The following is a 142,448-nucleotide window of genomic DNA, read 5'->3' on the forward strand; positions in this document are numbered from 1 at the left end:
AAATCAGATAGTAAATCAGATAATAAAGAAAAAATTGCTAAACATTATAAAAACATTAAAGTAGGTCCTTATTAAGTGAAGATAAACATTAGCAACAACAGCACATTTTAATAAGTACCATGCAGGATAAGATGGTATATTTCAGCAATCCGTGACAAAAATTTTGCCCTGCAATATACAGTAATGTTAATTTTATCTAGGCTGTACTGTATAAGCAGAATGTGACTAATTTCTCGTACTTCTTAAGCTCCATACACATGGGGTGATTTCTGCTTAGCATATGTGCTGAGCAATGTCGGGTTGGGATCATTGGGTTGAACTAATGATGGTCGTCAGTCATTAGGTCGACATTGTTGGGTCCACATACTGGAAGGTCGACAGCTGTCTAGGTTGACATGTCACAAGGTCGACAGGTGTCTAGGTCGACATGTGACAAGGTCGACAGGTGTCTAGGTCAACACAAGCGTTAGGTTGTCATGGCTTAGGTCGAAAGTCAAAAGGTCGACATGGGGTTTTTCACTGTTTTTTTTTACCCAAATGTTGACACCGTCGACATGGACACAATCTTAAGTGCACCGCGTCCCCTCGCATGGCTCGCTGCACTCACAATGCTTCGGGCACGGTGCCTTGCTACGCTCGGCACACTATTTTATTCTACCACCACGCCATAGTGAATGGTAGTGCATGAAATACCTCCTGTCGGCTCAAAAAACAGTGAAAAACCCCATGTTGACCTTTCAACTGTCGACCTAGCCCATGTTGACCTAACGCTTGAGTCGGACTAGACGCCTTTCAACCTTGTCCCATGTCGACCTGTCGACCTTGTCCCATGTCGACCTAGACACCTGTCGACCTTCCAGTATGTCGACCCAATGGTGTCAACCTAATGACTGTCGACCATCTTTAGATCGACCAACAGACCGTATCCTGCAATGTCATACCCACTAACTGTACTTTTTTTTGCCAGGTACAGTACTGTTTTTGTATGGCCTGTACCTTTTTTGGGGTCTCCAACTGTCCATTGTAAGTATAGGAAAGGGGGTGTGGCCACATGTAAAGGGGGTCACACCCCCTTTCCTATACTTTCTTTCTGAATTTCTTAATCGTTTTTTTCTCTTCAGATGTTGGAGGGTATGCAATGTAGTGTAGGTGATTTCCCGATTAGCTAGATCGCCCATACACACATAGCGATGTGTACTGAGTAATCTGTGCTAACCACTGTGTTCTTTATGCACATGCAGGCAATCCGTCTATGGCCCTTATTCAGTTCTGATCGCAGTACACATTTGTTCTCAAAATGGGCAAAACCATGTGGACTGCAGGTGGGGCAGATGTAACATGTGAAGAGAGAGTTCAATTTGGGTGGGGTGTGTTGAAACTGAAATTGAAATTGCAGTGTAAAAATAATGCGGCCAGTATTTACCCTGCACAGAAACAAAATAACTCACACAAATCTAACTCTCTCTATACATGTTACATCTGCCCTACCTGCAGTGCACATGGTTTTGCCCATGTTGAGAACAAATTTGTACTGCGATCAGATCTGAATAAGGGCCTATATCTTGACTGCATGTGCTAAAGATCTGAGCAGGCAATGTTGATGGTACATGCACACGGGGCAATGTGTGCTTAATTTAGAAAATAATACAAATAATAAACAATCTCCCTGTGTGTATGCCCCTTTACACTCTTTTGCATATCACAAATTGTTTCTTCACCTATTTTTCCTTCCTTTATATACACATGCCCCTTATATCACCCAGTATGGACTGATTGCCTGGGTTACAAGCATTATTGCTGCTCCTTGTTTGTGGGAGGACTCATAGGAAAATTGTAGGGCTGAGCTGCATGCCAGACGTATGTTTCACAGCACTTAAAACAAAAACTATTTCTGGCGAGTAATTACAGCACAAACAGGATCAATGCACTGAGGACGAGCATCCTGTCAGCTTGTCATGATAAAATATACTCCAATAATTGACGAGCAGATATTAAGTGATGACCCTTCAGTTTTAAAGAGAGGCTTTAATAAAATTAGGCAACATGTCAGTGAGTCAGTACAAACTAAATCTTTGTAATTACTTATTATTCATTCATGCATTAACACATTAGGCCAAATAAAACTACTTCATGCTAATTTGCGAGGGATGCCAGAGATCATTTATGATATTAGATATAATGCCCCAGGAAAAACATTACCACCCCATTCCAGCCATTTCTCGTGATTTGGTTCTATGTTTTACCCGGTTATGGTATAAAACATCTACAGTGTCTAGGTCTACAATAATATGGTCGACATATGATTGTAATGGTCACTAGGTCAGCAAGGTTAAATGGTCGACAGGGTCTAGAGGTCGACATTGAAAAGGTCGACAGGGTCCAAAGGTCGACAGGGTCCAAAAGTCGACAGGTGAAAGGTTGACAGGGTGAAAATGTCGACATAAAAAGGTCGACATGGAAAAATGTTGACATGGGTTTTCAATGTTTTTAGGGTGTCTTTGTTGACAAAGGTTGACATTGACACTGTCTAGTGTACCGCATCCCCTCGCATGGCTCGCCATACTTCGGGTTCGGTGCCTCGCTGCGCTCGGCACACTATTTTATTCTACCTCCATGCCCTAGTGGATGGTAGGGCATGAAATACCGCCTGTCGGCACATGTCGGCTAATAAAGTTGTAAAAAAATAATACATGTCGACCTTTTTCATGTCAACCTTTTGACCATGTCGACATTTTGACCATGTCAACCTTTTCGCTGTTGACCTATAGACCCTGTTGACCTATTGTCTGTCGACCTTTAAATCCTGTCAACCTATTGTATGTCGACCTTTAAACCCTGTCGACCTTTTGACTGTCGACCTTTAGACCCTGTCGCTCCTTTTGACTGTTGACCAATAGTGGTCGACCTTATGACTGTCACCCTAGAGTCATTCTATGATCAGTCCGGATACCGGTTTACCCCACTGAGTAGCTAGTGCTTTATTCATGAAGCCAGAAACTCCTTTATCTGTGACAGAAGGGCTTTCATCAAATGACTTTAGTATAACAATGAGCAATGTGTCTACAAATATGTTATATGCAATACAGCAAATGTTATCTATGCTATCGAGTGTTCATGTAATCTTTTTTATAATGGCCGCACGTCACGACCCCTTAAAACCAGATTGGCCGAACACCTCAATAATATCAAGAAAGGTCTAGAGACTCATAGCATTTCTCAACATTTTAAGATCACCCATAACTCCAATAAAGGAGAAATTGTGAGATTTTTAGACATTAAAGAAATAAAAAATGACCCTAGGAAAAAGAAAAATGCCTCCCAATTAGCTCGGGAGGAGATGAAATTTATTTATAATCTCAATACCTTACATGGGCATGGTCTTAATAAGGACTTTGAAATTAAATGTTTTTTTATAATTGAGATCTTTATTCTTACTTAATGCATTTTTTTTATATATAAAGCCTTTTTTTTGGTGTAACCTTCTTAACTTATCTATTGCTATATTGTTCTTAAATTTAATGTGCATATTTTAATTGTTTTTTTATCCTCTCTTTTTTGTATATTATGTTTTTATGATGAATTCCTTGGAAAAGATTCCATTATATTGCGATAAGAAAGTGTGAATCAACATATGATTTGGCCTCCTACTAAGCCATCCCCATGTTAAAGCTACTTAAAGACCATCTTTTAAAATGCCCACCTTCAGAGCGTCAGATTCAACGCTATTCTGTTGTTTAATATTCACGATCTATCACACTTGACCGGAAGTGGGGCTACAACGCTCCGTACCCAAAACCGGAAGTGGGCGGAAGTCACTCGACCGGAAGTGGGGCTAAAACGCTCCATAACCAAGACTGGAAGTGGGGCGGAAGTCACTTGCATGGACAACACGCTGGACATATGGCGCCAAACAAGATTACATTCTGATTGGACATCAGTTCTTTAAATGTCGACCGCTGACCCGATCTAATCACATCCTTGAAAAAGACAGAAGTAGTGGTCGAAACGCGTCGGGCATCTACCTATTTGGGACACCACGAGGGGAGCCTCTTGCCGTGATACTGGTGCACTTGTTATAAAAGTTTCCGGGACCTTCATTCATAAGCGCTTGTTGAGAACTATTCCACTCTAGTTCTCCATGTATTCCGGTAATTGTTCTATCCTTTTGTGACCTCCCCACTTTGTTTTTTACCCTTTACATGTTGTTATTTTAGCCTGCATTTTGTCACCAAAAAACACAGTGTTGCACTATGTATGGTTTCATTTTATCTCCATTCATATGAATACATGTGAATATGATACATGGATATGAAAGTGGATTGAAAAGGAGTGTGATACCCAGCCGTTACTGTTTACACATCTGTTTGGAGAAGAGGAGACGCCCATCCCACTAAAGGGATGTATGGTATTTCTCCTATACTAAACTAATCTGGTGAAGGGTTCATTATTATACTACATTGTACACCAATCTGAAGTGCTCCCCTGATATTTGAGGCGGAGAAGAGGAGTCGCCCTTCCCCCAATAGGGACATCGTATTCCTATATCTATCATAGAGCGCAGGGGGGATCTGAACACTTTTTATGTGTCTTAGACACATTGCTCATTGTTATACTAGTTTTACTGTGGTGTGGGGTCACCATTTGTGTTTAGGTCCTGCCAGCTGATCTGCAGGGCAGAGATTATACCGATTCTTTATCCCTTTTTTTATCAGATTTTACCTTGGCTTGCAGAAACTCTAATTTGTCCATCGGTGCCCCACACTTACCTACTCACTGAATCCTGCAGCTTAGTCACGATTTTTGGGGTAGTCCCCCATCCCCCAGAAGAGTGGGAACCCATGACACCAGGAATGGGCATTTTAGTGGAATTAGCATACAATCATAAACACAACTGCAGGAAAAGACTCATGGACAGCTGCAACTGTGTCCAACTCTGAATCCCACCCCTTCAACAGACTCCACCCCCTCCATGAGGGCTGCTTTAAGATATTTCCTGGGCTAGTTTTCCATCCCAATCCACCCCTGAGCTGGAAAGGAATACCCATGATCATTTCCCGCTTGGCTGGGTCATACAGGCTCCACTAGGGCCGGCTTCTCGCACCCACGCATCACCACAGGCAGATTTGCAGTTGGAGGCTGTCTGAACTGAGGAACATCTCATTGCAGTGATGGCACCTTAAGTTCCTAGTCACAGTGGCTGACCCTGGACACCAGGCTCAGAGTGGGTTTAAACCACACTTCTCAATTAAAAAAGGGGTGTGGATAGCTGCACTCAAAATCCGATTGTGCAACAACTCATTAAATTTATAGCACAATTTATTTGAATAAAATATAAGAAATTCATAAAAAGTAAAATAAAAATAAAAATTATTGTAATGGTGACTCATGAAGTGCAGTTCTTCATAACAAGGTATATACACCCTTAAGTCCAATGGACCTTTGTGCTGTCTGTGTCCATTCCTATGTTGGCTCACTGTGGCCCTTATTCTGATCGGTGCGGACTTTCCCAAATTCTTTCGGATCGCGTTTTTTAGCCGTCTGCGCATGCGTGGGGAACGCTATGCGCATGTGCCACGTATGGTCTCCGTACTTGTTCTCACTAATACCGTACAGAAATGTGCACCGCAATCAGTCGGCCAATATGGGTGTGTTATGGGCGTCATGCGGAATGACACAGGGGCGTAGTTTCAAAGTGGGCTAAACTGGGCGGAAACATGGGCGAACACGGGGGAGTACACTTATTTTGGTGGGCGTGCATTCGGACAGCACACCGAATGCACGCGAACAAAAAGGGAAGAAATGTGCGGTGTCCAAAAGGCTAGTATTGCTTAGCGGACACCACTCGGTCATGCGCTAGGCAATCGGAACGCCTAATCAGGACGGACGCACCTCAACCAATGTCAGGTGAACACAATACAATCACCTAATTTACTCATTACTTGTAAATTACACGCTTCTCACTGCTTCAATTGAAAGCAATGCACCTTAAATGGACCATTACTAAACACACACATATATGCTGCAGTTTGCACTCACTTTTACACTGCAAATAATGAACACAGCTTCATATTACTAATACTAATACACATGTCACTTCTGCATGTATCAATTAATACAGACATTTTGGGGCCAAAAATAACATTTATTAAATCAACAAAGAAAATATTTGCAAAACCATCACAAAATAAATGGTACCATAACAGGACAAAAATTAAATAATATAAAAAAATAGCCACAGCAGAATCATTAGGAACACATCAGGTGGCTTCACAACAAAAGTACAGCAACAACACTTCAAGTACAGCACACAGTAATGGTAGGCCAAACAGGGCAACAGGGGAACCAAACATGACATTTGAACCGCGGGGAAATGTGGTGACCCTCGGCACGGAATTTGACAGCGGATGCTGACACACACAGCTCGATGGATGATTTGGGAAGACATAACGGTGGAGATTAATGGGGACACAAGTTCATTTGCGAGCACGTTTGCCCCTGGCAGGCTCCTTGCCACGTGCAGCAGCTCTTCGGCCTCGCCCACGGCCACGCTCAGATGGAGGGTCACGTGGAGCACATGCTGGGGAGTGGGGGGGATGTTCTTCCCCCTCTGGCAGCAGGGAGTGATGATGTTGTTAATGCACCCGAAACGGATGCTATCAGGACCCTATTGCTGGTAACTAGCTCCACCATAAGCTCATTATGGCGGAGGAGGAGGTCATTTTGCCGCAGGGCTTGATCAGCCAGCACCTGCAGGCTAGCAGCAATGGATTGCTGGGTGACAGCCATAGCCTGCAGGCTCCCAGCGATACTCTGCTGGCTGGTGGTCAAACCCTGCAGCACCTCCTCGGCCCTACGCACCCGCTCGAATGTCGAGTCTCCCTGCTGCACAATACTGTCTAGCACACGGCCCCACGTGGACAATTCAGCCGCGGACATTGGCGCCTGCTGCTGCACGGGCCTGCTACTGGGGCCAGGTGGCACAGACTCCACAACCTCCTCAAGAGATTCTTGACCAAGAGGTGGGGATGCTGTTGAAGGAGAAAATACCAATTACCACACATTCCATGCAAAATTCAAAACATCTACTTATGGCCTGGCAAATAATTACCTTCAAGCGTAGAAGCCATCACTTCCGCTGGGGACTCGCTGTCTATGGTGCTCACCCCCGGACCTCCTCCACTGCTATGCAGCACTGTGCAATCTCTTCCAGGGGGGTGAGCTTCAGCTTGGCAGGCATGAGGCCAGCCCCAGAGGTGTGGCTGTGTTGCCACCGCTCGGTCAATTTCTTCTTGAGGTTGCCTTTGAAGTCGTGCCACCTGCAATCAAAGTGTACATATTAATACATGTCACTCCTCATGTTTGCTGTAGCACCCATTGCAATGTGAAACATAATACAACATGTGCCTCCTGACACCAAACTTACATTATATTCTTTTTGACAAACAACCCTTAGAGGATATAACCACAGTCACCCTACAATAACTATCAAATCAATATCATGGCAAACATTTCTGTGCCTCCAAGCAACGTGACCACCCATTGACCAACTCCATCTAATATTGAATGTAAACATTACTGGACTTGGACTGCTCAAATGTAAAACACATGTACTTGCCTCTTCTTAACGTGCTCCGTCTCACGAACTTGTGGAGCCACTGCATTAATCTCCGCCGTTATCTCCTCCCAGATCTTCCATCTCCTTGTGTGTGTCAACTTTACCGCTGGGCACTCTATCAAATCACGTGCCCGGGTCACCAGGATGTCAAGCTCCTGCGGTTCATATGCCATGTTTCTTGTGGTTGGTTCCTCTGTTGCCCGACTGCGGACACGGCCACGGCCACCGGTTGCTGTACTTGAAGTGCTGGCCTGGCTACTCTGTTGGGAAGCCACCTGCTGTGTTCCCAATGATTCTGCTGATGCTGAGGATGGGCCAGCTGCAGCTTGGCCAGATGTGGATGGCCCATCTGGCTGCTCTGGGTTGAGGGGGACATAGGTGGTGTTGGACTCCATGCGGGCCAAGAGGTTCTGCACCACCTGTTCTTCCTCTGACTCTGAGCCAGCCATGTTTGCAACAACTGTTTGCCTTTCTAGGACCACTTTAAATACTATTTCTGTAATTGGCGTTAATCAGCTGCAACCTGCGTTCCGTACGGCCGTGTTCCGTACGCCAGCGTCAACCGTGCGGCGCATACGGGACGCCCCTTGGTGTGGAAAAATATTTCTCAAAAACCAGGAAAACTGAGTAAGTCAGATTTAGTAGCTACAGTTATGGCCAGGTACATCGTGGTTTACAACGCGCTTTTGAGGGCTCTGACTCGCGAGTTGCAGATCGCGTTATGTCCTGCGTTATGTACCACGCCATGCAATACATAGTTTAACCACTGGGTGACTAATGCTCCACGTTAAGACTTTACGCTACGGATTTTTGCTAACCAGCCACTTTTCACTAGGGATTTTGTCCTTACTTTACGGACAGAGTATTTTGTATTTATTCGCAGACGCAGCTACGTACGGTCATTTATGTAATTGGTACAGAAGCCATGCTAACCTTTGCTATTGCTAGATGACTACTTAAAACATTATTGGAGGACCTACAGTATCATACTGTACTTTACACTACGGATTTTGTCCTTACTTTACGGACAGAGTTATTTTATTTTATTCGCAGCCGCAGTGACTTACTGGATGGTCATGAACTGTATTTGATTGGTGCAGAAGCCATGCTAACCATCTGCCATCACTATATTCAGAGGCAACAGTGGCCTAATGGGTAGAGGCACGGCTTCACCATGTCAGTATCAGTAGTTCGATCCTCAGTTGGTTACAATATATTTTTATTTTTTAAACGTTCTTTTTTTTTTTTTTTAAACCAATACAGGTACTGTAGTTACAGTAGTTGGTGCTTATCAAATTCTTTCGGACTTTTCCACAAACAAAAATTCACAATGGCAGGCCTCCATGTACACGATAGTTAATACCCATACTGTACATACTGCGCTACAGAGAACGGTTTTTTTTCGCAAAATAGATTTAGTTTTTCAGGTAAAACTCCTTGCCTTGAGGACCGTGTTTCGGGATAAAATTCGCTAACCTTTGCTAACCAGCCACTTTTCACTACGGATCTTGTCCTTAGTTTACGGACAGTTTGTACAGTATTTATTCGCAGAAGCAGCTACGTACGGTCTTTTATGTAATTGGTACAGAAGCCATGCTAACCTTTGCTATTGCTAGATGACTACTTAAATTATTGGAGGACCTACAGTATCATACAGTACTTTACACTACGGATTTTGTCCTTACTTTACGGACAGAGTTATTTTCTTTTATTCGCAGCCGCAGTGACGTACTGGATGGTCATGAACTGTATTTGATTGGTGCAGAAGCCATGCTAACCATCTGCCAGCAGTAAAATCACAGGCAATAGTGGCCTAGCGGGTAGAGGCACGGCTTCACTATCTCAGTATCAGTAGTTCGATCCTCAGTTGGTTACATTATATTTTTATTTTTGAAACGTTCTTTTTTTTTTTTTTTAAACCAATACAGGTACTGTAGTTACAGTAGTTGGTGCTTATCAAATTCTTTCGGACTTTTCCACAAACAAAAATTCACAATGGCAGGCCTCCATGTACACGATAGTTAATACCCATACTGTACATACTGCGCTACAGAGAACGTTTTTTTTCGCAAAATAGATTTAGCTTTTCAGGTAAAACTCCTTGCCTTGAGGACCGAGTTTCGGGATAAAATTCGCTAACCTTTACTAACCAGCCACTTTTCACTACGGATCTTGACCTTACTTTACGGACAGAGTACAGTATTTGTACATTACAGTATTTATTCGCAGACGCAGCTACGTACGGTCATTTATGTAATTGGTACAGAAGCCATGCTAACCTTTGCTATTGCTGGATGACTACTTAAAACATTATTTGAGGACCTACAGTATCATACTTTACACTACGGATTTTGTCCTTACTTTACGGACAGAGTTATTTTATTTTATTCGCAGCCGCAGTGACGTACTGTATGGTCATGAACTGTATGTGATTGGTGCAGAAGCCATACTAACCATCTGCTATCACTACAGTATATTCAGAGGCAACAGTGGCCTAACGGGTAGAGGCACGGCTTCACTATCTCAGTATCAGTAGTTCGATCCTCAGTTGGTTACATTATATTTTTATTTTTTAAACGTTCTTTTTTTTTTTAAACCAATACAGGTACTGTAGTTACAGTAGTTGGTGCTTACAGGTATCAAATTATTTCGGACTTTTCCACAAACAAAAATTCACAATGGCAGGCATCCATGTACACGATAGTTAATACCCATACTGTACTGCGCTACAGAGAACGTTTTTTTTTCGCAACAATAGATTTCTCCAAACTCAGACACAGACCGACACCTCAGACAATAAGATGTTGATTGCAGTCATATGTTAATTGCAGTCTGCCTTTTTGTTTCGCTGGTAATTGTACATAATTCAAATGCACCTATCAGCTTCATGAAGGATTTCCTTTGTCTCTGCCAGCATAAATTCAGCTACAGATATTAAAATTGTCAAACAATCCAGTTTGTTTTTCTGCATCTAAACCGTGTAGAATTGCTACGGATCGTCTCTTCATCTCTTGCCTGTATACAAGCACGAGATTGTACCTGTACACCTTGACTATTCATTCTGCTGAATCCAAAGTCAAGTTGTTGCTGCGTTCCTGTTCTACCAAGCGTTATCATCATACTGCCTTCCTTCCGCAAGAAGAGTACAGTACTGTATCTTCTCGCTGGAGCAGTAAGTACACTATACAGTAGTACAGTCATTTGTACATTTCACTGATTGCTGCATTACAGTATACAGTAAGCAGCACTACAAAACGGTCCCTGCGCGGAAGCGCTCGGTTCCCACCCTTCCCTGAATGAAGCTGTTTCCCTTCTTTTCCTACTGTTCAAATGCACCCGGTGCAGAATACTGTATACAATCGCCTGCTGTGTACAGTATACTGTATTCAGATACTGCAGGCTGCCGCTATGAGTATTGGGGCAGATGTACAGTATTAAGCCTTAACAAGAGATTCAATCCAAGGGTGATAAGGAGAGATAAACGTCCAGCCAATCATCTCCTTTCTGACTTTTTTCAAACACAGCCTGTAACATGGCAGTTAGGAGGTGATTGGCTGGATGTTTATCTCTCCTTATCACCCTTGGATTTACCTCTTGTTAAAGCTTAATACTGTAGATCTGCCCCACTGTCCGTAAATACTAGAGTCTGTTTCGCAGACTTACTGTATACAGTATCGAGTAGTGATATCGTGATTTTTGATGCCTTACACGTTCAGTGCAGTGCAGTAGAGATAGCGCCATGTGGAATATTGTACAATGTGTTAAAATTGCCTGGTGTGTATGGGCCGCAGATCCCCGACTAGCGATGACAGTACTCTATTAGGGTGGGCTACTTTAGGCTGCTAAATACTAGTTCTCTCCGTAATACCATTGGTGTAATACCGTAAATAACGTATTTTTCCCTCAAACGAGGGGACCGGTGTTTTTCTCATGTTTACGGACTGTTTCGCAGGCTCAGTCAGTAATAGGAGCACATGTGATACTGTATCGTGATTTTCAGCCATGTTGGGAATCGACATTGCTGCACAGTGCAGTAGAGATAGCGCCATGTGGAATATTGTACAATGTGTTAAAATTGCCTGGTGTGTATGGGCCGCAGATCCCCGACTAGCGATGACAGTACTCTATTAGGGTGGGCTACTTTAGGCTGCTAAATAATAGTTCTCTCCGTAATACCATTGGTGTAATACCGTAAATAACGTATTTTTTCCTCAAACGAGGGGACCAGTGTTTTTCTCATGTTTACGGACTGTTTCGCAGGCTCAGTCAGTAATAGGAGCACATGTGATATCGTGATTTTCAGCCATGTTGGGAATCGACATGGCTGCACAGTGCAGTAGAGATACTGTAGCGCCATTGAGAATATGCTATTTAGAATAGAATAGAATAGAATTGTATGCTATTGTATTGCATACGATGCGATTTGATGCGATTTTAATACTGTACAGTATGTACAGATGTACCCAGATGCCTGTTTCATACTGTATGTGAAATGGCCCCCAAGACCCCATTTTTAATTGTATTCCCACCCTGATGGCTAAATGCCCCCATTGTTAACGCCACCCCACTATCAACGCCAACCCGAAGCGTGGCGAGCGGCGGCGTTACGCGTCCTCCGACCTTTTCATACCCCCACAATCCACGTCGGCGTGGAGTTGATTTTACAGTATATACTGTAGTGTGGCGAGCACAACGAGCCACCGAGCCCGAAGCGTGGCGAGCGGACGTGGATACCTTCACAGCTATACGCGTCCCCTCGCGGGCTTCACAGGTATCCGGGTCCCCTCGCGGGGCTCGCCACGCTTCGGCCTCGGTGGCTCGCTGCGCTCGATATAGGGATAGGAGCACATGTGATACTGTATCGTGATTTTCAGCCATGTTGGGAATCGACATGCACAGTGCAGTAGAGATACAGGTACTGTAGCGCCATTGAGAATATTGTACAATGTGTTAAAATTGCCTGGTGTGTATGGGCCGCAGATCCCCGACTAGCGATGACAATACTCTATTAGGGTTGGCTACTGTAGGCTGCTAAATACTAGTTCTCTCCGTAATACAATTGGTGTAATACTGTAAATAACGTATTTTTTCGCTATTTTGCACTCAGTCATACTGTATTTGTGTGAAAAAAATCCCCTAGCTGTGTACAAAATCCCCTAGCTGTGGGTGTTCGTATTGTAAGTACGAGGGGCGGCAGTACGCATCCTCTGACCTTTTCATACCCACACTATCCACGTCGGCGTGAAGTTGATCTTACTGTACAGTATACCGTATACTGTAGCGTGGCGTGCGCAGCGAGCCCTGCGAGGGCACGCGCATTACTTCACAAGTATTACGCGTCCCCTCACGGGTCTTGCTGCGCCCGTCACGCTTCAGGTTTGGTGGCTCGCTGCGCTCTATACAGTATACTGTACTGTAAAATCAACTCCAAACTCCACGCCGACGTGTGTAGTGGGGGCTGCCTGCGCTCGCCACGCTTCGGGTTGGTGTTGATAATGGGGTCTCGTTAACAATGGTGGTGCATTTAAAATAGTCATTACCCATCAGGGTACTCATCTGGTTGCCTGTACAATTAAAAATCGTTCCTATCGCTTCATATCACATGCGATGCGATTTTTGGTTGTACAATGCCCTGCGATGGAAATCGGGGGCGCCTTGATAATACACAAGTAACCCATTTTTTTTTTAATCATGCTACTTTTTGCCAATTTTCCGATCTACAGTAAATCTCCAAGTGTGTATAGTGTAGGCCACCAATGGGAGACACAACACTAGCAAAGTCTCCCGTCTGCTGATTTGACCAGCATGCCAGCGATGATGGATAATTTTTCATCCATCATCGCTGTGTGTGTGTGTGTGTGTGTACACCGCGCGTGCTTTCAACTTGCGGACCGCCTCTGCGCCTCCCCTTCTCCTGCCCCTGCTCCTTCCCCCTGCTCTGTGCTGTTATGAGCAGGGAGAAGCCACACATTACCGGCCGCTAGGGTTGCCACCTCATCCCTTTAATCCTGGAGACTGTACTGTATTTGGTACTTTATAACAGAAAAAAAGGGAAAGGTCACTTATCGGGCGCTTGAAGGAGTTTGTTCTGCGCTGTAATCTCCAAAGTCAAATCTTATGGGAACTGAGTTCTCACCAGTCCCATATGCGTTTAAAGATGTAGTCTCTCCAGGGCACATCAGCTGGGCTTTAGTACTGCCAAAGGTCCTGGTCCAACGATTCCTTTCTCTGTCCCATACACAGTCCACCAACGCGTTTCTTCCTCCGCAGAGGACTTTTTCAAGGTGTCCTGCATTACTGCGTATGAGCCCTTTATACTGTATACTGGTACCTGGTCTATTCCCGCTTCCTGGCCGGACTCTAATTAATTGTGTAGAACTACGTGTCCCATAGTCCTTTGCGAGGAACAGCGGGACTTCCTGTTTGCCGCTGCCGGCTTACAGGGTAGTCTTGGCAACCCTGACGCTCAGACGCAGCAGAGCGCAGGGTGCGTGTTCACGTCACTCCCGATCCGGCACTCTTATACTGTAGATCCTTTATATCGTGGGCTGTTTGTAGACGTTTGTGTAATGTCGTAACGTCACTTCTGGTTTCGTCTGAAGTGACTACAGCTCACAGGATTCCTCTCACAAAGTGCCGTGATTCCGGGCAGTGTATTTGGTACAGTACTTGTCTATTATCACGGCGCCCATCGCATTGCATACCACTAATTAAGGGAAGGCAACCCTACCGGCTGCACGTCCGGCCCCAACTTCACTCCTGCCTGCCCGGCTGCCAGCCAGTCGACTTGTTGCCGAAGTACCAAAATTTCCATTACTGGTCAGTATTTACGGTACATTACTGTATCTTGTCTCCACAGTTCCTGAGATTAAACATGCCGCCAAAAATCACCAAAGAAATGAGCCAGATCATCGTCAAGATGAAGCAAGATAACAAGACAACACGAGAGATCCAGGCTTGGCTGAAAGAAAGTGGTACTGAAGTTCATTTACAGACTGTGCGCAATCATGCTTCTATGAGGATGCGCCCCAGATACAGAACTCCTTCTCACTGCACATTGTAAGTACAGTACTCTATACAGTATTAGCAGATTCTATAATTACTGTACTGTACTGTACATTACTACTGTATACTGTACTGTACCAGGCGGCTTCAAGCTGTGGCCCTCCAGCCGTTGTGAAACTACTGTACAATTACCATCATGCTGTGCCATCGATTTGCTATTAGAGAAAGATACTGTAAAGTACAATTACAGTGTGGCAAGGCATGCCTGGATGTGTAGTTTCACAACAGCTGGAGGTCCACAGTTTGGACATGCCTGCTGTACTGTACAGTATGCTGTACAATCATTTTTGTCTGTGTTATACTGTACTATAGGAAAGTCCAAAAGATTGTAGAAGAATTAACTTGTGGTGATGATGAGCGTACTGCTGGAAAAATAAAAAACATTCTTCATTCGGACTATGATATGGACGTTTCAGTTTCCAGTGTGAAACGGATGCGAAGAACAATGGGATGGAGATATTGTCGCACAAGGTAATGTAAAATACTGTACTGTACAGTACATCAACCTTAATTTTACAATACTGTATACTGCAAGTCATAAGCATTTAATGTCTCAATGGTCCTAATTTTTTTTTACTTACTGTACCTGTAGGCTGCATCCCATGATAAGAGATGTCAATAAAGAAAAGAGAGTGATACAAGCTCAACAGTGGATTGACAGTGCCGAAAAATTTAATGATGTTCTTTTCACAGATGAAACTTCTGTTTCTATGGAGAGGTTCTCAAGAATGTCCTTCCGCAAACCTACCTTATCTCATTGAAACCACGAGCAAAGTTTCCATTAAAAGTCCACGTATGGGGAGGTATATCTCGCAGGGGTGCTGGACCTATGTTAGTTTTTGAAGGTACTGTACTGTACATTTCTACTGTACTGTAGTTTTAAACAACTCAGAACCCTGAAATGTGTACATGTTAATGGCATCTTACTGTATCTCTGTAGGGATTATGGATAAGATCTTCTTCCAAGAACAAATAGTCGATCGTGTTTTGGTGCCATTTATCAGAAAATACTATCCATCTGGACACAGAGTATTCCAAGATAATGACCCAAAACATTCTGCTTCTGCAAAATACATGGAAGAGAGAGGAATAATTTGGCAACGCACACCACCAGAGTGAGTATTATTCGAACAGCATTTACTGAACTACAGTACACTACTTATTGTACAGTCGTGATTTTATTACTACTGTACTGTACAGTATGTTAATACAGTAGTATGTACTGTACTTAACTTTTGTATGTACTGTACTACGTATACTTTAGGTCACCGGACATGAACCCAATTGAAATGGTCTGGGCACAAATGAAGAAGTTCATCAGGAATGAAGTGAAACCGAAAAATAAACAAGAACTTTTGGATGGGATCAGGACTTTTTGGGAAAAAAAACTGACACGTGTCCAGTGTATTAAGTACATAAACCATCTGGACACCGTCTTGCCTGTCGTCATTGAGCGAAATGGGCATGCAACTGCTATGTAGATTCTCCAGTACTGTATAATACAGTATAAAGTACTGTGCCTGTAAAACTGAACCCCTCGCAGCAGTCTCTTACAGTACAGTATACTGTACTGTACAGTACAGTACCTCTCCTTTTACTCGCTGTCCACCTCACAACTTACTGTATTTCCCTCCCTTCAATGTTTACTTGACATGTACTACACATTGCAGTTTGCTTGGCCCAAAATCAAGCGAGTTTGGGACAGAGAACAAAGGACTGGCAATGAAATGGAAAAAAAGTACGTTTATGATCTTACTGTACATTACTTTATCTCTCTCCCTCTCTCCCATCCCCTTCCCCTGCCAACATGTGTCTCCCCCCCCCCCCCCCGAAATCCTTGTGACCATTCAGTACTAACGCTATTCTTTTTTCTTCTCCCCTTATCCACCACATGCCACTCTACCATGAGCAAAATCAAGCGTGTTTGGGACAGAGAGCAAAGGACAGGCAATGAAATGGAAAAAAGTACGTTTATGGGGCGAGATTTATTGTGTTTACCGTTTTTCCGAAAATGCGATTTTTGCTCAAATCGCCCTTTATCGCCGTTTTTTTAAAATCGCATTTTTTTCCAGAACTAGAATATTTAATGAGGTGTGTATTCCGGCATGAAAAGTGCGACAAAGTGCGATGTACAGTAGGGCGATTTTCGGGATGAGAATTGCGATTTTTTAGTCATGAAAAGTTGCAATTTTTTGGAAATGTGCGATTTTGTGATTGAAAAAAAAAATTGGCGTGAGGTCCCCCCTCCTGTACATAACCAGCCCCGGGCTCATTGAGCCGGACCTGGTTCCAAAAATACGGGGGACAAAAAGCGTAGGGGTCCCCCATATTTCTGAAACCAGCCTGGGACTCTTAGACCGGTCCTGGTTCCAAAAATACGAGGGACAAAAAATCTGGGGGTCCCCCGTATTTTGAAACCAGCACCGGGCTCCAACAGCCCGCAGTGTCATGCCACAGCCGGGGGACACTTTTTACACAAGGTCCCCCGGCCGCACCATGAGCACCGTGGCTGGTCAGCCTTGGACGGGGTACCTGGAGGAGTGGGGACCCCCCCAATAAAGGGGTCCCCCCCCAGGCTTCACCCGTCCAGGGCTGAAGCCCGGGGCTGTCACCGGCGTCCCTGGCCATTGGACGCCGGCCTGATAGGGTTAAATTGTCATTCCTAACATTGCTTAATACAGGAGAACTGCAAGTGCCAGCAGACTTCCCCCGCAGGCTGGGACTTGGGGAACCACAAGTCCCAGCATGCGGGGCATTAATGGGCCCGCTGGGACTAGTAGCCCACCTGTAAAAAGAATGTTAAAATAAAGCACACACACAGAAAAGTATAACTTTATTACATACACATACACACACACCTCACTTTTACACCACATTCTTACCGATCCAGGATCCAGCGCTGGTCTCTCTGCAGCAGAGCCGGACAGCCCGCACTGACAGCGGGCTGAACCGGCTTCCTCCGACGCAGCTCACAGCTTCTGTCGCGCTGTCCCAGCGCGACACTGGCTGAGAGCGTGATTGGGCGATGCGCCTCCATGGAGACGCATACAGTAGCTCAGCCCTGATTGGCTGAGCTAGGCGTCTCCATGGAGACACATACAGTAAGCCGGAGACCCTCTCAGCCTGTGTCGCGCTGGGACAGCTGTCCGGCTCTGCTGCAGAGAGACCAGCGCTGGATCCTGGATCGGTAAGAATGTGGTGTAAAAGTGAGGTGTGTGTATGTGTACTGTATGTAATAAAGTTATACTTTTCTGTGTGTGTGCTTTATTTTAACATTCTTTTTACAGGTGGGCTACTAGTCCCAGCGGGCCCATTAATGCCCCGCATGCTGGGACTTGTGGTTCCCCAAGTCCCAGCCTGCGGGGGAGGTCTGCTGGCACTTGCAGCAGTTCTCCTGTATTAAGCAATGTTAGGAATGACAATTTAACCCTATCAGGCCGGCGTCCAATGGCCAGGGACGCCGGTGACAGCCCCGGGCTTCAGCCCTGGACGGGTGAAGCCTGGGGGGGGGACCCCTTTATTGGGGGGGTCCCCACTCCTCCAGGTACCCCGTCCAAGGCTGACCAGCCACGGTGCTCATGGTGCGGCCGGGGGACCTTGTGTAAAAAGTGTCCCCCGGCTGTGGCATGACACTGCGGGCTGTTGGAGCCCGGTGCTGGTTTCAAAATACGGGGGACCCCCAGATTTTTTGTCCCTCGTATTTTTGGAACCAGGACCGGTCCAAGAGTCCCGGGCTGGTTTCAGAAATATGGGGGACCCCTACGCTTTTTGTCCCCCGTATTTTTGGAACCAGGTCCGGCTCAATGAGCCCGGGGCTGGTTATGTACAGGAGGGGGGACCTCACGCCAATTTTTTTTTTTACTTTTACACATACTGTACAGTACAGTACTGTATTTTAACAAAGAACCATACACAGATCACAATGATCTGTGCATGGTTCTGACAAAATCGCCATGTTTCTGACCAAACCGCCAGTCAGGATCAGGTCAATTTTTTTTTTGGAACTTTAGACCTTTTTTTTTTGGCGATTTCCAAATTCGCATCTCATTAAAAATGCGAATTGTATCTTTTTCAATGGGGAAAACATCTGGATGCGAATTCCGGAGTTAAAAATAATCGCACTTTTAGAAAAGTGCGATTTACAGTACAGTATGCCGCAAATCGCCACCCATTAAAAAATGGATTTGGGAAAACAATGAAAAAACGGCCGTTTTTGCGATAAAAATCGCCAAAAACCCACCATCGATCTCTAATACTGTAAATGTCACCCATGATCTTACTGTACGTACATTACTGTATCTCTCTCCCTCTCTCCCCTCCTCTTCCCCTGCCAACATGTGTCTCTCCCCCCCCCCTGAAATCCTTGTGACCATTCAGTACTAACGCTATTCTTTTTTTCTTCTCTCCCCATACCACTCTACCATGAGCAAAATCAAGCGTGTTTGGGACAGAGAAAAAGAGAGACCCACTGCCTTGGAAAAAGCTTTCTTGTCACCTACTGTAAAATACTGTACTTTACTTAAAATACTGTGTTAGGACTGATTGAATTACTGTACTTTTTTATTATTATACAGTATTCTATATATCATATACTATACAGTATATCATATCACTTGTTATACCTGTACTTTCTTATTTCTGTAACCCCCTTTTGTCCATTAGGGACTTAAATACAACTTGATTGCGGAGTTCTTATCTCCTTATTCCTATACAGTGGTCGTGTCTGTTTTATTCGCATAATAGCGATAAGGTACATTACGGACACTGTCCGTTAAGGTATATTCGCAGATTAGAGACAAAGTACTGCGAAGGGATCTCTTATTAAGGTATTGGTTCTTGGTGTATAACATACAATAAAAGGTACGCTACGCTGCGCTACGTTTTGTTCGCACGTAGTTAGGTATAAAGGGTAAGCAGGTTGCGGACACATTACGTAACCTGCTCTTTTCACTTATTGTATCTCTGGTCATATTTAATCGCCATTAACAATACAGATATACTATACAGTGCTACCTGCTGAGACTTGTAGTGCAGCAAGCAGGAGGAGGAGTTTGCAGGTGCACACTAAATATATATGCTAGACCTTTTAATATCTTGCTATATTGCATTTGAGGTTATTAGCATAGTAATGGCCAAACTCCTCCTCCTGCTTGCTGCACTACAAGTCTCAGCAGGTAGCACCTCATATGTCCAGGGTGTGCAGTTTAGGGCCCCTCCCCCTATGTACTATATATTGTGTATTCATACACACTGGAAGGAACTAGAGACGCCTTCCTCCTTAACTTGCACCCCACCCACCTGTCCCAAATTGATTTTAATTAGGTTGGAGTCCCAACATTCAAGACTGCACACCTCAGCTTGGCACTATGAGGGTAAGTCCTACTATACATATATGCTGGGTGTTGGTCTGTGGGACTGTGTTTGGGGCACAGGGCTCTTTGGGCTGCTGTTGCTGGGCTGCTCCATGGCATCATATCGTATACTTTCAATCACCCTTTTAGTTTGTTTAATATATATGTGTAATATCCTGTATTAACGATAATGTGTGTCATATAATATTAACACATTGTGGACACATGATGTAGTCTTATTATAAGAAACTGTGGCTGTGTATCACCCCAGGGGGGATATTCAATGTTATATGGGCAGGTATAGGAATGCCTTCACGGAAGGCAACACAGACTTCCATAGAAAGTGACTAACCTTTGATTTATATGTAGACTTCCAAATACCCTCATGGAGGGCAACATGGACTTTAATATAAAGATTATAAGTGTACACATGAACCCCTTTGTGGAAAGTATGCGCAGCCTATTAAAACACCCCTCTCAGAGGGAAGTTGACTATTCCAGACAGCCTGATGTATGGGAAAAGCTGCGTGGACTGTACCAATCTCCCTACACTAGAGGGAGGATCTATGCTCCTTGCATTGTAAAACACACATGTAAATGGTTAATAAAGTTGGAGGACTCGCGACCAGCGCGAGCCCCCTGTGAATGCCCGCTCAAACAGCTGTTATAAAAGGGAGCCGCAGGGTACGCTGAGGGGAGTCCTGAGGGAACTTGTGAAAGCAGAGCTACGCAGCCGGAGAAGCGACAGAGAGCTGTGCTGGGAATGGCTGAGAGACTTACCAGGGTGTCCGGGACCTTCAGGAAGTGATCGGCGGCAGCAGGAGAGACCTCAGGCGGAGTTGAACTCAGCGAGTTCCGGAGTCAGCCGCGTCATCGCCGGGCGGCATCTGAGGAGATCCCCGCTGCGAGATCCGGTCCGGCGCGTCATCGAGGAGGCGGAGGAGAGGTGACAGGTAGGACGGCCCTGTCAGTAGGAGGGAGCCGCGTCTTGCAGGCGGCCGCGTCATCCGAGGGGAGGACGGAGGAGGCCGCATCCTCCAGAAGGCGGCAATAGAGGTGGAGACCGGGCGGCCCTACAGCAGTCGGACAGCAAGAGGGGAGTGGTGAGTGACTACCAGCCCGCCCCCAATAGACAGTCTATTACCTCCCTCAGGCCAGCCTTTCACCCGGTATACAGTCCAGCTAAAATAGATTGACAGCGTTCAGCTGAAATTCAGTAGGGAAAACCCAGCTGCTGCCACCTATGTGTTCTGGGTGAAACCACTATTTAACAGAGTATCCAGAGACTGAGACATTTAGCTACCCTGCATTATTAGGAAAAGTACTTTCCCTCAGGCATAAAGTGGTTCATACAGAGTTTACCCTGAGGCTGCAGTCGTATTCTGGTGAAAGAAAGACTTGGTAATAGTGACTGCATTATATAGTACAGTGTGATCAGAGGAAGATTAAGCCTTGTATCAAGCAAGCTGCATTACACAGCACAACTGAACAGTAGGTGTGCAAGTAATACATCAGTCTGCACAGCCAGTGATAACCCTTGGAAAACAAGCAGCCAGCTAGAGGGATAGAGAGAGAGAAAGAAACCCTGAGCTTTTCTGTATTCAGTCATGTATTTATTTAACTGAGAAGGGAGAAAGCGGAGACACATTAATTTATCACCCCTCTCTCGGCCAAGTTAACTTCTTCCCTCAGAGATCACATTGTCTTTTGTGCAGCATAGGAAATAAATAACTTGGAGTACAACTGCCCAACATCTCCCCTAAGTTAGGAAAACATTTCCTTCAGCATTTTGAAAGTTGAAGTTAATTTGGAGACTGTGATTAGAAACAGTATTATTCCAGGCAACAGGGAGAATCGATTCATTCGTGTGTTAGTAATACACCGTCAGTAGCCTCAAGAACAGTTAATGGATATTTATCTGGCAACTAACCATTCCTATTGGATTACAAATATACAGTGCATATCCATTTACAGGGAGGAACTTTAAAACTTCAGGAAAGGGAACTAGTAGGAAATAAAAGCGCTTCTTGTTTACCTGCAACAGACAGAGACTTGTGTACACTAGTTATAGTATATATTATTGCGCAATAATAAGTAGCAAGTATTACAGTATTTGGCCATTGTATGCAATATGTACCTATTTTGTGAAAGTTAACAGTTACTTTATTGGTTTTAGAAACAGAAGGTAGGGTTGTCTAACGTTACAGTTTTTTTAGGATCCTTGGTGTGGAACGACGGAATCGAATTGCAGTCATCAGCTACCGTTCCAGTTCAATAAACTATTGGTGTATGCGGTTCTGTGATTTGTGAATGTGATATTTGTTTGTGAATATACATATATATTTGTTATTTCTGCAATAAATTGTTTAAATCTTATAACGTATTGGAAATTCCCGTGTCATCTTCAATCGAATCTGGAAAAGAAAGATACTTACCTGCAAGAAAGGAAGAAAAGTTTCAGGGCATTCAAACAGAGTTCCAGGATATTACAAGTTAAGTTTTGGCGTCTACGAACAGGATACAACCAGACAAGAACAATCTAAGTAAAGGCAATATGGCAGAATCTGACACACCGACTCCTAAATCAACAAAAAGAAGGGTTCTTCCATCTCCGGAGAGCGTAGCTGTGAGAAAGAGGGGGGAGATGGCAGAATATTCCCCTATTACCATGCCATATTATGTCGGTGCTCCATGGCTACCCTCATACTCGGGAAACAAACGCATGGCAGGAACAACAACCTTCAGGGATTTTAAGGACAGAATGCGATCCATGTTGGACATGTGCCACGTGAGCAACGATCAACAAGTACAGATTTTATTAGGACAGTTGAAAGGGCCAGCAAGAAGGGAGGTAAAGGCATGGAAAAGAGAACGAAAAGTGACAGTACAGGACATCTTTAAAAAATTGGCTAGTATATTCGACGCACGAACCCCTGCAGATTTAAAAGGACATTTGTATTCAAGGAAACAAAAGCCACAAGAATCTTTAAGAGACTTCGCCCTAGCATTACAAGAAGCTTCACACGCTATTCAGGCAGTCGAGCCGGGCGATAAGGAACAAGAGAACGAGACCTTGATCAATCTTTTTGTGGAAGGGGCCAGGGAGAAAGCAGTACGTGCTCAACTCCGGATGTGGAGGAAGCAAAACCCAGGCGGCACCTTCTCCAAATTCAAAGAAGCTATATTCCAAATACTGGGCTTAAATCAGTGCGATGAGGAAGAGGGGCACATAACCACAGATACAGAAGAAGAGGAGGAGGATGAAGAAGAAGTAGCCCCTAAGACGCTTCCCCACAGTAAGAAAGGAGCAATGACTCAACAAGTACAGTCCAGCCGGGACATCTCCGGACCACTGGCAGACAAATTAGACATTCTTACAAAAAGTCTGGCGGAAATGGGCAGAGAGCTAAAAGACCTCCGACAAGAACAAGCGCTGTTAAGACGGGGAGGGGAGAATACAGGACATCGGGGTCAAGGGCGGACACGATGGACAACGACGTCTGGGAGAGGGCGACGGGCCACCGATAGATTCGACTCCCACGGGAGCCCAGTTTGCAGACGCTGCAGTAAGAGCGGGCATATCGAGCGATTTTGCATGGAGGAAGATTTAAACGGGGAAGACCCGAAGTCACGGACCTACCCTCGGGAGAACACCCCTCAGTAGGTCCAAATTCTCCATCATGGTGGTCTCGTTATGTTGGATCGTGTCCACATGTGAACATTCTGGTAAACAACGTGGAAATCCCCGCCCTGTTGGACACTGGATCCCAAGTTACCACCATTCGCCTCACTGAATTCGAGAAGTATTGGCCCAGAGAAGAAATATTGACTCCTCCTGAGAACTGGATTCAATTGCTAGCCAGTAATGGGCAAGAGATCGAATACTGCGGATATTGGGAGGCTGAATTGACAGTTGGAAAAGCACGGTTGCCACACCAAGGTTGTTTAATCACCAACGGATCCAATGAACAGTTGCCCCCGATTATATTGGGGATGAATGCACTAAAACACTGTCCCGAGGAACTGGTGGAGTCGCTCAAGGAGGAAATGAATAAGGCAAACAGGGAAGAACGAAAGGCGTTGATACAAACAGTTCGATGGCTCAAAGGAGTGGAGAGTTTCACCAATGAGCAAGGGGAGATCGGCAAAGCAAGGATTAGTGATAGGACCCCGGTCCTTCTCAAACCAAATTCTGAAGTAATGCTACAGTGCAAAGCTCGGTTTGGGATAGGAGGAAAAGATTACGAAGCTATCATTGAACCTCATGATCCAGACGGCCAATTCCCCTTTGCGGTGGCGAGAGCAGTGACCAGAGTACACCAAGGTCAAGTCTTTGTCAGAGTGCTTAACCCTCATAGTTTCCCCATTAAATTGTATAAAAACTGTCCGGTGGCCCGGTTGACGGACGTGAGTTTCGAAGACGTCTTTGAAGGAAAAGCATTTGTGGCTCCCCTACAAGCCGAGAAGGTATCCTCCGCCAAAGAAACAGAAGAGAATCGGTGGTGGGATAACCTACAGGTGGGAGATTCCTGGACCACACCGGAACAGAAAGAAGGGGTGTTGCGAGTGGTGAAGGAGCACTCACAAGCATTTAGTCAATCTCCCTCGGATTTCGGGACAGCTAAAAATGTAGTTCATTACATTCCAACCGGAGATCATCCCCCCATCAAGGAGCGACATCGTCCTTTGGCGCCTGCATTATACCAGCCAGTGCGAGAAATGCTAACAGAAATGAAGCAGGCTGGCGTAATAAGAGAGAGTCACAGTCCCTGGGCGGCCCCCATTGTATTGGTTCGTAAGAAAAATGGCACCTTGAGATTTTGTGTGGACTATAGGAAACTGAACAATGTGACCCACAAGGATGCCTATCCGCTGCCCAGGATAGAGGAATCATTGACAGCATTAAAGACCGCTCAGTACTTCTCAACATTGGACCTCACAAGCGGGTATTGGCAAATCCCAGTCGCCCCAGAACATCGGGAAAAGACGGCCTTTACTACGCCTATGGGGTTGTTTGAGTTCGAACGGATGCCCTTCGGCCTATGTAATGCCCCTGCGACCTTCCAAAGACTAATGGAACACTGTTTGGGCCATCAAAATTTCGAAATAATTCTCCTATACCTGGATGATGTAATTATATTTTCGAGAACATATGAAGATCATCTAGAACATTTGAGAGAGGTGTTCACCCAACTGATTGCGACTGGTCTCAAGCTAAACCCAGCCAAGTGCCATCTGCTGAAACCGGAGGTACAATATCTAGGACACATAGTGAGTGCCAAAGGAATCCACCCCGATCCAGAGAAGATCCAAGCTGTAACCGAGTGGCCAGTCCAAAAACAGTTAAAGATGTCAGAAGTTTTTTAGGCTTCGCAAGCTATTACCGGAGGTTTGTCCATCATTTTGCCAAGATAGCTGCCCCTCTGCATGCCTTACTTAGAGGCCGATCTGGATCAGAGAGAAGGGGGAATACCTCAGTCGAATGGACCGAACAACAACAGGTGGCCTTTGAACAGCTGAAAACTTCCCTAGTGAATGCCCCTCTACTCGCATATCCCGACTATGAACAACCTTTCTGCGTATACACCGATGCCAGCAACACTGGTTTAGGGGCAGTCTTAGCGCAGGTGCAAAACGGCCAAGAGAAGGTCATCGCATATGCTAGCCGGGGCCTGCGAAAAACTGAACGAAACCCAGAGAACTATAGTGCGTTCAAGCTGGAACTATTGGCAGTCATTTGGGCCGTCACCGAAAAATTCAGGAGTTACCTTACGGCTGCCTCCTTCACCATCATAACTGATAACAATCCCTTGGCTCATCTGGACAATGCACATCTAGGCGCTTTGGAACAACGCTGGATGTCAAGGTTGGCGAACTTCCGATACACCATCAAATACCGCAGTGGGAAGTCTAATACCAATGCCGACGCGTTATCACGCCTGCCGAACGTGACACTCCCAGAGCAGGAAGACGAAGATGAGAGGATCGAGATACCGGCTTTTGTCCCAAAACCCCAAAGAAGTCGCAGGAAAGTGGGACATTCAAATCCTCTTACTGTGGCAAGAGAAGAGACGCCAGACAGAGGGCCTACGGTAAATTGGCAGAGAAGACAGCAGGAGGATCCCGTTATAAAGGAACTGCTCAGAATCATCCAATCAGGGCAGAAGCTGTCTAAACAACAACGGTTGCAAGCACCCCCAGAGTTGGTCAAACTTCTCCGACAGCAAGACCGGTTACAAATGAAAGAAGGATTACTTGTCCGGGTGCGGTGTGACCCTAGCACGCATGTTAAAGTGACCCAAATTGTAATACCCAGGCCACAGCACAGGATTGTCCTTCAAGCCTACCATGACCAATCCGGTCATTTCGGAATTAGCAAGACGGAGGCCATTTTGAGAAGTCGGTTCTTCTGGGTAGGCATGAAAGAAGACGTCGCAAGATGGTGCCAAGACTGCGTGGCATGCTCTTTAAAGAGACAACCAGATCCGAGGCAGCGAGATCCGTTATGTCCCATCACAACCCAACGACCATTGGAGTTGGTGGCTCTAGATCACGTGAAATTGGAGGCTAGTGCCGGTGGGATGGAGTATGCCCTGACTATCACTGACCACTTTACCAAACTCCTGGTTGCAGTCCCAGTAAAAGATCTAACAGCAAGAACCACGGCAAGGATGCTCCTTAAGCATTTCATTCAGCCATATGGAACCCCAGAACAAGTCCTTACAGACCGTGGGCCCGCCTTTGAAGCTCAGCTATTTAAAGAATTGTGTGCTATGTACGGATGCAAGAAAATTCGGACAACAGCCTATCATCCGCAGACGAACGGACTGTGTGAGAAGGCTAATCAAACCATCATCGGGATGCTTACGAAGCTTTCAAGAGAACAACGGTCTCAGTGGCCTAGCCTATTACCTCATCTCACCTATCTATACAATAACATCAACCACTGCTCCACCGGTTACACGCCTTTCTACCTCATGTTTGGGCGAGAAGGGAGCCTACCAAAAGACTCAGAACTTTATCCTAACCTTGAAGAAACTGACGAAGGGATCAGTCATTGGACAGAGAAACATCAACAACAAATGAAAATCGTCAGAGAGATAGTGGAGGACCGAATGAAGGCAGTGCACAAACGGCAGCAGAAGAATTATGATATCGGCCGTATTGAGAAACCGTTACAAATCGGCAATAAAGTATGGCGGAGACAGAATCGCCGGAAAAGTAAGCTGGACCCTAGGTGGGAAACACAGCCTTACACTGTTAAGGGAATTCCAACCGACGACTTCCACGCCTACCAAATCCAGCAGGATAAGAATGGCCCAATCATTCACGTACCCCGAGAACAGTTGAAACTGTGTACGGCCACATCAGATCCATGGTGGGTCGAAGAGACACTAGAGATCACTGACAACCGTCTCTCGGAATGTGAGTTCACGCCCGATCCTGCAGAAATATGTATGCTCCTGTGTGGTCCACACTTCCGAATTGGAAACCAACTTGGATCAAGGGAAGTGGAAGTGAACCCAGAAGAAGAGGAAAGTCAGATTCTGCTAAGAGAGCGACCAGTCCGAAGCACCAGGGGCATCGTACCCATACGCTATCGTACGTAGACTTCCCGCGGAGAGCCGGTGACCGGTGCGTGGCATTGCGCTGGTCCACCAAAAGGTGTGACCCCCTGAGGCTGGGTGGTCCCGGAGCGGTCGAGGTCCTGAAGAGAAAACAAACGGAGAACACTTCAATTGGATACTAACACTATCGTGAGAGATGGAGAAGACTACATATTGAATCCATAGGAGTTGATAGTTAATTTAAGTTGATGCATGAGGACATGCAATATTCAAGCCGGGAAGACTGTAATATCCTGTATTAACGATAATGTGTGTCATATAATATTAACACATTGTGGACACATGATGTAGTCTTATTATAAGAAACTGTGGCTGTGTATCACCCCAGGGGGGATATTCAATGTTATATGGGCAGGTATAGGAATGCCTTCACGGAAGGCAACACAGACTTCCATAGAAAGTGACTAACCTTTGATTTATATGTAGACTTCCAAATACCCTCATGGAGGGCAACATGGACTTTAATATAAAGATTATAAGTGTACACATGAACCCCTTTGTGGAAAGTATGCGCAGCCTATTAAAACACCCCTCTCAGAGGGAAGTTGACTATTCCAGACAGCCTGATGTATGGGAAAAGCTGCGTGGACTGTACCAATCTCCCTACACTAGAGGGAGGATCTATGCTCCTTGCATTGTAAAACACACATGTAAATGGTTAATAAAGTTGGAGGACTCGCGACCAGCGCGAGCCCCCTGTGAATGCCCGCTCAAACAGCTGTTATAAAAGGGAGCCGCAGGGTACGCTGAGGGGAGTCCTGAGGGAACTTGTGAAAGCAGAGCTATGCAGCCGGAGAAGCGACAGAGAGCTGTGCTGGGAATGGCTGAGAGACTTACCAGGGTGTCCGGGACCTTCAGGAAGTGATCGGCGGCAGCAGGAGAGACCTCAGGCGGAGTTGAACTCAGCGAGTTCCGGAGTCAGCCGCGTCATCGCCGGGCAGCATCTGAGGAGATCCCCGCTGCGAGATCCGGTCCGGCGCGTCATCGAGGAGGCGGAGGAGAGGTGACAGGTAGGACGGCCCTGTCAGTAGGAGGGAGCCGCGTCTTGCAGGCGGCCGCATCATCCGAGGGGAGGACGGAGGATGCCGCATCCTCCAGAAGGCGGCAATAGAGGTGGAGACCGGGCGGCCCTACAGCAGTCGGACAGCAAGAGGGGAGTGGTGAGTGACTACCAGCCCGCCCCCAATAGACAGTCTATTACCTCCCTCAGGCCAGCCTTTCACCCGGTATACAGTCCAGCTAAAATAGATTGACAGCGTTCAGCTGAAATTCAGTAGGGAAAACCCAGCTGCTGCCACCTATCTGTTCTGGGTGAAACCACTATTTAACAGAGTATCCAGAGACTGAGACATTTAGCTACCCTGCATTATTAGGAAAAGTACTTTCCCTCAGGCATAAAGTGGTTCATACAGAGTTTACCCTGAGGCTGCAGTCGTATTCTGGTGAAAGAAAGACTTGGTAATAGTGACTGCATTATATAGTACAGTGTGATCAGAGGAAGATTAAGCCTTGTATCAAGCAAGCTGCATTACACAGCACAACTGAACAGTAGGTGTGCAAGTAATACATCAGTCTGCACAGCCAGTGATAACCCTTGGAAAACAAGCAGCCAGCTAGAGGGATAGAGAGAGAGAAAGAAACCCTGAGCTTTTCTGTATTCAGTCATGTATTTATTTAACTGAGAAGGGAGAAAGCGGAGACACATTAATTTATCACCCCTCTCTCGGCCAAGTTAACTTCTTCCCTCAGAGATCACATTGTCTTTTGTGCAGCATAGGAAATAAATAACTTGGAGTACAACTGCCCAACATCTCCCCTAAGTTAGGAAAACATTTCCTTCAGCATTTTGAAAGTTGAAGTTAATTTGGAGACTGTGATTAGAAACAGTATTATTCCAGGCAACAGGGAGAATCGATTCATTCGTGTGTTAGTAATACACCGTCAGTAGCCTCAAGAACAGTTAATGGATATTTATCTGGCAACTAACCATTCCTATTGGATTACAAATATACAGTGCATATCCATTTACAGGGAGGAACTTTAAAACTTCAGGAAAGGGAACTAGTAGGAAATAAAAACGCTTCTTGTTTACCTGCAACAGACAGAGACTTGTGTACACTAGTTATAGTATATATTATTGCGCAATAATAAGTAGCAAGTATTACAGTATTTGGCCATTGTATGCAATATGTACCTATTTTGTGAAAGTTAACAGTTACTTTATTGGTTTTAGAAACAGAAGGTAGGGTTGTCTAACGTTACAGTTTTTTTAGGATCCTTGGTGTGGAACGACGGAATCGAATTGCAGTCATCAGCTACCGTTCCAGTTCAATAAACTATTGGTGTATGCGGTTCTGTGATTTGTGAATGTGATATTTGTTTGTGAATATACATATATATTTGTTATTTCTGCAATAAATTGTTTAAATCTTATAACGTATTGGAAATTCCCGTGTCATCTTCAATCGAATCTGGAAAAGAAAGATACTTACCTGCAAGAAAGGAAGAAAAGTTTCAGGGCATTCAAACAGAGTTCCAGGATATTACATATGTAGCACCCTTCACATTTATTATTACTTCTTACCTACTGTAGGTAAGTCCTATCACATATAATTTCCCCTATCCCTTTTACTATCACTTTAATTTCACACTAATGTGATGCCATGGGGTGGTTCTGCTGGGCTGGCCTGGGGGGCCCTGTGCCCTGGACCTGTCCCAGAGTAGTGTTAGGGACTTGTCCTATTGAGGTAACCTGGATGCGGTGGACAAGCCGATACTAATGGCCATTTCTATGCTAATAACCTCAAATGCAATATAGCAAGATATTAAAAGGTCTAGCATATATATTTAGTGTGCACCTGCAAACTCCTCCTCCTGCTTGCTAATATTTATTGAATATAATGTCCTTTCGACCTAGAACCATGTCGACCTTTTCCGATGTCGACCTAGACCCAAGTCCACCTTTTCCCATGTCGACCTAATGGTGTCAACCTAATGACTGTCGACCATCATGCTTTAGACCAAATGATCCCAACCCGTCAGTAAATATATAATTAGTAGGACTTCAGTACTGTATAAGAATGTTCATCTAGAGACATTACTCTGTGTGATGTAGTTACACCTGTCACTGACACGTCTAAATATTTTTTGCATATTTTAAAACATTGGCAGGTAACAAAAAACATCACAGTGACAGGATGTGAAGCAAATACATTTTATTACAATAATATGTACTAACGTTTTACCTTGAATTATAAAACTTATAAAGGTAAGCTCATAAGGTCAGGGACAGGGTGATATTTCTCATTCCTCTAACATTCCTGAGTGATGATGTTATTAAACATTTCTCCCACTGATACCGTAGGATGAAATTCAAAAAGGTGCACTACTGTACATTCATGCCTTATTAAAACAGACATTTTTGTATTGTATCTTTAGAGATGTTATATCCGTGAGACATTTCTTATCAGTGGCGTAGCTACTTTTTATGCGCCCCCCCGCCGCTAAAAAAAATTCGCCCCCCTCCCCTCGGCAGCACCCTCTCCCCCCCCCCCCTCCCCCCCCATGCCTATACCCGCTGCTGGCTGCGGTACCTGTATGCCCGGTCCCGTAGCGCTGGCTCCTGCTGCTAATAATGAAACGTGACTCTTAGAAAATGGCTGCCCCCATACTGCAGACAGAAAACTGTCTGCAGTATGGGGGCAGCCATTTTCTAAGTGTCCGTTTTCATTATAGAAGCAGGAGCCAGCGCTAGGAGAGACGGGACTGTGACAGCAGTCACACAGCACGGCAGGCAGGCAGGCAAGTACCGCAGACGGCAGCGGGTAACTATAGCCCCGCAGACCCCCGGCGCCCAAACTTGCTCTGCGCCTCCCCGCCACCGCGGGGGCTGCGGAGCTATAGTTACGCCAGTGTTTCTTATCTTAGGGGTAAATTTACTAAGATCAAATGGGTACGAATGCATTAATTCGTACCTACTGTATTTGTTGTAAAATACAGCTGGGACCCAGTGCCCGGCTGATTTACAATCAGGCTAATGTATTGCGGATGATCTGCCGTATGTATATACAGCAGGGTCAGCCATATTCAGCTTGTACGATTGTATACACCATTGATAGAACACATTCATATGCGGCCATAGTGTTCTTTGTGATTATCAAATTTACCATCACTCATACTGGTAAATTTTGATATGAATTAACCAGTAAATACGAATGTCAAATCAGTGGCGTAACTAGAGCTTAGCAGCCCTAGCTGTGGCGGGGGGAGCAGGCGCGACCGGGGCACAGGGTCACAGCGCTCACAGAAGCTGCCAGGTGCCCTGTGCGAGCTCTGCAGCACTGGAGCAGCAGCAGCCAGTAAGGATTATTATTAGCACGGACTTATCTCTCTGGCTGTCTGTGTGAGGACGCTCAGTGGCCCACCCCATAAACCATCCCATGGGCGGGTCACTAAATATCCTCATACAAACAGCCATAGAGATAAGTCCGTGCTAATAATAATCCTGCTCCCCCTTAAACCAAGGCTGCCGCTCCCCCCTTACACAGTGGCCGCCTCTCCCCCTTCCAACCTGCCCGCCGCTCTCCCATGGCCTCAGGTGTAAAAAAAATGGCGTGCCCCCCCCCCCCCCCCCCCCCCCATCCGGCAAAAAACAGCCCTGGGATTATTAAGCTGGTCCAGGTTGCATAAATACAAGGGAGGTAAAACTGGGATATCCCTGTATTTCTATATACAGCACGAGGCTCATGGGCTGGTCCTGGTTTCCAAAAGATGGGAGACAAACTGAGAAGGGGTTCTCTGTATTTGTAAACCAGCACCGGGCCCAAACAGCTAGCAAGCTAAAGCCTCACCCAGGGTAGACTCTTTATCCGCAGCTGATTGGCTGTTTGCAGCTCCATAGAAGTCCATGTTAAAAACATTATAAGCGCTCCAGTTTTTTTTTTACTGCAAGAGTGCTGTTAAGTGTGCCATATCAGATAACGAATGCTGCAATGTGTGTTTTAGAATTCCAGGGCTGCTGTCATGAGTCGTGTATAGTTCCAGACACTATTGATGCTTTAGTCTTGCCTGTCACCGATGTTTCTAAGTATAGTGATGTAGTAATCCTGCCTACTTTTATGCTGGCCCCGCCCATTATTGATTTGTTGACGCCCACATGAGGCCACTTCCATAAATTTTCCAGGGCCACTTTTTTTCCCCAATTCGTCCCTGCCTCTACAGCACGGATGCGAAAAAGAAGCTCATAGTGTGAAATCTATCTGGTAAATATGGCTCTCTGTTCTTTAGATAGGCATTCAGTATTCCACGTGAAGACAATTCTTTATCGATAGTAAACAATTTATTATTCACGGAGACGAGTATAATGCACCTCAATACTGTACATTCAATAGTTACAAGGTAAATCACAACAAGAAGTGACAAGTTTTATTATACTGGAAAAGTGGACATTGATCCTTCAATGTATTCCTCCACTCCTGTGCTCCTTCTTACTACCAATGAACATAACAATAACCCTACCTTTTTGCTATAATGCAAACAAATTATTATGAATATCCAACAAAATACAGTGTAATTCATTTTGGCAACAAACAATTCACTTTACAATTATTGTATAATAGAGGCCTCTACCAGGAATTATTATTATTGCGCAATAACTATTTAATCTACAATAGTCTCACAACTGTAACTGCAGTTACACCTTCAATTAAGCATTTACTGAAAGGAAAATGTTCCCTCTTCTTGCAGGAATTAAAAGTCTAACTCAGTGCTATCTCCGGGTTATTTGTAATCCAATGGATATGATTACAAATAACGATTGCTTCACACAGGTAAGTGTGAAGCAATTAAGTCACTGACCCTTTTTCCTTTGCAAATGCTAACTGGTCTAACTTAGGGCTTGAATACTGTTATTTGCTCATAGATGTCAGGATTCCCAACGCCCTGTGCTTTATTTCTCAAGCTGCTGCCCAGTTGTCCTTATTCGAAATAGTAATTGCTATTTCTCCAAGTTTAGAGTAACTCACTTTTCCCTGAGCTGACTGAGTACACAGTTCCCTTTACAGCTCTGCCTCAACTGGTGGTTTCTGTCAGCATTTGAATTGTATAGTTACAGTATTTGAAGCAGTTATTAACTTGCTGATGAAATGACTAAATCCCAAAATGAGATGGTTCCTATACACACTGTCTTTGGACAAATGGGGTCTCTGCTGAACTATATCCTTAGTGAGGATCTCTGGTAGATAATAATGTGCCTGAAATAATTGCCTTTTAGAATAATGTAGGACAGCTGTGCCCTGCTAGTCTCTCTACACCCACTGGCGGAAGTGATATTCCTCTAATAAACTGAAAACTGCAGCTGCATATGTTACAACCTGCCAATATCCAATTTTCTAAATGCTGTTTATGAAATAAATATCTTCTTTTGACAACTGGAGCTGGGTACAAATAGTCTCTTTATAAAATTTCACAGCAGAGCTTTGGGCTGAGCGCACTGTGTGCTAATTTAATATGTAGCCAAATGTGCTGGTTATCCTTCTCAGGGTGATTGCTAAAGAGGACTTTCTGTCAGTCAGTACTTTTATATAAGAGCCGCCTGGACGGGCTGTCAATAGCATGGGGGCTTGTCTTGAGGCTGTACTATACTGCTCTGGGGGCTGGTTCCTTACTCACAACTCCCCTCACCGCCTTATCTGTTTCAGGGTCTGCCTGCTCTCTGCATCCGTGCCGCCTTCTTATGCTGACGCAGCTGACTCCGGTACCTCCCTGCCGAACACGGATCTCCTCCAGCTCTTGATGTCACTGCCACCCATCACAGCCGGTAACCAGAACAGAAGGAAACTGCACGCCTGGGACCTGGTAAGTATCCCGGCCTTCCACAGCACTGCTATCGGCCTTCCCAATGCTGCGCTGCTCTGCTCAGTCTATATCCCTCAAGGAACTGCCTGTCAGCACCGCTCTCCACCCTGCCTGCTGCGTAGCTCTGCAATCTCCAAACTCCGGTAATCTAGCAATGCGGTGCCGTGCTGTCAAACACCTCAGTGCGCACCCATCTCCTCCTGTCTCCGTCCTCTCAGAGCTCTCCTCAGGACTCCTCCTGCCGTTATCGGCTCAGTTCCTTTTTATAGCTTTCTCCTCACAGCACCCCTCTCTTCCTGCTCTGCCTGCGAGCTCAGTTGTCTCCTGTCTCCACGCGCAAGAAAACTTTATTTCAAATGTTTTCTCTCCTTTAGCAATATCCTCCCTTATAAGCAGGGACTTTGGGGATAGTCTGTGTGCATTGTCTAGAGGAAATATTCCCTTTGGGCTAGTCCAACTCTTCCTGGTGGGGTTAACATGTCATATAAACTACTAGTAATTGCATTGCTTGTTCATTCATTCAAGTCCCAGTGACCTTCTGTGAAGGCATTCCTAAACATGCCTATAATAACATTGAATGTCCCCTATGGGGATGATCCTTACGCAACTTCTATGAAGAATACTTAGTATGGCATCAATGGCTATTGTACACTACAGATATTCCTATACATTCTGGAACAGGCCATATGCTAATGTTTGAGGATATCACATTTTTCCCGGTTGGAATCTTGCGTGTCTTCATGCAATTTACTATTAACATTCTAAACATTAATATAGCACTGCATATATATATTTCCAACATTGTAAAACTTTACATTTTTGAATCAAGATAATTTACATTTTTACCATAAACCATTCTTTACTTTAAGCAAGTTTGATTAGTCTCTGAACCGGAGGGGTTTCACCCCTCTGGTACTTCTAATGAGTCTACTGGACATCTGTTCTACACCATCTTCGTGGAGGAATGGGCCACATTCCTCGCCCTCTCCTCTTTTCTCTGCGGCAACTTCATACGGTGCAGTTGGAGTATTCCCATAAGGTGTTGGAGATATGCTGGAGATAGGGTGGTAGGGGACTTGTGGTATTGCGTCTTCTTCTGTTCGGTCTCCTACCCTATCTTCCAGACTCATTCTGCCCTGGCATAGCTCGAGTTGGTTTCTGTGTACCATCTTGAGAACTTGGTGGTCATTTCCATCTATCCTTATCCCATACACCCCAGTGTCTGTAGCCGGCAGGTGGAAAATCACGTAGGGTACAGATTCCCAGAAGGGATCTAACTTGTTACTCCATTGGTCATCCATCTTCCAAACCCGGTCTCCCACTCGGAACGATGCGGCATTCGCGTCCTGGCCATAACTTGTCCCTTGTCGGTGGTGGGCTGTCTCCATCCTTTCTTCCACTACTTTCTCGGCCAGTTCAAGCCGATGCTCGTGTTCGTTCACCCCGTCGGTCTGTATAACTTCTGTCCCCTCGGGGAGGGTGTCAAGCTCCTGATTCACTGCTCTCTTTCCCATACCAAAATGTTGTCTGTGGAAGAATGGAGGTGGACTTCTGCACTGGACGGGTCTCTGCTGAGGGAACACTTCCTCCACTCTCTCCCCTTCACTTGCTTGGTCCGTACTTATGCATTCTCCACCAGATTCTGCAGCATCCTCTACTTTTGGCTGGTAGGACCATCTGCGGAACCGTTGTCTGTTGGGAGCAAACTGGCTTCCTTTAACCGGTACACCACCAGGGCCAGTCACGTTGGCTGCCTCAGCATCCTTCTCTCCTTCTACCACATCAAATTCCACCGTCTCGCCATCTCCATCACTGCGCAGAAAATTCTGGGGGTTGTTTCTCTTTATAGTCGTCTGATGGACAAAGACATCATCTTTTGTCATTCCTGTTGATGAAGCCATAACTCTTCCGGACATTAAACCACTTGACAGTTCCTTGTACCTGTGTAGCCAGCACTCTCTTCCCCGCCTGGCTTCTCCGGTCAAAGATGGTGTATTGCATGATTCGTCTAACAGTCTGAGGTTAGTTGAACAGTTCTTGTGTCAGTGTCGAGATTAGTTCTTCAGGGCAATTTCTTTGGACATTCATTCCAATAATTATGGGTGGTAACCATTGGTCTTTAAAGGCCGTAATTAAACATCTTTGATTGAGGAGTTGAGCTTGTCCTATCTCGATCTCAGCCTCCCAGTATCCGCAACACTCAATACGTTGTCCATTACTGGCTAACAAATTCAACCCGGCCGGTGGTGGGGCTATGATACTTTCCTCCCTCCAATGCTTACTAAATTTGTCCCATCTAATTGCAGTCACTTGTGACCCGGTATCCAACAATGCTGGTAGACTGACTCCATTCCTTTTTATTTCAATGGTAGGGCAACACCCGACAAATTTTGGTATCCATTCATGCGATGTGAGACCTTCTACTGAAGAGTCTCCCGACGGTTGGTCCCGGACCTCGGGAGTTCTTCGTTTAAATGTTCCGCACTGCGACAATTTCGCTCAATGTGCCCGCTCCTTTGGCAACGTCTGCAGATGGGTCTTCCTTGTTCAGCAAATTTGTCTGTAGGAAGTCGGCGGGAGCTCCATGAAGCATTTCTCCCATCATTTCCGTAACGGGGTTCTCTCTCCATCTGCCAAGGTCTCTGTAGTGTCTGCGTCTCTTTTAAAGTTCTTAATTCTCGACAAAGATTAGTCATTCCTTGTGTCAATTCAGCAATTTTCCCTTTCATTTCTTTGATGGAGTTTTTAGAGGCAGCGGATTGAATTTGCTGAAAAATGGTTTCAACAGGTGTGTTTACGGTTCCTTTTTTGGGTTTATCGCCTAAAACCTTTACTATCCTTGAAGTCTGAAAAGCTGATAGGTGATTCTTGTCGATGTAGCATCTTTAACTGTCCTTTGGTATTCGCATCATAGATTCCATCGAGGAATTGATTTGTTAAAGTTTCATCTTCTTCAATCGGTTCTCTTGGGGCACACAACTTTATATCCTGTAATGCCTCCTGTAATTATATTGCATATTCTTGTAACGTTTCTTGCGGTTGCTGCTTTCGAGAATAAAACTGCGTTTTAAGTTCTGATAGAGTCTTTGCATCGAACATTTTTGCTAACTTGTTTTTTTATGTCTGTTGTCGATTTCTTTTGACTTTCCGGCCATGACTTCACTTCTCTTTTAGCAAATCCTTTCAGTTGGGCCAATAGTATCTCTATCTGTTCACTTTCATTTAATTCATATACCCGGAACATGGTTTCAATTTGTTCCCTAAAGTCACGAAACACATTGGTTTCAGTCATTCTCCTATTTCCAGTATAAGTAGGAAGCCATGGCGTCCCAAAGTAATAGGGCATGGTTATCGATGCCAGTTTACGTACAATTGAACTTATTCTATCCCCTGCATCTCCTTTGGTCCTCGTTGCCAAGCATATCTTCTTGCCTCTCCTGACTATTGTCTTGAGACATTTTGAGTTCTCAATAGGGTCTCTTTTAAACTTGTCCGTATCCTGTTCGTTCACGCCAAATGTGAAATCTATCACAGGTTAGTATTCACTCTGGTAAATATGGCTCTCTGTGCTTTAGATAGGCATTCAGTATTCCACGTGGAGACAATTCTTTATCAATAGTAAACAATTTATTATTCACGGAGACGAGTGTAATGCACCTCAATACTGTACATTCAATAGTTACAAGGTAAATCACAACAAGAAGTGACAAGATTTATTATACCGGAACAAAGGACGTTGATCCTTCAATGTATTCCTCCACTCCTGTTCTCCTTCTCACTACCAATGAACATAACACTAACCCTACCTTTTTGCTATATTGCAAACAAATTATTATAAATATGCAACAAAATACAGTGTAATTCATTTTGGCAATAAACAATTCACTTTACAATTACTGTATAATAGAGGCCTCTACTTTTCCAGGAATTATTATTATTGCGCAATAACTATTTAATCTACAATAGTCTCACAATGTTCCTACTGTAACTGCAGTTACACCTTCAATTAAGCATTTACTGAAAGGAAAATGTTCCCTCTTCTTGCAGGAATTAAAAGTCTAACTGAATGCTATCTGCGGGTTATTTGTAATCCACTGGATACGATTAAGTCCAGATACAGTAAGTGTGAAGCAATTAAGTCACTGACCCTTTTTCCTTTGCAAATGCTAACTGGTCTAACTAAAGCCGTGTACACACGGCTGCGATAAGGGCTGATATCGCTGGGAATATGGTTGCTGGCTCCTGCGACTAGCTGATTACCTCTGCGGCACCGCCGGCAGAGGTTTCTTTTCATCAGCGACTGTCTCTGGTCGCCAATTAAAGGGGGGCATTGAGCGATATATCGCTCAGTGATATATCGCCCTGCAATATATCGCCGGGCGATATATTGCCCAGTGTGTACGCACTTTTAGGGCTTGAATACTGTTAATTGCTCATAGATGTCGGGATTCCCAACGCCATGTGCTTTATTTCTCAAGCTGCTGCCCAGTTGTCCTTTTTCGAAGTGGTAATTGCTATTTCTCCAAGTTTAGAGTAACTCAATTTTTCTCTGAGCTGACTGAGTACAAAGTTCCCTTTACAGCTCTGCCTCAACTGGTGGTTTCTGTCAGCATTTGAATTGTATAGTTACAGTCTTTGAAGCAGTTATTAACTTGCTGATGAAATGACTAAATCCCAAAATGAGATGCTTCCTAAACACACTGTCTTCGGACAAATGGGGTCTCTGGTGAACTATATCCTTAGTGAGGATCTCTGGTAGATAATAATGTGCCTGAAATAATTGCCTTTTAGAATAATGTAGGACAGCTGTGCGCTGTTAGTCTCTCTACACCCACTGGTGGAAGTGATATTCCTCTAATGAACGGTTGGATCTTGCTGAAAACTGCAGCTGCATATGTTACAACCTGCCAATATCCAATTCTCTAAACACTGTTTATGAAATAAATATCTTCTTCTGACAACTGGAGCTGGGTACAAATAGTCTCTTTATAAAACTTCACAGCAGAGCCTTGGGCTGAGTGCACTGTGTGCTAATTTAATATGTAGCCAAATGTGCTGGTTATCCTTCTCAGGGTGATTGCTAAAGAGGACTTTCTGTCTGTCAGTACACTTATATAAGAGCCGCCTGGGGGCTTGTCTTGAGGCTGTACTATGCTGCTCTGAGGGCTGGTTCCTTACTCACCACTCCCGTCACCACCTTATCTGTTTCAGGGTCTGCCTGCTCTCCGCCTCTGTGCCACCTTCTTATGCTGACGCAGCTGACTCCGGCACCTCCCCGCCGAACACGGATCTCCTCCGGCTCCCGCTGTCACTGCCGCCCGTCACCGCCGGTAACCAGAACAGAAGGAAACTGCACACCTGGGACCTAGTAAGTATCCCGGCCTTCCACAGCACCCATATCCACCTTCCCAATGCTGTGCTGCTCTGCTCAGTCTATCTCCCTCAGGGAACTGCCTGTCAGCACCGCTCTCCACCCTGCCTATTGCGTAGCTCTGCAATCTCCAAACTCCAACCTCCCCTCTCCCCTCATTGCCCAGACCCACAGTCACCAGACGTAACCTCGGATCTCTTGACCCCACTGTCCTGTCTTCCCTGGAGACTTTCCTCTCTCCTCTCTCAACCATGACTTGCCCCAACCAGGCTGCCTCTTTCTATTATTCTTCTCTCACCTCTGCTCTCGACTCTGTAGCCCCCCTGCACACTGTTCCCCTTCGACGCTCTAAACCACAACCCTGGCACAACAAAATAACTAGATTCTTGCAAAAATGTGCACGCTCTGCTGAACGCCTCTGGAGAAAATCTCACTCTCTGGAAGACTTCCTCCATTTCAAGTTTATTCTCTCCTCCTACAGCGCTGCTCTCTCCTATACCAAACAATCTTTCTTCAAATCTCTCATCTCTTCCCATTCCTCCAATCCCCGACGTCTCTTTGATACTTTCAACACTCTACTTCGCCCTGCACCACCCCTCCTCCCTTCATCCCTCACTGCCACTGACTTTGCCTCCTTCTTCCTCTCTAAAATTGAGGTAATCCGACATGATATCTCCTTCCATACCCCCTCTGCAGCCCACCCACCCCAATCATCCTCCCCTACCAACTACCCACTCTGTCATCCTTCTGCCCTACTACAGCTGAGGAAGTCCGCTCACTCATCTCATCCTCTCCCCCCTCTACCTGTCCCTTGGACCCTCTCCCCTCCCGTCTCCTCAGTTCCCTCTCCCCCACTGGCTGCTCCCACCTTGCTCACCTCTTTAACCTATCTCTTTCTACTGGCATCTTTCCCTCACCCTTCAAACACGCTCTGGTCTCGCCTATTCTTAAAAAACCTAACCTGGACCCTTTATCTCCCACAAGCTACCGCCCTATCTCTCTTCTCCCATTTGCCTCTAAAATACTAGAACGGCTGGTTTACAGGCGTCTCACCAGCTACCTGTCTGACCACTCCATCCTAGATCCCCTTCAATCTGGCTTTCGCCCACTTCACTCCACTGAGACTGCCCTAGTGAAAGTCACCAATGACCTGCTGTCAGCCAAATCCAAGGGTCACTTCTCCCTGCTTATCCTTTTGGACCTATCTGCTGCCTTTGACACTGTGGATCACCCTCTCCTCCTCCACACACTCCAAAACATTGGCCTCTCTGGCACAGTCTTCAACTGGTTTTCCTCTTACCTCTTCAACCGTTCCTTCTCAGTCTCTGCCTCTGGCTCTACCTCACCACCTTCTATCCTTCCTGTCGGGGTCCCTCAGGGTTCCGTCCTTGGCCCCATTCTGTTCTCTCTGTACACCTCCTCTCTGGGTGCACTCATTAACTCCTTTGGCTTCCAATATCACCTCTATGCAGATGACACCCAAATCTACCTCTCCTCTCCTGATCTGTCCCCCACTGTTTTCTCTCAAGTTTCCAACTGCCTCGCTGCCATCTCTACCTGGATGTCTGAGCGATTTCTGAAGCTGAATATGGACAAAACCGAACTTATTATCTTTCCCCCACCCAGAGCTATGCCCCCTACTAATATCTCTATCACTGTTAACAACACCATCATCTCCCCTGTTCCCCAACTCCGCTGCCTGGGTGTCACACTTGACTCCTCCCTCTCCTTTGCACCCCACATCCAAGCCCTGGCCCATTCTTGCCGGTTCCAGTTACGCAACATTGCTCGCATCAGGCCCTTTCTCTCACAGAGTGCAACTAAGCTGATCATCCACTCATTAGTCATCTCACGGCTTGACTACTGTAATGCTCTTCTCACTGGCCTCGCTCAATCCCAACTAGCTCCTCTCCAATCTGTCCTCAATGCTGCAGCCAGGCTTATCTTCCTCTCCCGCCGCTCTAACTCTGCTACTCCCCTTCAACAAAATCTGCACTGGCTTCCATTCCCCTACAGAATCCTCTTCAAACACCTCACACTCACATACAGGGCCATCTCTAATTCCATTGCTCCATATATCTCTAACCTCATCTCCATTCATACACCCTCCCGCCCTCTACGGTCAGCTGACGACTGTCGTCTCTCCTCCACCCTGATCACTGCTTCCCATGCTAGAGTACAGGACTTTGCCCGTGCTGCACCCCTTCAGTGGAACACACTCCCTCGCTCCATTAGACTCTCCCCGACCTTGCAAAGCTTCAAACGGGCACTGAAAACTCACCTATTCATCAAAGCGTACCCTTCCACTGCATAAACCAGCTGGTTCTCCGACCCCTTGCCTGTTTCCTGTTTACATCCTGCTATCTAACCACCACCCCCTCGCTTGCACCTCTTGTAATCTGTCTGTCTCCCCTTCCTACTAGATTGTAAGCTCCTCCGAGTAGGGCCCTCTTCCCTCCTGTTGTCAAAGCCCACTTCTCTTCACATTTCACTCACAGCTCTCCTTTACTCCAACACTCAGTGACCATCTTCATACTCATCTCCATCATTGGCCTCAAGCCTCTAGTTGTATGTTGATTGGGTCCTCACTACTTACATTTAAGCTGTAATGTGTATTGAACTGTGGTGCTCTTTATTTGTACTGTATTTTTGTTATTTATTCAATGTTATGCCAAGTTTTTGTCTCCCTGTATTGTTCCTTTATACGGCGCTGCGAAACACTTGTGGCGCCTTATAAATAAAATTATAATAATAATAATAATAATAACTCCGGTAATCTAGCAATGCAGTGCCGCGCTGTCAAACACCTCAACGTGCACCCATCTCCTCCTGTCTCCGTCCTCTCAGAGCTCTCCTCAGGACTCCTCCTGCCGTTACCGGCTCAGTTCCTTTTTATTGCTTTCTCCTCGCGGCACCCCTCACTTCCCGGTCTGCCCGCGAGCTCAGTTTCTCCTGTCTCCACAATGTTTTCTCTCCTTTAGCAATATCCTCCCTTATAAGGGTAGTCTCTGTGCATTGTCCTTGAGGGAATATTCCCTTTGGGCTAGTCTAACTCTTCCCGGTGGGGTTAACATGTCCAATAAACTACTAGTAATTGCATTGCTTGTTCATTCAAGTCCCAGTGACCTTCTGTGAAGGCATTCCTATACATGCCTATAATAACATTGAATGTCCCCTATGGGGATGATCCTAACGCAACTTCTATGAAGAATACTTAGTATGGCATCAATGTCTATGGTACACTACAGATGTTCCTATACATTCTAGAACAGGCCATATGCTAATATATGAGGATATCACAATAGGCTTTTTCTGGCATTATCCTCCACACCACGTGGAGCGTCTGGGGCTTAGTACATATGGCAAATGCATCCAAAGCTGGAAAATTGGCTTTTGGCAGCATTTTCCCAATAGTACATTCCTACTTCCTACTCTCTCACACTCTCACACCTTCTCTCCCCCTGACATTTTCTCGTCCCCTCTCTCACTCCATGACACTCTCCCATTCCCGCTCTCTCCCATCTTGCCCCCCTCTCTCGAACCCTTTCCTCGCCCCCTGTCTCTCTCTCTCTCCCTCTCTCTCACTGCCCGCTAGTCTTCTGCATGAAACCCTCTGTCTCCCTCTTGCTCAAATCTCTCCGTTTGTCTCAGTTCCCAGCAATGTCACAGACATTATGTAAGATGCTGCGATGTTGCTAGTCAGTGGTCAATCCAAAGATCATTTAATCCCTCCCCCCAAGGCCACCACCCCTGCCTAACACTAACAGTCCATACTTACAATCAGGATGCTGGCTGTTGCGATTCCGGCGTCAGAATCTCCAGCAATGTCAGGATTCCAGCACTGCACCTGTGTTGTGGTCGCCGGTCAGGATTTCAGCGCTATGAGTTTCAACCGCCGGCACCCTGATTGCTGGCATGGTGACTGCATCCCTGCATAAGAGCTAGGGCTGGAATATCAATGACAGACACAAATTGTACTACGCACAATGACAAGTGAGATCTTTTTCTATTACCAGAGACAGTTTCATAATCATTATTTTAATTTCTTTATAGGCATCACAAATTCCACATGTCTGGACAGTCTGCATACATTTACATTAATGCGATTAAGCATAATACCAATGAATACATGAATGTCAATAAGTATTATAGCATACAATTACTGTAAGCATACACAGATATATGTGGTACAATAACCTGAAATATAAGAGTATGAGTAATTCTCAAATCATTCAGTCAGAGCGTCAAAGTTAGCAATCAGCATAACTCACAGCACAAATTTAGCAAATACTGTAGACTGACATGAGACATAGGGGCCGATTCAGACACCTTCCTTAGGGTTTGAATTTGGCCCCTTTTCCGATGTTCAGGGACATGCGCGAATATGCACATGTGCGATTGTGAAACTCGCCGAGCCATTCGCTGGAGAAGGGGAGGGAAGGGGGAGGTCAGGGCATTCCCCTGCATATGCGGGTGTGGCGATGCCTGCTTGGGGTGGGCGGCTGATGTCACATGATATCAGTGCCTGCCCCGAATTCGGAGAACAAAGTCCTGGCTGCCTTTTCATTACGCAGAATAATCATGCGATGGTCAGCAGTCAGTCACCATGTTTTGCATACACATCCCCTCGCATGCTAGTGAGGGGTTCGGCACCGGGGTGTGCGCATTGGGCCGGGCAATGTTTACCTGTTCACTAGTCTGCGAACGTAGGCTAGAGAGGACACTGACCATAAAAACTTGTGATTTGGGGCCGATCCTAGTCGAAGGGATAATGTGGTAAGTATAAGGCCAGTGAGAAGGTGGTTACAGGACCATCATTTCCATTGGGCTCAGTGGGCAGTTGCCCATGGCCCCAGTATTCTTAGGGCCCATGGCTGATAAACCTTCCGGTCCCTACCCAGCTGGACTGACAGTTTATAGGTTGCCTTACATTGGCATAACATTATTATGTGACTACTCCCCTTCCCAGTGAGACCACGCTCCTGTCCAAATTCCAGTTGTGGGGAAGGGACACCGTAGCTCTTTCTGGCATGGGATCCCAAAATCTCTAGCTATGGCCTGCAGGAGCCTTCTCCCTCCATGCCCCCTCCTCTCTGCCCACAGAAGTGCAGTGATACAGAGACAAATATATTAGAGGGCTCAAGCTCTAATGTGCATGCACAGATCTCAGCAAGGGATTCAGCAGCATTGCAGCCATTATCACTGTATTCCGGAAGGGTAAGTATTAAAAAATGGTGCAGCAAGTGGACTCAGGGTCCCCTGTGAACCGCACACACTGCACCCATTATAAGTAAGTCACTGCGCCCCTGACATTTACATTTTTATTCCCATGAATAGGTGTTTAGGGGCCCCAGTGCATTGCTTTGCCTAGGGGCCTACACTGCTGTTAAGATGGCTCTGGGTGGTTACAGTTTTACAGCTGGTAAACAATAACCGAGTAGACAAGTTTCTGTCCAAGTGGTAATGATGTAAGAATTGGGTGAGGTAGTGGCTGTGAAAAGTAAAAGTGAGAGCAAAGACAAGGCAGACAATGAACCATTGTTATCCTACTCTAGGGTGTAAGTGGGAGAGGGGTGAACCTTTCCCTTGGGAAATAATAAGAATCTTATTTAAGGGAAGCTTAAACTTAAAGGGAATATAGTGATTTGGTTGACAATGTCAACATTCATAATGCTGACACCGCAATTTTGACTGTTATAATGTTGACATTGTTAACAGGTCAGACATGCCGACATTCTGAGAATGTTGCGTGAAATTTCAACATTAGGGTTAGGCTGCATGCAAAAGGATTAGCATGAAAAGGCACTGGAGGAAGGAATAGGGTTATGCTGTGGTAAGTGAATTAGGGGAAATTGGCTCTAAATTGCACACCCTCAGTAATGAAAGGTGCCATCTGCTGAGAATAAATGGGTTACACAGAGAGAGAGGGTGCAAATGCACTATGCTATAATTACATTATAATATAATATATAATAAGAGGTTGTTGGTATATCATTGGCCAGTCATATTGGCCTGCCCACTAATCGTCCAGGTCACCTCTTGTCGAGCAGGTCCCTAATTAGGGTTAGACACTAGAGGGAGGGTTTGGGTTAAGGGTAGGGATTGGGTGATGTAAAGGGAAAAAATATTAACTGGAGAAGCAAGGCAAGAAAAATAAGTGCGTTATATATTATTGATAAAATGTTATTTTGTATACTGTACTGTACTGTAGCTTGCAAACATTAAAATGATAAGATGTATAAATACAGTAGTCTTGTGAAGGAAGGAAACGGTACAAGAAGCTGCCACTAGGTGGCACCATCTACCGTGTTACAAAAAATGTGTCTGTGCCTTAAATATTTTCTATGTATTACTCATAGGAATAAATGTAAAAAATGTTCTTCATTATATAATATATTATGCATATACTGTAGTATAGGTAGTATCAGAGGCGTCACTAGTTGTTGTCACCTGGTGTAGTAACTCATGATGTCACCAACCATTATGCCCCTGCCCTGTAGTGTCACTTTCATGCATAAAGCCCCACTGGTGCCGTTTTAATCCATAATTCCCCCACTGGTACTGCTTACACACCTAATGCCTCCGTAGTGCCAGTTATACCCCTTTTCCACTACCAAAAATAACCATTGACCTGTGTTTTTTGCTAGTGAAAATGCAAAATCCCAGGTCAACTGACCCAGGACTCCTACACCTGGGTTGGATTCAGGATGCTCCTGGGTCCAGGAGCAGTGGTAATGGGTAACCTGGGTCGATGTGACCTGGGTCCCGTTAACTGCAATACAGAAGCTGCTGCTGGAATACGCTCTTATCTCCCAGTGCCACTCAGGCCCCTCTGATGACATCACCTGCCTGACTTTATTCCGGTTCGGCACGAAAGTGGGAAAGGGTTTGAAAGCCGGGTCGCACCAAGATACAAAATCCCAGGTGCAACCCAGCTTGCAAATGCAAGAGGGGTATTACACATCTAATGCGCCCATTAGTGCCGCTTAAACACATAATGCTCTCTGTAGCGCAACTAACTCATAATGCCCACTGTATTGGTGCTTATACACATACACATGCCATCTGTAGTGCCACTTTTACACATAATAGTGCCACTTATTTACAGTACATACTGCCTCCTGTAGTCCCGCTTACACATAATGCCCTAAGCAGGACTCACTCACCACCCTGGGATGGCCTCTGCTACTGCCACTGGCCACTGGAGTGCACTCTTCAATCAAATATGATGCCGAATCATGAGCCAATTGGAACTTGTTGTCAGACAACCAATCACTGCAGTTGCTGGTATGCAAGATCTGATTGGCTGGGGTAGTAGTTTGAATTGGTTGTACAGTAGCATGATTCCACAGGGTAAGATGAGGCAAGGTTATACATGGTAAAGTACACCAAAGCATACTGTCAGCACACCTCCGAGATGGTGCTATGACTGCAGTGGTGGAGCCAGAGGTAGTCAGTGGGAACACTGAGGATTGGCACTGGTATGCAGGGCTGGATTAACAATGGACCTGATGGATCTACAGCTCTAGGCACACTCTCCAAATAGGTCTCTTTTGTAGCCGAGGGCCAGGGCATTCCACCGAGCCTGGCCCCGCATCGCTAGACCCCCGGGAACCGGAAATACCACCAGGCAAAGCTGGAATGTTTTCTCCATAGGATAACATGGGACCCGCTAATTCCAACCCCCACCCGGTTCCAACGGCTGCCAGTTCTCCCTCCAGCATCACAGAAGCTCAAGGTTGATCTCAAATCGCTGGCCCTTCAATCTGATACCAGGCTGGTCCATATGGGTTCATTGGTTCTAGAGATATTGTGGATAAACCATTTTTTTCATTTCTGAAATGTAATTTCATGGCTGTTCATGTTGTTTGAGGACAGATTTCTCTGAAACCAAATGGCCCAGTTTCACGTGACCAAAATCATTCGAAGCCCACATGTAAATGGGTCAGTTGGTTCCGAAGATATAGCTGATTGTTTACCAGGGGGGGTTTCTCTCCCCCTCACACCAGAAAATGCAGAGACTAGGCTGGTGTAAAAGGGGCCATCCCGGTTAAGTCCCTGTATTTTCTGGTGTGAAGGGGTATTATTTCAAATAGCTGGGACCTGCAGTGCTCTGAATAAAGCCGGGCAGCCCCCTGCTTTCTGGCTGTCAATGGCTGTCATTTCAACCCGGCGGCTGTCCCCCAGTTACAGAGAGCATGTATTCCCCCTTGGCAATGAGCATGTAATCCCACATGGCAACGAGCATCGAACCCCAGGCAATGAGCATGTAGGTAAGCAGCACTTATTTATGTAGCATCATTTTTAATAGGCATTATGGTGTTTGGCATAATACATAATGGGAATTATGGTGTGTGGCTTAACATGTAATAGGCATCTTGGTGTAAAATTGTAATGCTTGCCTTTGGCGAGCAATGCCCCAATTTCTGAAGCATATTGTGCATTATTGCTCATTCTGTTTGGTATAGTGTGTATTTTGGCTCAATCCGTGGCAAAATGTGAATTTTGTCTTAATCTGTGTGGCATAACGTGAATTTTGACTCAATCCGTGTGCCATAATGTGAATTTTGGCTCAGTCTGTGTGAATTTTGGCTCATTCCATGTGGCATAATGTGTAAGAGGCAAGTACAGTATAAGGGGGTTACTATTGTGTTGCATGATTTGTATAAGGGGTATATGGTGTGGTAAACGTAGGTGACCACATAAAAGGTGCTGAAATGTTGTGTACCAAGTTTCGGCTTTTTAAGTATTTTTTTTATGACTGGAATGCCGCCTCACCCCGCAAGTATCTTAGCTTTGGAGTGCACCAGCCAATATATCTCCCTGCATTTTTGCTATGCCAGCCCCCTGCCTTTTCCAGGCATATATAATTAGTTAAAAGTATTTACACAAATACAGACACACCCATGAGCGGACCACCCAACCAGAACACTGGTTACAACCCCCCCCCCCCCACACACACACACACACACACACAACTTATTAGGTGCTGGCCACAACCCCTATTATTGCACATAATAGGCCCTTGATCATTTTCAGCTCCAGACCCATTTAGAGCTTAATCTGGCACTGCTGGTATGCTGAGCTCACCGTCTGTATGTGCATCCAGGGAGTTGGGGGTGGGCTATGCAGGCTGTTTTAGGGCTGTGTGCTCTCCTATTTTCATCTGCATCTTACAGCAGCTGGCTGTGCTGTTTGCCCAGGTTGGGATCGTTTGGTCTACAGCAGCTAGGTTGACAAGCATTAGGTCAACAGGCAGCAAGGTCAAGATGGGTCTAGGTTAACATGGGTCAAGGTGGACAGGACATTAGGTTGACACAAGCATTAGGTCGACATGGGTAAGGTCGACAGTCAAAAGGTCGACATGGGATTTTTCACAGTTTTTTTACCCGAATGTCAAGACTCTCAACATGGACACAGTTTGAAATGTACCGCATCCCCTCGCATCACTCGCTTCGCTCGCAATGCTTCAGGCACGGTGTTTCGTTACGCTCGGCACACTATTTTATTCTCCCACCACGCCCTAGTGGATGGTAGGGCATGAAATACCTCCTGTCGGCACATGTCGGCTCAAAAAACAGTGAAAAAGCCCATGTCGACCTTACCCATGTCGACCTAATGCTTGTGTCGACCTAATGACCTGTCGAACTACACCCATGTCGACCTAGACCCATGTCGAGCTTGCTGCCTGTTAACCTAGCGGTGCCGACCCAATGCTTGTCGACCTAGTTGCTGTAGACCCAATGACTGTATCCCGCTTGCCCATGCACTGGTTTGGGCAAGCGGACAATGTGGCTTCCTTTACCCAGTTGCTCCAGGACAGCTCCTGCTGCCATGGAGACAGTGACAGGGGGCTAACAGCTTTTCAAAGCCTGCAACAAATCAGCAGTCGCCAAAGCAGGTGCTCCTCATCTTAATGTGAAGATGTGAAGCAAAATGGTCACCTCTAGGTAAGTGAGTGTTTGTACCTTGAGTTTAAAAATAGAGATTTCATTTTAGAAATGTAATATTTGTTATCAGATTTACAATAAGCCTTTTCTGTATTTACCTGGAACTCCACAAAGCTATTTTTCTCAGCAGCCATTAATACAATCCCAAATCAATAATGTATTGTTGTTGTTTTTTAACCTGAAGTTGAAACCCTTTAGTATGTTTCATTGTTCATTGCCAGACTGGTAGCACTACAGGTCGACAGCCATCCTTTGCACTTCGGTATCCAGTTACCAGACTTGTAGCTAGGGTTGCCACCTCTCCCGTTTTTCCGGGAATCTCCCAGATCTGGTGGCAACCCTCAAGGAGGCTTTTTCAGTTTCCCGGATTCTGGGATTCTCCCGGAATTCGGGTGTTTGAAAAAGCCTCCATGCTCTTCTCCGCCGACCGCCGCGTAGAGACAGTTGCGCGCAAGATGATGTCTGCAGGCCCGCCGCAATCCGCCCTCCGCTCACCGCTGGTGTCGCCTGGGGCTGCCAGCCCGCCAAGCCAGCCCAGCCAAACCAGCCAAGCCAGCCAACCTGCAAGCCAAGCCAGCCAACCAACCCGCAAGCCAAGCCAGCCCAGCCAGCATGCCAGCCTTAGGTAAATTAATTAACAGCCAGCACATTTTATATATATATATATATATATATATATATATATATATATTATATATGTGTATATATATATATATATGTGTATGTATGTGTGTATATATATATATATATATACACAAACACATGTGTGTATATACACATATGTGTATATATGTGTGTGTGTGTGTGTATGTATATGTGTAAATATATATATGTAATGGGCAAAAATCGGTTGTTTTTTAGCTATTACAGGGGCCACGCCCACTGTACAGAATAGACCATGCCCCTTTATTAGGCCACACCCCCTTCTCCGGGAGCGCGCGCATAAATGAGGGTGAGGGAAAAGTCTCCAGGGATCCAAGATTAGTGAGGTGGCAACCCTACTTGTAGCACTTAGACCAGGGGTCAGGGAACTTTTTACCTTTTACCCAAAAATATATTTAGATACACCGACGTTAACCCCTTGATTTGAAAGGAAGGAATATCATTGTAATACACACTGTACCCCCAGAATTGATGATATATCCTGCTAGTGCAATACACAGCCTGACAGCCATTGATGATGATAATGATAGTGATTACCATGTATGGCTGTCTGTGGTACAAAATTTGTACCACAGACAGCCATACATGGTGGTCATCATCATCACCATCAATGGCTGCCAGGCTGTGTGTAGTATAGCCATTGATAATGTGACGTCCAGGCAACTATTAGTGTCAGTATTTCAAGAGGATATAGTGACAGTCGGTGCAAATGATTTTCATAGACTAGAGATGGGTATACCTTGACAGTAGCCTATAACCAGGCAAAGAAACTTGGCACCGGAGCGGCAGTACAGACTGTGCACTGCTGAGATTGCGCAGCAACTATTTGACAATTCTGAAGAAGCAGGAGGACTGGGAGGCAGGGCCTGAGGCATCATGCAGAGAAGTGTGTTATACACAAGGGCCTGATGCACTGCTCTGTGTCAGGTCCTTGTACACTACAGTACTGTAACACACACATCCAGGCATGCATATAGAATGTATATATATATATATATATATATATATACATTCTATATGCAATGAAATTAAATTCTTGGGGGTAATGAACTCTGCCTAGATACAGCCGGGCATGCACATAGATGCATATGCTGCACGACCAGAGGTGCCGATTTATGTTTTTGCTGGTGTGTACTCAAGCCTGTTGAAAGGCTCAACATGCAAATACACCTTTGAAAAAGCTGCACCTTTCAAGCAGTGAAACGCGTTAGGAGTACCTCTGGACAGGATCACCTGTACACATTGAATACCCTCTGCCTACCCAGCCCATCTGGATCATCATTGTCATCTTGTTACCCACGCTCTCTCAGCCTGTTACCACCAATATCAACCATCGGTCATCATCCCAGCCAGACATCTTGTATACAGCGAGTGCAGGAATTGAGGTTGGCCACTTACATCATTTGCCATCCAAGTTCACCAACCTTGAGGACACCTGCTTTTTATCAACCGCAAAATTGGGACCTCTAGCGAAGTGGGAAATACCTGGCTATATACAACCTTAGCCCCCGTCATCATCGGGTCATTGCCCACTGTGGCCCCACCACCGCAATCAATTGAGGACACCCTCATAATCACATCTGGAATTAGACCATCTGAGACATCGTGTGGTAACTATTAGCCCAGTGGGCCTCTTGATTTCCTCAATCACTGTTACACCTCCCCATTCCATGGAACTGGTCCTAATATTCAATTCATCAATTCAACCTCCGGTCCAGTTATAACAATTTATTTGTTTTTATCCATCTGATTCTTCAATTAATTTTATTTTATTTTTTTTATTATTTTTCATATTGTGCAATTGTACTTATTACTTTTAACTGTTATTAAACGTTTATATACCTTTTCATCAAACCAGCGCCACTTCATTTTCCTTTTATGCAAATACAGTGGCCCGGCATTAGGACTCTGGAGTTACGTGCACGTGGGTGCTCATTAATTCCTGTGGGTGCTCGGGCCCTTGAGCACCCACAGAATCGGCACCTATGAGCACGACCGTCCATTACCCCCGAGGAATTTAATTTTTACCCCTTTTGGGGTAATTTACCCCTTTCCCTGACCACTGACAGACCTTTTAAAACATGTCGCAAGTCAACCTTCGTACTGTATCCAATTACCAGGTGTTATCTGAAATGTAACTAGAAAACACATCGTGCTAAATAGTGCATGAATCTGTAGAAATTAGTTTTTTTCAAGATCGCAAATAAAAACAGGTTATAAATACACTACCAATGGTAGTGGTCTTTACCACCACAAGTAATAACACATCCACAATATATGTTATCAGCACAATCAGCTCATAAGGCAGCAGCAGGTAGCTCCCATACAGTATCTTCCAAACGTAAGGCAATTACTCTACGCGTTTCAACACTTGGACTTCATCAGAAGGCTGGCCTAGGTTGTCAAGTTCACCTATTGAGCATTAAAATGCTTATGTGCCAATCATGTGCTTGTAACATACAAATCGTGTTGCCCATAGCAACAAGTTATACTATACTATGCAAATAAAAATATTCCATTCCTAAAACATAAAAATACTGCAATAATATTATAATATATAGCACACCTATGCATCAGTCGGGATGCAGTTAAAATCCCGGCGGTCGGGATCCCGGCGTTCAGAATCCCGACGCCGGAATCCCGACCGCCGAAATCCCGACACTTTCTCCCCCCGTGGGTGTCCACGACACCCCTGGAGGGAGAATAAATTAGTGTACCGAGGCACCGGGCACGCTGCGTGGCGAGCGCAGCAAGCCCGCAAGGGGGGGGGCGATCCACGATCCCCCCCTTGTCGGCATTTCGGCTGTCGGGATTCCGGCGTCGGGATTCTGAACGCCGGGATCCCGACCGCCGGGATTCAGTACTGAATCCCATCAGTCATATACTTAAAATATACATCTCCTGTTGCCCATAGCAACAAATTGCACTACATACATACAGATGGAGCTGTGCTTATCCAGCCCACCAGCATCCCAACTTGGTGCACCATTTGCCTAAGCTCACCGAAAATGGAATTCACAGCAATGGTATGCACATGTGTGAGAAGCTCACGCATCCCCATCTGGGCGCACCCTCAGGAAGGAAGCAGCCAGTTTAGCATGCTGGGGTGCATGGAGCATCATGGTAGGGTGTGATGCAGAGTAGGATTGAAGTAAGGACATATCCCCTCAATTGCATAACCATGGACCTGCTGCCGCTCCACAATTCTGAGATAACAGGCACTGTGGGTCATTGTGCAAGGCCACTATGATGCAATTCAACAGAAATAGCATCATTGCCCCCAGGCTGTGGGGGGTGGCTATGCTGTGGAGGATGCAAGTAGGCGATGTTGACTGGGAGAACAGGAGCGCTAGCCAATTTTTGGGAGCCACCTGGCCATTCCAGTAGAGGAGGCAAGTATTCTCCCCATTTTTTATTATTATTATTATTATTATTATTATAATTATTATTATTATTTCCTTTATTTATATGGCACACCAAGGTATCCACAGCTCCTAATTAGAGAGTACATAAATTCATAATCAAAACAGTGACCTTAAGGCTCCCATACACTAGCCTGACTTGTCCTAAGGCCCAATATGCCCTTGAGCTCATCCGGCAGCTCCCTGGGAGGCTCACTTGGGATTTGGCACTTGATGTGCCATTTTTACAGCTGGTAGCTGTGGGGAACGAGTAACGGAATTTGCTGGGAGGCAGGGTGCGAAGCCGCTGCTGAATTTAAAAAATATATTTCAAAAGACTGGCCAACCGGTTATTGGCCAATAAGCGGCCGGTCTTTTGAAAATATTTTTTAAAATTCAGCAGCAGCCCGGCAAATGCTGCTATCTGCTTCTTGCAGCCGGGATCCAGACGCTTCCAGCTCCCCGCCTTTGCATATAGGTGCGTGCCAGCGGTACTTCACACTGACACAGGGCTGCCACCAGGAATTTTGGAGCCCGGGACTGATTTCCAGTCCGGGTTAAACTGTTCACCCTTCCCCCTGCCAGGCACTGTGGATGTCAGTGCGTGGACCCCCATCTTCCCCTCTCCCTTAACTTACCCACTCAGCAGGTCCTGAAGCACAGCCTGGCTTCTTCAATGCAAAACTCCGGTGGCCAATTAAAATGCAGCACCGGCGGGCGAGCCAATCAGAGCTTGTGTACCAGCAGCCGCTCTGATTTTGTAGGCTAATGGTACACAAGCTCTGTTTGGCTCAAAAGTCGACGCAGCATTTTAATTGGCCTCCGGCTTCTGGCATTGAAGAAATCAGGCTGTGCTTCGGGACCTGCTGAGGTCCGAGAGCAGCGCTTGCAGCATGCAGCACACAGCTGAGGGTTGCTGCGGGCAAAATGAGCTGCCCAGGCCCTTCTAGAGGCCGGGGCCCGGGATAGCTGTACCCACAGCACCCCCCTATTGGCGGCCCTGCACTGACACACACCTATGGATCGGACCCTATACATTGTGGGTGTCAAAAAGCACCCGCGATGTGCCGCTGCTGGGTCTGATCCGACAGATTGATTCTGCAGCAGGTTCAATCTGTAGGGTTCAACCCGATGCCCATGGGACCGCACATCAGGTCGGAAGGGATTTCTCAGCTTGATCCATCGGGATCGGGTGAAATCAGGCCAAATTGGATAAGTGTATGGGCACCTTCACATTTGAATACAACAGAGTACATAAACATCAGCAGAGGACACTGGAATAAGTATCAGCATGGCAGAAAACTGCAGGATGTGGTGCCATCAACAATGGCTAAGTAAGAAAAGTAAAAGCACATGAGGGAAGAGGGCCCTGCTCATGAGAGCATACATTCTAAAGGGGAGGGGCAGACAAGGGTTACACAGATAGGGTAGACAGTAAGCATGGACCAAAGAGTTAAGGTGAGATTTTTCTGGGTTTGGTGAAATAAGTGGGTCTTGAGAGCCTGTATGAAATTTTGTAGGGAGGTGGAAAGTCTAAGGGAGAGAGGTAGAGAATTTCAGAGGTAGGGAGCAGCACATGAAAATACTTGGAAGTAGCAGTGAGTGAAAGTAATCAGTTGGCATGAGAGGCGGCGTGCATTAGCAGAGCAGAAAGGACAGGTGGGAGTGTAAATTCAGATAAGGTCAGAGATGTGAGAAGAGTGGATGAGAACCTTGAATTGGATTCTGAGAGGGAAGGGAATCCAGTAAAGGGCTTGTAGAAGAGGATAGGCAGATGTAGTGCATTTGGTTTAGAAGATGAGCTGGGATGCAGCATTGAGGATAGATTGGAGCGGAGAGAGGCATTTTTCAGGGATTTCACATACTGTAGAAGGAGATTACAGTAGTCCAGTCTGAAGATGACCAGAGAAAGGATAAGGCTCTTGGTAGAATATTGTGTAAGAAAGGGTCTGATCCTGGAAATATTTTTTAGATGAAAATGGCAGGTTTGTGAGAGGTGCTGAATGTGAGGTTTGAAGGAAAATGAGGAATCAAGGATTACTCCAAGACAGTGCACTTGAGGGCTAGAGGAAACCGTAGTGCCATCAATAACTAATTTAAATGTGGGAGGTGAGAAAGTGCAGGATGGTGGGAAGATGATCAGCTCAGCCTTAGACATGTTAAGTTTAAGAAAGCGCTGGGACATCCAAGAGACAGCAGAGAGACATTTGGAGACACAAGTATGGAGAAAGGTCAGCGGATGAAAGGTAGATTTGAGTATCATCAGCATAGAGATGATATTGGAAGCAAAAAAGCTAATGAACTAACCTAAATATGATGTACAGAGAGAGAGAAAAGAACAGGACTAAGATAGAACTGTGGAACTGTGGAGGACCCTTTGACCAAATCTGGATATGGTGCAAATGGACAAAGATGTTTTCTTTTTTTAAAGTAAGTGATATCAATATATATGTTCAGCAATGACATCAGCTAAATGTGGCTACGTTTTGTCAATTCTTAATCAAATAGTATATCAACACTATTGTAGTTGTCTTAGCTAATTATTAGAACCTGCTGGTCTCCTGTGCTAGGCTGAATATTATAGTCACTGTTGCCACAATATCCTGCCTCACTGCAAGGGCTGAAAACAAAAACCCAACCAAACCCTCATTAATGCATAAAAATGTGGAATCATGTACTTTGGTCTCAAAACCTAAAGGCTATATACAGTATAATAGTAATGGCACTAAATTGGAAATTACTAAGGAGGAAAGGGATCTAGGAGTCACTATTTCCAGTGACTTAAAGGCAATGTAACAAAGCAATGAGGAAGGCAAGTCATATGTTTGGTTGCATAAGGAAAAATATAATTAATAATGCCACTGTATAGGTCATTGGTACAACCTCATCCAAATACTGTGTCCCGTTCTGGAGGCCATATCTCCAGAAGGACATTAGAGACGGTACAAAGAAGGGCAACTAAAAGGGCACATGGCCTACATCACAAAACTTACCCAGAAAGACTAAAACATCTTAACATGATTAGTTTAAAGCAGAAAAGGGAAAGGGGGGACATTATGTAAACTTTTAAATATTCCAAGGGTATTAACAAGGCATAACTTATTAGAATTCGAGGAGGTGCACTGAAACTAGAGGGAGGTAGTTTCAGGGGAAATTTAAGGAAAAATGACTTTACAGAAAGGGTAGTGGATAGGTTGAATATCCTCACATCAGAAGTGGTAGAGTCTAACACAGTAGAGCAATATAAACATGCTTGGGATAGACAAGAATATCCTTACAAGGAAATAAGGATCAAAAAGGGTTGAGATTGCCTAGCGGCTAAAAAGGGACAGACTTGATGGGTTAAGTGATTCTTATCTGCCATCAAATTCTATGGGTGACATTCTATGGGATGAGAAGTTTAGACTTTTGCGAGTTTTTTCGCAAAAACGGCCGAAATCGCATTTTTTTGTATTTTCGCATATTTAATGAGCTGCGAAAATGTGAAAAAAGTGCGATTTTTCCAACAAGTTGGACACACTGGAAATGCGATGGCTGCTTTTCGCAGCACATCGCTTCCAGATGTTTTCACATGAAAAAGTATACAAATCGCATATTTAATGGTATGCGATTTGTATAAAGTGTGTCTATAATTCGCCCAAAAATCAGACCAGGTTCTGATGGGCGAATTAGCCTGAACCCTGCACAGATCGCAATGTTCTGTGCAGGGTTCTGGTGTAAAAAAAAAATTAAACAGTTAAAATAAAAAAAAAACGAGCGCGGGGTCCCCCGCCCGAGCATAACCAGCCCTGGGCTCATTGAGCCGGTGCTGGTGACATAAAATCAGGGTCCCCGACAAATAGGGGTCCCCTTGATTTAATGAAACCAGCACCAGGCTCAAGGTCCGGCGCTGGTTCCCAAAATATGGGGGACAAAATGACTAGGGGTCCCCCGTATTTTAAGAACCAGCACCAGACCCAACCAGCCAGCAGGGTAATGCCACAGCCGGGGGACACTTATTATATAAGGTCCCGCGGCCAAAGCATTATCCCCCTGGCTGGTCAGCATGGGCAGGGGTCCTGGGGAAGTAGGGACCCCCCAGAGAAGGGGTCCCCCCCTCCAGGACTTACCAGCCCATGCTGAAAGTCCGGGGCTGTCCCCGATGCCCCTGGGCGGTGGGCATCGGGCTGATGTAAAGTGTAAAAAAAAGAAGATAAACTATTGTTTTCTACTGTCGAACTATGAGTCCCAGCAAGCCTACCCCGCATGCTGGGACTTGGAGAACCACAAGTCCCAGCATGTGGGGCATTAAAGGGCCCGCTGGCACTTGTAGTTCTACAGTACAAAAAATAGTTAAATAAAACACACTGACACCCTGAAAAATAAAAGTTTAATACACACATAACACACACACACTGATACTTACCTACCTTGAGCCCGTAGGTTGGTCCCTGGATCCTGGGTCCGGGCTCCGGGGCTCCAGGGCTGAAGAGTCCGGTTCCGGGGCCTTGGTCCTGGTTCCGGGGCTGGTCCTGGGGTTCCGGGGCTCCAGGGCTGAAGAGTCCGGTTCCGGGGCCTTGGTCCTGGTTCCGGGGCTGGTCCGTGGTCCCGGATCCGATGAAGTCCACAGCGGTACCTGAGGAAGGAAATCCTACTTACCTGGTCCCCGGCGACGACATCGGCATCCTCTCCGGCAGACGCGCTGCTCCCGGCTGCTGTGTTTCATCTTCCGCGCCTCTTCTCAGAATGATTCCATTGGCCGCCTAGCGGCCAATCAGGAGCCGAGAAAGTCGGCTCCTGATTGGCCGCTAGGCGGCCAATAGAATCATCCGGAGGAAAGGCGCGGAAGATGAAAATCTCTGCGTCTCTTCAGTCCGAGAGCGGGTACCACAGCAGCCGGGAGCAGCGCGTCTGCCGGAGAGGATGCCGATGTCGTCGCCGGGGACCAGGTGAGTAGGATTTCCTTCCTCAGTGTCCCCCGGCTGTGGCATTACCCTGCTGGCTGGTTGGGTCTGGTGCTGGTTCTTAAAATACGGGGGACCCCTAGTCATTTTGTCCCCCGTATTTTGGGAACCAGCGCCGGACCTTGAGCCTGGTGCTGGTTTCATTAAATCAAGGGGACCCCTATTTGTCGGGGACCCTGATTTTATGTCACCAGCACCGGCTCAATGAGCCCGGGGCTGGTTATGCTCGGGCGGAGGACCCCGCGCTCGTTTTTTTTTTTATTATTTTGCGCTTTCCTGCAAACGTGCAATTTTAAGACATGAAAATCGCACATTTTCAGGACTAAAGACATCGCACCACCTCGCACCTATTCGCACTATTTGGCCCGTTTTTCGCATCTCATTAAATATGCGAAAAACGGGCCAATCTTGCGATTTTAAAAAGGGCGAAGTGGTGCGATAAAAAAAATGCGCATTTAGCACATCCCATAGAATGTCACCCTATGTTTCTATATGCAACAAGACAACATTAAGTAATTCATCAATTGTATTTGCAGTACTTTAGTCTACCAGATGGTGTCACTGTTGCTATTGTCAGAAAAAAATGTATGTTCCTAATCCTAACCCACTGTAATGTGGCTCATTTTTCATTTAAAACCGACTGATGGGATAGATTATTTTGGTATATTCTCCTACAGTTTTCAAGGATATTGTCATGCAAATAGAAAATTATATTAAACAGTAAATTGGATAATTAGCTCTAACCTTGAAACAAAAATGATACATTTTCTTAAAAGCAAAACACATTTTGCACCAAATGCTTTTTCTCTCAATAAAAAGACATTGCATCGAAATTGCATAAGGTAATAATGACTCAATTAGGTTATAAGGTCTAGTGCATGGGTCTTCAAACTGCGGCCCTCCAGATGTTGTGAAACTACATGTTCCAACATGCATTGCCACATTTTTTCCTATAAGAGCATGCCAAAACTGTCAGTTAACTGTAGTTCCACAACATCTGGAGGGCCACAGTTTGAAGACCCATGGTCTAATTGTTATTAAAATATGTTTTTTGTTCTTAAATTTCTATAAATGGTGATGTCTCCTTTCGTAAAGCGCAACAGAATATGCTGCATTCGGTAAGAAACTGTTAATAAATAAATAAAAAATAAATATTTATGCCTTTTATATATATCATATCATATTGGTGGCACTTGACACTCTCAGGTATGCCAAGACGTGTTTCTTGCCAGGTGCCATTGGCGGATTCAGGGGGCACCCGGGCACGAGCTCTGTGTCTCTAGCCCCCTGGGAACCGGAGCTATCACCTGGCAAATCTGTATTGTTTTTCCCCGTAGGATAACATGGGACCCGTTAATTCCGACCCCCACCCGGTTCTGACCTTGGCATCACAGAAGCTTGTGGTTGATCTCATTCAATTCCAAATCGCTGGCCCTTCAATATAATAACAGGCTGGTCCATATCAGTCAATCGGTTCCAGAGATATTGCGGATAAACCGATTTTTTTATTTTTGAAATGTAATTTCATGGCTGTTCATGTTCTTTGAGGGCAGATTACTCTGGAACCAAATGTTCCAGTTTCACTGGACCAAAATCATTCAAAGCCCACTCAAAAGTTCTTCAATATGATACTTGTCTCATGTAAATGGGTCAGTTGGTTCCGAAGATATAACCGGTTAAATGAGATAACTGGTTAAAGGGGGGAAGGGGTGGTTTTCTCTCCCCCTCACAATGCAGGGACTAGGCTGGTGTAAAAGGGGCCAACCTGGGAATGCATTTTCTGGTGTGAAAGGGGTATTTTTCCAAATAGCCGGGACCTGCAGTGCTCTGAATACAGCCAGGCTCTGCCACTGTCAGTGGCTATCACTTCTGCCTGGTGGCGGCTGTCCCTCATTTACCGCAAGCATGTATTCCCCCTTGGCAATGAGCATGTAATCCCACATGGCCACGAGCATTGAACCTCTGGGAATGAGCATGGAACCCTTCGCAATGAGCATGTAGATAAGCAGCACTTATGTAGCATAATTTGTAATAGGCATTATGGTGTTTGGCATAATACATAATGGACATAATGGCGTGTTACTTAACATGTAATGGACATTATGGTGTAAATGTCCAAACCACAAGAACTAGTTAGCAGAGGCGATTAGACCCAGGGCATATGGGGCAGTACGGATGGTGTAATGGTTGAGGTCATGGGTTCGATCCCCACCATGGCTCTAACTGTGCAGAGTTTGTATATTCTTCCCGTACTTGCGTGAGTTTCCTCCGTGTACTCCGGTTTCCTCGCACAATCCAAAAATATACAGGTAGGTTAATTTGCTGCTAACAAAAATTGGTACTTGTTTCCTAGCACGGTGCCCACGATTTTAATCTTATGCCATCATTTTGATCGCATTGCATGCGACCCGATCGCATGCGATGCGATGCGATCAAAGCAATTTTATAATTGTACAGGCACTCTGATGGGTGATTACTATGTTAAATGCACCCCCATTGTTAACGCCACCCCCACTATGAACACCAACCCAAAGCGTAGAGAGCGCAGCAAGCCCACGAGGGGCGGCGGTACACGTCCTCCGACTTTTTCATACCCCCACTATCCACGTTGGCGTGGAGTTAATTTTATATAGTGTGGCGAGCACAGCGAGCCACGAGCCCGAAGCGTGTCGAGCGCAGCGGACGCAGATTACTTCACATGTATTCCGCGTCCCCTCGTGGGGCTCGCTGCGCTTTGAGCTCGGTTGCTCGCTGCGCTCGCCACACTAAATAAAAACAACTCCATAGAGCTTAACATCAATAGTGGGCAAAATATTCAAAGGATTTTTAAGGGATGGTATCCAGGAATATTTATACCTTCATAGTTTACTCAGTAGTAACCAGCATGGGTTCGTGAAAAATCGTTCATGCCAAACAAATTTACTAGGGTTCTATGAGGAGGTTAGAAATAACCTTGATAATGGAAACGCTGTAGATGTGGTCTTCCTAGATTTTGCTAAGGCTTTTGAGGTTCCCCATAAGAGGTTGATAAATAAAATGGAAGATCTGGGACTAGGAGAAAGAATTTGTAGATGGGTAAGGAACTGGTTGCGTAATAGAGAACAGAGAGTGATTTTAAACGGCACAGTATCAAATATGATACCAGTACTAAGTGGAGTGCCAAAGGGGTCGGTGCTAGGACCCCTTTTATTTTATATATTTATTAATGATATTGGGGTGGGTGTACTCAGCAATGTTTCCATCTTTGCTGATGACACAAAACTGAGCAGAGTAATTAGATCAACTGAGGATGCCTCCACGCCACAGAGCGATCTTAACAAATTAGATTAGTGTGCAAAAAAAGTGGATTCAATGAGTTCAATGTGGATAAATGCAAGGTTATGCATCTTGGGGAACACAACCAATGTGCTAGCTATAACCCAAGCGGGGAGCCACTTGGTAATTCAGAACTTGAAAAGGACCTAGGAGTCCAAATAGATAACAAACTGGGGTGTAGTGTTCAATGTCATATAGCAACAAATAAGGCGAACAGGATACTAGCATGCATGAAAAGGGGCATGGAGACTAGGGACTCAAATGTAATTATGCTACTGTACAAAGCATTGGTTAGACCACATCTAGAATACTGGGTACAATTCTGGGCCCCGCACTATAAAAAGGACATCATAGAACTCGAAAAAGGTCTAGTGCATGGGTCTTCAAACTGCGGCCCTCCAGATGTTGTGAAACTACATGTTCCAACATGCATTGCCACATTTTTTCCTATAAGAGCATGCCAAAACTGTCAGTTAACTGTAGTTCCACAACATCTGGAGGGCCACAGTTTGAAGACCCATGGTCTAATTGTTATTAAAATATGTTTTTTGTTCTTAAATTTCTATAAATGGTGATGTCTCCTTTCGTAAAGCGCAACAGAATATGCTGCATTCGGTAAGAAACTGTTAATAAATAAATAAAAAATAAATATTTATGCCTTTTATATATATCATATCATATTGGTGGCACTTGACACTCTCAGGTATGCCAAGACGTGTTTCTTGCCAGGTGCCATTGGCGGATTCAGGGGGCACCCGGGCACGAGCTCTGTGTCTCTAGCCCCCTGGGAACCGGAGCTATCACCTGGCAAATCTGTATTGTTTTTCCCCGTAGGATAACATGGGACCCGTTAATTCCGACCCCCACCCGGTTCTGACCTTGGCATCACAGAAGCTTGTGGTTGATCTCATTCAATTCCAAATCGCTGGCCCTTCAATATAATAACAGGCTGGTCCATATCAGTCAATCGGTTCCAGAGATATTGCGGATAAACCGATTTTTTTATTTTTGAAATGTAATTTCATGGCTGTTCATGTTCTTTGAGGGCAGATTACTCTGGAACCAAATGTTCCAGTTTCACTGGACCAAAATCATTCAAAGCCCACTCAAAAGTTCTTCAATATGATACTTGTCTCATGTAAATGGGTCAGTTGGTTCCGAAGATATAACCGGTTAAATGAGATAACTGGTTAAAGGGGGGAAGGGGTGGTTTTCTCTCCCCCTCACAATGCAGGGACTAGGCTGGTGTAAAAGGGGCCAACCTGGGAATGCATTTTCTGGTGTGAAAGGGGTATTTTTCCAAATAGCCGGGACCTGCAGTGCTCTGAATACAGCCAGGCTCTGCCACTGTCAGTGGCTATCACTTCTGCCTGGTGGCGGCTGTCCCTCAAATGTAATTATGCTACTGTACAAAGCATTGGTTAGACCACATCTAGAATACTGGGTACAATTCTGGGCCCCGCACTATAAAAAGGACATCATAGAACTCGAAAAAATTCAGAGAAGAGCAACCAAGCTAATAAAAGGAATAGAGAATTTAAGTTATGAAGATTGAACCATTTAGGACTGTTTACGCTAGAAAAGAGACGATTAAGGGGGGACATGCACATGTACAAATATATCAGGCCAATATAAGGAACTGTCAGACGCCCTTTTTACTGTAAGGAAGGACTCAAGGACAAGAGGACATGAGTTTAGACTAGAAGAAAGAAGATTTCGTTCCCTTAGAAGAAAGTATTTTGTTACAGTCAGGGCAGCGAAACTATGGAACTCTCTTCCTGGAGATGTGGTGTCAGCAGACACAATCAATATGTTTCAATAAGGTTGGACAAGCATCTGTTGGTTAAAAACATCCAGGGGTACTAACCATATTCTGTCCTTTAATATATCAGTATACACCATGTATAACAAGGGATGAATCTAATACACCAAAGTTTAACTGGATGGATGTGAGTCTTTATTCAGCCTTAAATACTATGTAACTGTATGTAACTATGTAACATGTGCCTCACGATCCCCAGCTCCACTGCTTGGTTGACGCTGCTGCCCACCCCAATGTGTTTCTGTTATGTTTTTTTTTTATTATACATATTTCATTTGGCGAGAAGACAGTATTGAGAAAATTATACCGTGCACAACTGGTGCATCTGATCAACCTTGTACACCTCCCTTATTGGTCAGTGCATCAGTCTCCTACTGCCATGTGTATCTTTACTCCCTCCATAACGCCCTGCACCTCTCTCTCTTCTTTAACCAGTAAAAACTTGCTCTGCACCACAGTGCGGTGGTGCTGATGGGTTGAGCCTGCAGAGCTGATCTAAGTACCAAGTTTTTATTTTCATGTGTAGGCTGATGTGTTTTTATCATGGGGGGGGGGGCTTCCAAGATTGATTTGGTATGGGGCCCACAATCTTCTAGTTACGGCCATGTACTGAACAACTGTCATAACACCTTTACTGAGTACTTAAAATGGGCGCTAGGGCCTTATTCAGAAAAAGGAACAAAAACAAATTAGAAAAATTAGCCATTAGTATTTTGATATAACTAGGTAGCACTGCAGGAGGGACGAAGTTAAAATACATACTGTAGAGAGATTTCTATTTGGGAAAGGATGTGTCATACCTTCATTTTACATTTTAAAGCAACCAGTATTTATTTACCTTATATGTAAAATATAAATAAATACATTTATTAATCACGTGGCAACATAGTTTATTCTGGGAGAAAAAAATGCTCCTTTGTTTGCTCTTACTACTTACTGTGAATATGACACATAAAGAAGGACAGTCTCCCACAAAATGGCAGCCTTACTAGAATGTACTGTACATCAGTAGTCTCACGTTTCAAAATGTTCAAATTAATTATGAGGTTTAACTATGTGTGAAAGCCTGTAGTCCTCTGCAAATCATTACACTACATAACACAGTGTACATATGATACAATCAGAATAAAATGTATTTGTAGAAGGTTGTACAGTAGGTTTAGTGTCTCCGCCTATTGTCTGCTCTGTTCTAATGACAAATTAAGAAGATATTCAAAACATTTGAACTCAGAAAGTGTGTACACCAAATTATTCAGGTGAGATTGAACTCACATTAAACTTTATAAGAAGAAAATATGATTAGTGGGGGTGCCTTATTATAGATGATTTGTCAAATTCTGAACTACAGTATATAAGAATTTAGTATATTTACAAATTAACTAGTGAAACGGTCCAGATTCAGCCAACATTTGACGATTACTTTTTAAACGCAAATTTCAGTACTTGCGTAGTTTCACGGCGACAGGCTACACTACGTTTTCAGTGTAGACTAAGCTATGTTATCAGCGTAGACCAACGGCCTGCCTAGTGTATTCAGCATAGTGTCCCCGGGGCAGCCCTGCGTAGTCAGCCTTGTGTCCCCGTACTGTCCCCACTAGCTGCAGCTCTGTCCCCCGACGTCCCTTGCAAGCCTAGTAAGCGCCTTTCACACAGCTTCGTTAACCACCAGATCCCCTGCACTGGCGGATACCGGTGGAGAGGCGATTATGCGGGCACACCATCGCACCATCTGCCTGAGACACATGAGCGCTTGTGCGTCTCAGTAATTCTTGCGGCAGGGTACGGCAACCCTGCCCGTGTCCACTTCAGGGAGAGGAACAGGGGTAGGGGTTCGGTAGCATGTGTGTCTTGTGCACAAAGGGGGAGGGCAGTGCACAAATGCGTCTCATGCACGATAAAGGACGCACTTGCCAGAACTCCATACATACTGAATATCCTGAAGAAGCCCACCTCCGGGCGAAACTATTCGATGTGAATTCCTGGACTTAGGAGTCATAATTCTAATGAATGGTGATTCCTAGTCGTATTCTGTCGTTGGTGTATACATTCATATTCATAAATACGAATACAGTGTGCCATGAATAGTAAATGCCGAAAAAACAAATATGCCTATTTGGCTTTCACGAATACACCTTTTTTAGGCGTATTTCCGTACTGTGTAAAAAAAAGTTTGTAGTACAAAACGCATGAAGCACAAAACGTACCATGTTCACCTGTCTGTCTAAAAATTATTACTGTCTCAGGTAGGGTTTCTTAAATATTTACTATTATATCTCAATTATTATATTTAATATTATATCTTAGTTTTGCTACCACTAAGGTTGTTTCAGGAACTACTTACTCAAAATTTGAAGCCTTAAGTTTTTTAAAGTAATACCTTGAGTCAATCGCAGAGTTCTTATACAAATTATAACCTGTAAAACTAATTTGTAGCATTGATTAGCTTAATACACCTGCAAAAGGATCAAATAAGAAGGAAGTTTAAAGGATACACAATGATAATTATTAAAAGGACATGCAAAGCTATTGTATGCAAATTGTTTCTTATAAAACAAAAGGAAAAATTGAGCAATATTGATATGTCCACGGTAAATGTAAAAAATAAGCAGCACCTTTTAAATACTTTGGTACTTATGTAATATCTGGGCTCCTGTTTTTCTTATGAGACCGCGTCCCCTCGCGGGGCTCGCTGCGTTTGCCACGCTTCGGGCACGGTGGCTCGCTGCGCTCGCCACACTATATAAAATCAACTCCATGCGTAGTTGGATAGTAGGGGTATGAAAAAATGGGGTGCATTTAACATGGGAGCCCAGATAATACATAAGTACCAATACTTTAAAAAAATCTAGACAGTTCTGGAAATAAAGGGCCTTATTCTAGTGCACTCTTTCTGATAAAATCCTTCTTAGATGGAGAAAACCATGGGCCTTATCCTGGTTGAGTCGGATGGCTCCGAATGCGGACGGACGGCCAATGGTTGGAGTTTGTGTATGTGCAACGGCGTGAATTCTGTACAGAATACGATCGGTCGGAACAATCCGAACAGGGGGTGGAGAGGGGCGTGAAGGGCTGTTTGGGCTCATTACCATATGCGTATGCCCCACATTTCATGGGTGTTCCCATGAAAACGCTGGGCGTACGTATGGTAATCCAGCCGTGACGCACGTGTGGGGGGCGGACATATGACATAGCCGGATGCCAGCTGCCCGCCCATATCCCTGCTTTTGCACGGAGAAATGCCAGAGTGGTCTGGAGCACTCGGTGCTGCCTGACCACTCGGTCCAGCATTCGATGGTCGGCAACCATCGAATGATGGGGGAGGTTCCCACAGATGGAGAAGGTATTCACTCGAAAAATCCACTCGCAGTCCGTTTGGTTGGCGTCTTACCGCATTTGGATGGTGTGAGCGATCCGTATAGAAGGCGTGGCTAAGAACACTCGGTTTCTGTCTGAAAATACGCATCCGACCGAATCAACTAAAATAAGGGCCCATGTGCACTGCAGGTGGTGCAGAAGTAACTTGTGCAGAAATAATTAGATTTGGGTGGGGTTTTTCTTCAAAGTGAGATCTATATTGCAGTGTAAAAATAAAGCAGCCAGTATTTACCCTGCACAGAAACAAAATAACTTACCCAAATCTAATTCTCTCTGCACATTTTACAGCTGCCCCCCTGCAGTGCACATGGTTTTGTCCAAATAAGAAGGATTTTGTCAGAAACAGTGAACTAGAATAAGGCCTAAAGTGTGCTATAAAATGTCCAATATTAGTAGTACCGATATTTATTAATTACCAAATGTCCTCCATAAAGTGGCCAGGACATTCGGTCCTTGACCAGAATCACTACCATTGCCTGGAGTTAGGGATAGATAGGGTAAGTGACCTCCTGCATTACCTATTGAACAATCTGCTGCAGTGGCAGTTTTTATCTATGGGCTTCAGGGCTGCAGCCCCCCCCCCCCCCCGCCTCCCCCAAGGTAAAATCCGCCACTGTCTCTGCCTAAAGTGAAGCCAGAGGCAGTCTGCGAGACTGCACTGGCTTCACTGTGACTGGCAGTGACTTCCTATTGGAAGTCCGACCTGCCAGTCACTCAAGGCAGTCCCATTGGGAGGTGTTCCCTCCTTCTGGGATGCCTCCATCTGCGCAAATGCGCAGCAGCCCCCAAAACAGGTTCTGCACATGCGCAGTACCGCGGACCCTACTGCGCATGCGCCGGACCCGGGAACCCGATCAAGCCTTCGGGGGCTGCTGCAAAGACCGCCCCGGAGGCTTGGGCCAGCGCATGCGCAGTATGTATGAAGTTACTCGGGAGTGCAGCGGCCGGGGAGCAAGGCAGAGGTCCGGGGACGACGGCAGCGGAGGGGGGGGGGGGGGCAGCATTGTGGAAACCCCCCTCCTCCATACTGGTAAGAGCCGCCACTGATATGCTGTTAAGAACTGTCCAATGCACACCAAATTTATCCTAAATGGAGCTTAAACATTTGGTAACTAATAAATATCAGTACTACTAATATTGCACATTTTATAGAGCACTTTATTTCCATAAAAGGAAGAATTATCAGAAATGGATCACTGGAATATGAGCAATCCTCCAATTTCAGAATGGCTCCAAAAAATATGAAAAACTTTATGTGTCTGAATAATAAAACGCAATTGCTTCCACAGGAGTCAAACAAATTAACATATTGGGCCCGATTCAGACCAACTCGCCAGGCTCCGAATATGAGAAGAGAAAGAGAAATCATTCGATGGTCGGCGAATGCACTGTCTATCCCTGCGGGCGATGGTGATGCTCTGGATTGCGACTTGCCATCGGTATACCCTGTACACACTGAACGATCCGGGCTTACTTTCTAAGCGATCTAGTCAGATCTCTTAGAACAGGTATGGGGAACTTTCGGCCGTCCAGCTGTTGTTGAACTACACATCTCAGCATGTCCTGCAACAGTTTTAGTATGGCCCAATAGCAAAACTGTAGTAGTGCAGGCTGGGATGTGCAGTTCAACAACAGTTGGTGACTGAAGGTTCCCCATCCCTGTCTTAGAAAATAGCCCCAATTCTCCCTGTGTGTGCGGGCCTTTAGCTGGGATACTGTCACTAGGACGACAAGGGGAAGGGCTACAAGCATTAGGTGGACTACTGAAGGTCAACATGCATGAAAGTCGACAGGGTCATTAGGTCAACACAAGCAGTAGGTCGACATAGGGAAAGTCACATTTTTCACATTTTTGTGAGCCGACATGTGCCGACAGGCGATACTTCATGCCCTACCATGCCGAAGCATGGCGAGCACAGCGTGCCATGCTAGTGGACCCAGTGCACGTTTTAGTGTCCATGTTGACTGTGTCAACACTCGGTTCAAAAAAAGTAAAAAACCCCAGTCAACCTTTATACTGTTGACCTTCCCCAATGTCGGCCTAATTCTTATGTTGACCTAATGACCCTGTAGACGTAACCCCATGTCGACCTTCAGTCATGTTGACCTTCATACATGTCGACCTAATGCTTGTAGACCTAATGCTTGTCTATCCTATGATCCATAACCCTTTAGCTAAGTGCCAGGAAACTGCTCTTAATGTCATACAAATCCAGAGTTTCATATGGGGAGAAGTGGAATCAGGCACATTACTGTATGTCTGCAATCACCGCTTCTCCCAAATGTATTACTGTGGTGTGTGGGTTACTTAACCGGGGCAATATGCACCCACTGCAGGTGTCGTTGCCACATTCATAGCCAGAGTAGAGGCTGCAGCCAGGCTGCATGGCAGATCTCACCATAGTAGCGAGATCTCACGCATGGGCAGTTGAGCCAGCCAGAGGTTAGAATTACAGTGCTGTGGGCTTTGGCGGGGATCACTGGAGGTAACGATGCAAAGCAGGAGTGACTATAGTCGCACAATGGGCAGGATGCATCAAGCATCTCATTTTGGATGCGATGCATCCTGCCACTCACTACACGCATATCGGCATTTACTTAAAGCCTATTCACGAACAAAATCACAAAGGACGCCTCTTGTAATCAGAGCTGTCCTTTGCAATGATAAAACTTTTAGGTTTAGTACCTGGAGTCCTACCTGTGCACACGTTGAGCGACTCACTTGCTGCAGGGGGTGCTGTAAGGGATCTGAGTTGATCTCTCTCACAAACACAGTGATATAGAAACTCATAGGCTTCTGTTAGGCAACACCATCTAAAGATGACATTACCCACCGCATCCAAGCCTTTGGAATCTATTTCATTCCGGGGATTGGTGCATATGCCGTAAAAACAGCATTTTCAAAGGTTTTACCTTATTTTTAAGCTTCCTGCCCAATATGTGCTGATATGTTACAGTACATCTCTGCCTCATTGCTTTTCTCCTGAAAGGTATTAGCAATATTTGAATATTATAACATCAGTAACATGATACTCAATGCACACAATTATTATACCATATACCATTTTGTTCAGTTCACGAGATATTTATTGCTTAACCCAAACCTTAACTAGTTTGTCTGAAGCACAAATATTTCCTTATTTGACAGCTTACAATCAGTAAGGCACCATAAAAGAAATAGATTGAATAGTTGAATGCTTTAATTACAGCAGTGTTGACAACCATGATAAAGCTATGTGGGCTCTTCGTCCCTTAATACTGTAGAACACATCTCTTCCCCTATTACATCTACATAGAGAGCTAGAATATATATGTGCCTTCCCCACCTTTATCACCAACATCTGAGAGGAGGAGCAAAGGCAGGTCCAAAACCTAATAAAAGGCCCACACAGACAACCCAGCATCTCTGACCTCTGCTATATAGGTCAGTGTATCTGGCAATAAAAGTGGGTTGGTATGTAAGCACCAATGTCAGCCCTACCCATGGTTTTAAATTAACCTGACTATGATTCAATAGGACCTGAGCTGAGCATTACTAAACCATAGCATGGCTGTTAAGTATATAATTAAACACAAATTTAAATAAATGTTGTTGTTTTTTATATAATTTTGCTGTGTATGCTTGAGCCATTTTCCATATAATGCATTCTGTCATTTCACCTTATCTCATACTTTCCTTATCCTCCCACAATGACTGGGAGGCTCTTGAAAATTGGGTGCCCCCCCACCCCATGAAAAGGAGGGCAAGCTTCATACATGCTCCCCTGACCCCTGCATCCACATTTTGCCCTTGGTGGCTGAGACAAATACCCAAATATGCAGCTCTTTGTGGAGGAGGCAGGGCTATTTTACCTTAAGCCCTGCTACTCTCCGTAAGACCCGCAAATCATGGCATTTGAATGGAATAGGGTGTGGCTTGATGGTGCATTTTCAATTGGGGGGCTCAGGTAACATCATTGAATGATATAATTCACAATATCGTTCAGTATGTATGCCCTTTATCGTCTGTCCAGGAGCACAACAAATATTGTTAATGATATTAGTGGTGCATCGGTGCAGAGCCACTGTTTGTAAGAAGACAGATAAGAAAACCATGTATGATCATGTGTTTCCGGTGGGATAATAAGGATCATCAGCAGGTATTCCTGATACATTGAATACTACCCAATATGTCAACATAGTCTAAAGATTGGCACATGTAAAAGGTCATGGATGGAAAAGTATTTTTTTTTTTTTTTAAACTCATGACCTTATTATGTGTCAACCATTGCCATGACGATCTTTTACATATGTCAACCTTTGATATATGTCAACCCATTGCATGTTGACATTTTGTCAGTGTCAGTCTAGTACATGTCCACCTTTTCGGTGTCGTCCTATTGCACGTTGACCTATTGACTGTCTATCTAGTCGACCTATCAACTGCTTCCACCTGGCAGAATCTGTGAGATTAAAAAGTGCAATGTAGGTCAGTGGGAAATTTATGAATGGGAACCTCCAGCAGGATGCCGAAGGATGGGTAACTATGTGTGTCCGATTTAGTGGCGTATCAATGATGACGCAGACCTCGTGGTGGCTTGAAGCGCAGGGTCTGTGGGAAGAGTTGCTGCAGGGACACCTGACAGCAGGGAAGGATCTCTCCTTGTTTTCTGGCTGTCAGTATGAGGCTGCCGCTGGTGCCCATTGCTGTGTCAGGACCTCAGCAGGCATCTGGGATGCAGGGGCTCTGTGAGTGGGCGTGGCTTAGTGGGATCCGGCCAGGGACGGGGCATAGAGGTATCTAAACGAGGGGGTGTGAGCACTGGCTAGTTGTTGTGTAAATGTAGCAGCCTTCATGCAGATCTTTTCCCCTTACTCCCATGCAATCCCACAGTCCACTCACTGCACTCAGCCCTGATAAAGACGCTCCATCCTCACAGACACAGATGCTGCCTTGGAAAGAGGGTGGCTTTCATTGGCAAAGACAGGAGTGCATGCACCTGTACCTCTGCAGCTTCTGCCCACAGTAGGTATATAGAGATTTATGTCACTGTGTGTTTGTGTATACAGTATATATATATATATATATATACGTGTATCGGCACTCCGATGCTACATTTATATAATATATGTACTGTATAATGGGAAATAGGCATTACAATAAGCAAAGACTCTGAACTTGAGAAACAATCATAGCTGTACAATAAGTATTACAAAGGACTCAAGACACATCCTTGAGGGACACCTATGTTTAAAACAAGTTCAGATGACAAGATGGAGCCATGGGTGCCGATTCTGTGGGCCCGAGCCCAAGCACCCACGCAAAATGATGAGCACCCACAGATTGTTCCAGTGGGTACCAGGGGGCCTGTGGATAGGCCCCAGAAAATCCATCCCTAGACCTCACAAAAGGAGGCCGCATTCCCAGAAATGCATTGCGGGTCTGGCGTGCATTGTGTCATGATGTCACGCAGCTCTGTGGACCTGTCCCACTCAGAGAACTAGCTGTGCAGACACGACAGGAAGGGAGTGACTGCCAGCTGCCCATTGGCCACACACACAGCAGGGATGGACAACTAGAACGGCAGCAGAGACAGGTATGCGGAAGCCCTCTTTCCAGTAACAACCATCCTGGGAACTGGAATGCACCCCTGCTCCTGCGGTGTATCAATCATTGAGCACCCACCAGCAAAAACATAAATCAGCCCCACTGGATGGAGCCCATCCTAACTGACTTTGGATGATCAGTCAAGAGGTCCAACAGTCAATTACACATGGGAACATTGAACTGATCTCAAAAAGCTTTGCGATCTACACTGCCGACACGACGGTGTTGAAAACAGAGCTACTGTATAATCCACAAATAATAATCTCTGTTCTCCAAGTGACAGATAATTATATGAAGAATGGTAAGAACATCTTAGGTGGAGCTACTGGCCCTAAATGCAAACTGGTAATGGTCCAAACCCACTGGGGTGACACTCTTAAGGTGATCCAAAACCATTCTCAAAACACTTCATAATTAATGATGTCACAGCAATTGGCTGGTAATCATCTGAAACATTGTGAAACAACACAATAAGCTAATAAGTGTAAAATCCTAGTTAAAAAAATCCTACTAGCTTGACAGCACGAACACGGTAAACTCTACCTGGAATACAATCTAGACCAAGGGTTTTCCTAACATTTGTTTACAACAGGCAAAGCCTAACTTGTGATAATTCCAGAGAGGTATCTGACTGGGGATCACTAAGTTTAAACTCATCTATAGAAGGGCCATTAGTTTTATAGAGACCATTATTAGAATCTATGTGATCCATTATATTTCCCAATTCCTTGCCACATCACCAGATTCCCTAAAACTCATCTTCAATCTTTCCAAATAGGCCTCCTTAGCCAATCAAATGCCCCTCTTCAGATTTGAATGGGCAATCTTCTATGCTACACTATCTTTGTTTTCTTTATTTTATGTTGACGGTTGAAAACCAATGGTAGATGATTTGGGTATTGAGAGTAAAAAGCCAATGGTAGCGACTTCTCCATGCCTTAGAGAACCAATGTTTGCCCACCAATATCTTCCCAGCTTGTCCTGGGACCATCTATGGGTGGCCGTATACCAGCAATATTTTTCTATTTTTTTTACAACTGCTGCAGGGTCCATCTGACAATAGTCAGTCTGTCAACAGCCCACTTGTTATCAGCCATCGGCAGCTGATTATATACTTATTAATATTGCCTAGTGTAAAGCACACACTTTTTATGTCATGGCAAGAGAAGTCAGCCTTATGCAAATGAGTATTGAAATGAGTGCCTCTGATTGGCTTATGAAATTAGAGCCAAAAGCTAAACATTGATTCTGCACTGGCTGGCTGTTGATGGTTGAAGCTATTAAGAGTAAAGAACCAATGGTAGCGATTCCTCCATGCCCTGGAGAACCAATGATTGCCCATCAATATCTTGCCAACTGGTACCATCTATAGGTGGCATTATACCAACAATATTTTTTATAACTGTTGCTGGGGCCATCTATCAATAGTCTAAAACCAGCAACAACAGCAAAACCAGCAACAACAGACTGTCAACAATTTATTTGCTATTAGAAGCTGCTTTGGTACTTGTGTAGTTTCACATAGCCAGCATGGCGCCGTGCTACTTCCGGGTTCTACGCTCGCCACAAGCTATGTTAAAAAAAGTAACTTAACTCCATGCCAACATGGATAGTTCATACCTCCACTATCCATGTTGGCATGGAGTTGATTTTAAATAGCGTGGCGAGCGCAGCGAGCCACCGAGCCCGCAGCGTGGGCGAGCAAAGCGAGCCCCGCAAGGGGACTCAGACGCACGGCGCCATGCTGGCGCCGTGAAACTACACAAGTACCGCTGCTTTTATACTTTTTAATTTAGCCTAGTTCCAAGCATTCCCTTTGTATGCCAAGAGCTGCCCTTTGCGATACTAATCCCATATAGAGCATTTACGAGCAGTATCACTGCGGTAGCCGACGGAAGTGTGTCGGCAGATGTTACTGCATCCCGCCCTGTATCTTTTATTTTACAGGTCGAGTATCCTGTATCCGGGCATCCATTATCCGAATTATTCCAAAAAACGTGGTTTTTGGAATCATTCGAATAATTTTTTTTTTTCCCCTAACCCTCTTTTCATACTTACCAAGTCCCAGGGCGTCCACAGCAGGCCTCCGGCATCTTCTCCAGGGTCTCCAGCGGTCCCAGGAATGCATTGCGCGAGTGTGCGCGCACGCCGGTGACGTCACCGGTGAACGCGCACACCCGCGCAATGCATTCCTGGGACCGCTGGAGACCCAGAGAAGATGCCGGAGGCCTGCTGTGGACACCCGGGGACTGCGTGGACGCAGAGGGACCACCGGACACCATCAGGGGACAGGTAAGTATGGCAAAAAAAATGTATTCCAAAAACCGAAAAATTCCCCTATCCGAAATGCTCGGCATACTCAACCTGTAGTGATAAGCTACTGTAGCTTAAATATGGTTATTAAATCAATAGGTAACTTCAAAATCCTAAACTATTTTTTATCAGTTTATTAACAGATATACTTATTTCAATAGGGTGAATATAACATAATTGATTTTACATTTAATCCAGAAAATGTGGCATAAAGGGAGTAGGAAACTACAGTATAACATTTATTAGTAGCTATCACAATACAGAGCTTGATTCAGAGGTAGGAGTAGGTGCAAAAGAAAAAGAAAACAACAATTTGCAGCTTGGTAAAACAATGTTACACTGCAGGTGGGGTACATATAAAAAGTGCAGAGAGATTTATAAGTTGAAATGGATGTGTCACAAATTTTCAGTGTGAAAATGAAGCTGCCCAGTATTTGTTCACTACATGCAAACGTCCAGTATAGTCATATCATTAAAAAAAATTGCTTTTACTTCCAAACCTGAAAGAGAACATCCGTACTTAGATTCACCCCAATTAGTGTTACCATACCTCCCATCTGTCTCAATTTTCGCGGACAATCCCATTTTTGGGGGGACTGTCCTGCATCCTCATGAAGCAACTAAGCAACACCCTTTTTCTGGCCATGGCGTTGCTTCGCTACGCAGAAGTCCCAATTCTGGGATACTGTTTGTTGGGATGAATGGGGTTACTCAGCCTATGCAGCCATTTATGGCAGGACTATAATACAGCAAAAAAATGCTAAAGAGACAACTATTCTGTACAGCACAACTATTAAAGATACAAATGACCATACTTCTTAGAAGTGGTAATTTTATTTTATTATAAATGCAGTACTCCTGTCTAGGGCTGCAAAATGATGAATTGCTTGCGCCAGCACAGAGGAAAAATCATTGGTTCCTCTAACTGGCACTCACAGCTGCTCGGTGGCTGCTGGGTTTGAGGGGTGAGCGCCGATGTCATCCGATGTCATCAAAGGTCAACATGCAATAAGTCAACATGGAAAAGGTTGACATGAGTTTTTCATGTTTTTTGGTCTCTATGTCGACATAGGTCGACATGGATACTGTGTAAGTGTACCGCGTCCCCACTCCCCCAGGTGTACCATCCAGGACTGACCAGCTACAGTGCACATGGGGGAACTTTACGAAAAAAGTGTCTCCCAGCTGTGGCATAACACTGTGGGCTTTTGGAGCCCGGGGCTGGTTTCAGAAATACGTGGGACCCCTATGCTTTTTGTCCCCCGTATTTTTGGAACCAAGTCTGCTCAGGAGGCAGAGCCAGATTAAGGTCTAAATGGGCCTGGAGCTGAAATTATCAAGGGCCTTTTATGCCCAATAATAGGGGTTGTGGCCAGCACCTAATAATGTGGGGGGCGTGACCAGTGTTCTGGTTGGGTGGTCTGCTCATGGGTGTGTCTCTATTTGTGTAAATACTTTCAACTAATTATATATTACAAATTCCGACACTCACAGGATGCAGGGAGATATATTGCCGAGTGCCCTCCAATGGTACACTCACAGGATGCCAATGTCCTAAAATACTTACGGGGTGAGGCGGCATTCCAGTCTAACAAAAACTAAAAGCTAAACCTTGGTAGACAACATTTCAGCACCTTTTATGTTTACCACACCATATACCCCTTATACAAATCATGTAACACAATAGTAATCCCCTTATGCTGTACTTGCCTCTTACACATTATGCCACATGGAATTAGCCAAAATTCACACTGAGTCAAAATTCATATTATGCGACACAGATTAAGGCAAAATTCACATTTTGCCACATGGATTGAGCCAAAATACACACTATACCAAACGGATTGAATCAAAATTCTCAATATGCTTCTCAAACAGGGACATTGCTCGCCAAAGGCACGCATTAAAAATTTACACCATAATGCTCATTACATGTTAAACCACACACCATAATTTCCAATATGTATTATGCCAAACACCATAATGCCAATAAAAAATTATGATACATAAGTGCTGCTTACCTACATGCTCATTGCCAGGGGTTCCATGCTCATTGCCAGGGGTTCCATGTTCGTTGCCATGTGGGATTACATACTCATTGCCAAGGGGGAACACATTCTCGTGGTAACTGGGGGACAGCCACCTCCAGGCAGAAGTGACAGCCATTGACAGAGAGCGGGGGGGGGGCTGCCCGGCTGTATTCAGAGCACTGCAGGTCCCGGCTACTTGAAATAATACCCCTTTCACACCAGAAAATGCAGGGATTTACCAGGGAATATTATCCCAGGATCATGCAGGGACTCGCCCCTTTTGCCCCAGCCTAGTCCCTGCATTTTCTGGAGTGAAGGGGAGAGAAAACCACCCCCTCTCCCCCTTTAACGGCTATATTTCACCGGCTATATCTTCGGAACCAACTGACCCATTTACGTGAGACCAGTATTATATTGAAGAAATTTTAAGTGGGCTTCGAATGTTTTGGTCCCATGAAACTGGGCCATTTAGTTACATTTTAGAAATAAAAAAATCTGTTTACCCGCAATAGTTCTGGAACCAATTAACCCATATAACTAGTATCAGATTGAAGGCCCAGCAATTTGGGTTCGAAAGAGATCAACCTCGAGCTTCTGTTATGCCATGGGGGGAACTGGCAGTCGTCGGAACTTGGTGGGGGTCCGGAATTAGTGGGTCCCTTGTTATCCTATGGGGAAAACGTTCCAGGTTTGCCCGGCAGTATCTCAGGTTCCCGGGGTGCTAGCAACACGGGGCTAGGCTCGTTGGAAAGCCCCAGTCCTCATCTACAAAATGGGCCTATTTGGACAGTGGGCCTTGAGCTGTAGCTCCATCAGGCCCATTGTTAATCCGGCCCTGTCAGGAGGGGGAACTCCACGCCGTTTTTTTTTTTTATTTATTTAAAAAAAAAAATGCACATTACCATGTCTCCAAAATTTCCTCAAATTCGCACATTTCCATGACTAAAAATTGCACAATATCAAATTTTTTGGCCGCGAATTTTCATCTAATTAAATAGTTAAATTCTTCCCAAAAATTTACATTTTGAAAAATGCGATAAGGTGCGATTTCAGAACCTTACTAAAAATCGCATCCTATTAAATCTCAACATATTAAAGAGGGAGGAAAATCCAGCGGAAATTGGAGGAAAAATTACTTCACAGAAAGGGTAGTGTAATAGCCTCCCATCAGAGGTGGTAGCGGCAAATACAGTAGTGCAATTTAAACATGCTTGGGATAGGCATTATGATATCCTTTCAAAGAAATAAGGATCAAATATGGTGTGAGATAACATGTTTAAAAAAGGGGCACACTAGATGGGCCAAGTGGTTCTTATCAGCCGTCAAATTCTTCTTTATGTCTTAAGATGCTCAAAAATAACTCAATTCCTTTATGATCAAATTAAAATCATCCTATTAGGAGAAAGCTATACAGGACTGACTATTATATACTAGAAAGTACAATAATTTTGTTACAAATAGATCCATCAAGGCAGTTGCTTTTAGTTCCTCTTCTACAAATGAGATGAAGCTATCTGAAAATTGTACCCAAACTGTTCAAGCCATGGAACCTCAGAATGTGTGTATAAAATATAAATGGCCTATACACGGGTAAGGATAATGCTACGTGCACTTACTAATAGGAATAAGTGGGTTTTTTTCTGTAGATTTTAACCACCAACTATCTGAACCCTAGATAAACTGTACCCAGGAGATCATTATCTATTTGTTCCAGGGGTTCCCAAACCTTCAGGAATCACATGACCCTATAGCAACAGTATTTATTTAATGGAACCCCTAGGCCAACGTTTTTAATTTCAGCAACAATTATTAAATTAAGTAAATTGTGCCTACCTGTCTTTCTTATGTTGGAATATGTTTTAGTGGACAGGGTTGTGCTGTTTTTATCCTTTAATTTTATTGCTGGTAGCTCCTGGTTTAACCTATCATATTAACTTTTAATAATTTGGTTTGATCCTGGACCAGCAACCTGTGGAACCCCTACAAGTGCCATGGCACCGAGTTTGGAAACCACTGATTTGTCCTAACAATGGGCTAGCATATTCTGGAGGTTGTCTAAATCACAGGTTCTGAAAGTCGATCCTCAGGACCCCACACAGTGCATGATTTGCAGTTCTCCTCACAGGGGGCGGGATGTACTAAGCCGATAATGCGGTAAAACCCAGGTTTTACAGCATTTTCAAATTAACCAAAACCCAGCCGCACCGTCTTCGTCTTGGGTGGCAATACCCTATAGAAGCCTATGGGCTTCTATCACTGCCCGTCATCCACACCTCCATCCTCCGTGCTGCTCCTCCTCCCCCAGCAGCATGTTACAGCAGGGGGGAGGAGGAGACGCCGGTGCCCGCCACAGAGCACAGGAGGCGACAGAGACCCCCGCAAACCACATTACAGGTAATGCGGGGGGCTCCGTAACCGCACCGCGATGCCAGACGCATATGTTAGTACATATGGGCTGGCATCGCGGTGGGGGCGTGGCGAGGGGCGGCGATGTATGTTAATACATCCCACCCAGAATCACAAGTGAAATAATTACCTTCACCTGTGGATATTTTAAAATGTGTCAATGAGTAATGAGTGCACCTGTGCACCTGCCAGGTGAACTGGAAAACGTGAACTAGAGTGACAACATTTCAGTGGTGTCTAAAATACTGATTGAGTGTGTTGTGTGTGTAATAATAATATAAACTAAGATTGATCACATCTTCCCTTCCATATTAATGCTGTCAGCTGGGGCTTCTCTGTGTCCATGATAGTCTGGGAACTTTAGTGCAGCAGTAGCACCCACCTCCTCTTCTTGCCCCACCATTTCTGTTCTCAACGGGGGGGGGGGGGATCAATGCCTGATTATTGGTTAATAGGTTAGATAGGCTGATTAGACTGTAGCCTATAGCACCAGGACTGGGGAGGGGGTGCCTTGCAGGTGACAGCCGAGGAATAGAATGAAGGCCTAATTTATTCCATGCTTCTTAGCTCTCACCTGTCCTGGTGTTCTCTGGGGGGGTAAAGTTCTCAAGGTGACTGCCAGATGGCTGTGCCAATGTAACTTACTGATGGAACCATTACTTTATATACAGATGGAGCGCCTCTGATCCTTGGCCGGGGATCGCCAGCATGCCTGCACTGGTGATCACCGGTGCAGAGACGCTCCATCTGACTGGGAAGCGCGTGCATCTCACAAGCACACGTGTCCCAGTTGAGGTGGCATCCAGCCCTTCTCCTCTTCAGGGAGACGAGCAGGGATAGGGGGGATGGCGGGGCGGCGAGAGGCACCGGGGGAGACGGCGGGCGAGACGGCCACTGGCGTGGGCTGGCGATAGAATCGCCAGCCCCTGCAAAGATGGAGCCTGCTCCATCTGTACATTGTGCTACAGTGCCAGACTGGAAGCCTAAAGCCAAAGTCTCCACACGCCACAAGCATTAGATCCCATATGCCAGTTGTATAGCCTTTGTTACTGTGGCGTGACTATAAATGATGCTCCCCCCAGCAAAAATATTTTCTAGCCCCCCCCCATGTACTGCCCCTTATACATTATGCAATACATTATGCAATACATCTCCGATACACACTGTAATGCCCAGGTGTGCAAGTGTGGCGGTACGGAATGGTACGGCGTACCGCTATAACAAATTGCACTGGTACCTCGCACAGCCATAACAAAATCCCGGCTAAGATGTCACTGCGCATGTGCAGGTTTGCACAGTGACATTGGTGCTTCCTCGCGCTGCTTGCTTCCTGCGCTTCTTTGTGTCTGTGGAGCCGCGTGACTCCTGATGCGGCACTGACCCCGCTGAGGCTGGATGGGTCAATGGGGGATGATGCTACTGGGGGATGATGCTACTAGCCGGCGGTGCCCCCGGATATACCATTGGGCATAAGCTGATGACTAGGTAACCTGACTCCTCTTCTGAGCCTGAACCGCGGGGGACGACGGGAAATGTAGTTCTCGAGTGAAGACCTGCACATCTCAGTGTCTGGGTGGGAGAGGGCAGTCCTGCACATCTCCGGCATCTGGGGGGGGGGGGTTTGCGGTGCATGTTTCCGGCATCTGGAGGGGGGGCACAGTGCACAGCACACATCTCTGTGACTGGGGGGGGGCGCAGTGCGCACATTTCCGGTATCTGGGAGGGAGCAAGGATGGTGGCGCAGGGCTCACATTTCCGGTGTTTGGAAGAGGAGGGGAGAGAGGGCAGCTCAGGGTGCTCCTCTCCACTCCTGGGCCTGTGGATGACTTCTCACTGGGGGAGGACTTCTCACTTATAAAACTATGCTCCTGCTCCCCTGTGGCGTCAACTCCTCCCCCCCCCCCCCGCCACCGCTAGGGCTGCGGAGCCCTAGTTACGCCACTGCTTTGTTACATGCACATGGGCAGTATGAATGGCGATTCCCTGAGCGCTCATGCACATGTGTTAAGCAGCATTACAAGGGGAGCTACATGTGTGAACCTATAATCAGGCTCTGGGGGCAATATATGACTGGTACAGCTTGAGTACAATTCCATCACCTGGTAGGACATCATAATTATCATAATTATTAAAATATTAATACAATTAGAGTAAGCTTACAATTAATTGGTCAATATCTAATTATTAAATGAATACCTGCTACATACAAAACTTTCTATACTATTAGATAAACTTTAGTAAAGGTACCTCAGTAACTTTCAGCATGCCACATATGACACCGCCCAACATAATCTTCATGTAAAACACATAACTTGAACAACATGTCACAAGTTGTAAAAATATCAGTTAGAACACAGAGCACAACTAGGACAGGCATGTTTGTGGGATTATTATGAAACTGTTCAGAGATCTTATAAAATTATTATGTACTCTAGGGAACACCTCAGACTCAAGCACAGGTTTGTGTCACTGGTTAAGTATTTACAGAGGTTCGTGCCAGGCTGTTTTCATTTGCAAATATTACAATGCATGCCAAGGAGACAGGAATCTGGCTGGAATCTTCTCTGGGCATTTCCGGTTATCCTGTGACCAGCAGACCAGGAAGAGACCAGATAGCCTTCAATGTAAGCAGTAAGGCATGTCACATTAATGTTCTCATAAAACACTCAGTCACAGGAATTTTAATAGAGAGGGCAGAGAGGAAGATACAAATAATGGTTGATTCACATCTCTCTGGTAGTTTACTTGATTTCTACCTGCACTACACAAGAGCCAGGACATCAGATCACCATGGATGGTAAGTCAATGGTCTTTTATGACATTTTGACCAAACATTGTGAGTGCTTTGTGTACTGTATACTATAAGTAATATTCTATACCTAAAGTACAAGGAAACAAATGTCTTGGTGACAAATATTTACACTTTGTAGTAAAAATCCTCATTTGTTTTTATCTAAAAAAGAGGTACAGCATTCTAGCAAAAAGATTGGTAAAGTAAAACTGTGTATAGAATATTAAATTAAGTACCATTTACTTTACAAAGTATACACACACGTTTTTGTATACAAGTTTCCATTTTAAGCTAAGTTTGGATGTATCCTAAACAGTGTCACCCTGAGATATACTGTATATTAATGTAATTGTAAATGAAGTTTAATCTAGGAAAGCCGGAAATTATGTATTATTATTTATATGAAAGAATGCTGCTTTTATTGTGTATTTATATCTTAAAAATTGATTCAGTACTTTCATTTCTTATAATATAATATCAAACAAACTCAGCATATAACATAAAATGACTTAATATTTGGTTATACTTGCAACATTTATGAAGGGTACACACCAGAACGATTTGGCCCAAAAATGACCCAATTTAGATACAATCTCAACCAATTGTATGTAAATTGGGCATGTTTTGGGCCATTTCTGATCCGATCCCAATCCGATGCACGGCCCTGTGGGTAGGATCTGTAAACAACCATTGTAGTGGTTACGGGTCACAATTGGATCGGACCCGGATAGGATGCAGATTGTGAGCGGGTTGCACGATTGTCTTATGACCCGCTCACGATCTGCATCCTTCTGGTGTGTACCCAGCATTAGAGGTGACGCTGCCCTAGTCACTGTAACAGTGGGTACACACTGGACAACATTTGCTGACTCCAACAGGTCACAACGACAAAATGTAAATAAGGTCCAGTGTGTCCGCACAATGTAGGTGACAATGCGTGCTCCTGCGCATCATCAGCAAAATCCTCCTTCATAGCGGAATGGCGGAATACATCATGCCCCCCCCCCCTGTGTGAATATGCTTTAAGTTTAGTGACTGTGTACCCTACAAGCCCATTACTTACTTTACAACATTTGCTCTTTGTGTTTGGGGAGTGAAGATCAACAAAATGCATGTAAAGGAAAGTAAAATTAAAAAAAAAACCTTTCCTATGCAGCCAGTGACTAGTGCTGAATATAGATTGTACCTGTCCGGCCTATATGGCACAGTATAATACAATACTGAACTTTAATATGCATGATTTAGCCAAAAGATGACCCAGATTAAGTCATGGGTACAACTAATTCCCAATTGGTATTTTCATTCTTGTCTTTGAATGGGTTGGCTTAAATGTAGGCTAACGAGAGAGGGACTGTGAGAGAAGGTGGGATGATAACAATTAGTATAAAGGAAACTAATGAGTAATGAGCACTCCAGACTGGTAAAGGGCTATAATGACATCTGCAATATACTATAAAAAAATGTCCAATTAGTGAGTAAATGTCTCAAATATTATACACTATACACTATTATATGAGTACGACACAACATGGTAGATGAGAACATAACTGCAGTACTTCACTTAGAACAGGCATGTCCAAACTGTGGCCCTCCAGCTGTTGTGAAATGACACATCCCAGCATGCCTTGCCATAGTTTTAGAATTCCCTTATAACAAAACTGGCAAGGCACGATGGGACTTGTAGTTTCACAACAGCTGGAGGGCCATAGTTTGGACATGCCTGACTTAGAAAATAGAATTTTTGAAAGAACAATAGAAATTCTTTTTTTTTATTGCCATGCATAATAGTAGACAATATGAAGTGTTAACTGTCTGAAAATATACAGTATCTGGGATAGTTCTTTTTTAGTCTGTACCTGACATTACTTACTACAGGGTTGTGGCTATGTACTAACAAAGTGTACAATAACTTAAAATGGGCATTCATCCATTCAGTTTTAATTAATAAAGAGGAAATGATTTGAAAATGAAAGTAAGTCCACTTAAATGTTAAGTATTATCTAGATTTACAGTATATATGTAAAATATTTTTATAGTTTCACCTTTTAACATAGACAAAAAAACTATGTAAAATACATTCCCAATTAGGACCAATCATCCAAATAACCATTATAGGTTTACACTGTTGAGATGAGTGATTAGGAATTTCAGATAGCTATATACTGTAGCAATCTGCCTGAGCTGGTTATTCCATATTAGTGTAATTGGAACATTCATACTGTATGTACAAAAGCAATAATACATTAGGAAATACTGAAAAATTTAAAGGCCGATCAAATAGGAGAGTGTAAATGAACATAAAGTAAGATGTGCTATGTCATCTAACACACAATCTAATTTTAGATATTAATATAATCATAAAAATAATTGTTAAAATAAATCGCTAAGATGCATAGAAATAATTATAGGACATGCACTTAAAAAATGTTGGGCGGTAACTTACACAAACCTTGCAATTAAGTGACGGACGCTATGTGATGGGTATTTGGCCATAATACATGGGGCAAAATGCAATGTTTTATAAAGCACATGTGTCTGTTTCATACAGTGGACTGAATAATATGGCATAGTTTATTTAATTGGTAATTAATTTGGTCATTATATTATCTTCATTTTTTTATAATCTATTGCTTTTTTATGTATAATTGGACTTGTTTTGCATCAGTTCACATTGTGCAAACAGAGTTTCACATTCTTCATTATGTTAGTTCAACATTACAAGTGAGAACCATAAAACATGTGAAAATCTAACAGATTATTTTCTATTTCGATATTATTGATAATACTATAAATTCAACTTCAAATGATCAAAACTATTGCTTGTGTTCCTGTATCTCAGTTGTGAGTTTAAAGTCATGTTTTATTCTCATATGTATCATCCAGGTTACTATGCAGATTTTTTTTTCTCTTTTAAATGACTACATAGTACACTCACCAATCATAGCAAATGGTATTTAATTGGGCTAATTGAATGCTTTTCCTGTATCCCTAAATTCAAAATACTGTGGATGTTTTCATATTATGTAGTACTAGTTAAAAAGCCCATCAAAATGACAGCTTAATCCCTATCTGCTGCTACCTCCAATATCTGTCTTCACAGCTCCCCCTGTACATATCCAGCAAGTTTGAAACAGATCATTTTGCTTTCACTTTCTGTTAAGGAGTAATTTGTTCCATCAAGTGGGCCTCTAGTGGTCACTGGTAGTACCTCACCTCAGAGGTGAGGAGTAGTTAGCCATATACTGCATATATATATTTTGGAAAAAAAATGTGTATTCAAACAAGTGATCAACATTTCGGGGCACTGTCGTACAAACGGGCACCGGGGTTCGTTTAACTTCAAGGAGAGTGCCAGCTCGCCACCCCAAGCAGCTATATATATATATATATATATATATATATATATATATATATATATATATATATAGTTTTATTACTTTAGCAATCTTCTGAAAGTATGTGACAATTAACTGTGTAAATATGTAAACTAAACAGTTGGCTTTTCATTTTTCTTTCACATACATATACAGTATTTGTGTTTCCTAAAAGCTGTCTGAGATAATGACTGTGTTGTACAAGCGTCAGATGAGTGATCAGATGTTACCAGATAAACTTCACTAGTGAATTGTACTACTCACAAAACTGTTCATAGAGTTTATTTTGTGAGGAAGCTCTGGTTCTTCTAGATGAGTGTTTCTGAAGTGTACATATTGCTTTGCCATGTGTTCCGCAGGACTCAGTGACTCCTCTTTCCTGAGATGTCACTGTTGTGAGATCAGCAGGTTCTCTAATTATTATTGTCTTGTGAAGACATGCACCAGACAAGCACACGCAATGCAAAATCTACTTTAATGCTTAGTTATTGATACAACAAAATAAGCACAGGGTGTTTTCTTAGCATGAAGAGTAAAGTTATGTAATTATGTACATTATGATTTGTTAAGTGACTTTAAGATATTTATATAAATATAAACATCAGTGCTTGTCACATTATAAAGGATTTTAAAGTGACTTGTCATTGTTCTCCAAAGATGAAAGATCCGTGACAGCTTTGAAGACTGGTGGAAGGATCTTACAGCACTGTGATTACTGTATATATATATATATATATGAGAGAGAAAGGGGGGTTGTGATCCCGTCCTGCGCTTGTTGGTGAGCAGCACTACTCTGAAGACCCCGCCGCTAGTGGGAGTCTGATATAGAGAATAGGGAAAGAAGATGTAGAGGTGCGCTCAAGAAGTGGTTTTACCAGTCCACAATTTATAAAAATACAAAGTATTTATTCTTTACGGTAAAACAGTTTAAAAAGATACAGGTTATGAAATCGTTTACAATCAATTTCGTGGTACAGTACAGGACTTCAATCACAGGTGCATCATGATCATACGAGAAACCCTACGCGTTTCGTCCCCTAGGGACTTCTTCAGGGGTAGTACACCAAGATCTAAAAAGTGGTGAAATTATGCCATAAACATAATGATAATAGTTTTTTCAAGAGGTTTTTTAGAATAAGTTAAAAAAATAGCTTCTGGACATGGAAAGCAGGAGGAAGGAACAAATGAGGAGATCGAGAGGAGGAGGAGGAGGAGATGGTCAAAATGTGATCAACGTGGAACTGAAGGGGTGCAGACCCGAACATCCCAAGTTCACCTCAGTGAGAAGGGTCTATTTTATAAAAAATACACATACCGATAAGCTTTTTTAACCTTGATTAAATATGTGGATATGGGATTACACTCTTGGGTGAGTGCTTAAGATGGTGATGTAGTCACCGTTGTAGGTCTACCAATCCTGTGCTGGTTCATTCAATGGATTGCAGCGTTTTCTGGAAGTTTAATATAATATCAATAGATATTTTAATTAAGTCTCCTATAAATATCGGGACCAATATGATGCCGCAAAGACAATCTGTTAGGTATATTAGAATTATACAATATTTCTTAAACCTCTATGATCCAATACATATAATTGAAATGACAAGATGGATTCATAAGGGTTTTGGTTATCACAACCATATTTGGTGTCGATGATGGAATCTTAGTCTTATTGAGGTGGATAGTGGTAAGTGTACATACCAGAATTCAGAGCGCAATAAACAGCCTCTTCAGCTGATGTCCTTTTCAACGTTACCGTCAGTTCTAAATAACAATAAATATTGGTCCGTTGAGAAGTGCATGTGCAACATGATATGGGGTATTGCCCATATCATGTTGCACATGCACTTCTCAACGGACCAATATTTATTGTTATTTAGAACTGACGGTAACGTTGAAAAGGACATCAGCTGAAGAGGCTGTTTATTGCGCTCTGAATTCTGGTATGTACACTTACCACTATCCACCTCAATAAGACTAAGATTCCATCATCGACACCAAATATGGTTGTGATAACCAAAACCCTTATGAATCCATCTTGTCATTTCAATTATATGTATTGGATCATAGAGGTTTAAGAAATATTGTATAATTCTAATATACCTAACAGATTGTCTTTGCGGCATCATATTGGTCCCGATATTTATAGGAGACTTAATTAAAATATCTATTGATATTATATTAAACTTCCAGAAAACGCTGCAATCCATTGAATGAACCAGCACAGGATTGGTAGACCTACAACGGTGACTACATCACCATCTTAAGCACTCACCCAAGAGTGTAATCCCATATCCACATATTTAATCAAGGTTAAAAAAGCTTATCGGTATGTGTATTTTTTATAAAATAGACCCTTCTCACTGAGGTGAACTTGGGATGTTCGGGTCTGCACCCCTTCAGTTCCACGTTGATCACATTTTGACCATCTCCTCCTCCTCCTCCTCTCGATCTCCTCATTTGTTCCTTCCTCCTGCTTTCCATGTCCAGAAGCTATTTTTTGAACTTATTCTAAAAAACCTCTTGAAAAAACTATTATCATTATGTTTATGGCATAATTTCACCACTTTTTAGATCTTGGTGTACTACCCCTGAAGAAGTCCCTAGGGGACGAAACGCGTATGGTTTCTCGTATGATCATGATGCACCTGTGATTGAAGTCCTGTACTGTACCACGAAATTGATTGTAAACGATTTCATAACCTGTATCTTTTTAAACTGTTTTACGTTTTACCGTAAAGAATAAATACTTTGTATTTTTATAAATTGTGGACTGGTGAAACCACTTCTTGAGCGCACCTCTACATCTTCTTTCCATATATATATATATATATATATATATATATATATATATATATATATATATATATATATATATATATGTTTTGTCACTGGTATGAGTAGAAGTAAAAGGTACAACCATTCAATGTGGGTACACAAAATATAAATACATGAACTTTTTAGACACAGAAACAAGTAATCGTATATAATAGTGGCTAACACTACTCCTCACCTCTATGGAGGGAATTCAAGTGATCCCAGTGGCCACTAGATGGTTCCTGATGGGACAATTCAAGTGTTGCTCAGTTTTGGCCTAGCACAGCGAGAGGCACCTACATTACTGTTATGTTGTTCTGTCATTTTGGCAGCCTAAGATTTAGTTAACCCTTTGAGTGCCAAGTGAATTTGTAAAAATAGGTGTGAAAATTGCCCCCCTATTTTTTTTATTCAACATAATGACCTGTAATGTGTACCTTATATAGGAATTATACTCTTTTTTTGCACATTTTTTATTTGAATTTATATAACAAATGTGAGTGATGCTGACATTTTTAGCGGCTATTTTGAACATCTCTCACAGAGATGTTGCCACTCAAAGGGTTAATAATAATCAGATTGTTGAAACACCATGTCATTAATAGTGATGAGTGAATTTGTCAAGTTCCCCTGAACTGAAAGCTCACATGGTCAGGGCCTTTGTCCCACTTGGTTCTCACTCTATAGTGTAATGTCTCCAGAGTACCCCAACTCAGCCAGCTGCTCTGATCCTGTCTGCTCTCCCAGGGAACTTGGTCACTGCTATTGTTATTATATGTCCATTCAGTTGTATAGAAACCTTCCAGTTTGATTTTTTCCCCTCGTCTTGAACATATATGTCATATTACAGTGTTTGTGTGTTTTTTAGTTACTTTCCTGTATGGTGCTATTTTGTGACACTGTATAAATATATAATAATAATGATACAATTCAGATCACAGATTCAACAAAGTTTCACAAAGCTAATTTTCCCCATTTAATTTTGTTGCTTCAGACTTTTTGTAGGCTTGCCTACCCTCCCGTTGCAGAAAACTACTTAGAGCGCTAACCAAGGCTGTTCTCTCAGGGTGAACAGCTGCAATGAGGGACTAGTCAGGTCCCCAAATAAATGTAAAAAGAAAAGAAATATTGCAGCGCTCATATGTTTTAATGAGTCAACCAATACATTTAAAGAAAATTTAATTAATAGACAATTATTACATATAATAAAAAATCTATAAAAAAGTGTTAAAAACAATACAGATCACTTGAAATCAAAAGGACCAATATATGACCTGCTCTGGTGTATCTCAACCTGGGTGGAAAGAGGGATATGGGGTGGCCGGAGAGGGTCCCGGAAATCGGGCCCCCATCCCGGCCCCCTGTAAAAATACTCCTGGATTCCGGTGGACCCCCCCTCATCTCCACAGCCGCCTCATTAAATTACTGTGCTTCGCGGCTCTTCACTGGCAGGGGCTTAATATGAAAATAGCTCTATTTTAGCCCCTCCCCAGGGACATGCAAATTGGGGGATTTGCCATGCTGGGGGCAGGGCTTGATGATGTCTACATCAGGCTCCGTCCCTCGAAGTGCTGCTGACAGTCTCCTCTCCAGGCTTTTCCCAGAGAGGAGACTTTCAAAGTAGGCAGGTATGGACTTTTGGACTTTTACTGTAGTTTCCTGTATTATATCCTATTGTAATCCAGGAAACTTGCTATAGAAATGATTGTAAGCACTGGACTGACCATGTATATACCCTCTGTTATAGCACTGGCAACTGGTATATATAGTTACTGCATATTTAGTAAATATAAGTATATCTTGATTGAAATATAGTGTCTGCGTACATACACAAAGGCCCACGGTGATCATGTCACTACTGTACACTGAGCTGACAGCTACTGTAGGGACGAGAAGTTTCTTAAAACTGATCACTTCTTATTTATCTATTTGCTCCAACTGGCTCTTCACTTATGCAGAGCATACTGTACATTGGGGTAAATGTAGGAAGCGTGGAGAAGTGGTATCTAGACTATCCCCATAAAGAACGTTATGTGCAAGGTGATAATGCTCCAGCAAAACAGCTCCTAACTGTCAATTTACATATTGGTTGGTGCATTATCATACCAGCCATTTTATCTGACAGCCTGATATAATCAGATATTGTGGCCATACACCACATGATTTTTACAGTGTATGGCCACATGATACAGTATCTGTGTTTAACTCTTGGGAAGGAAACATTTTCCTCTTTATCATTTGTAAAGGAACAGAGGAAATGTTAGGCACTCAGATGCGGCAACACTTACATTGCCAGATGCAGCCAACCAATGCTTGGATCAGTCAGATATGACATGAAGATTCTTCTGTCCCCATCGTCCAAACACTGCAAATCGGTCACAGCCATAAACTATGCAATTATTGTGCTTTAGTACAGCATATGCCTGCGTTTAAAGCTAGAAAACATACATACAGTGACTGCAGGATTATAGGCAATTGCAAATGAAGGTAATTTAACTTCCACCATCAACACCATGAGAAGAAAGGCAGAATGACCTCTCTCTGCACAACCACATTATGAGGAACACAATGACGCACAGCGTGACCAGTCACAATGGGGAGAACCACTGAAAGTTTTATGTCTCCCCCTCTTCCTCCATTGTACGTCACCATAATCCTTCCATAGCGGTTTATTTACTAAAATGGGAGTTCTATTTAGGATTGGATGTGGCTATTTCAGATTCTATCTATTATATTCTAGAAGGTGCTAAATAAATAAATAAGTAGTAGATTCTGATCCCATATCCCATCTGAAATAGAACTCCCATCTTAGTAAATAAACCCCAAAGACTGGAGGATTAAAGCACAGTAATATGTATGATTGTGTAGTACCACTTCCCCTGTGGCATATGGAGGCCTGACTTCCCAAATTACCTCACAGGGGGGAAGAGCCTTGTTGGTACTGCATGGTGCCTTCTCCACCTACCACACACCCCCAATTTAATATTAAAGCTAATTCATTCACTAAAAAATAGAACCAGACCTTGGGGGAGAGCGGCTACTATGGGCTACCAGCTGTGTCTTGAGCCATCATCATCATCATCATCATCATCATCAATTATTTATTCTACGTGCTATTTAGCTTCACATAGCTCATTCTGCAATATACACAATACAATGCTTCCAGAGGTATATGCAGCTTAACTAAGGAAAGATTTGCCACAAAATAAAATAAACTATTTACTTAACTCTTGGCCATCCTGCATTAATCACTGCAACAAACCCCACTGCATCTGCAGTATCAGTACAGTATGATACGGTATATAATTTTACAAATGATGTAATTTCTTTCCCTGCAGAATCCAACAAGAAAGCGCATCACACGGATATGTATAACAGCTCTGAGCTGATCCTGCGGAGGGGACAGTCCTACAGAATAACACTGGAGTTTAATAAACCACTTACAGACTGGCAAAGCATTGTGTTTAATGCACGCACAGGTAAAAAGGATTTATCATTTCATTAACATAATAAAGTCCAACCTGATCTGCACCAGCCATATAGAGAGGAATGGCTTGCTTCTTAGTCGTACATGCATGTGCACAGCATCTATTCAGGGAGACAGAGGGGTTGGAGACATGGCCAGCGGCTCACAGAGCGCTGGCCATGCCCCCACAGTAGCAAAAATGGGGAGCGACCCTCCAAGGGGTCCATACCATGCACTCTATAATGTTTAGCCAAATCTCTCTGGCAGCTGGCCACAACCCTAAACATAGGCCTGATAAAATAGGCAGGGCCCCTGACCACCACCACCACACTGCCACATAGACACATACATGCTCACACGCTGCCCCATAGTCAAACACATACACACAGATCCCATATTTTACCATTACATGCATTGGAATAAATAAAACATTGCCTCCACCAGCTCTTATTTTCCATCCATTCTTTGTCTGCCAATGGTCTCCATCAATGCTGCTGCCACCCGAGCCCCCCCTCCCTCTTACTAATGGCCCGTGACTGAAGTCCCTTCCAGGCCTAGGAGAGGTCCATCTCTGGACCAGGGTGAACTCAGGTGTCAATGTGTGGAAGAGATACAACCTTACCAAAGGAAACCATAGGAACTAAGGACAACTGCTGAAAGGAGTATTATTGGGATTTGTATAGTGGTTTCAGTGTATTCCCAATTGGGTGCGCTGGTGTCATCCACCCTTGATGATGGGCCTGTAGGCTCCCATAATTGCATTTCTCTGGTGTTGCCCATCATGCCCCAGTCCATCGCTAATACAAGGTAATACTGCACATAGCAAGTAATGAATGTATGGTTCATGGCATTAATTAAAATATGTTGCAATAGTATGCAATAGTCTAGTAAGTTCCTCTGCACACAGTAATTTCTTGTCTATGTCTTCATCTCTGAAAGGTCCCCAGTCTGGATATTACAATACAAACGTGGAGTTTGCGCTGTCCAACTCATGGACCAGTGGGATGTGGAGTGCTGTTCTGGAGTCCAGCCCAGGGAGTTCTTTGCGTATTATTATGTCCAGCCCAGCCAATGCTGTCATAGGACGATACGATCTCAGTGTCCAGATATCTGTAATGGGGCATGTCTCCACCTACTCACTCGGAAAATTTATACTGCTTTTTAACCCCTGGTGTTTAGGTAAGGCACAACATATCACATTACAAACACTACAGAACCATCATGCCTGGCTTTTGGAGGTTGTGCAGTCAATATGGGATCTATGTAATGAGCCTTGGAGAGAGAAAGTGGACAGAGGAAATGGACCAGTTCCTAACTGCCATGTTACAGGCTGTGTTTGAAAAATGACACAGGGGGCTAAATCTCCTTCACCTATATCTGTTTGAACTATTTAAGAATTGTCATCAGATGAATGAAGCAAATTAATGAAAAACTCCTAAGTTTAACTTTGCATTATGTAGTAGAGAATACTTGACCCTACTGGGATGTACTGTATGGGGTGGTAAAAAAAAGTACACACCTTACAAACATGTATTTACCATCATATGATTCATTTGTATGTCTAGTTGTGTTCCATAAACAAGCCTGCTATGCAGTACACATGGGTAAACGTTTTTAATTAAACATGCTGACATTATAAATCATCTGTTATTCATGCTAGTGTTTTTTTTTTATACTGCAGACTTATTTACAATTCTGTTCTCTTACTCATTTGCATTCGACTCATTTGCATGCTAAGGAGCCTAATGAGGCAATTTCAACAGGTATTTAGAAATGTCCTTTTCATAGTAGAGAATGAAAGGTTATTGTTCATATAATATTATTCTTATCCACCAGCAGCCAGTCATTATTTTAGTGCAGTTTGATTGCTGGACTAAAGGTACATATCTGGTGATACAGTATGATGGGAATGGCCCGATGAATTGTGAATGTCTCTGTATTGTTTGTGATGTCTCTTCAAAGTTATCTCTTTTCAAAAAATCCTTTTGTTTTTTTCTACAGATGATGATGTGTACATGGCCAGTGAAGAAGAGAGGAAAGAATATATCCTCAATGACCATGGCGTCATTTTCATGGGAAATGATAAGCATATTACTAATATAGGATGGAACTATGGTCAGGTAACTTAAACTCATAATACACTCAGATGTCATGTATTAAAATAACTAGTACAACTTTTTTTTAAAAACGGTACTTATGTAATATCTGGGCTCCCGTTTTTCTTATGAGACCGCGTCCCCTCACGGGGCTCGCTGCGTTTGCCACGCTTCGGGCACGGTGGCTCGCTGCGCTCGCCACACTATATAAAATCAACTCCATGCGTAGTTGGATAGTAGGGGTATGAAAAAATGGGGTGCATTTAACATGGGAGCCCAGATAATACATAAGTACCAAAAAAACATATTTATAAACTAGATTATATTAAAGACATTTGATTGGCAATCTACTGTATTTTCTTCTGTTTGTCCAGTTTGAAAACAACATTTTGAACATCTGCTTGGACATCCTAGACAGAAGCCTGAACTGTCAGAGAGATGCAGCTGGGGATTACTCCCAGAGGAATAGTCCTCTTTATGTGGGGAGAGTTATCAGTGCAATGGTAAGAATGGATAACCAGCGGGAGAGGTGTACCTAGCGTAACTGGCAGCTAGTTTTGGTCCTTCATTTGTCACTAACACCCTTACAAATCATTATAATACATAAACACAGAGAAAATACATTATACTAGCAATTATATTTTTTTATTTAAAAAAAAAACACCCAGAGGAAAACTATAAAACACATAGGATTTAATAAAAAAAAAATATTGGCAATTAACAAAAAATAAAAGATACCCTTTTGCAACTACAGAAAAAATGACACATTGTCACTTATAGGAAAAAAACAACACACATTGGCCCTGATTCTGGTCTGATCGCTCCCCTGCGTGTTCGCACAGGGGAGCGATGTTAAGCTACTGCGGACACGCATACATTTATATTCGCATGTGCAGCCGCTTTGTGTGGAGACTGACTTATATTTGCGTGGGCCTGGCCGTAGACAGGGCGGACGGCTGACTTCATTAACAGAAAAAACAATTAAAACACATACCCGCATAATCAAAAAGGCTTTGCATGAGAATAATAGATATATACGCGCACACACACACACAATGAATATAGGATAATACATTACACACACACATACACAGTCTTTCTTACAGCAGTAACATGTTGTAGATTTGGAGGAGAGCAGGTACAATATTACTAAGCCCTGCCCAGTCTCAGAAAAATGACGTAATTTGCTGGTCTATAAAAGGGGAGGGGCCAAAATGACAATTCTAAAGTAATTGCACCATACTGGCTCTGCCCCTTCCTGTTTGACCCATGAAAAGAGGGGACAGAGCTTGGAAAAATTGTATGTGGTCTATCCTCTGTCAGGGAGGTTTCTGGGTCCGCTGTGCCCCAGTCACAAAAAAATGGTGGAAATCTGTATGACTAAACTACTCTAGGCAAAGCATTTTGATAATTAATTTGTTTTGATCTGGCAAGAATCATAAAGTCTGTGATAATCTACACCTCACAGATCAACAGTAATGATGACTTTGGCGTACTTGAGGGAAAGTGGGAAAAAGACTTTTCAGATGGGGCTGATCCCAACAGCTGGAACGGAAGTGTTGAAATTCTGTGGAAATGGCAGAATGATAACTACAAGCCAGTGAAGTATGGCCAGTGCTGGGTCTTTGCAGCAGTGATGTGCACAGGTAAACTATGACTGTCTTCATTTCAATTGCACAGCATTGTAACTATAAATGATTTGCCTGGAGGAGGGGAGAATTAAACAATTACATTTATTAAAATGCACATATATTATCATGCAATAATCACACAGAGTATTTTGTTATCTGCAGGTGTGCCCATTAGTAATGAAATTAAGTTAAATGAACACACCCTTACTGTATTCAGGGTGCAATTGTTGGTTCCTGTCAATCCCTCTTTCACCTCTTCATAAGAGGATGTAAATTTATGAATAAGTAAAAGTTTCGGTACTTGTGAGTTATCCGGGCGTCCGATTTTTTGATTGTATGCCTTAAGTTAAGGCATACAATCAGATGCGATGCGATACGATATCGCATCGCATCGCATCGCATCGCATGCGACCATCGGATGCGATGACCCGATTTTTCCATAGGAATCAATGTTAAAATGGACTGAGTCCATTTTAACATGGAATTCAATGGGAAAAAGGGGTCCTTTTCATACCCCTACTATCCAAGTGGGCATGGAGTTGGATATAAACCTGTGGCGAGCGTAGCGAGCCACCGAGCCCGAAGCGTGGCGAGCGAAGCGAGCCCCGCGAGGGGACGGTATTCCGTGTCCCCTCGCGGGGCTCGCTACGCTCGCCACGCTTCGGGCTCGGTGGCTCGCTACGCTCGCCACAGGTTTATATCCAACTCCATGCCCACTTGGATAGTAGGGGTATGAAAAGGACCCCTTTTTCCCATTGAATTCCATGTTAAAATGGACTCAGTCCATTTTAACATTGATTCCTATGGAAAAATCGGGTCATCGCATCGCATCGCATCGCATCCGATGGTCGCATGCGATGCGATGCGATGTCCCGATCCGACACGATTTAAAAATCGGACGCCCGGATAACTCACAAGTACCAAAGTTTCTTTATGCCTTCTGTAAAAACCACAACCAGCTCTAAGGGGCCGATTCAGGTCCACACGCTGGGCTGTGAATTTGCAGCCTGAGTGATTATTGAAGGACCGTGCATGCACATGGTACACTGAGCCATCCACCCCAAGGCAGCGAATGAAGGCTCACCTTTGCTCGCTGTTCGCAGTATGATTGACACCCTTTGGGCATTTGGGGGCATGCAAAAACCCCAACCAGCTCTAAGGGGTCAATTCAGGCCCACACACTGGGCTATGTGGATTATCAAACGGCCGCACATGTGCATGGTATGCTGTGCATATACGCAAGCCATCCTCCAAAGGCAGGGAGCAAAGGCTAGCCTTCGCTCACAGGGTGATTGACACCCTGTGGGTGTTTGGGGGTGTACCGCGTTGTTTCCTGGGCTTTCCCCAGAAAACGCCAGTGTTCCCCGGCTGTCGGAAGGGAGGGCTTCTGACTGCTTCAGTGGTCTCGTTTTCCTGGCTCACTCAGCCCTGCAAGCAGCGGGAAAATCATTCAATGGTGAATCACAATGATAAAAAAACAAGAACCACCTGGTCCACGATCTAGCAGGGTTTTCATGCAAGGAAGCATGCTGTGCCGCCCTCAGCAAGTGTCATGCCTTAGTCAGGTGCCTTGCATGCCTAGTGGGAAATCCACCACTGATTGGATGGAAGGACCACTGAATGAAATCTGAGTATAGTATTATAGTAACTGTTTCAAAATGAATGGTACTTATATAGTAGAGGTGTTTTTTAAAATACATCACTGGCAGGATGAAACAGGTATTCTATATATACCAGAGATCTAAAATGGCAGTATGCTGAATACAGGGGTGATGACTGCAATGTTCTGTATATGCAATATATAATACATATCCATCACATTAGTTAGTAATTCTGGCTACTGAGGGGTAGATGTTTGAAGTAGTGATAAGGGAGGAGAAATGATAAAGTGCCTGGTACTTTATCACTGGCCAATCAGCTCCTTTATAACTGGCCACTCAGCCTGTAACTTAAAAGTCAGGAACTGATTGGACAGTGATAAAGTTCCAGGCACTTTATCACTTCTCCTCCCTTATCACTGCTTCATACATCTACCTCTCATTAGGTTACTTATAGCACAGGAGTGTTACCACTGACAGTCCATGTGACTGCTTTGATGTGCACTGGTGAGAGGGATCCTTGCAGTCAGTATTCATTCACTGAGGAGGCTCCTGCTTTGTTATGCTGTTCTAGTTAAATGATTATGTGTATACAGCAAGAACATAAATGAACAAATATAGTACAGTGTACAATATATGAAATGTATAATGCCTTGTTTCATTAGTCCTAAGGTGTCTGGGTATTCCTACCAGAGTGATTACAAACTTCAACTCCGCCCACAACACGGATGGAAACATGAATGTGGATATGCATTATGACACAGAAGGAAAGTTCCTAGAGGTCCATGATGACAGTATTTGGTATGTTTTTAACTTATGTATAGTAATTTCACAACGCATGCTTGCTTGGACCTGTAGTCTGTAATGCGGATTATAGGAAAATGGGGAAACACATATTTTCTTATACCAGCTCAGGCTGAGAACTATGACCTATATTCAATTCAGGTGGTGAGCAGCTGACAACGAGCTATATGTTGAGCAGTGCCAATAACTTGCCGTCAGAGTATTCAATGCACTCGCCATTTCCACCTCGCCTGTTCCTTGAGGTGAGGTAAAAGTGAGGCAAGTGTGGCCATGAAAATGGTGGGGCACACCACAAAATACATTGAACTTTAAATACGAGGAGGGGGTTGGACGGCGAGGGTGGCTAATGAAGCCTGCACAGATCATAATGATCTGTTCAGGGCTTCTCCCTCACTTGCCAGCCTTAGGGAGGTCTATAGTTTAGGTGTGTATCCCGTTGTTTTGCAGTCAGTTTTTAGTTGGTTTCAAAATTGTAGCAAATCTGCAGATCCTATCCTTACTGTATCTATTTTAAAAAAATCAATTGTTACGATGTTCTAAAGTTTTTGATAACTTTTGACTGTATACTTGGTTTGCAAAATCGATGGAAAGCCCAAAACTGACCATTAGAGGATGTACCCCAAAAAGTCAACATAGAATAACATTATTATTCATACACATTTTTATTTACAGTAGGTTTGTGTTGATAATTTGATCGACATCCACACTGTGTCGACATGCATTAGGTTAACATCGGCAATAGGTCAATACATGAAAAGGTCAACTTGAGTTTTTCACAATTTTTCTATTATTTTTACTTTTCATTCATCCACGTTGACTATGATTGGGAACAGTAAAGTGTGCACAATGCAGAAGTAGCGGCGTGAACCACCTGGCTTGAAACTTTGCTCACCATGCAAGGTTATACAGTACATTAATTGGGGGTCCACATGCTGAAATGTACAAACTGACAGCAAAAAAACCCTCATGTTGACCATGATCATGTCGACCAGTTCCATGTCAACCTTTACCCAGTGTTGACCTTGTGCATGTCAACCATTTGCGGTTGTTCTAGACATTGTCGACCTAATTACTTTCAACCCTATGTCAACCCTATGATTCATACCCTTACTTACATAAAGGGAGATTTATAAAATGTAGGACAGAGCTAAATACTAACTAATCAGCTTCTAACTGAGAAAAATGACAGCAGTTGATCCAAGATTTCATAAATCTCCACCATTGTCTTCAAATTGTTTGACCTCTACCCTAGCAACCCAAACGAACAACATGTGTAAGTAAACTGTTGACTAATTTAGCTATTTCTACTGATGTTTCAAATGAAGGAATGCAGCATGTGTGTATGTACCAAGATGCGGTTTAATATACTCCCTTGGTGGGTACCTTGGCTAGGTCATAACCAGTGGTGGCTCTTACCCTTGCGGAGGAGGGAGGCTGCTGCGATGCGGGCCCCCCTCCTCCACTGACGCCGCTGTGCTCCCAGCTGCTGTCGGTCCCAGCCCCCGGTCCCCTGTACGGGGCCAGCGCATGCGCAGTGACTTCATACATACTGCGCATGCACTGGCCCAAGCTTCCCTGGGCTGCCTTTGCAGCAGCCCCCGGAGGCATATTCAGGTTCCCGGGTACGGCACATGCGCAGTATCCTCCGTGGTACTGCTGATGCTCAGAACCCGGTTTTGGGGCCACCCCGCAGTTGCGCACTAAGAGGCATCCCGGAGGGAGGGAACGCCTCCCAATGGGACTGCCTTGAGTGACTGGCAGGTCCGACTTCCAATAGGAAGTCACTGCCAGTTACAGTGAAGCCAGTGCACTCTCACATACCTGTACTGCATCTGGCTTCACACAGTGGCAGATTTTACCTGGGGGGGGGGGGGGGGCTGCAGGCACTGATAATAATAACTAGTGGTGTGTGAATGTTGCCATTGGACAGGGCACAGGGCTCTGGGAGAAGCACCAACCCATAGCATGTGTTTGGCTGCCAGGGTCCTGGAATGGCAACCTGCAGCTTTGCTGCAGAGCCACCCGGGGCATCCTAGTGCCAGTGACTGCACTTCAGAATGATGTGATGATGTCACATGGTCAGGGGGTGAGGCCGGTACTGGGTTATGGCAGGTTTCTGACTGTATCTATCTAGTTAGTAAATGTCAGTATACAGGTATTAGCATTTCAGAACATATGCAAACCCCCTCCTAGTAAAATTACATTTTAAGGCAAACTACTATTGTACAGTATGTAGATATAAAGACATGCACTGTTTCAAACCTGTTATGTGTAATAAATAGCTTACATATTATAATAGTTGCACATATGTAGATTAAGCATGATATTGTATACAAGAGTTGCTTATTATGTTTTACTAAATGTTTTTAAATAATAAGAAAATAAACAGATTTCCTCTGCAATATTTCATAATAATAACTGTATTTAGAAACAAGATTGAGAGTTTGTCCTGTCATAAATTAGCTGAATTCTATTCATAATACAGGAATTTCCATGTTTGGGATGAATCCTGGTTTTTGAGGAGAGACCTTGGTCATTTTTACAGTGGGTGGCAGGTTCTAGATCCAACTCCCCAGGAGCTGAGTCAAGGTACAGTAAGAATGCATTGTAAAGATATATTGGTGACCATCAATGTACTGCTTCAGTCTGGGTGTAAAAGGACTAATAATCCATCAATAAAGACAGTGTTAAATAATCCTTACTATGGTGGTAGGTTGTGAATTTATATTTTGTTGGAAAAGTAGGTTAATTATTTGAAAAATAAATGAACTGTAACTAAAAAAATTCAAGTAAAAAAAATTGATCAGATCATTTTCTTTCTCTCAGATATTTATCGTTGTGGCCCCACATCAGTGGTTGCTGTAAAAGAAGGAGATCTACACTTAGGCTATGATACACCCTTTGTGTTTGCTGAGGTGAATGCAGATCGGGTGACCTGGGTCATTCAAAAAGATGGAAGCAAAGAACAAGTCCACAGTGACAGTAAATACGTTGGCCAAAGCATCAGCACTAAGGCAGTGGGTAGCGATGCACGTGTTGATGTGACACTTAACTACAAATATCCAGAAGGTAAGGAACAAACACAAATGGTTTATCAGTAATGTATAGTAATAGTACTTCTCCATCTGTATGATACATACATCAATTAAGATAATATTACAGCACAAATACAAAGATATGATGAAGTAAAACTATAAATATTAGAGAACAAGCAAAGAGAGAGGGTAGTGGAAGAGTAAAGGTGCGCGCACACACACAACACGATAAGTCGTTAACAATATACATGATAACGATATCGTTAACAATATATCGTTCATATCATCTAGAGCAGTGGTTCCCAACCCTGGTACTCAAGTACCCCCAACAGTGCACGTTTTCCAGGTCACCCGGCAGGTGCACTCATTATTCAGGCACATTTGAAAAGATCCACAGGTGGAGCTAATTATAGCACTTGTGATTCGGTGTGGAGACCTGCAAAACATGCACTGTTGGGGGTACTTGAGGACCAGGGTTGGGAACCACTGATCTAGAGTGACCACATTAAGGGGTTTATTTACTAAGATGAGAGTTCTGTTGAAGATGGAATGTTACCCAAAGCAACCAATTACAATCTATTTCTTATTAGCATCTTCTAGAACAGGGGTTCTCAAACTCGGTCACTCAACTGATAAACTGGTGCACTCATTACTGACTGACACATTTTAAAAGATCCACAGTCGGAGCTAATTATTTCACTTGATTTTGTGAGGAGACCTTCAAAACATGCACTGTTTGGGGCCATGAGAACCGACTTTGAGAACCAGTGTTCTGGAAGATAATAGATTGTTGGCCAATGGCAACATCCGATCTTCAATAGAACTCCCTTCTTAGTAAATTAACCTCTAAATCAATAATGATGGCACGATGGGGGGGATTTACTAAGATGTGAGTTCGTTTTCACATGGGATGTTTCTATGGGCAACCAATCACATACTATCTATTATCTTCTTGAAGGTGCTAAACAAATAAGAAGTAGATTATGATTGATTGCCCATAGCAATATCCCATGCAAAATAGAACTCCCATTTTAGTAAATTTTCCACAATAACTCCCAAGGTTTTAGGGATTCTGTTTTGCCAGCCCAAGGGAGTGATGCACTAACATCTGCCGCTCCACTTAACCCCCCACAGCAGGCTACCGCATCAATACTAATCGCATATGCTCTAACATATGCTATTAGTATCGCAAAGGGCAGCTCTTGTGATAAGAGTTGTCCTTTGTGAAGCAGCCGGTGGAGGGTGAGCAGGTCCCCGGCGATTCTCCCCTCTTCTTACCCGGTTGCTGCTGCATGCTGCTGTGGGGCAGGCTCCGCCTCCTCCTCCCTGCACCCAGAAATGGATGTACGGGCTAGGGAGAAGGTCACTGGTCCGGGCAGCACAGTAGGAGGCTGCCCAGACACAGGTGGCCAGGTGTTGGCAGGGGTCCGTGGGGGGCAGTGGGGGTAGCGGTAAGAAGCCCATAGCCCAAGAACCTGGCGTGCTGGTTTTCCTGCATACCAAAATGCGGTAAAAACCCAGATTTATCGCATTTTCCCTTTAGTGCATCCCTAAGCAGCCCTAAGTCTGCTGAAAAAAAATCTCCAATGCTGACTGCTTTCAGGGCTAATTGAATAGGATCCAAGGGAATAATATCTGAAGTACTAAAATGAGTGTTACATTTACTAGCATTGATGGTAGATACATTTTTTGTTTCAAGAAAAAAATGCCTGTACTCAGTACTGTTAAATGAGAATCCTGACAAATTTGGTGCCCTAGCTAAGATTATAGCAGGTGCTTCCAGTTCACATGAATATGACAAAGATTCACGCCCTCCATCTCCTCATTGGTGGCTGGCACTATCACACTGCTGGGAGAGGTCACATGTTCTACTGGCAGCTTCTCCATCTACAGATGGAGCCCTCCTCATTAAGACCTTTAATAGGATTACTCCTGCTAATCCCCTACTGTATTGTTCTATGTATTGTATTGCTGCTGAAAACATTAGGATAGCCATGGTGAGCCACGACCTAAGGAACAAAGTTGAGAGGGGCTCCAACTATATCTCCTCACTGGTGGCTGGCACTATCATGATCACACTGCTGGAAGAGGTCACATGTTCTACTGGCAGTTTCTCCATCTATCTCCTCACTGGTGGAGTGCTACAGTCAGTGTTCTATTTTTAACTTGTGATAATGCATTAAAAAAGCCTTGACTGCAGAAAGGTCTCTTTGCTGGCTACTTCTCTGGTCATTGTATGCTGGGCTCACTGGGCTATAATGTGCTCGCTGGGCAGCCCCTAGACCAATTGTGCCCTATACCGGCTATGACCAGGGCCAGATCTACATTGGGCATCATCCGAAAAAAAGCATTGCTGAGTCGCAACTCCAGTCCTCAGGAAACCTTAACAGTGAATGTTTTCCAAAAAACTGACTGAGACATTGTGAATAATTCTTATCACCTGTGGATCTTTTAAAATGTGTCATAGACAGTAATTTATTAAATACACCTGTGCTTCAGTAAGGAATTTGGAAACTATGGCCCTTATTCTGATTGAGTCGGACAGGTGCGTGTTCGGTTGGACGCATGTTTGCGCATGTGCAAAAGTGTTTCTGCGCATGTGTGAACACCACGCACGACCGTATACAGCCTGAATTCCGTACAGAAAACGATTGGTCATAACAATCCAAACAGGGGGTGGACAGGGGCGTGAAGGGCTGTTTGGACTCATTATCATATGCATATGCCTTGCGTTTCATGGGCATACGTATGGTAATCTGGCCATGACGCATGTGTGTAGGGCGGACAGCTGACATAGCTGGATGCCAGCTGCCCGCCCATATCCCTGCTTTTGCACAGAGAAATATCTGAGTGGTCTGGAGCACTCGGAGCTGTCTGACCGCTCGGTCCATCATTCGATGATCAGCGGCCATCGGAGGATGGGGGGGGTTCCCACAGATGGGGGAGTTGTTCACACGAAAGATCTACTCGCGGTCCGTTCGCTCGGCATCTTACCGCATTTGTATGGTGTGAGCAATCCGTACGGTAGACGGGGCTAGGAACACTCGGTGGCCATCCGAAACTACGCATCCGTCCGAGTCAACTAGAATAAGGGCCAAAGGTATCCTGAGGACTGCTTTTCGATGGCAATAATAATGAGATTTGACTTGCACATATGCCTACAGTAACTCATTTTCCAAATAAAAAATAATAATAGTGTCATTCATGAAACCAGGTACATAAACGAGGTTATTGGTTACAGTGCAATAGGAATTTGTTTGTCATAATTTACTGATTATGGTTTTGTACAGGATTGTTATAATGAATGACTAGAATCACCAGTTCTAATTATTGACAACTGGTTTCGTATCATTTGCTTTTTCCAGGAATATCATAATCATAGGCTATGCAATGTCACTTCCGAGTTTTAGGCACTATGTAAATACATTTCTTGTTTGTTTTTCTATGATATCATCATCAGTGCCAAGTGAATTTGTCAAAAGACATGTGAAAATTGCAAAGCTAACACTTTTATTCATAATAATGACTTGTAAAGTTTAACTTAAATAGCAAATATGATCTTTTTTAACGAAACATTCTTTATTTGCATTTATATAACAAAATGTGAGCAACGGTGGCAATTTTAGTGTATATTTTGAACATCTCTCACAAAGATGTTGGCACTCAAAGGGTTAAACCAAGAGCAGAACGTCCATTATTTGTTTCATTCTAAGGTAAACTTAATTTAATATTAATTACAATAGTTAATCTCCATGTTACTTAAAACAGGTTCTCCACAAGAAAGAGAAGTGTATGAGAAAGCCTCCAAAAGGATGCCTTTTTATAGAGCTCCAACAGAAAATGCCAATCGTATTAATATGGCCAACAGGCCAAGGATTGATCTATCTAACCGGCTTTCAACATCTACACCAAATTTGACAGCTGCAGCGAGTGGAAGATCAGCATCCCCTGCCCCTTCCCCAACGAATGCTTTCCGTTCACCAAACATTCAACCTTCATCAAGCACTGTGAACCTCGCATCACCTTCAGGAAATTCTCTCCGTTCTGCAACACCTTCAGCAAATGCTCTGCGCTCTGCAATGCCTTCAGGAAACTCAAGGCGCTCTGCAGCACCATCAGGAAACACTTTCCGCTCCACACCACCAACAGGAAACACTTTCCGCACCACACCACCAACAGGAAACACTTTCCGCTCCACACCACCAACAGGAAACACTTTCCGCTCCGCACCGCCTTCAGGAAACACTCTAAACTCTGCAGCTTCATCAGGAAACAATGTCCGCTCTGCATCACCTTCAAGAAACACTCCCCGCCCTGCACCACCTGCAGTAAATTCATCACGTCCTGAATCAGGGTTTGAGGGGCCAGACATCTCTGGGAAGTTTAAGCTTCTCAGTCCCCTAGTGGTGGGAGATGATATTAACTTACTTCTGATTCTTAAAAATCTGACTCCTTATCATAGGCCAGTAAAAGTGAATCTGAGTGCTTCTTGTATTCTCTATACTGGAAGAAGGGCAAATGACATCTTCACAGATCAGAAGTCTTTGATTATCAGCCCAAGTCAAGGTAAGTGAAACAGCATACTGCAAAAAAATATCAGAGCGCTAGCCCCGAGTATGTGAGTATGTAAAATATGTACAGTAAACTGGAATGGGAATGTAACCTGGAACGACCGATTGGACAGGCTCCAGTCATCAAACTGTGCCATTCCAGAACATGTAGTGTCCGGTCCAGGGGAGGCCTGTCCTAGTGGTGTTCCATCTGGTAGAGTTACCTGTGACAGCTGTCACCAGGGAGATGGGCAGAGAGAGATTACAGCTTCCGTGGTTGGTCCGGGAATGAAGTAAAAATGTAAGGGTCTGGACTATTAGGAGAAGCTATAATCTCTCCTTCCACATCTATCTACCCAGTGACAGCTGTTACAGGAACCCCCTGAATGGGACACCCCTCAGACTGGACACTACAAGCTCCGGATATTGCAGTTTGATGAATGGATCCTGTCTGGTACGGTGTTCCGGAGTCCGTTAAGGTTTCAGTTTTAAGAAAACACTCTGTGCTACTGTACACTATCTTCATTATCTTTACTAAGCAATATAAGGAAAAAGATACATTTATTCCCATTTGCATAGGAACGCAGTTGCTTAGCCACATGGCTAGTTGGGAACTACAATTGATATGACTTTATGAACAGTAAAACAAAGGGTTATATAACCCTATATTTTACTGTATACAGAGTCATTTTGGCTGGCAGTGGGTTCTGTAAATGTAAGTATGTGCAGAATCACAATCTTGGGCATGAGCAGAAACAATAAAAATGTTGGCTTCTGTATAGGCTGCAATCCCTAGAAACTGAGTATGGCACCCATAATAGCAGAGGATTCTGGGGTAGAAAACACCTCCGCCTGCATGTCGAGCATGTGGTTATCAGGGAGCTCTTCCCCTGAAGGCTACTGCCAGGCAGCCTTTGTGGAAGGTGAATTTTACTCATGTCTGCCTTGAACAAATCGTGCCCTATTTTCTATGTGTTATTTATTTGCCTAGTATTAGATTTCTTATAAGAATGTACAAAACTGCTGCTGAAATATGACATAATACAGCAGCTTTGTGAAGGAAAGGCCAGAAAGCAGAGATCAAATTGACCACTAGGGTGCGCTGTTTTACTTTTTGTTTGTTAGGAGTTGGGATACACGCTGATGTATTTTATTAGGCTACAACAAAATAGGAGACTTTATATGTGAATAAGCCTGCATATACTAACAATGTTTGCATAAATCCACACTTATCACATAATTATTTACCTATACATCTGTAATAGGTATCTGTAAGAAATCTACAGACCTATTGGAAATTATTTAGGCGTTAAAGTGCATAAACACTCAACAATTTTTTTACATTAAATGTATGATAACAACATATTGTAATGACATTATTGTGTATATTGTCTAGTGTATACACACCATATATGTAATCATATGTGCTCCCTCAGGTCGATAGCGATGTCCTCCATCATCTGTACATGCAGGACAATGGAGGATATCGCACCCACTCTTGCCGCGGCACATCGCAATTCAGTGTGTATGCACTTGCCAATGGTGGCTACCCCAGTGTGTTCTGTCACTCCTGATATCGCGCTGGGTACACATCATGTAATGTGTACCCAGCATTAGAATATTTATTACTGACATCTAAAACAAACAGGATATGATATGCATTTTTGTTTTATTTTGACAAATCAACCTAATTGAAAATTATGTATTTTACAGATGCACATATCTCCTTGCAAATCCCGTACACCCACTATAGTAGATGTATGAGTGAAGGGAACATGGTACAAGTGGTTGCTCTTTGTGAACTGCCTTTTGGTGAGAAGGTATTGGTAACAAAGGACCTGGTCTTGGAGAACCCACCTATAGTTATTAAGGTAACAAGGGAATTGTTATTACAATTATATAAATATAAATATACACTATATAAAATCAACTCCATGCCGACATGGATAGAGGGGGTATGAGCGTACTAACTATAGTGGGTGCCCAACTAACATATAAGTACCGGTTGATTCAATTTAAAAAAAACATGATCAATGTTCTGTTTCAGAGGCTGAAACACGCATTAGCCAACAGGTGATAGGATCAACTTTTCATTGATTTTTAAATTGCTAAAAACCTCCCCTAAATTCTCCCCTAACATTTTGAAGAAAATGTACTCAGTCTGTAGACCCAATCCATCTAACTTGACCTCTTGTGGCAGAGAATTGAGATATATCTTCTGGTATTAGCTCAGTACTGGGGCTTGCTGTGCCCTTCCATCTTTATGATTCAGGTGGTCCATACTCAATTCATAGCTCTATATACATTTTAAAATACAAGATAATTGACATTAGTATATACTGTATAAAGGCGACTTTAAACAAACACCTTAAACGTGGATAGTTCCCTGTATAAGCAGAACGTTATCTGTCTAATAGACAACCTCTGGAAGCTGAGCACACAACAAAAGAAATTTCCACTACAATAGTTTAGGAAAATACATTTATTTTATTTTAAATGATACAACAAAAGATTAAATACAAATGTGTCTTGGACCTCATCAGTTCTTATAACAGACAGTGACTTATTTATTAAAACAATAAAATACATTTAACTAGGCTGTTGGCACTAAAAAGTCAAAATATAACTTTGTGAATCAAATCAAATTAACAAGGGGATATGCTCACGGTTTCTACAATTTCTTACAATTTGGCAGCTACTTTTTTAATGAGATACTCATTTCATTAACTTGTCTTACCTTTTAGGTAAGGCTTTAGTTAAAGGGAAGCTTAAGGATTGATTTAAATGATAATGAATGTGCTTTTTTGCATTTACAGACTCTAGTGCAGATGAGTCAAGCATAATATATTAGAGCATTGTATGGCTTTTTTGGTGTTATTGATCAATACTATTAGATAAATCGTAATTAAAAGGGATACATTAGTATTAAAATGCCTCTTGCAATCAATAATTTAAGACCATCCAGAAATAGACAAGCATCAAAGAATACAATTTATATTTCAGAATATAATTAATTATATAACAAATACACTTAGAATTGGCCACAAAGAAAGAAAAATAAATTGGCACTAGAGGAGTTTTTGATCCCAGTTGACATCTTGCAAGTAAACAGCAAGATAAATATCTTGATCAGGTGTGGTTGAATACATACATCATCACAGAGTATGAATCATAATATCACAGACAGAATACAAGGCACAGACTACAGTATAAGGGATTCCATGGAGGATACTAATCATCATTCGAAGAAATATATAGCTAATTTGCAAAGTAATTCGTTAAAATTGTAAACTGAAAATGGTAAAAATGGAATCATATGTTTTGAAGTTGTTATATATCTGACAAATATACAATATGGCTACATAATTGTAATAACTATGGACTCTTACAGAATAGCATTAGGGCTTTATATGAATTAATAATGTCAAACAATTCAATATTATAGAACCAATAATGCTATTTTGGACCAACAATATTTAGTATATATACAGTAAATGGCAACTTTTATATCTATCAAATAAAGATATAAAAGTGTTGTAACCAAATTAACCCCATATTGTTATCAAAACAGTTATGAGGTACAGTAGCATTACTATAAATCCCCTGCTATGTTTGTTTACCAGTAGAGTTTTTATTTTTGAGGAGCACAGTTCTCTTTTCTTATTTAATTACCAGAATTGACATTATAATATAATATAGTTTATTGTATATAAATATTGTATAAAACCCAATTGTAATCTACTTAATTTTGTTCTTTTACTAGGCCATTGGTAATGCTAGGCTGCACAAGGCAATGACTCTGGAAATCCGATTTACGAACCCCCTTAATATGGCAGTCACTGACTGTACCCTGGTGGTGGAAGGCAGTGGTCTGATTGATAGACAACTCTCAGCATTGTAAGTATATTTGTTGAACAACAATAGTTAAACAAATTATAGATGGCCACAAGCTTCAAGAGACAGTATTGGTGTCCAATCTGACCACAAACAAACACACACACACACACACATAGTTGGTTCACATTTGAACAAGATAGAGTAAAGGCCATAACTGATCATTTGCAGCATGATTGGTGAACTTGCAGCATAGGTGATTACACTGCTAGGTCATAAGTGGTCATTTAGAATAAACTGCAATATTACTGTGTTTGTAACAATTGTCCATTCTGTATTTTTCTGTACTAATGCACCTGGTTTAAGACGCATGCAAACAGCTGCTCCTCAAGCTTGTGGTAGCTGCAAGAAATACACTTCCCCTCCTCCCATTTTATACTAGGATGTTGACAACTACAGTAAATGTGGGTTGAGTGCCATGCACTGCAGGAATGTATGAGTAAGCAGTTGTCAATAATATTTTACAAAAGACATACATACAACATCTTCCAAAGTCCTGCTCATCAACAAGACATGATTTTGGAGGATTGTTCACCCTGGGTCTGAATACCATTGTATTAGCAGCACATGCCTATCTTCAGTAATTTACACATACTGTACACCATACCAGTATTGCAGAGACGGTGTCCTGGCCTCTTTGTTCTAGCTGTGGCAGCTGGCTTGCGGGATCCTGTGTCCTGATTATCAGTGTCACAGATTATTCAGTGCTGTGTGATGCCTCCTGGTGCATTATCATATTATAGCTATCGTTGCTGCTTCCAAGTATGTAAACTAGCAGCAGAGAAAGAGTAAACTGCCGATAGTGACAGTTGGCAGTTTGGCGGCAGCCATTTTAGGAGGATGGGGAGACTGAAACAGGACCTTGAAGCAGAAGGGTCTGCAGTGTACGTAACCTGGGGGCAGATTAATTAAGACTGGCTGCATTGCCTTGCTGGAAGAGGGACGACCTTGGTGCCCATCAGGTTAGGACCCTCGTCTGGTCCTTGGGGACAGCACAGAATCACGTTACATATATTGCAGCCCCTTCTGCTCCAAGGTTATGCTGTCTCCCAACTGCCAACTGTCACTACTGGCAGTTAACTCGCTGTAAGTTTAATAGTGTCCAACCAAGGAAGCATTCAGCAGAGGAAGGGGCACAAAAGTCACACTACATTTTCATGGCAGTTTCAATGTGATGCCACACATGAAAAGAACAGAGATAGCTTCTCCGTCCACATCTGAAACCGGCCCAGTTGCAAGTGTTGGGTAGACCGACCCTCAACATGCCTGGGTATTACCACACTCTCAATATGCCATGGCCACTACCACCATTATTCCAAGACAACTTTGGAGATGGTATGTTCTATACATTATGGTATGTATTACTTTTTACTGGCATAATACCTGTAACTTGTTTCCTTTTGCTTCTTACAGGGTGCCCTTCTTGAAACCAAGAGAAAAAATAAGGTTCAAGGTGGAACTGACACCATACAGAACTGGCACAAGGCAACTTATTGCAAATTTTAAATGTAAACAGTTTTCGATTAAAGGATACCAACTCTTGAATGTGGAATCATGGTAACTTACACCTACAGTGGTGCATGTATCTATCTGTTACACTTGGTATTTTTTATTTATACATATAGCAATGTAGGGCTCTTTATTAACGGGAATGTAATGCTTTATATAATTACAACTCTAAACATTGCTGCATACTGATGAATTAAAATACAGTTGCTTTAATTCATACCACATTGAAGTATTTTCTGTTTAAAGTGAACTAAACCCAAAATCTTGAGGTATTGCAGAGGACGATGGACTGTTTTTTTCTTTTTCTCAATGTTAGAACAAATTTGCTTACTTACTTTATATAGTCATCCAGATGTATTCAGATATTGCTCACTGCAGGCCTCTATGTGTCTATTATGTGTACTTGCATCTCTTGTGTTAATAAGTAAACTGTATAATTAGCATAAGTAAATGCAGCAGCAAAGTATAGTGATATACTTAATAAATAGATGATCAAAACAAAGTAAATACATTTATAAGGAATCAGGGTTGAAGTAATATTTAGATTGCATGGGGCAAGGCTTCTGGGAGTAAATGGGCGTTCCCAACACATTTTTCCTCCCGGTACACTTTTTTTCCCCATCTACTACTGTACATCAGTGCAGCAAGTGATCAGAGCAGACTGCAGCAGGATCGGTCACTGCTATAATTCTGCACTACTATAAGTGGTTTTGATGAGAGAGGCACTTTCCCATTAGCAAGCGTAATGGTAGACATGTTCATCATTATAAAATGCCCAGTATTCTCATCCACATGTATAAGTGCATTTGAGCATTTCAATAATTTTCATATTTTGGGTTTAGTTACACTATGGAGTTACACTTCGAAGACAGATTAAAGCAACGTTAGTATTTGTAAACAATATTTATTATACAGTTGTATTAAAAAAAGTTGTTTTTTTCCCTAATGTCCCCTGTTCTATATACAGTAGTACTTATTTGGGTCTATGTATAATGATGTACACATACAGTATGTAGCAATTCTAAACTGGTATGACAAATACAATGGACAAAAATAGTTATTTATTAATTATGTAATGTTGCACAATGTTACTTGAAAGTGTTTATTTACAGTATATGTGTATGTGTATGTGTTATATACAGAATAGTATATAACAGTATATACAGAGGTGCTACAAGCGGGGTGCGGCCAACACCAAAATTCCTGATGGGCACTCCACCATAGTGATGTAACCAGGGGGCTTCCCGTGACGCACACTGCCCACCTGTGAATCCCTATTTGATCTGCACACATCGTTTGCATGCATGGGTGAATCTGATCACAGTGTCTGCTCTGATATATATATATATATATATATATATATATATATATACACACACACACACACACACACACACGTTGAGTATCCCTTATCCAAATATCCATTATCTGAATTTTTTTTTTCTTTTGCTAAAAACTTACTGGGGACATCTGTAACTGGCACTACTGGGGACATGATATGTAACTGGCACTAAATATGTGCAATACAATGATTGCTTGGCATTCAAAGTCAGTGCCTAAGATAGTACACAAACTTTGTTTCATGTTTTGTTTGAAACCTTGTTTAATGCACAAATAAAATATATTTGTGTGTATTTCATGTGTTTGATGTGTTTATACAGCATAAATGCAAGATACTTCAAAATACATAATTGAAATATTAAAATATTCCGAAATATGGAATAATCCGTTATTCATCCAAAATTCTCCTGGTTTGGATAAGGGATACTCAACCTGTATAGATATAGATAGATAGATAGATAGATAGATCTATATATATAGTAGGGTTTCAATTATCTCCATGGGAAACAAGCTGAATTGCAAGTGAAGGAGCTATTGGAGTTGTTTAGACCCAATTGCTGTGCTGCAAATTTGCAGGTCGAACCATAACCAAACGGTTGGAATGGTTCGCAGTATGAATGCACAAGGCTCCCTGAGATAAAATCCAACATCTTTCTTAATTGCTGACCGTACGCTTGCCGATTGTCAGGAATGCCGGCGTTTATGGAAGTCACCCAGCTGTTTTCAGGGAAGGCCCAGATCAGCCTGTTTCTATAGTAGCAGCCGAGTAAGTCCTGGGTTACGCACAGACTGATCACACTGGAAAAATCATTAGATGGTCTGTGAGTTGCAAATACATTTGTAGCTATTTGCCAACCTGCGTGTTAAGGCCCCCTTACACTTGTCCAAATTGTATAGGGGCCCTTTAGACTTCTGTTTGTCTACATATTTAATGATTGGTAGCCATCAGCACTGGTTTTGCATATCACATTAAACAAAATTATTTTATGTGGTACTGGACCACCAGCCTGTGGCAATCCTATGAGTGCCCTGCTGCACCCAGTTTGGGACCACTAATCTAAGGAAGTCATATATGTGGCCAAATGTAATAGATTGTGAGAATCAGAAAGTGAGAGATTTTGGAAGTGAGAGATTTTGGGAGAGTTTTACCATTTTTTTTTAAAGCGGCAATCAATAACACTGAAAAACAAGGCTGGCTTTTCAGTGTAAACGATTGCCGCTTTAAAAAAACGGGAAACTCTCCCAAAATCTCTCACTTCCGGATTCTCACACCCTACTACATTTGGCCCATGGCCCATGATTTCTTAAAGATTAATTTAATCTTTGCAAAGCATTATTCTTAATAAATGGCAAATATTACTTTATTTATAAGTAGGAATTGGTCATACTTATTTTTTTCTATAATTGTACAAATAAATGTTATGTATACAGTAGATTATTCTGTGCAAAGAATTTATTATATTATATTTATTATATATGTATTTACATGTGTTATTATGAATAGCAATGCATACTGCTTATTTAAAACCTAGAAGATTTCCACAAAAATGAATGGGATCATTGTTTTACTTTACCAAAATAAAAAGTTTTGTTGAAAAATTGTATTTGAAAAGTTATTGTCAATCTATATCACTTTAAAATGAATATACAGCTCCACATTCCATTGTGTAAGCCATTTTATCATCGAAACCAATAGCCTATTAACTTGTAACAGGCGCAGCATGTGACACAGTGTGCCCTAGTGATGTCACCACTTGATGGCTTGCACAGGTTCTCCTGAATAAGTAATTACTCCACTGCATGCAGACAACAGGTATATTGGAACTTATAGTACTGTATACATTATTTTATGTAATACTACAACTGGGTATGCAGTCACTGGATAGGCAATGTCAAGGTCTACAGGCACTAGATCAACCACTAATGGCCAACACTGATTAGGTCGACAACAAAAAAGTGTCAACGTACCTTAGATCAACACTGCCAAAATGTCAACACAAGCATATGGTCGTCATGGACACGGTTGACAGTCAAAAGGTCGACCCTTTTTTCTCAAAAAATGGTGTTTTTTTCATACTTTACTATCCAAGTGGGCATAGAGTGGGAATATAATAGTGTGCCAAGCGCAGCAAGGCAACGTGCCAGAAGCATGGCGAGCCAAGCGAGGGGACGTGGTACATATATACGATGTCCATGTCAACGTACAATTATACAGACACCAAAAAGAAACAAGAAAACCTCAATTCGACCGTTTGACTGTCATCCATATGCTTGTGTTGAACTTTTGGCAGTGTCTACCTTATGTATGTCATCCCTTTTTTTGATGTCGCCATAGTCACTGTCAACCATTAATGGCCGACCTAGTGACATTCAACCTAGACATTGTCTATCATCTATACCATAACCCTACAACTGTCCTGCAAAAAAGTAATAGAATTGAGTTTATTGTGGGATCTATTTATTTAAAATGAACCAAATTGGTATTAATTTAAAACATTAATTAAAATAACACTTTAAGGAGGTTTGTTTATGTCTTTCATATGTTATAATGATCAAATACTTCAATTATGCTTAAAAGTCATATTTGGGATATTAGTATTGCATATCTAATGACATGTCTTCCATAAATGTTGCCTAATGGGGTTTTCTATGAATGAATTATATGAGGGTGGGTCAATAATTAAGGTAACAAGACATCTGACCTGTGTAATGTTCTCTATTTCATTCTAATTTGCCACCAGGTCAGAGCAGGTAGACCACTGCTTCCCCTCACGGCCATAAGGCTTTTCCTTGTATAAGTCATATTGTCCCAACATCCCTTGTAAGATGGCGAGGCTGGCAGACACATGGTCAAATATTGAGGTGCATAGTGTGATCACTGCACATCAGCAGCTGAAATTTATCGCCAACATGGTGATAACTTCATGTCGCGGAAACAAGTTTGGGCATGGTGTGTGGTGCATGATCTGTACCTTTCATAATGGCTGGACAGACATTCAAGATGAGCAGCTAGCCATCCAGCTGAGTACATTATAAATGGCAGTGCACCTGTTTGCGTGACATGATGATCACTATACACCTCGACAAGTCATACTATGCACCTCAATGTGTGACCACACTTCCGCTTGCAATGTCTTGATAAAAGGGCCATAGCCCTGAAACATTTTTAATCCTGGTTGGTGTTCATTATTTTATGTCTGGCAACTCAGAGTGCCACCAGTTCTGCCATACATGATAATTATTAATGGGAATGGAATCTGGGCATGCTGATTCTGTATTCCTTGAATGTCGAACATTTGGACTGTAGTTTGTGTATGTGTGTGAGTGTGTGTGTGTGTGTGTGTGTGTGTGTGAATACACTTGATGACTTCACTCCAAAACCAGTCTTTATTTAAGCTTGCAATACTAGGTGTGTCTATAATGAATATCTTTAAGATTCCAATTGTGTCCTATTGAATGCTTTTCATGTTTGATTGTCATTGAAAACACATTCATGTTCATAAAAAACAATCACATATGCACAACTTATAAAACAGATTCCCTTAGAACCGGGTTTAGGGATTAGCACAATCTAGGCAGAATCTCTGGAATCTTGCACTAGAACAGGCCATTGCTGGGACATAGCCTTTCAGTTCCCTTTTGGCTTTACAAATCTGTGGAATTTCATTCTGCTCTTAATTTACATATTTGTGAAGCCTTTATTTATGTTTATGCTCATCTCATGTGGTTGGAGCATACAGGGTTTCTCTATGGAAACTTAAAGCCAATTTCATACACACAATGATGGAAATTTTCCATGGGACATTTTTGAACATTATTCTCATCTCTAGACACATACCAAATAATCTGTTGATGAGAGGTTTATGAAGCTTTATACAAACTGTAAGACTCGCGTAAAGAGTAAGATGCATAGAAATAAGCAATGCCAATAATACCATTAGGTAGATGCATGTGGCTACTACAGTGCCTTATGGTATTTCAGTGTTTTTTATATTATATGCTTGAAGTTAGTGTCAGGCTATGTTATACAGTAGACTAGCACCACACTCACAGTTATAGTAGATGCCACCCGCTAATGTAACAAGCAGTTGGGGAAAGAGTTTTGAGCCATACCAGCTGAAGGGGAAGGGAGCACTGACAAGGGAGCATATGCCAGTCATTGAAAGAAGCCCTACAGTAAGGCTTGTTCAGTATTACGCATTGCAGCCCCGTAGTGGGCCACACTGTGGAAGATGCCACCACCGTATCCTCCATTTGCCTATCTCCTGCCTGATACCTCCTCCCCACCTGTGCCACTGCCTCTGCCATAATAGATTATGAGATGTGGATGATGAGACTTACGGGGGAGACTGCTGGCTGTAGTATAATTACAGCAGGGCACACACCCAACTCAGGTAAAACTTGAGGCAGTAGGAGAACAATCATTCCTTAGTGTGTATGTATGTGGATTTGTGTACATATGTGGCTGTATTTCATTTGAATCCAACTTATGTACTCACACCCACTATACTGTACTCTCCACTATACACTAATACACTACTAAAGGGGCACTACTACTGTGGGCATTGTGCATAAGATGCACTGCTATGTGTATGGGTATAAGGAACACTATTGTGTAGTGAAATATGAATCTGGGGCACTACATGCAGGATAATGTTAATAAGATTGTGCTACTGTGTGGCGTCATTTGAATTACAGAACTAAAATGTGGCCATGCTCCTTCCTTGCAAGACCACACTCATGTTTTGCAGCAGGTGCCTTTATGGCACGCTGTCCCTATATTAAGTACAGTATGAGTGGGATAAATATAAGAGTTTATCTCATCAAGGGCCACCAAAATCTATGGGCCTGATTCAGACCTGACTGCTATTGTGCAAGTTCGCAACCCATTCGATTATCAAATGACGGCACATGTACACGAATAATAGCGTGCATGCGCGATCCCAAACAGTGACATAAAACAGTGATGAATCTATTTGCAATCCCCTCACTATTTGACTGTCAGAAACCTGGCATTTGGGGTAGTAACCAGCCATGGCCAGGCGATTTCAGAGTCGTCAGCTTCTGGCCTTGATCAGTAACACACACTTGCACAGACTGGGAAAATGCAATCGGCAATCCATTCGCAAGTAATTTCACAGGGCAGGATTTCAATCTGTCTGGGCGGTGGCTATTGGATCACAGACTTCTGCAAATTCACACAACAGTGATCAAGGGCAATCATTTACAAGGCACAACCATGCTTATAAATGTCTGTCCTTTTAAAAACCTCAGAGTTCCTCTAGCATCCCACACGGCCTCCGACCTTGCGAATACATCTGGCCCTATATAAAGTCTGGCCCTGTGTGTTCCTTAGTGATACCAGACTCTGATTCCTATAACTGAGGGTAGACATGTAAAATAAAAAATAAAATGTTGCTACTATATTTACTAGCAGACAATATCCTCCCTTCAGGATTCCAGTATGTGTGATTCAGAGTTCTTCCCTGAGTATATCTAAAACCACCCAAGTTGCCAAACAGGTTGGTTAATTCTTACAATCATCAAGCAGAAACTAAATACATATTCATGCAAATCCTTGACAAACACAGGTTCATTAAACCCATATGGGGTCATGATCTCCTCCCACAATTCATTACTGGTTTGGCATCTAATTGTACGTCAGTAGTTACTGTGTAGCGTATCTATTGGGAAAGACAGTAAGTCTAAGACACTGACGGTTAAGCAGAGTGAAAGCAGAGTTCCAAGCTAGAAAATTGGTGATTAAATGCGGATAAGACATCACCATGGCAGGTGAGTAAAACTGAGTATATTGTAAGTCTAGCACTTTCATTGCAGGTTGATTCAATTGAACTATATTTTTATTGGTTCTGTGAAGTGAACATGGTTATATGTTACTATGACACATCACTTTAACAATGAACATTACTCTCTTCTTGATTAAAAGGTGGGTGATGTCATTGTGATCACAGTGTAGAAAAATTGCTTTATAGATTATAAAATTGTTTAAGGAATATGAAGCCCAGCTACACTATTCTCTGTGAGGAGCCATTCACCACAGAACAAGCAGGAGACATTTGTGCTGTTCAAAAGTTTGCTGACAGGAAATAAAAATTCTATTAAAAAAAATTCCTCTTACACTTGATATACCTACAATAATGAAAAGTTCCTAATATTATTGTCTATTTGTGATTGTTATCAATAAATAACTCATTTATATAGCAAACCTATATTGTGTTGAAAGGTGTGTGTGTGTGTATATATATATATACAACCCAATAGTGTTATTCGGAGCCCATAAACAATTTTATAGTGAATTCAGTCTTTACACAATTTGTACAGTTATAAAATTATCAACCAAGATATCTTCTTAGATATAAAATATTTATTATAAAACATATAAAACACAAATGCTCTTGTAATAGAAGTATCCTCTTGGGATCATATCAAGTACCCCATACAAGCATTCTTGTATTGTATGGGCGATCCACTTGAATACCCACATTTATTATGCCAAAACAACTCTTACTACCAGAGGCGGGGCCATTTCGGCCAGTTATCAACCGATTGAGACAGTAGCATAGGCTGGGTGCCCTTCTCTTTTGGCTTAGAGGAAAGAATCACACACACTTTCCACCCTGTTTGTAGTTTTACCACAATGTTATTCTATAAAGCTGATAACCCTGAGGAAGCCCCTTGTTGGGCGAAATGCGTCGGGTGAAAACAGCACGTTTTGTCTAAAAAGACTTTTAATAAAGAGAATAACGCCAAGTTATGGACGTTGTTTAATATATTATGGACTGAAGTTGAGAAGTGCGCCATTCCACACTTGTTCTTGTATCTTTTCTAATTCCCCTTAGCCAACATAGCCAACAGGGGTATTGTGGAAACAGGCAGCACACTAATAATCTCTCAGAATTTAGCGCAAAATAGAAGGGGTTTGGTTGATATACAGTATATATATATACATATACAGGTGTGTTTATATTTTTAGTTATTAATGGAAATGATTAATGGGAATGTATTGTTTATTCTCTTTCATTTTTTTGTCCTCAAAATTAACTGCATTGTTGAACACTTGTATAACAGGATTTTCCACTGAACTGACCAACATAAAAAAAAAAAAAAATACATTTGAGAATCTCGATGTCAGGAAACAGGAGTGATAGAACTTAGAAAGACAAAGGTTCATATTTTTTACAATCTGTATCTCGCATGTTTATGTGATGTCGTACAAATCCGCAATGCGATAATAGAATAAAGTGTAAGGATATATCGATTAACGCATGTAGGGCCAAAGCTTGCGTGAAAGCTCTGTCCATGCATATCCGCTTACCACACTTTTCAGGGAATTTTTTTGTGAAACATACCCTGAGAAGTGCTGTAAGAGGATCCATATGACCACGCAGGCGCTGCCATCAGCTACCCCCGTGACATTACCTGCAGTCCTGACTTGGGAGCGGTGATTCATGGGTGGCAGATATCGGTTTCACATCCCTTTTCTGTAGTGGGGGGGGGGTCACAGCAAGAGCACAGCGATCATTGACAGAAGGTCGACTCAAGCTTTAGGTCGACATGGAGATGGTCAACATAAACAAGGTTGACATGAGTGCTTCACTTTTTTGGTATTTATGGACACAGTATAAGTGTACTGCGTCCCTTCGCATGGCTCTCTGCACTCGCCATGCTTTGGGCACACTATTATACTCTCACTCTATGCCCACTTAGATAGTAAAGTATGCAAAACTACCTTTCATTCATGTCGACTGCATCCATATTGATTGACCTTAAGCTTGTGTCGACATTCTGTCATTGTCAACATAGGGTATGTTGACCATTCTTAGGTGCCGACCGAGTCACTGTAAACATTGTCGACGCAGGGACTTGATGTCCGAGATAATAGCTCAGCCTTAACTGCAAGCAGGCAGAAATTGCTGTGCAGGTGTTGAGAAACCAGAGATAACCCCTATTACGGCTGTGTCATGATAGCATTATTATCCCTGTTATTTTCATTTTAGGAAATTCAGGCATATTGCATTTGCCATTACAAATCTATTTACTAAAAAGAATTGCGATTTTTATGAATTCTGAATGAATTGTCATCCAATTGCGCTTTAGTACATTCAGGTGATTCTTAATTAATGTGAAAAAGGTGTAAAAACACCCTTTTTAATAAAATTTTTGTAATAATATTTTGGATAAATATTCCCGAAAAACTCAAAAATAAATGGACATACAGATAGGGCAGGCTCCATCTGGCAATTCTATCCGCAGCCCCCGGTAGCGGCCGGCTCTCGCCAGGGTCGCGTGCGGATGAGACGCTTGCTTGCGCCCCATGGCTACGGAGCTGGCTTCGCCACCTGCAGCCTCCCCTGGTGCTCTTCGCCGCCCCCCCCCCCCCCCTATACCCGCCCATCTCCCTGAAGAGGAGACGGGCAGGATACCGCCACAGTGCCGTCCTGAAACTGGGACACGCGTGTGTGTGAGACACACACGCGTCCCAGTCAGATGGAGCTCCTCTGCGCCGGCGATCGACAGCGCAGGCGACCCCTACGCTTTTTGTCCCCCGTATTTTTGGAACCAGGTCCGGCTCAATGAGCCCGGGGCTGGTTATGCTCAGGAGGGGGGACCTCGTGCCATTTAAAAAAAAAATTAACACAAATTCGCACATTTCCTCAAATTCGCACATTTTCATGACTAAAAAACGCACATGTTCATGACTAAAAATCGCCCATTACCGCACTTTATCGCACTTTTTTGCCCAGAACACACAGCTCATTAAATATGTAAATTCGCAGCAAAAAATGTGATTTTAAAAAAGTGCGATAATGGGCGATTTTGGAAAGTGACTAAAACTTTCATCACATTAAATGTCACATCACATTAAATATGTTATACTTATAAGTCCACAGAACATTTTTTGAACAATCTTGATGTTCATCCAGGTGGTCTTTAACCCCTTCCCGACATTTGACATACATTTACGTCATGGTCGGGAAGTACTTCCCGACACATGGCGTAAATGTACGTCATGGCTTTAAACTGTCACCGCGTCTATAGACGCGGTGACAGTTTAAACATGTCTGCTGTCCCTGACAGCAGACATGTCCCTGCATGCCCAGGGGGGGCTGCGATGCCGCCCCCCCCGTCGGCGATCGCTGTGATTGGCTGTTCAGTGTGAACAGCCAATTACAGCGTTTTCTGTGTCACCGGCGAATAACGTTCGCCGGTGACACAGGGATCGGAGGTGATTGGTGCTGTAAAGTACAGCACCAATCACCACGGGGTGTAAGGGTGACACTGGTGTCACCCCACCTCACCCCGCCCGCCCCCAAAGGCCGTGATTGGTTCGTCGGACCGACGAACCAATCACAGCCATGGAGGGGGATTTAAACTAACGGTGACTGCACTGCAGACGCCATTCCGGTCTGGAATTGCGTGCAGTGCGGTCACCGTACCTAGCTGCCGTGATATACTGACCTGATCCTTGCAGAATACTTACCTGATCACTGCTTGTACCGTGCTGGATGCTTCCTGGATCCTGTTACTACTGTACTTGTGACTTCCTGTGTTGTGCTGCTGCAGTGTAATAGCGTTAGATAGAGAGAGATAGAGAGAGATAGAGAGATAGAGAGAGATAGTGTCAGAGAGTGCTATATTTTGTGCTGCTGCAGTGTGATAGTTATAGATAGAGAGATAGAGAGAGATAGAGAGAGAGAGATAGAGAGAGATAGAGAGATAGTGACAGATTGTGCTATATATTTTTTATATAACTGACTGCTGCCCCCCCTTTTGTGCTGATCAGTATAAATTAACTGATCAGCAACTTTTTGGGGGCGCAGGGTTTTTTTTAAATATATATACCTGTCAGTGCTGCTGCTGCAGTGTCATAGAGTGATAGATAGTGAGAGATAGAGAGATAGAGAGAGATAGTGACAGAGAGTGATAGAGAGTGCTATATTTTGTGTCTGCTGCCCCCTTTTGTGCACCCCCAGCAACTTTTTGGGGGTGCAGGGGTTATTTTTTATATATATAACTGTCAGTGCTGCTGCTGCAGTGTCATAGAGTGATAGATAGTGAGAGATAGAGAGATAGAGAGAGATAGAGAGAGATAGTGACAGAGAGTGATAGAGAGTGCTATATTTTGTGTCTGCTGCCCCCGCCTTTTGTGCTGATCACTATATCTGAGGTGATCAGCAACTTTTTGGGGGTGCAGAGGTTTTTTTTTTTATATATATACCTGTCAGTTGCTGCCAGTTGCACTGTCAGTTGCACCAAAGGTTGTGCACCTGCTGCCCCTCACTGGTAATCAGTGTCGCATCAGTGATCACCTTTTTTTATTTTGAGGGTGCTGTGGGGTCTTTTTTTAAGTTTTTTTTTACACACACTGTGATTTTGTGGGTGTCCTGTGGCCACTGTGCGCTGATCAGTGACGTACATCACTGATCAGCTTTTTCGGCACAGGGTTGATCTATTTTTTTTTTTTTGATCAAATTCCTGTTGCCTTTGAGCGCTGTTCAGTGACGGACGTTACTGACCAAAATCTGTGCTCAATTTTTGGCGCAGGACCTTTTTTTTTTTTTTTTTTAACCCCTTCAATTTTTTATTTTTTTTAACCCCATCATTTTTTTTTTTTTTTTATTGGGATCAAATTCCTGTATAAAGTATTTTTTTTTTCTGCACTACATACACACTACACACTACATACCCCCCTGGTTGAAATAAAGTTTGTACCCCCCCTACACTATACACGTGTTGAAACATTTCACTACCAGAAACACAAAAATAAAAATGGCATCCCAAATGTCATCCCAAATGTCATCCCAGTCATCCAGAAGAATGTATTCAGCGGAGGAGGCATATGCCATGCTTGCCTCTGACTCTGACACAGCCAGTGAGGCAAGCGGGGAATTTGAAGGATTCATCTTAAGCTCCTCTTCCTCCTCTAGTGATGAGGGACCCCCTCAAAGACGCCCCCGTAGAGCAGCTGAGACCCCCCCCCCCAATAATTGATCTCGTATGGACCCCACCACCAGACAATTTTGAGCCCCAGGTTCCTGAGTTTTTGGCCATGCCAGGAATCCAATTTGATTCCACAGGTCTCAGAGAAATTGACTTTTTCAAATTATTTTTCTCTGATGATTTTATAAATTTAATGGTGGACCAAACTAATTTATATGCCCAGCAGTTTATTGCTCAAAACCCCACGTCATCATTTGCTAGGTGGACCCCTGTAGATGCAGTAGAGATGATGACGTTTTGGGGTCTGGTGTTTCATATGGGCATAGTAAAAAAGCCAGAAATTAGGCAATATTGGAGTACAGATGTTCTGTACAGCACCCCATTTTACCGTATGGCCATGACTCGGGCTCGTTTTGAGATGATCCTTAAATTTTTGCATTACAACGATAATGCACAGTGCCCACCCAGAGATGATCCCACCTTTGACCGGCTATTCAAAGTCAGGCCGGTCATTGATCATTTCAGTGCCAAATTTGCAGAGATGTACATCCCTGAAAAATTTATTTGTATTGACGAGTCCCTTATACATTTTAAAGGAAGGGTTAAATTCTGCCAGTACCTTCCCAGTAAGAGGGCAAGGTATGGCATAAAAATGTATAAGCTGTGTGAAAGCACCTCAGGGTACACCCACATGTTTAGGGTATATGAAGGGAAGGATTCAAGAATTGAACCGCCAGAATGCCCCCCCCTCCCTCGTAGGTGTTAGTGGAAAAATTGTCTGGGATTTAGTGCACCCCTTCCTGGATAAAGGTTATCACCTCTATGTGGATAACTTTTACCATAGCATCCCCCTGTTTAAGGCCCTTGGTTCAAGAGGTACAGCAGCTTGCTGTACTGTGCGCAAGAACCAAAGAGGCCTTCCAAAAACGCACATTGCCCAAGTAATGAGAAGGGGTGAAAGCAGGGGAATATGCACCGAAAATATGTTGTTGGTCAAATATAAGGACAAGAGGGATGTCCTTATACTGACAACAATTCACGGAGACAGTACCACCTCCGTCCCTGTACGAGGTACCAGTACCCACACCTCAAAACCTAATTGTTTCCTGGATTACAATAGGTACATGGGCGGAGTGGATCTTTCAGATCAGGTACTAAAGCCGTACAGTGCCCTGCGGAAAACAAAAATCTGGTACAAGAAGCTGGCCGTGTATATCATCCAGATGGCACTGTATAACGCTTACGTGCTATTCCGTTCTACCGGCCAGAGGGGGACATTTATGCACTTTCAAGAGGAAGTCATAAAGGGCCTAATATTTGGGAACCAGCAGGCAGAGGGCCCCAGTACTTCTAGTACTGGCCCCCGTATTGTACCAGGGCAGCATTTTCCTGATGAAATCCCCTCCACTGGAAAAACGGGCAGGACACAAAAAAGGTGCAAAGTTTGCTATAAAAAGGGAATAAGAAAGTAAACTATTTTCCAGTGTGACACTTGCCCCGACAAACCCGGCCTATGTATAAAGGAGTGTTTTAAAATATACCACACATCTATGGATTATTAGGTTCATAATTTCACCGTGCTTCGGGGGTCTTGCTAATGCCACATAGCACCCACCATTCATTCCACCAGAATCTGAGCCGCAAAATCCAAAAATCACTCCTTCCCTTCTGAGTCCTGCCATGCACCCAACTGGTATTTTTTGGTCACATGTGAGGCATTGCCGTACTCGGGAGAAATTGGGGCACAGATTTTGGGGTGCTTTTTCTCCTTCATACCTTCTGAAAATGAAAAATTTTGAGCCAGAACTGCATTTTTGTGTAAAAAAATGTAATTTTTCATTTTCACTGCCCAGTTGTATCAAAATTGGTGAAACCCCTGGGGGTTTGAAATGTACACTATACCCCTAGATGAATTCCCTGAGGGGTGTAGTTTGCAAAATGGGGTCACTTGTGGGGGGGTTCCACTGTATTGGTGCTTTGGGGGTCTTGCTAATGCGACATAGCACCCACCAACATTCCACCAGAATTTGTGCTGCAAAATCCAAATATCACTCCTTCCCTTCTGAGTCCTGCCACTTTTTGGTCACACATGAGGCATTGCCGTACTCGGGAGAAATTGGGGCACAGATTTTGGGGTGCTTTTTCGGTACTTGTTTCCTATCTGGGCGCCCACGATCAAAATCGCGGTCATCGGGGGTAAAAATCGCGGTGATCGCGGTCATCGCGGGTAAAATTGGATGATCGCGATGCCCGCGATGACCGCGATCACCGCGATTTTCCCATAGGGAACAATGTTAAAAAGGCTGATTGACCGCGATTTCACTGTAAAATGGCTCAATTGACCAGATTTGGCCATATTAACCCTGAATTAGGCCCAATTAACCCTTAAATGTCCCCCCAAATTTTTGACGCCACCCCACGATCGACGCCAACCCGAAGCGTGGCGAGCACAGCGAGCCCGCGAGGGGCGGCGGTACGCGTCCTCCGACCTTTTCATGCCCTACTATCCACTAGGGCGTGGTGTGAGAATATAATAGTGTGGCGAGCGCAGCGAGCCACCGAGCCCGAAGCGTGGCGAGCGCAGCGAGCCCCGCGAGGGGACGCGGATACCTTCACTGTGAAGGCCGCGAGGGGACGCGCATAATTGTGAAGGTATCCGCGTCCCCTCGCGGGGCTCGCTGCGCTCGCCACGCTTCGGGCTCGGTGGCTCGCTGCGCTCGCCACACTATTATATTCTCACACCACGCCCTAGTGGATAGTAGGGCATGAAAAGGTCGGAGGACGCGTACCGCCGCCCCTCGCGGGCTCGCTGCGCTCGCCACGCTTCGGGTTGGCGTCGATCGTGGGGTGGCGTCAAAAATTTGGGGGGACATTTAAGGGTTAATGGGCTCTGTGGCCCATTTAACATTGATTCCTATGGCCAAATCGGGTGGATTGAGGCATTTAACAGTAAAATCGGGTCCATCGCGGCTTTTAACATTGATTCCTATGGGAAATCGTGAGCATCGCGTCGCGGGCATCGCGGGTACATTTATGGCCGGCCGCGACGCGACCAACACGATTTCCAAGTTTAACATTGGTTTCAATGGGAAATCGCGGGCATCGCGTCGGTCGCGTCGCGGCCATACATAAATGTACCCGCGATGCCCGCGACGGCCGCCCAGATAGGAAACAAGTACCGCTTTTTCTCCTTCATACCTTCTGAAAATGAAAAATTTTGAGCCAGAACTGCATTTTTGTGTAAAAAAATTTAATTTTTCATTTTCACTGCCCAGTTGTATCAAAATTGGTGAAACCCCTGGGGGTATGAAATGTACACTATACCCCTAGATGAATTCCCTGAGGGGTGTAGTTTGCAAAATGGGGTCACTTGTGGGGGGGTTCCACTGTATTGGTGCTTGGGGGTCTTGCTAATGCGACATAGCACCCACCAACATTCCACCAGAATTTGTGCTGCAAAATCCAAATATCACTCCTTCCCTTCTGAGTCCTGCCACTTTTTGGTCACACATGAGGCATTGCCGTACTCGGGAGAAATTGGGGCACAGATTTTGGGGTGCTTTGTCTCCTTCATTCCTTGTGAAAATGAAAAATTTTGAGCAAGAACTGCATTTTTGTGTTAAAAAATGTAATTTTTCATTTGCACAGCCCAGTTGTATCAAAATTGGTGAAACCCCTGGGGGTATGAAATGTACACTATACCCCTAGATGAATTCCCTGAGGGGTGTAGTTTGCAAAATGGGGTCACTTGTGGGGGGGTTCCACTGTATTGGTGCTTGGGGGGTCTTGCTAATGCGACATAGCACCCACCAGCATTCCACCAGAATCTGAGCTGCAAAATCCAAAAATCACTCCTTCCCTTCTGAGTCCTGCCATGCACCCAAATGGTATTTTTTGGTCACATGTGAGGCATTGCCGTACTCGGGAGAAATTGGGGCACAGATTTTGGGGTGCTTTGTCTCCTTCATTCCTTGTGAAAATGAAAAATTTTGAGCCAGAACTGCATTTTTGTGTAAAAAATGTAATTTTTCATTTGCACAGCCCAGTTGTATCAAAATTGGTGAAACCCCTGGGGGTATGAAATGTACACTATACCCCTAGATGAATTCCCTAAGGGGTTTAGTTTGCAAAATGGGGTCACTTGTGGGGGGTTCCACTGTATTGGTGCTTGGGGGGTCTTGCTAATGCGACATAGCACCCACCAGCATTCCACCAGAATCTGAGCTGCAAAATCCAATAATCACTCCTTCCTTTCTGAGTCCTGCCATGCACCCAAATGGTATTTTTTGGTCACATGTGAGGCATTGCCGTACTCGGGAGAAATTGGGGCACAGATTTTGGGGTGCTTTGTCTCCTTCATTCCTTGTGAAAATGAAAAATTTTGAGCCAGAACTGCATTTTTGTGTAAAAAATGTAATTTTTCATTTGCACAGCCCAGTTGTATCAAAATTGGTGAAACCCCTGGGGGTATGAAATGTACACTATACCCCTAGATGAATTCCCTGAGGGGTGTAGTTTGCAAAATGGGGTCACTTGTGGGGGGGTTCCACTGTATTGGTGCTTGGGGGGTCTTGCTAATGCGACATAGCACCCACCAGCATTCCACCAGAATCTGAGCTGCAAAATCCCAAAATCACTCCTTCCCTTCTGAGTCCTGCCATGCACCCAAATGGTATTTTTTGGTCACATGTGAGGCATTGCCGTACTCGGGAGAAATTGGGGCACAGATTTTGGGGTGCTTTGTCTCCTTCATTCCTTGTGAAAATGAAAAATTTTGAGCCAGAACTGCATTTTTGTGTAAAAAATGTAATTTTTCATTTGCACAGCCCAGTTGTATCAAAATTGGTGAAACCCCTGGGGGTATGAGATGTACATTATACCCCTAGATGAATTCCCTGAGGGGTGTAGTTTGCAAAATGGGGTCACTTGTGGGGGGGTTCCACTGTATTGGTGCTTGGGGGGTCTTGCTAATGCGACATAGCACCCACCAACATTCCACCAGAATCTGAGCTGCAAAATCCCAAAATCACTCCTTCCCTTCTGAGTCCTGCCATGCACCCAAATGGTATTTTTTGGTCACATGTGAGGCATTGCCGTACTCGGGAGAAATTGGGGCACAGATTTTGGGGTGCTTTGTCTCCTTCATTCCTTGTGAAAATGAAAAATTTTGAGCCAGAACTGCATTTTTGTGTAAAAAATGTAATTTTTCATTTGCACAGCCCAGTTGTATCAAAATTGGTGAAACCCCTGGGGGTATGAAATGTACACTATACCCCTAGATGAATTCCCTGAGGGGTGTAGTTTGCAAAATGGGGTCACTTGTGGGGGGGTTCCACTGTATTGGTGCTTGGGGGGTCTTGCTAATGCGACATAGCACCCACCAGCATTCCACCAGAATCTAAGCTGCAAAATCCAAAAATCACTCCTTCCCTTCTGAGTCCTGCCATGCACCCAAATGGTATTTTTTGGTCACATGTGAGGCATTGCCGTACTCGGGAGAAATTGGGGCACAGATTTTGGGGTGCTTTGTCTCCTTCATTCCTTGTGAAAATGAAAAATTTTGAGCCAGAACTGCATTTTTGTGTAAAAAATGTAATTTTTCATTTGCACAGCCCAGTTGTATCAAAATTGGTGAAACCCCTGGGGGTATGAAATGTACACTATACCCCTAGATGAATTCCCTGAGGGGTGTAGTTTGCAAAATGGGGTCACTTGTGGGGGGGTTTCACTGTATTGGTGCTTGGGGGGTCTTGCTAATGCGACATACCACCCACCAGCATTCCACCAGAATCTGAGCTGCAAAATCCAAAAATCACTCCTTCCCTTCTGAGTCCTGCCATGCACCCAAATGGTATTTTTTGGTCACATGTGAGGCATTGCCGTACTCGGGAGAAATTGGGGCACAGATTTTGGGGTGCTTTGTTTCCTTCATTCCTTGTGAAAATGAAAAATTTTGAGCCAGAACTGCATTTTTGTGTAAAAAATGTAATTTTTCATTTGCACAGCCCAGTTGTATCAAAATTGGTGAAACCCCTGGGGGTATGAAATGTACACTATACCCCTAGATGAATTCCCTGAGGGGTGTAGTTTGCAAAATGGGGTCACTTGTGGGGGGGTTCCACTGTATTGGTGCTTCGGGGTTTTGCTAATGCGACATAGCACCCACCAGCATTCCACCAGAATCTGAGCTGCAAAATCCCAAAATCACTCCTTCCCTTCTGAGTCCTGCCATGCACCCAAATGGTATTTTTTGGTCACATGTGAGGCATTGCCGTACTCGGGAGAAATTGGGGCACAGATTTTGGGGTGCTTTGTCTCCTTCATTCCTTGTGAAAATGAAAAATTTTGAGCCAGAACTGCATTTTTGTGTAAAAAATGTAATTTTTCATTTGCACAGCCCAGTTGTATCAAAATTGGTGAAACCCCTGGGGGTATGAAATGTACACTATACCCCTAGATGAATTCCCTGAGGGGTGTAGTTTGCAAAATGGGGTCACTTGTGGGGGGGTTTCACTGTATTGGTGCTTGGGGGGTCTTGCTATTGCGACATAGCACCCACCAACATTCCACCAGAATCTGAGCTGCAAAATCCCAAAATCACTCCTTCCCTTCTGAGTCCTGCCATGCACCCAAATGGTATTTTTTGGTCACATGTGAGGCATTGCCGTACTCGGGAGAAATTGGGGCACAGATTTTGGGGTGCTTTGTCTCCTTCATTCCTTGTGAAAATGAAAAATTTTGAGCCAGAACTGCATTTTTGTGTAAAAATTTTAATTTTTCATTTTCACTGCCCAGTTGTACCACAATTGTTGAAACCCCTGGGGGTTTGAAATGTACACTATACCCCTAGATGAATTCCCTGAGGGGTGTAGTTTGCAAAATGGGGTCACTTGTGGGGGGGTTCCTAAATTTTAGCATCTTATGGTGCCTAGAAACCTACATGGTGCCTAAAAAATAATCTCATAAAAAGGAGGCTCCAAAATCAAGTAGGTGCTCCTTCTATTATGAAGCCTGTAGTTTGGTCAACGTGCACACTAGGGCCACATATAGGATATTTATGAAAACAAAAGAATTGGGGGAATCAATTTTTAGTCACATTTCTCTAGTAAAATCTACGGTGTTCCTTAGAAAAATGTATTAAAATTGCAAATCTGCAAAAAAAATGAAATTTTGAAATTTCACCTACACTTTGTTTTAATTCCTGTGAAACACCTAAAGGGTTAACAAACTTCCAAAATGCTGTTTTGAATACTGTGAGGGGTGCAGTTTTTGAAATGGCATCATTTATGGGGGTGTCTCACATACAAGTCCCTCAAAGTCACATCAGAACTGAACTGGTCCCTAAAAAAATCAGTGTTTGAAATTTTCTTGAAAATTTGAGAATTTGCTATTCATATTGTAAGCCTCCTAGTGTCCAAAAAAATTAAAAGGAAGTTGAAATAATGATGGAAACATAAAGTAGACATATGGTCTATGTTAGTTATTAACTATTTTGAGTGGTATTATTATTTGTCTCACAAGCAGAAAATTTAACAGTTTGCAAATTGCTAAATTTTCCATTTTTTTACGACATTTTGGTATTTTTCACAAAAAAACACAGACTGTATCGACCCAAATTTACCACTAATTTGAAGTACAATGTGTCGCGAGAAAACAATCTCAAAATCACTGGGATAAGTAAAAGCAAAAAAAAGTTATCCCCACTTAAGTGATACATGTCAGATTTGAAAAAAAGGGCTCTGTCAGGAAGGCAAAAACATGCTGTGTCAGGAAGGGGTTAACAAACCTTAAACTGGCAGCTTCCTATTTGCTATCCTACCATTCACACTATTCTTGTCGTCAGTTTGGATAATGATGGACTCATGAACAATAACATTAGCTAGCACAGGATAATCATACAGGTCCTTTAAATTACCCTGGTGTTCTTTGTGATGTTGCACAGTATTTGTGGTGTACTCTTGGAGCCTACTTTGTTGGATGGCCAATCCTGTGTAGGGTAAATAATAGTGTGGACTTACTGCTATGTTAATTGACAGGAAAAAGGTAAAAGCTACAGCCTTTATAAGTCATTAATTAACATTTTATAGCCCAAAAAACATAGACTAAGGTCCTAGATATCGCAGCAGAGAGCTTGCAGTGCAAACACATGGAAGGAAATGATACAGAAGGATACATTTTATACGGCAGGTTCATTGTATATAACTCACACCTGATTGTTTCAATAAATAAATAAAAACCTATATCCTATAAACTTTTGATTTATCAGATCATTTGTTGATCAGAAAAGTTGAGGCTGCAGAAACAGAAAGTTGCCATGGCAAAAATGTAATAGGGTGTAAGAATCAGAAAGTGAGAGATTTTGATCATTTACACAGCCAAATCAACCAGGTTTTTCAGTGTAAATGATTGAGGCTCGCAAACTCAACCAAAATCTCTCACCCTATAACATTTAGCTCCAAATGTGTAGAACAAAATTTACAATCTAATCATAAACATCATCAAAAGTCCAGTAAAAGTTGACAAACAATCCAGACCCAGCCTGAGTTTGATCACATCATTTATGGATGATAATGAAACGATAAAAGCTCTTATCTTTTAAGACCAAAAGCGGCATAGTACTAATTCCTAAACTTCTCAATTTTGGAGTGGGACAAAAAAAATCCAGACCATTTGCTGTACCTTATTTTTTTCGGTTTAGCTAATGACATGATAATTTAGATAATTTTCAGAATTTTCAATTGCTGTGTAATTTGCAGTAAATCTGAATTAACGATGACCTAATCTATTGTTGGCTTTTCAGGATGATTTTAAGAAAGAAGTACTCATATCTTAAGGTGCCTAGAACGTATTAATTCTCATCAAACCCTTGCAATACACCCTGGATTTAATCTCAACATGTGACTTTATAGCATATTTTGCCAGGGAGTTTATTAAAACAAATGAGGCTTTGTCCTAAGTATGTTTAATATCCCTTAAGCTTCTGAGTAAAATGAAAGGAGCAAATGTTTGAGGTTTAAGGCTGAGAGTGGGAAAATCATACTTCGACTTACATTCAAGACCATTACTCTGACTACACTGACTTATATCCAGGGGTTAAAGTGAGGGGGAACTGGGTGCAACTGAGTTCCGCCACCTCTAATGGTAGGGGGAACTGAGTTCCACCTTTATCACAGACCTGAACAGTAAATCCAACATAAAAGCCTGGTCCCAGTGGCTCTTCTTCTGGCACGACGTATGTGATGTCATACCATCACCGCTGCTGAAGTGAAGAGCAACTAATAGAAGCAGGCTCTGTGCTGAAGACAGGGTGAGAGGGGACTGGAGGGACTCAGAGGTGGGGTAGCTGCTGGGGGACACAGGGCATTTGACTGCTGAGGGACAGTGAGCTGCTAAAGTAACATAAACAGATGTGTATAAGCAGCACTACAATGGATATTATGTGTATATAAGGGGCACTACTGTGTGACTAAGGGGTACTACTATATGATGTAAAATAAGTCAGGAGCACTACATGCGGTTTAATGTGAATGTGATTATGCTACTGTGTGGTGTAATATTAATTGGAGTGACTATTGTGTGACCACACCCTTTCCTTGTGTGACCACTAGCACGTATGGGAGGTAGGGCACACATTTATAGTCTGCTCCGCCTAATAGGGGGGATGGCGGTCAGTGTCAGGGGAAATGAGGGGGGAAGATTTATTTAAGCTCGGTGAAGTGATAAACTGTCTGGTTTTTATCACAGGCCAATCAGCTCTTACCTGTCATTTTTCAAACGAAGCCTGTAGCTTTACAGGTAGGAGCCGATTGGATGGTGATAAAAACCAGACAGTTTATCACTTCACCGAGCTTAATAAACCTACCCCTGAGTTCCGCCACCTCTCCAGGACCACTTTAAGCCCTGATTATATCTCTTTACTTATCTCAAAATATATCCCCAACCGACTTCTCTGCTTTGCACAAGATCTGCGTCTCTCATCACTTGCAAGATTTTTGTCAGGCAGCACCCACGCACACTAAGACTCTCCTCTAACCTCCACACTTTCAAGCGTTCCCTGAAAACTCCCCTCTTCAGGCAAGCATATCATATACCCCCACATAACCTCCAGTAGCATTAATTTCTATTTGCATCCCATCAGGACTGTCTTGTATACTGGTGGTACTGCCATGCTATGGAATTCTATCCTCATGTATCCCTCCTATTATTCCTATAGATTGTAAGCTTGCGGGCAGGGCCCTCCTCCCTCTATGTCGGTTTGTATCTACCCAGTTTGTTTAATCACTGTTGTTTCCACTTGTAAAGCACAACGGAATTTGCTGTGCTATATAAGAAACTGCAAAACTGTGCATTGGGGCTAGGCTATAGGGTCGGGGTGTTTGGCTAGGACTAGCCACTAGACAATGAGATTTGGGGTAGGAATTAGAGGTAGTGATAGGGAGGCTTTAATTACAAGAACACTGGCACATCATATGACTCTGATGGAACTGACTGACACATTTCTGTGTTATACCTGGATGCTGTGCAATCTGTGAATGTTTTATATTTACAGAGTTCTAGTTAAAAGCCTGTTTTTAGCCCACAAACTCTCCACCCCACCCCCATATCTATCCATATCTGCTCCTACTTCCAATATATGTCTTCACAGCTCCCTCTCTCCATAGCCAGCAAGTTCGAAACAGATTAGTGTCCCTGCAAAAATTGTTTGCACTTTCTTTTATGACATCTTTTAGCACACAAAGAGTAATTTGGTCCGTCAAGTGGTCACTGGTGGTACTTCACCTCACAAAGGTGATGAGTAGTTAGCCTTTCATATATGGATAAGTGGTTCCCAAACCCTGGTCCTCAAGTACCCCCAACATTGCATGCTTTCCAAGTCACCCGACAGGTGCACAGGTGCTCTCATTATTCAGACATATTTCACTTGTGATTCTGTGTGGAGACCTGGAAAATGTGCATTTTTGGGGTACTTGAGGACCAGTGTTGTAAACCACTGATTCAATGTGCTGTTCGCACATTAGTTAGCAGTATGGCTTCAATCAAATTTAACAGGTATACTATTGTGAATATGCATATAAAACAATAATCATGGAGAGAGAGACAGAGAGACAGAGAGAGAGACAGAGAGAGAGACAGAGAGAGAGACAGAGAGAGAGATTATTGTGAAAGATACAGTGGGACAATTGCATGTGCCTGTTGATAATGTGAATAATGATCCACTAATATGAGAAAAGCTGTAGCACATAGTAATGTCATAGTAATTGCACATAGTAATCATGTGATAAAACACTTATGGGCAGTACGGATGGTGTAATGGTTAGCATTACTGCCTCAGCGCTGAGGTCATGGGTTTGATCCCCACCATGGCCCTAACTGTGTGGAGTTTGTATATTCTCCCCATGCTTGCGTGAGTTTACTCCGGGTACTCCTGTTTCCTCCCACAATCCAAAAATATTGGCTAATTGACTCCCAACAAATGTAACCCTAGAATGTCTGTGTGTGCATGTACATGTGGTAGGGAACAAAGCTTGTAAGCTCCACTGGGGCAGGGACTGATGTGAATGTTCAAATATTCTCTGTAAAGCGCTGTGTAATATGTATGCGCTATATAAGAAACTGTTAATAATAAGAATACTGTGTGTTCTTGTTGTGCCAGTAACGTAACTTCATGGTGAAAATGGCACGGCAGCCATTTTCCCTGCATTTTGCGCAGCTATCCCAATTCTTACATCACACACACAATCCAAATATATTTAGAGGGGAAAAAGGAAGAAAAAGCATAATCCAAGCTTAGGGAGGTATTCTATTAGTAGCTGTAGTTTCCTGCTGCTAATAGGTTTGCCGGGTGCTAGCCCCAATGTTGACATCCTTTACCTCCGATAACCACTGCCCGATAAGCAGCTGCTGGATCGCGGATCCATTTTCGGCTGATAAAAATGGTCACTAATTAGATACCGCAATAATGACATCGGTCATTAATCACGCTATCCTGCCATTTTTATGGTCTGAAAATACATCGGGGCTAATAGAATTCAACCTGTAGTGTATTATATTAAACTCTTAAAATAATGACTGATATAAAATTTACAAAAGGATAAAAATATATGTGCCTATCTGCCGAACATGTCATCCTGGTACTCAGCTCACAGCCAGCCCAAGGATAGTACCAAATATACCGTTGCCAACATTTTCATCCTGACACACTAATGGCATCAGTTAGACTTCATCACATGTCAATAACAATCCAGGACCCCCTTCCCATAGGGCTCTGGGAATAAACTCCACTTGAAGATTGGATTGGTTCCTGCAGACAAACTCTGAAAACTTTCAGTTTGGCAGTTTGCTGAATTTTTAGGCCCTTAATAAAGAATGGGCCAGTTACATAAAACATGCAGAAGCTAGAGTTTCCTCATGTGTAATGAGCCCAACCATGCTGCACTGCAGGTGGGGCAGATGTAACAGGTGGGGCAGATGTAACATGCACAGAAACATTTTGTTTCTGTGCAAGGTTAATACTGGCTGCTTTATTTTTACACTGCAATTTAGATTGCAGACACTTAGGGGGAAATTTACTAAAGGAAATGTGTAAAAAATAGGTGTAAAAATAGGTGTATTTGTATCCAGAAATACACTTATTTTTGACAGTTACTATCCCGAAAATATGGCAATTCGTATTCGTATCCGGTCGTTGGTAGAGGTCGCTGATCTTTCCTGCATGCAGAAAGATCAGCGACCAATCGTTAGCGATGTGTACCAATAGTTTCATGTGTATGCGCGATGAACGATTTGTTAAGGCTGACTGGCTCCCTCTCCCTCCACCATCGTTAAAGATCAATCGTTCATGTGTAATCATTTGCTCAATCGTTTATCATTTCACACCAAATTGTTTGTGCAGGAGTTCAGAAGAAATTGTTAAAGACATTGAATCGTTGCCCAAATCTATCTGTGTGTCTGCACCTTAACTCTGTCTGCACGTGTTGCAACTGCGCCACCTGTAGTGCAGCATGGTTTTGGCGATCTGTAATCAGGCCCATTGTGCCCAGAATGTTAATCTGAACGTAGCAGGTACCTGGAGTGCAAGCTCCACCTGGTATGCCCCAACCAACATAAAGAAATAGTTTATGTATGGAAGAGCTTGCTAGATCTACAGTATTAGTGCCTCAAATGAAAAAAAGTGTTTTTATTTTTACAAAATCCCAATGTAATTCTGCCCTATGAAAAAATGTTGTCACTCTAGCGGGTAAATTTACTAAAGCTTTTAAAAATGAAAAGAGGCAATGATGCCCATAGCGACCAATCAGATTCTCTCTATCATTTTCTAGGATAGAATGCACATGCGCAGTGGAGTCTAAGGGCAGTATTCAATGTGAAAGTTCTCCGTGCATGGAGAGCGTTTTATTTCGCTCTCCATGCACTCTCCATGTTCCGGTGCCTCCTGCTCCCACTATTCAATGTTTTGAAGACTCGCCGCCACTCGCGGCGAGTCTTAACCCCTGCAGCGGACGAGCGTCCGCGGCAGGGAGCTTTCAGGGAGCCGGAAGCAGCCAGAGAGATTAAAGTCTCCCTGGCTGCTCCAGAGGACTGTGGAGGGGAGGGGGGCTCTCCGGAACCCAGGCAGCACTGGCTGCCCCCCCCCTATAGCCAGCGGGGGACCCAGTATTCACTGCACCCGATTGTGCATATTAACGATCGGGTGCAGTGAATATATGAATATCTAATGAGCGGCTCGAGCGCTCCGGCGCCCCCTGCTGGCTGCACTGTGTAAAAAATTTAAAAAAATAAAAAAATTCAAAAAATATATTTTTTTTATTAAATATATATTCATGTGCTATAAGCACATGAATAAAAATAACATGCCCCTTCACAGAAAAAAACCCTGATTTTTTGACACCAAAATTAAAAAAAAAAACCTTTTAGTTTAAAAGTTCACATTCCAGCTCTCCATCAAAAGATGGAGAATTTCTACACGGAGAGAGACGGCGAAAATCACTTAGAAAGACGGAGAATATTTCACATTGAATAGGGCTGCTCGCTTTTGGAGAGCAAAATGCTCCGTCCAAGGCGAACAAAGCACAAATTCTCCACAAAACACGGAGAACTTTTCTCATTGAATACTGCCCTAAGGGCTCTAGTGCTCAGACTGTACAATACAATTGAGGTTCGTGCATAGGTCTGCTCAGACCCTATTGCTCCTGGCGCTTCTCCTGGCAGAGCGGAGGGGGCCAGCCAAGGAGGCGCCACACGGGCCTCCTTCTCTTTTAATACGCCCCTTTATACACCCCTCCTATACTTTGCATATAAATGAATCCCGTTCCATATCAGGGATATGCAAAATCCTGACATTAACAGGGCAGCCATCAGGGGGGGACTGCAGGGACTCCAGTCCTGGACTCAGACAGAAATGGGGCACAGGATTGGAGGAAATAAATGATAATTTGTCTTAAACAAAGTTCACATTGTAGAGGTTGAGTAGTGCGGCCAGTGCTGCAGACACCGGTCTCATGAGGCATGCTGACTGTTCGAGAAAAAGACGGGGGTCCTGTCTAGTTTGTCAGTCCCGGGCCCCACAATTTTAAATGGCAGCCTGGACACTAATATATGTACAGTATACATATACTTTTTTTTACTATTTGGTACTGCTGTGTCCATTATTCAATGATCCGAATGTAGACTCTGCCATCTGCACTCATCTTTTGCAAGTCACTTGTATTAATTCATAAACAGCAGTCCTTATTGCATATGGATACATTTATATAATAAATACATAAAAGGGGGTTCATTGAAAATGTTGTAGCACCGACAAAGGGAAAATGTTTCAAGTCATCCAGACAGATAAGGTGGAGAAAGATTAAGTGGTAACCAATTTGCATCTGTCATGTTGCATGCTTTGCTTAAAAAATACAGGTTGCAAAAGTGGGGTGTAAGTGTAATGAAATTGTTTTCTTACAAGAGAGTGTCATTTTCCCTGCTAGGCCAATCCCCTTTCTAATTAGACAACATGCTTTTTGCGTACGTGCGCGCAAAGTCACATTTTTAACTGTTCGCACTGGTAGCCAAATTGTCTAGAAATGGCCCTGGTGATATGCGTGACATGCGCTATGGAATGATAATGATAAATGTAATCATTATAAACCTGTAGCAGCACCATTAGTGAACAATGATCATCATAATTGAATCCACTTTGACAGATTCTCTATAATATCTCACACTCTCTTGTGTAATTTTTTTTACAAGCTTCATCTATGTTTAATTAAATATATCATGTATACAGCCATGCACACACAGGCTATCAATAGTACTGTACATATCTATGGTGGCTTGTACAAACTAGACAACAAATATACAGTTGCATATAAAATAATAGTTGGTACAGTATGTTGTGATGTCAGAACAAAATCAGGTACTTATGTATTATCTGGGCTCCCATGTTAAATGCACCCCATTTTTTCATACCCCTACTATCCAACTACGCATGGAGTTGATTTTATATAGTGTGGCGAGCGCAGCGAGCCACCGTGCCCGAAGCGTGGCGAGCACAGCGAGCCCCGCGAGGGGACACGGTCTCATAAGAAAAACGGGAGCCCAGATATTACATAAGTACCCAAAATCATTATAATGTAATTCTCCAATTTAACAGTGATAAAAGAAATATGGTTTTATGAGGTAAACTAAGGGCCTAATTCAGACCCGTACGGGGCCATGCTTGGCACTAGAGCGCTAGTAGGCCATTCTGCTCCCGGCTCCACTTCCAACAGAGAGGAGGAGGTCCTGGCCAAGGAGGCTGCACACAGGTCTCCTCTTTTAAAATGCCCCTGGAGCTCCCATTGCTTAAATGTTTATGCATACGTCTTAAGCATGTGGTCAGTGGCAGGATGCATTACATTGAAAATGCGAAGTGTCATGTATTCTGCCCGTAGAGTTATCTTTTGTGCAATAGTCAAATCATTATCAATGGATGACCATGCACTGACTGTCAATGATACCACAATGGTTCATGGTTGAGACAGATATATATGATTGTGGTAGCATTTATAAGGTAATATAAGTTGATACAGTAGGTGTTGTTGATATTACAATCATATTTCCTAAACACCTGCCTTCTGCCATGTTATCCAGTTTATCCTAATGGCATAGCTACTAATTATATGTCAAGGTATGTACAGTCATGTTACAGTCATGCAATTTCTTTTAACTTCCTGCATTCTTTGATACCAAAATATTATAATAAATTCCAGACAGCTGTTATGACTGTGCTTCTATTTCCAGTCAGAATGAACACTATTCCAATATTCCATATGTAATGTATTACTAGAGATAAGCATATCCTTAATCACCACCAGCACTGGTGAAATCCAGACTTACAGTAGATGGCAAAGCAGGTTCTTGCTCATCTATTGCAATGGCTATTTGCCCTGCACTGAAAAATTCTGGGTGGTACATGTACTACATCTTCTGAAATAGACACATGGTCCTGATTCTATATATATATATAATTTCTCTACTGCATTTTAGAAAATTATAGCTAAAATTATATTGATTGTTATGGGCAACTACACCACCACTCTTCTGTTTTAGAAGCTTTTGTAGTTTTACCCCTGGGTCTTTTACCTACCCCCTAAGCCATCACAGACAAGTAGCAAAATTGGTACGCCTAGTGTAACAACTTTATTATGTACCTTAATATCCTGTTATAATATACAGTGGTCTCTAGACTCATAGAGGGCTTCCAATTGCCCAGAAATCCCCTTTTAGCCCAGAAACTTTTTACAAGCCTACACAAACATTGCTCTGGTTACAGAGGCGGTCCCAATATACCATTCTAGGCAATATAGGAACGGACAGTTACTCCAGTTTATCCCAGTTCTGCTACTACACCCATGCTTTTTTATCCCAATATTTTAAGTATATGTGTGGCCATGTGGCCTATTAAATTGTGATTACCTTTTTATATAAATTTGTGAAGTCAATCCAACTGCCAATTGGTTTTTATTAATTTTTATTTTTCTTCAGCGCTGCAAATTCTGTTTTCTTTTATTGTTTATATTTTCAGGTCTGACACACCTGATTGTATTGCAGCTGCTCTTGAGTGAAGCAGGTCACACCTAGCGCCCCTAGGGGCTTCCTCCATTGCCATCACAGCAAGAAGAGGGACCCAATCCTTTTCCAATTTCCACTACAATGTCAGACATCAACTTAACAATATGCATCACTCCAGTTTTGAAGACTTATGTCTTAGATGTACAATTACTCGGGGTTTAATCACTTCAGTGGTATGACCAGAAATTTCTCAGGCTTAGCTGCGCTGCAGGATTGGGCTCTCCCATAAAATTTCCAGGCATGTCACTGATAAGTAGGTGTGCACAAGTGGTGCCTGCAGGTGTGCGCCACTTAGGAACCATCTTTAGGGGCACAAATGACCCCCCCGTTGCTACCCTGTCGCTGTCCCCCAATGCTCGCCGACACCAGATCCCGCTCTGGGCTGCACGGCATCCATGTGTTCAAGCACCTTAACACGCCAATGCCCGAACGCCCAAACACCTGAGCACGCCCGGGACCCCCCTCTTCCCCTGAGTGGCCAGAAACAGCATAAGACCAGCAGTTGGAGCTTGAGTGATGAGTATTCATGGGGTATGACAAACCTGCCCTAGTAGGTTTGTCCTGCCCCAGGGAAACTCACCACTCAAGAGGTTAATCAATGTTCAATAAATTAAAAAACTTAAGGGTAGTTTTGGGGGTTCATGCGCAAGTAATGGGGCCCATACACCTGCAATTAATTGTGACAAACCTCTGTTCTGGTGATTAATTGTCGCAATAAATTGGTGATGTATGGGCTCCCCCTAGTGGCGATCCTGAAGAAAAATTGATCAGATCACCAAATCAGACTTTTTAAACATGTTTAAAAGTCTAGATTTTTTTCCCTTATGTGCGGCACGGATCAACCAATATGCCGACCGTCTCATCAATACAACAATTACGTTTATAGTCAGGATATTGCTGGTGTGGAAACCTATGTATTGTGGTGGCGTGGTGGTCCACTGGGTGCAGGAACTACATTTGTTGAGGCAGCTACCCCTTATACGTTGACAGGTGTACAGTAGCTTTAAACTTTTAAAAACTTGACAAAATATATTTTTTTTTCATTTCAAAATGGGCATGCTAAACCAATCATGGCTAGGCACATCACTACTCTGCCCCCCCCTGGGCTACCTATATTATCTAATGTGAGACAAAGGGGAGGAAGTCCAATAGCAGAGGGACCGTCCTGTGGTATTGCCTACCCTGCTAATGGAGCCTGTTGCTGGTCCTAAAAATACGTGGGACTCCTACTCACCTTGCCTCCCCCCCCATATATTTGGAACAGTACCTGTTCAAAGAGCATGGGTTTGGCTATGGCTTTGGGGGTGGACCCCTATATTTGTATACTATTTTTCTTTATTTAACAAAAGTGCATTGTGATGGTAGTTATACAGCAGAATTGGGGCAGATAGTAATATGAATACCATTTATTTAAATCTCCATGTGACTAGAAAAAATGACAATTGATTACGGTGTTGTATGGGCACCTTCAAGATGTGAAGATGCAATCTTAACAAAGAAAAAAAATCTGCTGATCACTGAAACAAATCTGTTATGTATGTGTATAGGCAAGTCAGATAGATTGGGGAAATTATTTGTCTGGGGTAAACAAATCACAGGATCTGTAAACATTTCATTTTGATTGCTGATGGCCTGATATTTGCATTGGGGGATCAGGGATATTAAACATGTGTAAATATCGTGAGTGGGGTCACAGAATCTGTGATCGACAGATCACAGATCATCGCTGCACGCTACATCTGGTTGGCAGAATAGCGGTGCTGGCAGGGCCGGCTCTACCATTAGGCAGCTGCGTT

The 142,448-nt window shown here is 43.4% G+C and overlaps 2 protein-coding genes across 2 annotated transcripts; both read left to right on the top strand.

Annotated features, from left to right (window-relative positions):
- The first annotated feature begins 14,308 nt into the window (after window positions 1-14,308).
- Window positions 14,309-16,593, top strand: LOC146007137 (uncharacterized). The gene is made up of 3 exons (XM_083145512.1): window positions 14,309-14,674; window positions 14,993-15,151; window positions 15,273-16,593. Exons 1-3 carry the CDS (start codon window positions 14,490-14,492, stop codon window positions 15,439-15,441), a joined length of 513 nt encoding a protein of 170 aa, XP_083001638.1. The 5' UTR covers window positions 14,309-14,489; the 3' UTR covers window positions 15,442-16,593.
- A 21,265-nt stretch (window positions 16,594-37,858) lies between these two features.
- Window positions 37,859-111,455, top strand: LOC146009670 (protein-glutamine gamma-glutamyltransferase E-like). The gene is made up of 13 exons (XM_083150127.1): window positions 37,859-38,048; window positions 92,011-92,151; window positions 93,078-93,317; window positions 94,140-94,258; window positions 94,609-94,737; window positions 95,703-95,880; window positions 98,129-98,264; window positions 100,753-100,856; window positions 101,094-101,336; window positions 105,071-105,868; window positions 107,566-107,723; window positions 109,616-109,749; window positions 111,160-111,455. The coding sequence occupies exons 1-13, from the start codon at window positions 37,859-37,861 to the stop codon at window positions 111,305-111,307; spliced, it is 2,718 nt and encodes a 905-aa protein (XP_083006253.1). The 3' UTR covers window positions 111,308-111,455.
- Window positions 111,456-142,448: the final 30,993 nt, after the last annotated feature.

Source organism: Crinia signifera, chromosome 6 (assembly GCF_055691185.1).
Source record: "Crinia signifera chromosome 6, ASM5569118v1, whole genome shotgun sequence".
NCBI lineage: Eukaryota > Metazoa > Chordata > Amphibia > Anura > Myobatrachidae > Crinia > Crinia signifera.

Bases quoted from the DNA above. Each gene is read 5' to 3' on its own strand.
- LOC146009670 (XM_083150127.1), top strand. From the start codon at position 37,859: ATGGTTATCGATGCCAGTTTACGTACAATTGAACTTATTCTATCCCCT. The intron at 94,259-94,608 runs GTAACTTAAACT...CTGTTTGTCCAG, and splicing joins TAGGATGGAACTATGGTCAG to TTTGAAAACAACATTTTGAA. The intron at 95,881-98,128 runs GTAAACTATGAC...TTGTTTCATTAG, and splicing joins TGCAGCAGTGATGTGCACAG to TCCTAAGGTGTCTGGGTATT.
- LOC146007137 (XM_083145512.1), top strand. From the start codon at position 14,490: ATGCCGCCAAAAATCACCAAAGAAATGAGCCAGATCATCGTCAAGATG. The intron at 14,675-14,992 runs GTAAGTACAGTA...ACTGTACTATAG, and splicing joins ACTCCTTCTCACTGCACATT to GAAAGTCCAAAAGATTGTAG. The intron at 15,152-15,272 runs GTAATGTAAAAT...CTGTACCTGTAG, and splicing joins TGGAGATATTGTCGCACAAG to GCTGCATCCCATGATAAGAG.